The sequence below is a fragment of the Monodelphis domestica genome, chromosome 3 (assembly GCF_027887165.1).
Source record: "Monodelphis domestica isolate mMonDom1 chromosome 3, mMonDom1.pri, whole genome shotgun sequence".
NCBI lineage: Eukaryota > Metazoa > Chordata > Mammalia > Didelphimorphia > Didelphidae > Monodelphis > Monodelphis domestica.
The window spans coordinates 328,313,354-328,457,532 of NC_077229.1; the positions used below are offsets into that span (position 1 = coordinate 328,313,354).

At 34.6% G+C, this 144,179-nt stretch overlaps 1 long non-coding RNA gene across 1 annotated transcript; it reads left to right on the top strand.

Annotated features, from left to right (window-relative positions):
• The first annotated feature begins 44,891 nt into the window (after positions 1-44,891).
• Positions 44,892-96,145, top strand: LOC130458425 (uncharacterized). The gene is made up of 2 exons (XR_008917752.1): positions 44,892-45,460; positions 95,492-96,145. It is a non-coding gene; the product is annotated as an uncharacterized LOC130458425 (long non-coding RNA).
• Positions 96,146-144,179: the final 48,034 nt, after the last annotated feature.

Genomic DNA, 144,179 nt, shown 5'->3' on the forward strand with positions numbered 1-144,179 from the left:
CAGAATAAATAAGAAATAACCTATAGAGGGAAGATGTTAGAATTATAAATTCAGATCCATGCTATCTAGAAGCAACGTTAAATTCGAGCTTTATATGATGTGAGAAAGAATATGCCCTAAATATGAGAGGGGAGGGATACAGAGTATGAGGAATGAAATGGGTTTTGTTCTTTCTTTGTCTTCTTGGTAAATATCCTTTTGTAAAATCTGACAGACAGCAATTAATTAAATTATACTAAATCACTCCTCCCTGGCAGTTAAGGAGGTAAGAGGACATATTTAAATGGGAACTCAAGTCAATAGCTTTAGAGGAAGACTTTTGTTGCCCATCAGCAATTAGCCCAGGTCACTAAAATCTCACTAAACAAAAGTTTCCTTTTATATTACATGATAGGCATAATTTTTCTAAAAGAATTTCCATCTTATAATTTTCCATTATAAGATCATCTGTCATAGGGCATATCATGTTTGTGTAAATTATATAAACTGCTCACCTCTTTGCCCTAAAAGTCAATACTTCAATGAGTCCATGGCCTCATTAATGCAGGGACCCTTCATCCACACTTCCTCCTCCTTATCTCATGTCCTTGTCTCTTTAGTAAGTCTTCTATAGACAATTCACTGACATTTTAGAGGGATTTCCTAAAATATTAGTTGGGAGATCTACCTATGAATACCTCAGAACACAGAGCATTTAATAATCATAACTAATATTTACACATTCCTTTAAAGTTTACAAAGTACTTTATATATGAACTTTCCTTTGAGTCTCACAATGACTTTCTGAACTAGGTCCAACAGTAATTAATAATCCTTATATTAGAGGTGATGTAACTGAGTCTCATAGAAGTTGAGAAATGGACACAGGGTCATGCAGGTAATAAACAACCTGATCTTCCTAACTCCATCTTCAGCACCCAATCCACTACATTACAGATGTTAAACACACAACCTACACTCTTCCTTAGTGTTGTAGTGTTCCCTAGGGGCAAGGGAGAAATTGAATGGGGTAAATTATCGCATATAAAAGAGATATGAAAGCCCTTTTACACTAAATGGGGGAGGTGGAGAGAGGAGTGCTTGAACCTTACTTCCATCAGAATTGGTTCAAAAGAGGAAGAACATACATAATCAATTGGGTATAAAAATCTTTCTTACCCTACTGGAAAGTAGGAGGTCAGGGAGATAAGAGAAGAGAGTTGTGGGGAGGGCTGATAGAAAAGAGGGCGAATTTGGAGATGTGGTGGTCAGAAGCTAAACACCTTTAAGGATTGTTAGAATGAAAGGAGAGAGAAAAAGATAAACTAGGAGGGAGAAATAGGTGGAGTGTAATACACAATCACAATGATGAAAAAAATGTTTTTACAAGTCTCTAATAAAGATACATAGAGAATACATAAAGAAATGAGTCAAATGCATAAGGCATTTTCTCCAAGTTTTGTTATTTTTCTTTTCTTTAATAATAGCCAATCTGATAGGTAAGGGATGGTAGCGCATAATTGTTTTCACTAGCATTTCTATAATTAAGAGTAATTTAGATTTTTTTTTGCATGACTATAGAGAACTTTAATTATTTTGTTTTTTTTATTCAAAGATATTTTATTTACCCAATTACAGATAATAACAATTTTCAACTTATGTTTTCTGAAATAATAATATACAAATTATCTCCTTCCCCCTCTTCCTCTCTCCTCTCAGATATGGTAAGCAATTTGAATGGTTATTCATGTATATACATCATGCAAGATGTACCTCTTTGGGGGCAACTAGGTAGCTCAGTGAATTGAGAGTCAGGCCTAGAGATGGGAGGTGCTGGATTTAATTCTGGCCTCAACATTTCCCAGCTGTGTGACACTGGACAAGTCCCTTAATCCCCTTTGCCTAGCCCTTACCACTCTTCTACCTTGGAACCAATACCCAGTATTGATTATAAGATAGAAGGTAAGGGTTTTTTAAAAAAATGTACTTCTGTATTGGCCATTGTTGTAATGACAACATAAAACACAAAAATCTCAAAATAAAACCATAAATAATCCAATACGATAGTATGCTTTGCTCTGAATCTGACTTTAATAGTTCCTTCTCTAGAGGTAGATAGTATTCTTTTTTATAGAACTTTAATTACTTTGTCAGAGAATTCCCTGTTTATATCTTTTGATCATTTATCAATTAGTGAATGACTTGCATTTTTCTACATTTGACTCATTTGTCTATGTATTACATTTGTCATGAGATTTGCAAACAGGAGAGAAGTAAATAGCAAAATTTTCATGAAGAGACTATTGAATTAGAATTAAGTCAATATTTCTATGACCAGAATAAATGGATTATCAGCTTTACCATCCATGCTTATTTGACTCTTGTTCCTGAAGTATTTTTGCATAGATAAGGGACATGATTAGCTGAGAAAGGAACTTCTTCAGGGTAGCATCAAGATGTTTTACAGTTTTGTAAAACAAAACATCTAAGATCATTTATTCTCTTAGTGTGATTGTTTTATTGATGGCATCTGATAAGAGATAGTGCCATAAAAGTAAAGGTCATGGTCCTTCTTCCTTAGAGAGGCTCCATGTTGCCCCATGATAATAGGCCATTGTCCTTTGATGTGGAGGTTATCAATTTGTATTAGGTGAATAAAATTAATGTAAAGGTTAAAACCTTGTGAATTCAGGCCCGGAATCAGAAAGACCTGGATTCAAATCTGGATTCAGACATTTCCTCCCTGTGTCGTGACCCTGGGCAAGTTACTTGGCCTTGATTGCCTAGCTCTTACCACTAGACACTAAGCCAGAAATATTTAAAAAAATCTTATGAGTATGGAAAGGTAAGGGGAGAAAGTTATCCAGACAACCAAAAATCGTAACAGTCTATGAATCAAATTCCCATCAGATTTTGTAGCCAGCCCAGCACAGATGTCCAGAGAGATTAGGAGCAACTTTGGGAGCCAGCCTGGCAGTATCTCAGACTCATCTAGAAGTCAATATGCATTTGTACATAAAATTGATGAGATCAATATTATGGGAAAACTTGCATTAGGTTCTGAGTCCATTCTTTTCAGATACTGAGGTATGTAAAAGAGAATGAGCTAGAATTGTTTGGTGTTGGGGATTGAGAAGGGAGAAGAAATATTTGAATTTCTGTTCTTAATACAAAGTAAATATCCTTTGGTAGATGTTAATTGCTGTTAAATAGAACTTGGCTGTTAGTTACTGGTGGCTAACACTGGGGGGTCGCATTAGAGATGAGATGCTCCCACTAGTTTGAATCCCTAAAACCATGCAGAGAAATGTAGCAGTTTGACTTGGGGATAGTGAACCCATTACCTACTTCCTATACAAGCCTAAGGGATTCTGATGGTTTTTGATGGCCTCCTGTGTGTGAATGACTGTAATAGTTAATTGATGGTGAGAAGTCTGAACAGTAAGGTTTCTGAATTTCACAGGGCCTTAGTTTCCTCAGCTATGAAATGAAGAAGTTGGACTAGCTGATTTCTGAGGTTCCTTCCAAGTCTATGATTATATATGATCTGTTTGTCTCTGAATAAGTCACTTAAACTCATCTGTCTTAACTTTCTCATTTGTAATATGAGGTGGTTAGATCAGGTGACATCTAATTCTTTCCTGATTTAAACCCATGATCCTATGACAAATATGAGCTCAAAGCTTTTGGAACAATAAGAAAAATTGAGAGACCTTGGGAGAGAAGTAGTCAGCTGCTTCCTTTTCTTGTTGGATATGCAAAAACTTTACCTTTACTCTGATCTTCTGGCAGATTGTCCACTAGTGGCACAAGAGTATGTGTCCATTTAGTGTTTATATGTTGGGGTAAAAACTCCTTTATATCCTTTGAGGATATCATTATTGTAGGAAATTATGATCACTAGTCTTCCTAATGCCTCTGAATAATTTTTAAAAGGTTAAACTATTTTTTTTTTGCTACACTAAATAGGTCAGGGATTAGATAATCAAATAAAAAATATCCATAACCAAAAAATAACATTTGGTACTTTGGTTCAACCAATCAGTAAACATTTATTAAGCACTTTCTATATGCCAGACACTGTGCTAAGCACTGGGGATATAAAGAGAGACAAAAAAGAGTTCCTGCTCTCAACGAGCTTAAAATCTAATGGAGGTGATGACTTATAAACAAATACATAGAAAGAAAACTACATATTGAAAAGAATTAGCACAGGGAAGCATATAAATTAAAAGGAGTTGGGGAGGACTTGTAATAAAAGATGGGATTTGAGTTGGGACTTAAAGGAAGCCAGAGAGGTCAGTACTCATTTTCCAGATACAAGCCAAGCTCAACCACACAATCTGTGTGTATAGTACTCCCCCTCTTCTTTTGTCTTTTTTTTTTTAGATTACATGTTGATATGATTTTCAATGACTGTTTTCTGACATTTTGTAACCTTCCTCCCAACCCAACTCTTCCCCAAGATGTCAAATAATATAGTACTTTATATAACACTTCATTTACATTTTACACTGAGGGAAAATTATTGTCATTTCTTTGTTTTTACACACAAGGAAAGTGAAACTTATAAATATAAAGTGGGTTGCACAGTTAGTCAGTATCCACTACATCTCTCCTAACTACAAATCCAACACTCTTTCCCCCAGACCAAGTTGCCTTCATGAAGCCAGATAAATGAGGTGTTATTTTATATGCGTTCCCCATTTGGGATTTAAGGTTAAATTAATTCAGAAAGATTCAAATGAAAGAATTTTAAGATGATCATTTTATAATGAGCCAGGAATTAGTGATAGACACAGAGCTATGAGAATGTAGTCACAGTAGGGCTCAGTGAGGATCTGTGAGCAATGTAGGAACAGGATGACATAAATACCAAAGAATTTTGGAATAAAGGACCACAGATTAAAGCCAGAAGGGACCTGAAAGGCCATGTAGGCAAAAACTTTTAATCTACAGAAAAAGAAACTGAGGTGCAGAGAGTGGAGTGATTTGGTCAAGGTCATGCACATATGGCAGAAGTGGAAGAGAAAAGGAATGAAATTAACTCAGAGCCAAAGATATGATGGGGAGCCAGGAGAACAGCAATGGGAATAGATCATTATTGACTCGACATAGTAGCAAAGGACTGAGTAACATCACAAGCAGCATAAAAATGTTTCTAGATTCTGATCTAGGATTTGGTTTCAGTATGATCTAAATGGTCCTCTTGAGGCAGAGAAATTTGTTGAGAGATTTTAAAGATAGAATTTAAAATCGAGCTAATTTAGCTTTCAAGTGACTTTAGACATTCTGGTTTAGGCCTGGAGATGAGAATGAAAAGCTAATAAGAAAAGACTCAGTAACTCCTAGAAACAAGGTTAAAAGTTAGCTAGCTGACCTGAGTATGAAATGGGCTAGATCTATAAAAGCCAAAGTGGTGTTACTTCTTGTCAAGTTCAATGACATATCAGATTGTAGAGCTGACCAATCTTCAATGGACCTATTTGTATAATTTTTCTTTTCCATAAAGTCCTGTTCAGATACCTTTTTGGGACATAGATGTGACTGTAGGTTCTTGAAGGCTATAACAATAAAGTATAAGCTCCGTTAGGATGTATCCAGATGTAAAAAAATTAAAATATGGCCATAGAATCACAGAGGGTGAATTGAATGTGCTGGCACATCCAGCCCAAGCAGTAGGCTTGAATGAATACCTATGAATATGGTCCTCATCCTGGACTGCCAGTAGAAAGGATAATTATTTACAAAACTGGTTCACAGCCTCTTGGTAGTTGACTATTACAACTACTCTTTGCAAACTAGGTGTGCAGTTCAGTTGCTATATTTTGAAAGAGGACACAGTGTTAGTGTCTTGTGGTAATGTCTATTTGTAGCTCCAGATATATGGCAAGGTAGTATGGAGTTTAGCTGTAATTACAAGGTCACAGGCTAAAAGGTAGTTAGAGAAAGGATAAGGAAGGAAATGAGGGAACCTTATGTTTGAAGATGCCTTTAGTTTGAAAATAGCCAGGACTGTATATGACATTAAATTTTAGCTGAGTTCTTAAATTTGAAGGAAACAACATAATTGTCCTCAGCTTAGAGAATAGAGATTTAATATTATTATGTAGATAATTTAGGAGAAGGAAAAAGTTTCTCTAGATTATCTAGGGAATGACCCTTAATTGGCCCCTTCTTTAGGTAGTGAGGAATAGTTGATGCAACTTAAACTTCCAAGATAACTGATCTTACAAGACTGTTTCTTTTAACATTAATACTTAATTTGATGTCTTTTAGTCTGAGTAATAAATTATCTCCAGGTGATATAATCATTTATCTCTATTAGTGCCATTATATGTTATCATATGTCCCAAGAAAATTTCACTCCGTAAGTTCAAAACTTAGATAAAAGGCATCCATTGATATTCCACTATTGCAAAATAGAAGCTCTAATTTGAGATGGAAATTAGAGGCTACAATTCCTGGAATCATTTTGGAGAAAGCAGATGGCTCTTCATTATGAAAAGTGCAGTATAACAGCTATACTGGTTTCTTTCATTTGAGTGAAATGATATGGCCACTTATGTGTTTTTCTCCAAGCTAAGAGATCTAAGTGAATTTCAGGTGAATAAGTTTTTCATTTTTATAAAATAATTAAGTGCTTTGACTTTGTTGTTGTTCAGTCATAATTAATTCTTCATGATCACATCTGGGGTTTTCTTAACAAAGATAAGGAAATGCTTTATCATTTTCTTCTCCAACTTATTTCACAAATGAGAAAATTGAGTTAAACAGAGTGAGTGACTTGCCCAGGGTCAAACAGCCAGTGTGCCTAAGTTCATATTTGACCTCAGGAAGATGAATCTTAATGACTTCAGGCCCCTCACTCTATTTCACCACCTAGCTGCCCTGCACTTTAATTTTAATAGTTGCTAATTCAGATATATTTATTAGTCTCTGCGTGGAATATATGTTTAATAATAATAGCTAACATTGTTACATATAATGCTTTAAGATATGCATTTATATACATTATCTCATTTAACTCACAACTCTATATGGAACGTGCAATTATAATCAACATTTTACAAATGGGGAAACTGAGGGAGGAAAAAGTTAAATGACTTGCCCAGAGTCAAAGAGCTAGTAGCAGTAAGATGGCTCCTACTAAATATAATATTCAATACACTATACAAAATTCACAGATAAACAAATGGTTCCTAAGATAAAGTTTAATATCTCTTTATAGTATTTTTCTTCTCCCTCTTGCCTTTCAAAACTTAGAGCTTAAGAAAGCCTCCAGACTGGCATGTGGGTAAACACAAGCCCCAGTACGGTTGTTAAAAATAAAAGTTAACTATCTGAAAAATAATGCTATTTACAGAATGTTGAGCACCTACTTTTAAGTTCAAGCTGTAACATACTCTACCAGCCTTTTATACTTTGCACTAAAAGCAGATCTCTTTGCGTTCACCCTCTCTCTTATCTCTGATATGCTGAACTCTCCTCCCCACAAGAATTCTCAGTCCTGGTACTTTAATAATCCATGAATTCATTAATAGAATTCCTTCTTTCATTGATACAGATCTCATCACTTCCACACAATTTAATCCTATTTAGGATTCATCTCAAATCTTTGACGTAGTATTCACTCAACACACTAGAGTCCTTTCTCATGAACATTTAGTATCTCAAGGTATCAGAGGGGTATGTGGACCATCATCTCTATTTCTTACCTCTATATTCTACTGGGCATCTATACCCTGGACAATGTCTCTTATACCATTCTCTTGTAATAACATGCTGTAATCTCTTTGTACCCACTGCTCACATTCCATTGCTCTACATTATTTGTAACTAATAATTAATTAGTCAGTAGTCAATAAAAATTTATCAAATTCGTATTTTTGTGTTTAAGCATCATGCTAAGCTGTGGAGATACAAAAACAAAAAGAAATGTCCTCAACTACCTTGCATTCTAATGGAGGATGACAATACCCCAAAGCCACCTTTTCTCTGAGTGAAAATTTTCCTCACCTATAAACTGAAGGGATCAAACTTGTATGGCCCTACGCACACACACACATGTCTTTTTACACATATGTCTCTATTGATTTCTCAAAGATCATGTTATTTCCTGATTCAATTCAATTCCAGGAGCATTTGTAAAGAGCATATGTTGGGGCAGCCACTATACTAGGTGACATGATTCACAGTCATAGCATCACAAGGATAATGTCGAAAACCTTCAGAAAATCTTCAGGTGGTATTTATGTTACTCATGACAAAGTCAAACTGCAGTGTTTCCATTATTCATTCACTCTTTTTATATGCATATTTGCAAAAAAATCACTTTGCAAAAGCAGCAGATTTCTTCTATTTCACATAATTGTTGTGCTTCCAGTTGTAATGACAACTTTCCCTGACTTAGCTGGTTCTCCATAGACTGATTTTCTCCTCGACTGGGTTTCACTGTTTTGGAAGACAGATTGTAGCAGACAGATCTTTTTGAGACATCTCTGCAGACAGAAGTCTTCAGAGACTAAATGACTGAGTTTCTGGAAAATATAGTCTAGAGGGACAGCATTGTTTTTCTTCTTCTTAGAGGGACTGAGTCAGAGACACTTCAACTCAGAGCTGGACCTTGTTTTAGAAGTGTAGATAGCAGACTTTTGGACTGCTTAGTTTTTGTTTTTGGAAAAAGAGTCCCTGAGTACGTGTGTATTTGTGCATGTGAACACATGTGCATATATGTGTGCATGTGTGTGTGTATGAGAGAGAGACAGAAAAAGAGGAATTTTTTCAGCATGAGTAAAAATACTAAATGATAAGACAACAGAGTTGCCTATGAACTCTCTACCCAAGGTCTGGAGACTTCAGTTACTTCCATTTTCATTTGCCAGAATAGGATGGATAGTAGACATCAAGAAGAGTTTGCCTGACTTTTCATTTGGGAGAACCAGATTGTGAAATACATTCACTCCTTCCCTCCTAGTCCTTCCTTATAGGGAAGAAGTCGATTCTGCAGATTATATCTATTTTCTAAATTTACCTTTGCAATTTCAGTTTAAGTAGTGTGAATTTTCTAGCTAAATAAAACCTAATCAACCACAAATATTTTTGATCAGTGCATGGCTTTATTTACAAGGGGGGAAAGGATAGGGATGGCAGTAAAGAAGGACTACAAAAGGGAAATGTAATGAATGGCTTGTGGCATACAGAGATTGAAAGGAAAAACAAAAACAAAAATAGGACAGACACTAAATCTCTATCCAAACAGCCAGTCTTTTTCCTGACTGAGGCCTTGATCCAAAAGAAAAAGAATCTCAATGTTTTGTTTTGTTTTGTTTTTACATAAATTTCCTAGGTGAGGTAATCAATTAGGTAAATCTAGACCACTGACACTAAGCAATTCCTGAGCAATGCATAAGATTTTAGTGGTAAAAGAAAGGCAGTTGAATAAAAAAGAAAGTGATGATTCCACAGTCAGGCAGCTCAGATTTTTCTATATGAATGCTGATCTGAACCTGAGTGAATACACTAAGGAAAAGTCACACTCAGGAAGTGCCAGCTAGGGAACAATGAGAGGTTCCATTCATGTGCTGAAGATGAGATATACTTTAAGAAGGAATAACTCCTTAGTCAGAGAAATTAACCACTGCCAACTCCAGCTGACAATATGTTGTCTTTCATCATTCCCTTCCATGATATTTTATTAATAAAATTATTTTCTAAATCAATGGTTCTCAAACTTTTCCACAGTTGGATAACCCTTCAGTTTTAACAAAAATTTGGCAGAACTATTGTAGCAAAATTTTTCTAAAGTTATCATTTTAATTCCTATCAACAAGCAACATAAGGTTCATTTTTTAAAAATCGGTGGATTTTCAGGATTTCTTGCAGCATATTTTTTTGAAGCTGTGCTCTAAACCAATATTGCTTTGGCTGTTGTTCCTCTACTTGGCAGGATTTGCTGGCTGAGGAACTTTCTGAGATTTGTTTATTTTCTTCATTGTGGCAGATGTTTTGTATAAGTTAAATTTCTCTAGAAAATTATGATATAGTCAATGTCTACTGCACTATGCCTTACACAAAGTAGGTAATTAATGAATTGAAATGAATTTCCTTTATTTTCTCCTTTTTGCCAATTCTCAGAATTGATAGCATATTTAAATAGGTCAAGTTGCTGCCATAATCACTTCTTTTTTTCATCTTTATTCTAATTTGGTATTTACTTTGACTTTCATCCTAATCAGTCTATGATTTAATGGCACTCAGACAGCTTATAGGAAATAACTACAGTGCCTGCAACCAGTCATCACTTGTCTTTAGAGATATAGTTAATTTCATTTAAAAAAATGATGTCATTTGGTACTCTCCAAGTAAGGAGCCTTCCAACTTTCTTCTTGAGAAAAGTATTTATAATGTGCATGAGACTTCTGAGTTGTGTGCAGCCCTTCCTTTGACTTCTTCCACATCTTCATCAGAAGTGTATTTTCCTGTAGTTATATTATTTTTAACTCTACCCACTTTCCTATTAAACTTACTGAATATCAAGATAACAGTTTTAATTCAAGGGGCTTTTTTTTCCCTCCCATACTCTCTATAGATTGGTTTCTTTAAAAAACAAAATCAAAAACCTTACCTGCTATCTTAGAATTGTCTTCTGTCTTAGAATTTCTAAGTTTCTTAGAATTTAGAATTTCTAAGGCAGAATAGAAGTGAGGACTAGGCAAATGGAGTTTAGTGACTTGCCCATGGTAACAAAGTTGGGAAGTGACTGAGGCTAGATTTGAACACAAGACTCCCCATATCTCAGGCCAAGCTGTCTCTCCAGTGAGCTGTCTCTCCATCTAGTCACCCCCATGGATTTATTTCTTTATCCACTTAACAATGTTGTCCATATTCATTACTACTTTTCTGGGTGACTTTTTTTTTGTTTATGTTCATTATGAGTAATGTAAGATTGAATGATCAAATGTTCCATGAAAGTGTGTGTCTTGTTTGTCTATAGGTGCATAATTAAACTCTCTTATTTGCCTTTCAAAATAAAGCCTGAAAACCTTTCTTCTTTTTAGCCATTCCGCCTTGATATTCTAGTTTGATTTATAGCAAGAATATCATATGCCTATGTTTCATGGCTGCTTACATTATGCTGACTTTTTTGCCTTTGGACAAAAATGAAACATCTGAAGTGCTGTTTCATGCCTGTAGACAAGGCTAAGAACTATGTGTTTCATAACACCCTCTTCTCCCTTTTCTTCACTTTGTAGCATTCTCCACAGAAACAGAAGCTGGCTTCAGAAGGCTACTGGTTATTTTGAGTCTTTGCCCATTTCATTCATTGACCAAAACACATTTAGGCATCTGGTAGGCAACTTCATGGTTTTGAAACTCCCCATATGTTGCTAGACTATTCATCCAATAAGAAATGCATGTTCTAGAGATGAACCTTAACTTGAAGTCTTTTCATCTTGCCAGAACTTGCCAAGGGTTTGTATTGCAATGGCAGATCCATTGAGAATACATAGATACTTCCACACCATAATAAGATGGTATAGTTGGTTGTAAATATAGATTCTTCAACTAAAAAAGAAAATTCTTACCCTTTATGATTATTTTAAGAGTAAAACAACATCTATACTGATATCTTCCTTTTACTATAAGTTTTAATACTTTTAAGTTGACATTTTTAGAGAAATACACTTGGTATCATCAATCAAGAAATCACTAGAAATTTATTAAGCAACCACCATGTGTTATGTATTGCACTATAAGCCAGAGATAGAAACGCCCCAAAATGAAGTTCCTTCTAACTCTGAAAATACAAAACAATCCCTATGATCAAGGAGATTGTTTGAATCTGTTTCATTCTTTAGGAAGAGATAATATATGCACACACACATCTATATATCTTTATACACATACACACATAAATATAGATTAACTTGTAAGTAATATAAGCATATACAACATATATACATATACATGATATATATATTAAATGTAATAGAAAATAGGGAGGTACTAGTATTTTAGGAAATCAGGAAAGGCCCTAGCATAGGAGGTGCATGTTTGAACTGAGCTTTTAGAACACTAATAATTCCTTTTTTGTTTTTTTTTTTTTAAGAAAGAAAACAATGGATTTTGGGAGGCAGAGTAAGGAAAGACCTATAAACCTGGGGAACAGCCTGTGTAAAAAACAAAGGGACAGAAGATGGAATATAATATTTTAAGAACACTATCAAGACCATTTTGGCTGGACTGTGAAGGGGAGTCATGATAATAAGGCTGAAAATTTTAAGTTGGAGGCAAGCTAGGAAAGACTTTAAATGCCAAAAAGTAGAGTTTGTATTTAATCCTGGAGGTAATAGAAACCCACTGGAGTTTATTTAGCAAAGGAATGACATGGTTCCTATCCTTGAGGAAAATCATTTTGGCAGCTGTGTGGATTGGAGAAAGGGGAGACTGGAGGCAGGGGAACCAATTAGGAGGCTGTTTCAATAGCCCAGGTGAGAAGTAATAAAGGCTTAAATTAAAGTGGTAATACTGTGAGTGGAAAAATGGAAAAGAGTGAGAGGTGTTGTGAATATAGATTCCACAAGATTTGGCAACTGATTAAATATACTGACTACCATGTAAAAATGCGAGCTTCTCCTTTAATGAAAGCTTCACATCTAACTCACAGTACCATTAATTAGAAACAAGTTCATGTTAGTCAGGCTCTCATTTGTATTTGCCACTATAATTGTTAACAACTCATGACATAAAGCATATTTTGTAGTACAGAATTATTGGGATCAAAATGAATGCCTAATGTTTGAAAATCCCTGCTGTGGATTATCAGCTATCCATTCACAACATAGTAAAAATGAGTTCTCCATTGTGGCTTTCAGGTATCAAGTCTTAGTTTTGGGGAAAAGAAACCTAAAAAAAATAGTATTTAGTATTGGATCTAATCATGGATCTAAGATTGAGAGGTTGCTTGGAAAGTATATGATAAATATAAAATTACTGATCTAATCTTATTACATTATCTTCTAGAATAACAATGTTTATGGAGTCAGTGTGTGCCCTCTGTGTAGAGCATCTCTGTGGGAGCCCAGTAAATATTATTTAAGAATACATTGTTGAATAGGTTTTATGATTAATTGTGGGAGAAATATTGTTATTGGAGCAATAAAGGAAGCAGGAAAACACCACACTTTCTAAGCAGACTTGAAAGGGCACATCAAACCAAAATAACTCCTTTAAAGTGTTCAAGTAGTGCATTTTAAGTGGTCTTTTTTATATTTTGTTAAATAACTTTCATGATAGGCGACTGGGAGCAGATGAAAAAAGATGAAGATTATTCCTTGCCCTTCCTTTAGTCTCTCACCAAGGTATTTAGAAAACCTCGTCTTTCTGCACCTCCAGTCTGCTAGCCAAACATTTTTTCAGTCCCTGCTCAGCATGTGTTTAACCCCATTGTAGCAGTTCTCTCTGCTTCTGTTTTTTGACTGTCATTTTTATTGGAAAATAAAAGCTAAATTGGAGTTACAGAATATCTTCCATTTAACTATTTTAATAAAATAGGAAAGATAAAAGCAACCTAGCCACAAGAGGAAGTGTTTTTGAAAGCTGTACCTCAGATGTCAGTGTTGCAGAAATAATATGCTATTTCAAAAATAGAGACGGCTGGCCTGGCCCTGAGCCTTTGGGCCTCTTTTGCTTTTAACTTTAATTTTTTATTCAAAAAGTTAAATAAGAGACTTTAAAAAGTTTTGGTTTGGACAAACTGTGTGAATGTATGTAGATCTCCCAATAAAGGGGAAATGATTCAAATGATTACATTTTAATTCTTTATTCACCTATCAATCAAGTGGCACTTATTATGGAGGTACTGCATGACAGCTGCTAGTTGCTAGAGATCCAAATACATGATAGAAAACAATCTCTACTCCCTAGGGCCTTAAATTCTTCCTTACTGACAACTTTTTTTTTTAAGTCCTTACCTTATGTCTTGAAATCAGTACTGTGTATTGGTTCCAAGGCAAAAGAGTGCTAAGGTCTAGGCAATGAGAATTAAATGACTTGCCCAGGGTCACACAGATAAGTGAAAATAGATTTGAATTCAAGAAAATTAGTCTTCTAGACTGCAGGTCCAGTGCTCTAAAGCCACTTGGTCACCTAGTTTCCTCATGTAATAATTACTTGTTGACTACTTGGTGAATGGACTTTCCACTTTCATTGAAGCAAGGAGAAGGCTTTAGATACTCTAGCAAGAAGATAATCACATATAATAATGACTAACATTTATAAGGCCTTAATTAGTATATCTATAACATTTTAAGGTTTGCATAGTACTTTGCCTATATTATCTCATCTGATCAATGCACCTCAAGATGGGTTCTGTTATTATTTCCATTGTGCAGATGAAGAAATAGTTTGAGAAAAATTAAATGATTTCCCTAGATGATACAGCTTATAAGTATTCAAGTTAGGATTTGGACAAAAGTCTAGTACAACATTCAACCTAAATTCATTTGATATGACTAGAACAAAGAAATGGTTGTTTACTTTTGACTCAAAAAGAACCAATATGACATCACTATATATTGGGGTCAATATCTATTATCCAATGTGGCTGATGAGACCTATATGAACTCAGAAGGATCTACCACAGGTCTGGTACAAATAGCTGCTATGAACATTTGGGAGAGAAATGTCTCTAAATTTGTGCATCTAATGAGAGAGTAAAATGTAAAATAGTAAAGTGGTATGGGTAATGTCCTTTGACTCATTCATAAATTGTATTTACGTAAGGCAGAACTGTGCCAAGTCATCAGCCACACTTCCTTCCATAGTTGTTAAAAACTGTAAAATTAAAAGGAGAACTGTAAAAATAATAAGTAAATGAATGATTATGATTATTGGTTTATAAACTGATTTTGATACTCTCCTGTGCTTTACAAAGTATCTTCAGTTTATATCGGTGAAGAGAGGCTAATAAGTAAACTTCTCTTCAGGGTCAGGTGCAAGAATGCTAAAGAGATTCTTGTTAAAAAAATAAAATATTTAATGAAAATATAAGGATAAAAAAGATTTCTAACTCTAAGGGATTCTAACTCCACCCAAATAAAACTCCCTGGTTCTGCAATGAACTGCTTCTCCTGTTTTCACAGGTTACACTGATCCTTCCTGATCTGACTAACCCAAATTTTACTATTCTAAATAAACTAACACTATTATCCTTATAATTTTTAACTTTGCCTCAAAGTTATAAATGTAACAAAGGATAGCTGGCTGAGTCTTAGAAAGAACCAACTTAGGACTCTGAGAGAGAGAAAAACTCCCAACTCCCTCTGAGTAACAGCCACACCCAGATGTGTAACTGTCACAGAAAAACTGCTAAATAGTCAACATTTGAAACTGACGTTGTTTTAGATCTGTTTCAAACTCCAATTCTTTCTAAAGCCAGCTTCTCTACTTCTTATCTCTAAACTAATATAACAAGATTTAATTTCTAATATCATCCTATAAATTCAATAGCAAGACAAAAGTCAAGATGACACGGAGAGTCCCAGAGACAGGGAATGACCCTTAGTACCTTTGGTGTCTGACCAAACTCTAAGCTCTGAAGCACCTCTGCCTTTGCCACTTTTGAGATCTGGTGAAACAAATTGTCCTTATATGCCTCCAAAAAAGGTCCAAAGAAGTCTTTCTACCAAAGAAGTCTTCAGATGCTTGGGGTAATATTTATATAGTGCCTCTATGGGGTTTTCATGTAGAAGAATCCTGGGAGTTTTAGGGAGGACTAATATTTCTGGTGTTTAGGTCTGTGGAGCCCTTTCATGGCCTTCTGTGTCCATCTTCTAGCCAGCTCTCATCTGTGGCTCCAAGAAGCTGTACCATCCACAGTAGTCACAATCTAGCACACTGTCTCAAGGTATGGGCTTAAACCAGGTTGAGGGAAATGACAGGCCTCAAACTTGTCAGTGAAAACAGAACTAAATGAGGCTAGTAGATCCCTTTGTCTCCTCTTTTTGGATACTTCTTAGTATGGAGAATGACAGAGAGAGGCTCTAGCCTTCTTCTTTCTAGTTGGTATGGGCCACAGGCTCCCCTTCCTCTTTCTCCTTTTCCTTTTCTTTTTCCCTGCCACAATGGTTAATTCTTTGGAAGCTTATGTCACTTGGTGACAGAGAAGGTAATTTACTGTCATCTATTAGCTTATGTAAATTGTGAACCTACTATAGGGACACAGACTATGGTGAGCATTACTATTTGTCCTTCTCCTATCTCTCATGGGATGAAGAAATGAAACAAGGATTGTCCAGGATAAGATATATAGGACACATTTGCCTTTGAAGAAAGATCCAGTCCTAATGTTCATTCTATTGCAAACAGATATAGACTTTATAAATATTTAGCATTATATACATCTTGGTTTTAGAAATGTTAGTGTATCTGTGTCTTATAACTTTAATTTTTTAAAGAATTATATTATTAATATAAGAAATAATTTCTGATGGATTTGCTTGTTGAATATGTGGCTAGAAATTTCTATAAAAGTCCATGTGTTTCCTGGCCCTAATTAATATCTTTCTTCCTCTCCCTTCAATAAAATGCTCTATATTCTTGATAGTGTCAGTGAGATTCAGTAAACCAAGCCTTCTTCTTTCTACTGTATGAAGTATTCCCAGTTATTGGCTAAAAAGAATAGAGAAAACATCTTATTTTTTTCAAATACAAGTGTTTTTATATAATTGGAATACTATTGTGCTATAAGAATTAATGAAAGAAATGGTTTCAGTGACACCCAGAAAGAGAATAGTATAAACTGATGCAAAGTCCAGTAAGCAGAACCAGGAGAACAAATTATACAATAATCCTAGATTCCTTCTTAAAGGAATTACCTGCCTTAAATAAAAGAAAAGAAATAGGAATAATAACTTGTTATCCATATTCAACAGTCCTCACATTGAGGAAACTTGTGTTATTTACAGAGTTAATGGGATTACTATTCATTGCTACCTACTCATACCACTAAAATCACATAACAATATAAGAAATCAACCATTTACAAATGGTCTAATATAAATCCAATTATGTATTCTGTATTATAGGGTCTTATATTTATTTTCAACTCAAGTGAATACACTAATTATAATGACATCCAAATCAGCTGCCTCTCACCAAAACCATGACATATCTTCAATATTTTGGTATAATAGTGATCAGAAAAAATTAGGGATTCTTTCCAACAGCAAAAACTGCAACTCCTCCATATCTTATCCTCTGCATTTTTTGTGCACATCCTTCCAAAAATCTTCCATAAAATATCAACCCATATTTGAAGGATTGTGTGAAAGAACAGACACATTAATGACTGGTGGTGAGACCGAAAAACACCAGTTCTATTTGTCTTTCTCTTAGCCACTGTCCTCACTTCCATTCTGGAAAACAATTTGGAAATGTCTAAAAAGTTACTAAGCTGTTCATACCCATTCTAGGTCTATATTCCAAAAGATAACAAGTAAAGAGGAATGGGTCCATATATACAAAAATACTTAGAGCATTTTCTTCTTAGTAGTCAAAAACTGGAAACATAGAGGATAAATTTAGTTTAAGAGTGAATTAACAAATTTTAAAAATAGTCTAATACTATCATGTTAAACCTGGGAAGATTGAAAGAACCAGGATAACAATTTATACACTAACAACAAAAACAAATTTAACCCTTAAGAACTCTGATAAATCTTTACTGGCCAGCTAAGATTACAGCAGACCAATGATGAAGCATGATACTCATTTCTTGATTGAAAATAAATGGACTCAAGGAACAGAGTAGGTTTATCTATTTTTAGGCATGGAAATTTGTTTTTCTTGCCTATGTACAATTTTTTTTTTACTTTTTCCTATGGGGAAACAATGGTGTGAGAGGAAGGGAAAAATTTTTTTTTGTCAATTGAAAAAAAATTGATTAAATTTGAAAAAAGAGTGAACTCAGTGCACTAAAGCCCTTTCCCTGTTGCTATTAACATTCCATGGGTATAAGTACAGCTTTGGACTGTCTATTTCTTATTTTTGCTAGATGAGTAATTCATCCCATTTTCTGATCATATATTTTCTTGATAATATAATTTATACTATTTGATGTCTACATTAATTATAAGTTGCAGTCTATTTAGAGCTACCATGTATTTTTCCATTATCCTTTGAATCACTTGCAATTTTAATTTTTCTGAGACTATCATCTCTCATGATTCACAGAATATCTATATAGCTTCATTGAAAGAAAGAACTAATGTTTAGAAGACAGGTTTTGTGCTAGAGAATAATTCTGTAACCTTGAAATTGCTATGTAATTTTCTAAATGAAAGCCATTTTGCTCTCTCTTTCCTATTTTATTATGGATCCATTTTATTGTCCATCTACCATATCTTTTCAAGATATACTAAATGATAACATATGAACTAAATTTCAGTTTATATCATTGATATTTTAGCCTCATTTAGTGTAAACTATTATAATTTATAATATGCATATATCATTATTATTTATTCTAATAGGATAAGAATCAAGAACTTTATGTTGAAATGCATCCCACCAAGTTTCATAAGGTCAAATGGACTAAAGGAAACCTAAAACTCCTAATAGCTCTAAATTCTTTCATCATATAAGTCAGAAGAGTTGAGCTTGAATCCTGATTCTAACACTCAAAAACTGGCTACCTCAGGCAAGTTCCTTAACCCTACCAAGTCTTGGCCCTTTTCTTTATAAAATATAAATAACATTTTCTGAACATTCAGAGAGGTGCTAAGAGGCTCAAATAAGTTATGTTAAAGTGCCATTTGAAGTGTCTTTGTAAATTTTAGGAATTATTCTACTAGTGAAGGCAATTAAAATCCCAAATTGTGACACATTTGCTTCTCTTAGATAGTGTCAAATTGGTAAGCTATCAAAAAGTATTTAAGAAACTCTTTGAATATACACTCTGCTAAGCATTGAAATAGAGAAAGACAAAAACTGAAAAGGAGAAAGTAGCGAAGTATCACAACACTTTCAGATATTTGACAAATAGTGATTTACTGTTTTTACTGGGTATGAGATATTTGTTTAATGAGCACATGATAAAGGAACTGAACCACATTTGATTAAAATCTCTATAACTAGGGATGGGTCTTTTTGGAGGATTTATGAGATTATGTGGACAAAACATACATATTGAGAAGGTATGGATGAATCACAACTTAAACAATCGGAAGGTCCATTGAAGAACTAGAATATAAAGATCATTTAAATCTCTCTTGACCCATACTTTTAGAATTATTCTCAACATCTTCCATCCCAATAATTTCACAAAAATAATACTGGGAAAAGCTGATTATGAAAATAAATTAGAATTAAATTACATTTGTTATCAGGTTTCCAAAATACTACTGCTGAGAAGACTAAAATGATAAAGCAAAAAGCATGCTGAATTTGAAATCAGAAGAATTAGATTCTAAATAAGTAAGTCTAGTAACATCTCTTACTACCTGTGTGACCTTGGCAATTTGTTTAAACCGTCTAAAGTCTCAAATTCCTCATTTGTACAATGAGGAGACTGTATCAGATGACTTCTGAAGCCACTTCCACCTCTATATTGATGATTCTATGATTATATGAGCCAGTGAATAGAATATTCTCCTCCCCCAGTAAGACATCAGAAACTCACTGCTTCGTTCAGAATCTATGATTATAATGCTATTTTTCTATTAAGAAATTCAAAGAAGTCTTGGGTAGATAAACTGCTTTACTTTTCCCAAACATTGTTGTGTACTATTCTACTATCTTTTTCTTATTCTATTATGGGTCCATTTCCTTGTTCATCTACAGTACCTGTCCAATGTATATTGGATGATTATTCAACAACTAAATTTCAGTTTACTTTGTGTGCTGTCAATGAGATAACTGAGTCAAATGGTGGACTGAAGAGGAAGATGTTGAAGAAGCAATACTGCTAACTTAGAAGGAGACACAAAAGCTATTGTTTTAAGAAAGTTTTATTTCATCTAGCTAAAAAGCAGTAAGGTTTAAATATAGCTAGTGTGACAGGATTTATGAATTAAATTAATATTTTTAATATTCCATAATATGAGCACTTTGCTTCATTGTTTCTATCACATTCAGTTAATATGTTAATTAAGACGATTTTCTAATGCCTGTGGTAGCATTTTGAACACTAAATGAAAGAAAAAGAGACCTTTTTTTCCTATCAAAGCTATTTTTAAAAATTCTTTCAAGTCCTTAAGCATAAGAAGGCAGGCTAATATGTATTTTTCCAACTCATTTTAGTCATTTGATACTACTTCATCCAATCAAAGAAAAAATGGAAAATACAATGACTTTAAGTATATATCCCAATGGAAGTCAGTGCTGATATAAGAAGATATGCAAATAAGCAATTACTTTCAACTATACTTTTGGTTATGAGGATTGCTCTGAGAGCATTCTAGTGGGCTTCAGTTAAAACTGTCTCACTCTTCTGGTCATAGTATTATTTTGAATTAACTTTTGATATTTTATCAAATAATACCCAGTCTTCAAAAAAGTCATCACTTTCATTGCTGGCTAAAGTACTCTTTCATATTGTATATGTCACAAAAAAGTCACATAGACTAGCAATGGATGAAGCAAAATGTTTTATGGGATAAATAAAAAGAGCAAATAGAGTCAGTCTGACTTTTTATTTAATTTTTAATTGATTTTGCTAACTACTAAGCATTAGTACTAAAGTCTAAGTATTTATACTTAGAAACATATAATTTTGCCTAGCTTTTGCCTAATAGTAAATCCCCAGACCCAATAATGCTAAAATAAAACAAGCATTACTATTGTTTTATGTTCTTCCAAAGGTTATAACTAATCTGACTAAGATTAGAATCTTTAGAAATGATTTTTGATATTTAAATTTTCATTTTTTTATGTTCTGCTCAGTTTTGGATTGTACCTTAAACATAAAAATAAATTTGATGTCACTAAATGTCATTTTCTTTCAAGTATTCATATTTATAATAAATGGGGATTTTTTGCTTTTATATTTTCCTTTGGAAAATTTAGGGAAGGCATTTTCTTATTATAACTTTAATACCTTCTGGCATAGTTTGATATAAAGTTCTAAAAAGTAGTAAGAGATCTTATGCATTTTCCCCCAAATGACACTTTTCACTCAAATACAATAAAGTCTACCCATTTTCAGGATGTATTTAAATAAAATTCCTAGAAGGCAACCTCATAGACTTTTTTTTTCCATTTTTCCTATCCTTAAATTATAGACTTCTTTGAATGATATTTTTTACTAATGTTTTAAATTAATAAATTTGCTGTATGTTTCAAAAATTATTCCTGCTCATAGGAATAGGCATAAAGGTTTGTGTTCATTTGTGCATGCTACATTGTTTTAAAACATTTTCTTAAAGCTGAAAAACAAGAGGAAAGGGTTGACTGAGTTAATTGTAGGTTGCAAATGCAAATTAGAGGATATGCTTTCCTCTGCTTACAAAATGTGTTTGGTGAGATTCTAACTCATCAGTAAAGAATAAACACATTCTATAATTAAGCAGCATTTACCTTTGACATATGTCCATATTAACTGAGAATATTAACCCACAACCTGCTCAAAACTCTCATGGGGAAAGTATTTTTTTGCAAAAATAGTGATAATATATAATAGGATGGAAGCAAACATTTTTTTTCTATTTTTTTCTTTCTTATTACTCTTTCCTTCTGTGCTTGAGAACAATACAGCTACATCATATGTATATGATGAGGAGAACAGTAACAGAGGTGAAAGTGGTGCTATGCCAGTGCCACTGGGGTGCAGTGTTCATATTTTCTTTGAAACTCTTAGCATAATAAAATTGTAGAATTTCCAGTTAGTGTTTTGTTCCTTTTTAAGTTCCTGAATTCTGATGCTCTTACAGTTTTCCAGATAGTTTGATGCAATATGCTGAAGGCCTCTTTATATCAATTGAAAGTCTAATTGTCTCAGTTTCATTTAATCCAAAAACCCTGAACATTATTCTAAATATACAAAGACAAAAATGAAGAGTCTTTTCCTCAAGGTTATATTCCATTGGGGTGGGAGTAGGGAATACCAGTTTTACAAATCAATGATTTAAAAAAAAAAAACTGACCTCTGGTTTTGCTGATAGATAGACAAGATAATGAAACCATTCTTAAGACTTAGTTGATCTAGGGAATTAAGGTACAGAATCCTGATGGCCTAAATACAAATTCTAGACCATTCAGAGTCAGGAATGAAGGAGAAGAGAAAAGATCGAGGAGTATAGGCAGCAACCCAGCTGAATTTTTCTGACATTCCCTTAAAAACAACATTAAAATAATATCTCAACTCAAATTTTACAGAAGCTGAACCAACAAAAGGTCAGAATGAGACTTTTGGTCAGACTAAGAAAACAGGAGGTTGGCAAGAGAGCTCTATGGCCCCTGGAATGAGAGTCATCTTGAAGTGAGGCAGAAGCTCCAGCAATTGGCCATGGCTGAACGTGAGGCAGTGGTTTCAGTAACAGCAGCAACTTCTGGAGCTCTTAGCCCAGAGATGGTAGTGATCTCAGACAACTGGTCAGAAAGAGATTACAGGAGAACCTGTGCTGACACTGGGTGCAGCTGATGCTGATTGGAAATCGTGTAAGTAGTTTTGGGTAACAGTTCCAAGGTAGAGAGTAATGCTAAGACTCATGGCTATAGGAGAGCAGGGAAATCTAGTCATAGTTCCAGGGTTATTTGGAGAAGCACTAGCACTTGTGGCTGGAAAGAAAGAGGGGCCCATACTGACTAAAGACCAGTATGCAAACCTAGAAAGCCATGACTATATCTCACCAGTATCACACCACCTTGGAAACAACAAATGCTCAACTTGGGCACTTTATTAAGCTTTAGAGTTTTCCAAGCTTCTGTTTTCAGAACTAGTTCTAGAGGTCTACAAATTTGAAGTCAAGAAATTGACTGGAAAAAATGAGAAAAATCAACTAACTAATATTGTGACAAGGAAGACAAAGATGAGCACTCAGAAGAGATCAATATAAAAACACTGAAAATCAAAACCTCAAAGAAAAATATTAATTGGACCCAAATAGAATTCCACGAAAGTTAAAAAAAAGAGATAAGTGATGGAGAAAATTTTGGGAAAAGAAATGAGAATGATACAACAAAATTAGGGGGAAAAGAATTACTTGGTTACTAAAAGATTCACCAAAAAATGAAGGAAATAATTTTAAAAACTCAACATTTTAGCTAAATGAAAAAATTGAAACAAAAACTTCTCATGCAAAAATCCTTAAAAAGTGAAATAGGTGAATATTTTAAAAAAGGTTAAAAGGCTCAGCAAAGAAAACAAGAATTAGAATTGGACAAGTCAAAATTAATGATTCCTTGAGACATCAAGAAACAATTAAATAAAGCCAAAAGAATAAAAAAATAGGAAAATCTAATATACTTATTGGAAAACAACTAAACTGTAAAACAGTCTGAGGAAACATAATTTAAGAGTTATTAGACTACTTTAAAGTCATGAAGAAACATAGACATCTTATTTTAAGACATTATCAAAGAAAATTGTCCAGAGGGTAAAGTAAAAATTTAAACAATTCACTAATCATCTCTTGAAAGAGATCCTCAAATGAAAATTCCTAGGAATATTATAGCCAAATTCCACAGATTCCAGTTTAAAGAGACATTACAAACAACCACAAAGAAACAATGTAAATATCATGAAACCATAGTCAGAATCACACAAGACTTAGTAACTTCCATATTAAAATAAAGGAGAGATTAGGGTATAATATTCCAAAAGGCAAAGGAGCCAGGATCACAACCAAGAATAACCTACCTATAAAAATGAAAATATATATTTAAAGAAATAGAGAATTTTCAAGCTTTCCTGATTAATGACCAGAGTCAAAAGAAAATGTGGCATACAAACAGAAGATATAAGAAGCCTAAAAAGGTATCAAGAAAGAGAAATCATAAGGTCTCAATGAGGTTAAACTGTCAACATTTCTATATGGGAATATGCTATATGTATCTTCTAAAACATAGGTTGTACATGTATTATACTATTTCTGTATTTATCATGCTGTGAAAGAGATGTACCATTTACAGTAGAGAAAAATTGATGCAGGGAATAAAAGTGAAGAATGGCATGCCTCAGTTTGCATTCAGGTTTTGTCAGTTTCTTCTTTAGCAGTGGATATCCTTAGAAAGATAACTGGGCCTGTTTTGGACAGTTTTCATCTGAAGATCCTGGCCTATTTGATTGGACTACACTTGTGAGATTTGGTTATTGAGGAAACATTGTTTTAGCTTAGATAAGATAGGTTAAGATAGATTTATAGAAATTAGGGTTTAAGATTAATTGTAATAATTCTACTAATCCCTTTTCTAAATAAACCTTATATTGTATATGTTTCCTTCTTGTTCATTCCCCTACCAACTCCCACTATTACAATAGCTATAAAGAGTGAAATAATCCACAAAAGCAAAAAAAGAAAAAAGATCTTTGGGGATTTTTGTTAATTTGTAAGACAAACCAAAAGTTTTAGAAATGCTGTCATACATTTATTTCACTTTTTATTACTCCCCATTTATATGAATGACCATCACTCTAGTTTGTGTTTTATCATATGTCACCTGAACTCTTGTAAGAATTTCATATTGGTATCCCTGTTTCAGATAGCCCCATAAAACCTATGGATTTCATATTCTTTATCACAAATTTACCCATGTCACTTATTTGCTCATTAAATTCCAGTGGTTCCCTAGGCTAAAAATTACTCTAACATCTGAAAGTTGGCTTCAGTCTATTTCTTTTTAACCAAACAAATATTTTATATTTCTAATAAACAATATTCCATCTTTCACCTCTGTACCTGGCATGTATTCTCTACTCTTGTACTTTCTAGTTTTTTAATCAAAGTTCAGCTCACTTGACATTTTTGTATAAGATCAATCCCTGATTCTCCCTATTACTATTGCCTCCCCCAACCCATTGTCCAAGTATTTACTTTATGTAATTTTTCCATTAATCTATGAATGGGTTAATTCCCTACAGTAGAATGTAAGCTTCTTCAGGCCAAGAACTATTTGGTTTCATCTTTAGACTCTCATTGCCTATTAGAGTGCCTGGCACATAGTTGTACTTTAATGCATGCTTATTGGATGAATTAATGATTTCATAAGTAATCTGTATTTTATTCAATAAGCAATGGCCAAGTAATTAAAAAAAAAACTGTGAGCAAATAAATGGCATGGGTAGAGATGTATGTAAGAAGGGAGAAGAATATTTCAAGAAGAGTACTGGATTTGCAGTCAGATGATCTGAGTTCAAATTCTAACCCTTGTAGCCATTAATAGCTGCAATTTGAGGCAAGTCATTATTTAGCCACTCTGGACTTCAGTTATCTTCAACAATAAATTGAAAGGACTGGACCAGATGAGATTCAAAGCCACTTCCAGCACTCTATCTATGATCCTTTGAAATTTTGACAATCACCTTACATTACAAATGAAGCACCCTCCTGAAGTTTCATATATTTAAAGAAAAATGGAAAGAATTAAAACGACCAGGTCAATGGAATTAAACAGTACAGAGATCATAACATTTTGTCTTGTAGATAATAATTAGTCATTATTCGCAAAAGTGGCTTTAGATATAGATTACCACGTTAATAAACACAATATAGTGCTGAAATTATGGGTGTTAACATCAGAGAAATGCTAAATAGCCTCATCTGTTAGATGTGACCCACTGTTATATATATAGTATCTATCTTTCAAATTACAAAAGTAATGAAACTAAGATAGTATGTGAAGAATGGTGTAGGAAAATTCCACCTCAAGTTTTTTTTTTCCCAGCTCTGAGATTTTCTGCTCAGATCCATAAGATCTCTATCACTGGTTTGTGCTTTTTCAGCAGTACTAAGGCAGTATAAATTATTGAGAAAACTTTTGGGTACTTTATTCAATAGATCTATAATCTGGGAACTACCTTGAGCTCAAATAAGTGAACTTTTGCCTTCTCTTCTCTGGAGCTAGACTTTTTTCTCACTTATAGTCATTAACTCCAAAACATGATATTCGACTATAGCTATCCTGCCCACTTTTTCCCCATTAGAACCTTGGATTCCAGTCCTGGATCCACTCTGTACTCTAATAGGAGAGCTTTCAAGTTCTCTTGATCAGGACTAGACCTCTACCTGTGAAGATTGGATTTAGCTATTTCCTGATTGTAACAATGAAGATACTTAGTTTAACAAAATCAGTAATGTCTTGGGAACTCTAAATTACTCCACCCTACTTAGACATACATTAGGGGAAGATAAAGTTGTAATCTCCTTATTGAACAATGAAGGTATTTAAGCTTATAATGAAGCTAGAATTTCGAGTTAAGTCTATTTTAATATCTTAATACAAAAAGGTGTTAAGTAACTATAAAGGTTAAATTGATCACATAAAGGTCAAGTAACAAACAACAGGGGAACTTAACAAAGAAGTGTTGTGTTAAGTAACTCTAAAGATATAATCTAATCAAAGAATAGGAGAACTAAAAAGAATGGGCATTTAGAGGAGGAGACATAAGAGTAAAAGGTCTATATATTGGCTCCCTTCCTCTCTCAAGTACCTTTGGCAGCAGAGAGTTGGTTGATAGCAGCATGCTGGGCCTTTCAGCATCTTTCGGCTACAAGCTATTGTCCAGTTCGCTGGTGAGTTTCTGGCTGAGTTTTCTTCCTTTACTTTCCAACTTTATCCTCTAATAAGCCTCTAATCTTCTTCAGGGACCTAGAGGCGGGGATTTTAAAAAACTCCCCCTGGCACAGGCCAGGCTGGAGAAATGCTATATCCTCTTCCCTCCTTCTTCTTAAATTCCCTCCCTCTATATTAATTATATTACCATAAATTTCCAGACTGACTAGGGTATTTTATTTGGGATTGTCCCTGGTGACCAATTAACTCTAGATTTTGTCACAACCCTAAAATTATCTTTACACACCTCACTGTCTTGCCACCAGCTTTAAATCATACTACCATAACTTCCTTTCCTCTTTGAAATTCTGTTTATATCCCCCAATCTTGAGAATCTGAGTTCCTTGAGGGCAAAAATTGATTTGTTACTTGTTTTGATAAGCCTGGTACATAGCCCAATACTTGGTACAGAAGAAGTAAATATCCTATCTACTTATCTGTCTGTTGCCTCTCTATCTTTCTATGTCTTTCTTATATTATTCATCTTTCTTTCTCCTTTCTCTCTTTTTCTCTGTCTCTGTGTTCCTCTCTATCTCTCTAATTCTCTGCCTCTGTCTCTCTGTGTATTTCTTTCAGTTACTGTCTCTGACTCTCTTCCTCTGAGACCATATAAAGAATAGGTACCAAAGTTAATGCCTTTAATAAACAACAACAACAACAAAAAAAATAAACACCAACAACAAAAATAACAACAACAACAACAAAAACAACTATAATTTTGGTTTTTTTGAAAGCTAACTTTATGTAATGTAATATAATTCTGTGCCTTGAGATTGGATTTAACTGATGTTTCTCTTAGAACATAGAGAATATAGTATTATACTAAATTATACTATTAAATATTTTGATAAACATAATAACCTGACTTAGGATATTTGTCACTATTAAAACATAAAAATCAAAAAAAATCAAAAAAATAAATATCTAGGAAGAAAAAAGCTATAGATGCTCAAATTTTTTTCTCCACAATGAACAATTATTCTTTCATTTTTTGAAGCAATACAAAGCTTAGTAAAACAACACTAATTTTAAATGGATAATCAGAGACATTATAATGAGCCATCTAACACAATGCTGAAGAATAAAGCACATGTATAAATTGAGAACTAAATTAATATCAAGTTAATATTATATTAAAATTAGTAAACACATGGCCATTATAGATGTGCAAGGCTTCTTATTGAATAAGAAATTTTCATGCTTGAGGTTGCCTGAAAGAAAATAGAGATAAGAAAAAAAAATCAAGTAATTGAGCTGTGTTTAGGCTATGAGGAAGAAATAAATAAAAAGCTAATTGGACAGTAGAGTAGCAAGAAACCAAGAAAAGCAGATTTTCTTGTCACCAGGAAAAAGGAGGAGAAGTTCTTTAGAGAAATTAGAAAAGTGTAAATCACACTGTAAATTAAAATTCGATCTTCTACAAATGGGGAGGGAGAAAAATCAGATGTGTATTTACCTCTGAGTTTTATCTATAGGACATTTGTATCTGTGACAAATGACCATCTAGATGTCAGAGCCATTTCAAATAAAATCACTTCAAAAGCACATCTCTTTCAACAAAATGAGAGCATGACAGAGATGGAGTCTTGATGATGGCTGTTCAGAAATGGTCATTTAAGAGAGTGGTGAGAGAGAGAGACAAGGACTGGCAGGGAACTTGGCTGAGGGTTCTGAGATAGTCCATTATAGGACAGTCAATAGGGAGTGAGGAGCTTACAAATCAGAGAAAGGAGTAGAAAATGTGTGAGCAGAAATATACCCAAGTTACCCACCCACCAGTTTAAGCTACCATTCTTTATATAACTATTACCTCTTCTGTCTTAGGTTTTATTTATAGGACTTCACTATAAATACAGATGAGTAGTTGACATACCATTAGGTTCTGAATGGGGGGAGAGAGGGAAAGGCTATCAGAATAATTTGAACAAAAATATCGCTTTAGCCAAACCGCCTTTGAAGCATTTGGACTTTATTGCCTTCTAGCTATAACACAAAATTATATAATTTTAGATCTAGATGAATTTAGAGGGATAAATCCTTGTTCTAGCAAGTAGCAAGAGCAGCCAGTAGACTAGATTGAGTTGAACTATAGATAGAATTATACTCTCCAGATTTAATATTTTACAATTTTATGCTAAAACTAGAAGAGACTTTAGAAATGGAGAGGGCCTTCTAAATCATCTAGATATGCCCTTTCAATGTATAATGAAGAAATGGAGGCAAATGGAGATGAAATCAGTTAATGGGGCCACACAGTAGCAGATCCAGTTTCAATCTCATGCCCCTTCTCCCTGTTACATGTACCATTTAATGAGCCTACTATTCTATTGTATACGCAAACCACAAAGTAAAATGAAGTTTTAACAACTAGTTGCTTAATTTATCAATACAGACAACCAATGTGGACAATTAGACTTTAGTATAGATTTGGAGACTGAGTTATTGGGTCTAGTTGTTTGCATGGATCAAATTAGCTGCATAATTGCCAAATCTACATATTACTCTAGTGAACATAATTTAGTCAGTGACCCAAGAAAAATTAAGAGGCCATCTGGAGTAAATGTTCTTAGGATCCATTTTAGTTTGCAAAAGACCAATATCTCAGTTTCTCTAGTCATTACTGCATTGGAGAAACTTTGGAATGCATTATTTCTTATTTTCTCCTCCAAATAGTACTTGTGGTACAACTAGCTCCTCTGCTTTTGGTCACATGGAACAAAATAGTTAGTGATAAAACAATGTTTTCTCTTATGTAGCACATATCATCATCATTAAATAATACATATTTTGAGCTTCCATTGGGAGATGGATATAGTTTTAATGGAGTATATTACGGGGTTTTGAAATGAAAGCATTTATATTTACATATGTGTACACAATCTCTATGTATATCTATGAAGCATGCAATTTTCTTGTCTCTGAGGTGATTCCAGCTAAGAGAAATCAAACTATACATTCTTCTCTATCATCTGTCATTCTGTGGAGATGAGGAGATAACTGTAATGATTTTTGTTCATATGATGTGTGAAACAGGAAGGAAGTGGGTTTAATTTAATCAGTGAGATTGACTTTGAAAAGATGATAGTAGCTGTAACATTCTAGGTTAAAGGACCTAAACTCATATGCAATAGAAATCCAAGAAGGAATGTATAAATTCTACTTCAGACACATCAGGCAGAAATGTTTAATAGCAGCAGCATCTTTGCCATTTATTTGTGTTTCCCTGGTGCTTGATTACATGTATTTCTTTGTGGGCACTGTTTAACGCCTTGCAATTCCTTTTTGTGAGATTCCTCATTAGCTTACAAAGAAAACCAGAAACCTTTGATGATTTTCACATAATTTGACAATTATGTTCTTATCATATGTGGATCCTTTTCCACAAAAGCAAACCCTGCTTTTCCACTATATGGTCATTTGGATTTAATAACATTAGCATAAATGTGACCCTGGATTTCTCCTTGAATATATTTTTCCAACAATTTTCAAAAATGATGCCTATAGAAATAATAGCTAATTTTTAGAGAGATTTTCAGGTGTGTTTTTTTTTTCAAGTGTTTCAAAAATATTTCCTACATTAGTCCTTATAACCACCAGTGGTCAACTAATGGTCAACTGCTATAGGAAATAATATTTGGGCTTACAAGGAGGTTTGGGTTGGATGTTTACTCTTGGGAAGTATAGGACTGTTTGAAAAGAAGAGGATAGGAGGAGGCAAATGGATAACGTTATGCTTCAGATAGTTCCAACAAGCTCTAGAGAAATTTTAAATTTTCAGTGCCAGCCTTTGTGTTCTTGGTAATTGACAAATCCTACAGATCAAGACTTGATTTATTGTTTTGTTGATTTTCTCAACTTAAGAATTTAATGGGAAGGGGCAGTTGGGTGGCTCAGTGGATTGAGAGCCAGGCCTAGAGACGGGAGGTCCTAGGTCCAAATCTGGCCTCAGACACTTTCCAGCTGTGTGACCCTGGGCAAATAACTTGACCCCCATTGCCTAGCCCTTACCACTCTTCTGCCTTGGAGCCAACACACAGTACTGACTCTAAGACAGAAGGTAAGGGTTTAAAAAGTAATAATTTAATGGGAAAATGTTCATAATGAAATTAAACATTAAAAGCATGTCATTGGTACAATTATTTTTTCTCAGACCTGGTTGTTACACATTTATCAGCACATCAGAGCATACAGTTGAATAGCACATTGACTCCTATTCATATGAAAGAGTACAAATAATTCATTAAAAATCCATCACTCTACTTTGTAATACTAAACTTCTGTATCACTATCAGTTTACAAGTCTACTGAATCAAAAAGTACAATGTTTATTTGGTTATATTCATTGAATTAAAAAATTATTAATATTAAATATACACAAAAAATAGGATTATAAATGAAGCATTTATAGAAAAGCTATGAGAATTGTATAAATTAGGTTTGATGCTAAATGAGGGGTCCTTAATCAATGATACTAGCCTAAGCTCCTAAACTTGCTTTTGAAAAATTTATATAACACAACTGTCATTCAAAAAGAACTGCTAAAATTAATTCTTCTAAGATATTGAAAAATTCTGACATCAAACCAGAGCTAAAATGGTATATTAGGGAAAAAGACTCAGATGAACTCTTCCAACATTCTCTTACAAACAACTTAAAAATGTTTCAATCAAATTTTGGATTGGCAGAGCCCCAACAAAAGGCCAGATGAAGATATTTCCAGACTAAGAAAACTTTAGAGATTGTTAGAAGTCTGTGACACTGGGGTGAAAGTTTACCTAGAGTCTGCACATGGAGAATTGGCAACATCCATCACAGGAGTAATGGTTGATTTGGGAGCTCTCAGTCCAGATATGGTAAAAGAGTTAGACAACTGGTCAGAAAGAGATTACAATGGAACATTTACTAGCACTGGATACATCCGGCATAATTGGCATCTCTATTACCCATACTCAGTTCTTTGACTTAGTTTCAGGGCAGAGAAAAACACATGTAAATGGTCACAAGGGAGCAGGTACCCTGGTTACATTTTCAAAGAAAAGAGGAGCACTTTGTGGTTACAGGGGACCAGGAACCCATAATGGCTAAAGACAGACCAAGAAAATGGTGATCATATCTCTCCCAGGATCACATAGACTTGGAAGCACCAAAAACTTGTAGATCCTGAGAACTAGCTCTAAAAAGAACAGCATTAAAAATTTTGAAGCTTGAGATAGTCCTTCCCCAACCCCAAGAGAACAAAGTCCAAATTTAACATAAAGTTCAGAGTCAAGAAATAGTCTGGGAAAATGAACAAACAAATAAACAAAAAAAAAATAGAAGAAAAAGAACTTAACCATATACAACTACTATAGTAACAAGGAAGACCAAGCCATACTCAGAAAAAGACAACAATGTGAAAATAGCTATAAAAAAAGCCTTAAAGAAAAATGCCAATTGCTTCCAAACCCAACAAAAACTATCAGAATAGTTAAAGAAAGAAATGAATGGTAGAGGAAAAAATGGGAAAGAAATCAGAATAATGCAAGAAAATTATGAAAAGAAAATTAATAGCTTAGTCAAAAAAGAGGGGCAAATACTTTAGAATTGGAAAAAAAGGTACAAAAGCTCACTAAAGAAAATAATTCATAAAAAATTAGAATTAGGTTAAAGTGAATGACTCCAAGAGGCATCAAGAAACAATAAAACAAAGTCAAAAGAATGAAAAAAAAAAGAATAGAATATGAACTATCTCATCAGAAAAGCAACCAACCTGGAAAATAGATTGAGGAGAGATCATATAAGAATTATTACACTTTCTGAAAGCCATGATTAAAGAAAGAGTCCAGACATCATGATTCAAGAGATTATCAAGGAAAACTACTCTGATATCTTAGATGCTGAGGGTAAAATAAAAATTGAAAGAATCCATTGATCATCTTCCAAAAGATATCTCAAATGGAAAACTCTCAGAAATATTATAGCCAAATTTTAGACCACTCAAAGCAAGGAGAAATTGCTTCAGGAAGTAAGAAATAAACAATTCAAATAGCATGGTGTCACAGCCCATATTAAAAGAATGGAGGAGTTACAATATATTATTCCTGAAGGCAAAGGAGCTAGGATTAACCAATAACAACTAACCAAGCAAAACTGAGTGTAATACTTCAAGGGGGAAAAATGAATATTTAAAGAAATAAAGGACTTTCAAGCATTCCTGATGAAAAAGATCAAAGTTGAAAAGACTATTTGACTTGCTTACAGAAGATTCAAGTAGAAAAAGGTAAACGTAAAAAGACTCATCACCAAGGAGTCAATAAAGTTAAATTCTTTATATTCCTAAATGAGAAGATAATACACACTGACTTGAGTAGTATGGGGTATTTCAGGAAGACTAGCACTTCTGGTGTAGGGGTCTGCTGAACTCTTTTCAGGGCTGTTCAATAACTTTTGGTATCTACTTTTCACCCAATTCATATCTGTGGCTCTAAGAAGTTATAGCAACAATATATAATTTCTGAGAGCTTAATCTTTATTAGGGTACTAAAAAGGGAATTTACATAGACAATGGGCATGGGTTAGAGTCAATTATTTTTGGATGATCTAAAAAATATGACAGGTTGATTCACTAAGAGAAGAGGGAAGAAAGAACTAAGAGGAAAATTTTCTCACATAAAAGAGCCATGCAATGAAGGAGAAAATAGAAAGGTAGAAGACAAAGCTTCAACTTCACTCCCATTAAAATTGTTTCAAAGAGGGATGAATATACCTATATATATATATATATATATATATATATATATATATATATATATATATATATATATATATATATATATACACAATAAGTTGTATATAGAAAAATAACTTACCAGGAGAGAAATAGGAAGAGAAGGAGATAATAGAAAGGGAATGGGAGTTGAGGAAGGGGAATGACAAAAGGGAAGGTGGCATTCAAAGTCCTTCATAACCTAACCCCCTCCTACTTTTGAAGTTATCTTAGATCTTGCTCTCCAATACATGCCCTTCAATTCATTTTCTACAAGCAAGATACAAGATACGTTCAATTATGCATTTACAAACCTGTTTGAATAAGATGAGGAAAAATACACTGAATCAATGAATTGAAATAGTAGTCTATAAGCATAAATTAATAAAATCCTCAATATTATAATTCAGATAATTTTGAAAGAAAAACCTTAACCAAAGAAGAAGAAATTCAGCAGAAAATGGTATCTTATTTAAGGAAGATAATTCAGATTTGGTGACCCATTTTTTCAAAGGTCATTTGGATTCTACAAATCTAGGATAATAAAACATTTTTTTTAAACTTGAACTATATAGCCCAGTAAATAAACATGGCTTTTTTTTTCTTCCTGAAACCATGACTGACATATTTAAGAAAATGGCAGAGTAAACACAGGAAAATGATTATTTCTAATAACCCACTTGCAAAATGAACAACAATTTAAGGAGAGATTAGACTACAATTAGAGATATAGAATGAGAAATATGTGATGTTAAGACTGAAGTCTTACTTGTCTAATTCTTCTGTCATTAAAGAATGAAAGTTACTCAAAGTTTTAAATGTCTATAAGAAGAAAATATGAACCCTATCAAGGTACTACTTAGCTGGAAATTGTTGAAAAGAGAGAAATTATGAGGCATGCAAAAGGACAGAAGCTGGAGGTTGACCAGCTTGTCAATCAAAGGAAGATTCCATTTGGAATGTTCCCAGGAAACAGTTGAAGGCAAGAGCCAACTGCTGACTGATTTCTGGGCTTCTTGGCTGATGGTTGTGACTTTGAAGGAAGAAGCTGGGTTTATCTCTGGGACTTGGGATAATCAAGTTGGAGGTGGCCTGGCTAATTTGAAGGCAGAAGAAGAAGGTCAATAGTCCATATATCTCTCTTTTACCCTACTCTCATTTACCCATCAAATATACCCCCTACAATATTATCTATTACAATTTGGCACCTCAGACTGACTAAACTTTGCAATCTCTAAAGACAACATCAAGATGTTTAAGCAAGTGCTTTGAGGGGTAGCTGTGCTGGCAGCCATTATGGCTTATTGGATTTATAACATTCTATACAGTAAAATGACCACCATGATTGTAGATTTCATGTAATGTCTTGGCAACACCACGATGTTCATACTGCAGTTACCATTCCAAAAAGAAACTGTCCTCTGGCACATTATGACTCACGTTTATATCATTTCCATGGCTGCTATACAGACACTGACCTATCTGAAAAACATCTATAGATTTCTGATCCCCAAAAAGGCAGCTAAGATAATGGTGGTGGATACTAACTTGGAAACCTTAGTAATGAATATGTTTGAAAAATTTATGAAGGCAAAAGGGCTAGACCAGATTAAGGATAAGAGAAATGGCCAGGCAGATAGTGCACCCAAAGAGAAAGACAGAAAGGCAAAGAAAACAAAGGTTAATGCACAGGGAAATGACAGTGACAAGGACACTAAGTTTGATAGTGAACCTGAAAAAAATTTTTCCTCTAAAAAAGGTCACCAAATTATCAAGTACAGCTTGTGTGTTATATTCAAAGGTGCACAGACAGTTTACAACCCAGGAGCTTGATTCTCTGAAGAAACACTTTCCAAAATTTATTGATCAGCCCTATAAGACACAGAAAGAACTCAAACGTGCTTTCAGGATCTTTGATCCAGATTTCCAAGATGTAGAATTTCTCTTGTCTGAACTGTTTAGCCCCCATGAGCATCACCAATTCACTGAAAAGACTAGGTCAGAAAATAGCCTGACTAGTTGGCCCACAGAGGAGCAAAGGAAAGACCTTGATTTTGTTAATCCCACCAGCATGACAGTGAGTCTTAGGTTGGAGGAGATTGAGAGAAATGGGAATTCAGTCACTAATATGAAACAGAGCAAGTCAGAGAGAGATATATGGACTATTGTCCTTCTTCTTCTGCCTTCAAGTCAGCCAGACCACCTCCAACTTGATTATCCCAAGTCCCAGAGATAAACCCAGTTTCTTCCTTCAAAGTCACAACCATCAGCCAAGAAGCCCAGAAATCAGTCAGCAGTTGGCTCTTGCCTTCAACTGTTTCCTGGGAACATTCCAAATGAAATCTTCCTTTGATTGACAGCTGATCAACCTCCAGCTTCTGTCCTTTTGCAAGCCTTATTATTTCTCTCTTTTCCATAAAATGCTTTGAAGTAACACCCAGTAATGAAGTCTATTCTGAAGACCACCTTAGCTAGGTCCAGAGTCTCAATACTTAAGACAATTCTGCCACTGGATGATGAAGTTGTTGGTTTTTTTTTTTTTTTGGAGGGGGGTGAGGGGATAGTAATTCAAACTGTTTTTTTAAGTTGTGGAAGGAGTCAATTATGTATGTTGATGTCAGTCAATCAACAAGGATTTGTAAAGTGCCTACTATGTGCCAGTGACCATACTTAGTATATGTAGACAAAAGATAAATATAAACTCATTTTGAGCTTATATTCTATTGGGAAGGGGAGAAAAATATACTTATGAAAATATATACATAAAAGAAAATGATTTGTTGGGATGCACTAGTAGCTAATTGTGGATCAAGAAAGGATATTTATAGAAGAGAATACCTGAGCTAAGTTTTCAAGGAAACTAGAGATTCTGTAAGAAAGATGGAAATGAGGAGGGAGTGCATTCCAGGTACTGGGATGGAATTTAAATTCCCAGAGCTGAGAGACAGTGGATTCCATCTTTTTTATGGTAAATTGAAGAAAAAATATTTATGCTTATAATTGATCAACCATTGTCTTCAAAAAATTACATTATATGACTATTAAGTAGTTTTATTTTGTTTTGGGTTTTTTTTTTTACCACACTCATCTCTAAGCTTATATTCTGCATTCAGCTGAGTGTTTAAGAAGACATGATTTTAATTTCTGCTTTCAATTTAATTCAAAAAAGAACTTTAGAATTACACTTGATTTGTAATTTTACCTCTCATGTTATCTGTGAAGCCAGTGCAAGTCACTTAGTCTTCATGGTCTTCAGTTTATTCTTCTGTGAAATGAGAGCCTCTGAGGTCCTTTCCAACTTTAGATCTCTGAACCTACGTGGAACTCAGAAAACATTTACTGAATGCCTACTATGTATAAAACATGAGATTTGAGTGACAAGATGATAAAAATCAGCAGTTCTTACTTCACAGTTTACATTTTATTTGAATAAAAAACTATGCATACACAGGTAAAGATAGTGTGAGATAAGGAGAAATGATGGAGGTTGAGGAGGAGGGAATGATGGTTAAAGAGATATCCAAACACTGAAAAGACAAAAAAAACTGGGGAGGAAGAGAATATTTTCTATTAAGGGGTTAGTGAATTTAACATTCTATAGAAGATATAGAATTAAGGGCAATATTTAAAAGAAAGTAAGTATTCTGATGGGTTTACTATATAGTACTCAACTTTAGCAATTGCAGAGGAAGGAAAAAGATAAATGAATTTAGGAAATAATTAGCAGTCCAGTTTGCTTGGAAAGTGGAGTGTGAAAAGAAGAGTAGTATGAAATAAGACTGGAAAGGGAGATTGAAGTCAAGTATTGAAGAGCTTTAAATTCCAGAGTAAATAGTTTTTATTTTTCCCAAGGGGCAATCAAGAGTGCTGAAATGTTTTTTGAGCAAGGAAATAGCATGATTAATTCTATGCCTTAGAAGATTATTTTGACCACTATTTAAAGGACTGACTGAAGAGGTGAGATAATGTAGTTAGAGACAAACATTCAGAGGAAAGAACAAAGGAGAAATGTGCTTGTAGAGAAGTTTTCATCCTCTTCTCCACCAGCTTCTTTTATCTTCTTTTTCTCATGCCCTCCTTTCTTTTTCAAACTTCCTTCTAAGCTCCAGAAAATCCTTGATGTAAGGAATCATTTTAAAATATTTATTGGCACTTCACTCCTAAAATAAAATGAATGACTTCAGTTTGGAATTCATAACTTGCTAAAACAACTGATTTCTGGGAGTTATTAAGGAGCCACATTTGTTTCAGAATCTGAACATCTGGGGGAACAAAATTCTGAACTTCAATGGATCTATAAAATTTATTTCTGGAAGGAAATCTAACTATAAACATGGAAAGTAAATGACTTGCCTAATCTGGAAATCTAGCTAGCCATGTAACTATTCCTCTAAGAATTCCAATGAAAATGGGAAAGTAGAGCGACTAATGCAGGTCGTAGAATTGTGGTGGCTTACATCTGGAAGGATGCTCCAAATGGATCTGGTCCAAACCCTTCATTTGGCAGATGAAAAAAAATCAGACCCAGAGAGGTTAAGTGATTTTACCAAAGTAACTCGAAAAGTTAGTCAAAACCCTAACTTGCAGTTGTGTTCTCAATTTATAAAAGTATCTTCCTCCTTGTAATTTGACTTCAGTTATATGTTGTTCCTTTTGGATATCCTATCAACAAATTGTATTTTGCAGCCATAGTGAAATAATTGCCAATATTATAGTTATATAGCATTTGGCAATAAATCAAGGTGTTTGACTATGGCAGCTGCCAAACACCATTTTCCATATGGTTCTTCAATAGGAAACACTGAAAATCTCCATATTGGGCTAATGTTTGGCTAAAAAAATTTCATGATTTTTTGTGCATTTCTATTGATTTCCTTAAGTTACTAGGATTAAGTAAACACATAAGTTTATTAGGATAAAGCAAATACATAAGTTTTCTGTATGAACCTTTGAAGGTTTCCTTCATGCAAGTTCAAAATATTTAGAGAACATCTATGAACTATTTGAATCAGGCCAAGACCATGATATGCATCCTGCTTGTGTTTTGGCCATAAATTGTTTTGGACCAACCTTTCCAAATCCTTTTTAGTTATTTGTGTGTTAGTTGCATACAGGTGCAAAGCATGTGATCACGAAAAAAAGATTTGAAGTTTGTCAAGTTGTGGTTTTTTTCCCCAAATAAACCTCTGATGTTTTTTAAAGTAAACTATTTTTGGATATGATCATAAACTACCTTGCCCAGTGAGTTTTACCAATGCCTAATATTTTCTTACATGAGTAAAATAACTGTTTAATAATTTAACTTACACATTATCTATATATTTAAGATACATGTAGTTCTTATCCTCTTTACTTTTCTTTATTGCCTGTTTTGCCTTTCTTCAGAGAATCATTCAAAGAATCAATCAGCATTTATCAAACCCCTGTCATATATAATAATATTAATGTCTCTAATCACTGGGCCCAAAGACAAAGGCAAATAAAAAATGCCTGCCCTCAAGGAATTTGCATTCTACTGGGGAAACAACATATATAAGAATATATATATATATATAATATAGGACTAGAGACTAGGCCTATTATTTCATTGCATAAGAAAATCTGAGAGAAGAAGATTGTCCCTACCAACGCAAATCAACAGGTTCTCTGTAACTTAAAAGTCTTAGAATTTTCTAGGGACATTGAAAAGTTAAATAACTCACCAGGGTCAAAGAGCCAAAATGTGGTAAAAAGCAATACTTGAACCTAGCTTCCAAAGGCCAGCTCTTTATTTACACCTCCTCATTGCCACTACTAATGAAGGGAGAGGGAAGTAACAGCTGGTAAATGTTGGGAAAGGTCTTCATGCAAAAAGTTGCTCAAACTAAGTATTGAAAAAGACTGTGATAAGTCTGGCCTCAAACTCTTCCTAGCTGCATGATCCTGGTCAAGTCTCTTATCTAGAGTTATCTAGGCCTTAATGCTCTTTTGTCTTAGAATTTATACTAAGAGAGAAAGTAAGGAATAATTAAAAATAAATAAAACACTAGGAATTTTGAGCAATGGAAGTAAGTAGAAAGTGTATTCAAAACATAGAGGACAGTCAATATAAAGACATGGAGACTGAAAGTAAGATCTGTTTGAGTAGACCAAAAAGTAAATGAAAGGGAATAAAATGTAATAAGTCTGGAAAGTAAGTTAGTTATGTTGTGAAGGATACAAGCAATATTGTAGAAGTATAAATAATTAAGCAAGGACTGAGCAAATGATTTTTTTCTTTAAATGTGTTCAATTTAATTTATTTTTTCCTTTGATGGCATCACACAAAATGAAAAGAAGAAGTTGAATTCTCTTCTTTAGGAAAGTAATCATGATTTATAGGTTTAAGACATCTAAGTAGTTTATAAATTTGTGACTTATTTAATTTCTTTATTCTAAATCATATTTTCCAATACAGCTATGTTCACTTTAATATTAAAACCATTGAGCATCAGGGCATTTATTAATCTAGTTTAGAGGATTTTCTCAAGCTCTTCATAGAATTTCTTTTTTGCCCCTAAATCTGATGTTATGTCATAAAATGCAACTGAATTTATGGTGATCTGCTCTGCTTACATTCCATTGTGAGCACTGAAAGATAGAATAAACAAATTGATTATCAAGTCCTGTTTCTTCTTGCCTTTGGGTCCAAGACTTGGAAACTTTATTCATCTGCCCAAGCAGAATCTATACTGTTCCTCCATTTAAATCTACTTTCTTTATATCTTCTAGCCTTGTATGGCCAGATTGTCAATCTGCATATAATTTTGTTCTTTAATATAAATCTGTGGGCAGTCATAAAGCTTCCTATTCACCATAAATTTAGATGGCCAGGATTTGTTATGTAAACGTAAGACCACTCCAAAGACTGTCTTGGGCACTTCTATTGCATACTAATTGTACCCAAAGCGTGTTCTACAGGCTCTTCCATGTGGGGAATTAAATCAGCTAAGGGTACAATTGCACTCTTCCCAGGCCCAAAAGGACTGGTTTTATTGGCCACTCCCCCATTACACTCAAACAACTCAAGGCACTCTTCTCTCTAGTCCCTCAAGGTATAGAACTACTTGGAGAGCTAGCTACTCCTCCAATAACTTCAGAGCTCAAGTCTTCCCACTTCTCACCTCTTTTCCTGATCATTGCAGAGATCTGTAGTGGTAATAGGTTAATGAGGGGTAAAGAATAGATTTATTGCATAAATTTTAAGTATAATTATATAATTCAACTCAATGAGATGTTTTGCATTTTACTTCTTATTATATACCTGGTGAAGCAGAATGAACATTGGATGAGAATTCAAGCCCAAACCATATTTCCTTTTGCTCATATTCAATCTCTTATAAATTTGATTAGTGTGAATATTAATAATTCATGTAAACAAATAAGATTAGTCTCCCCTGAAGTAACATACCTCAAGCAATTATTTATAAATATTTCACCTACCAAAGAGAGCCATTTCTTTAAAATTCATCAGGAAGGCACCAACCTGAAAAGTAAGGTACGATCAGCTATAATATTAGAAATTACAAAATGAAATGATATGGGAAGTAATATTTGCTTTTTGGCAAATGATAATGGGGTTGAATATAAGAGATGGATATTAAAGTCTTTGCCACTATGTGTCTTGCAATTCCCATGAGATCCAGTGGGAAAAATATTATCAATTTTAGAAATAAAAATAAGGGCAATACATCAAAAGAATTCCACTAGATTAAAAGATGCCTTAAAAACATCTCTTTGTTCTAATCCAATGCTTACTTCTGCTCTGCAATTTGATCTGAGTGGACCTTCTCATCAGGAAGTGTCTTAATCATATGAGTAATAGAGTTCCTAGCTTAGGTATGGCTCTCAGTGTAAATTGATAAATGAATATTCTGGTTTATAAATCAGTCTCTTGTGAGTCTTGGTAGTGTGAATCAATCCCCCAGAGTCTGTTTACTTCTAGGTGAACTAATAAAATGGGATTCTGACCTTGAAAAGGGAAGGACCCCAGGTCTCAACTCCATTTTAATCCCACCAAAGTGAAGATAGTGGAAGGATTTACCCTAAAACAGGATGCCTGTTGCAACAATTGGAATAAGAATAAATTGTTGTTATTGTTTTTTGGTATCTGATTCTTCATGACCCCATTCAGGGTTTCTTGACAAAAAAAAAAAAGAAAAAATAGTGGGGTGGTTTGCCATTTCTATCACCAGCTCATTTTACAGACAAGGAAACAGACAAAAAGGGTTAAGTGATTTTGGGGGGATTACATGGCTAGTAAATTTCTGAAGCCAGACTTGAATTCAAGAAGATTAGTCTTCCTGACTTCTACTATACCACCTCGCTCTGCACTTCAACAAACAGTTTTCAGTCACTTAGGAACCTAATCTTCTTTGAATAGACACCTCAGAGGTGGAGTTGAAATAGCTTCCAGTGATATGTTGTAGTATAACAAAAGCTGAACCTGGAGTCAGGATAGAACCAGATTTGAATCCCTCTACCATATGTCAGCTACCAAAAAAAGTAATTTACCTTGTTCTATTAAATGGGGATAATATGTGCACTTAGATTGTACAATCTTTGTTCAAATAAATGATGAAGTGCTTTATAAACCATAAAGAGCTGCATAAATGTCAGTCATTACAGATATATATATATATATATATATATATCTATATAGGTATGTTTATAATTCAAAGATATACAGTATTTAATGGAGACTTTTAATTCTTCGTGAATGTCTCCAAAACTGCAAAATATTTCTTAGGGCCTAAGCCATCCAGGGAATATTTAGGTAGTCCCAGTATCTGTGATAATATCTAACGTGAAGTTGGCTTTCATTTCTTCTTTTCCTCTGTTACATGGCTTCTTGTAGTACACTGGTTTTTGTATGTGTTTCTTTTTTGCTTTTTTAAAAATTCTTTTATATTGGTCTACCCTTTTGGCCAAAGTATTATTCCCAAACTCAATTCTTCATGTAAAGTTATGTAAAATATGGGTGCCTGGGTTGTGTAATACAAAGACATAGCTGGCATGTTGCATAGCATGGATACATTTCTGATCTGTGATCTCCCCTGGTTTCCAAAGTAGACTGAAATTCCTACCTTTCTGGGGTGTGAGGGAAAGGCTGTGCCCCTACCTCTACCAGGGAAGGGACAAGTAAGATCTGAAGCCACTGTGTCTGAATGGCTTCTCCAACATTCTTCTGTCTTCAAGAGGACTATAGACAGTAATATTTAACAACCAGCTCTTCTCCCAAAAAACTGTACAGAAAATACACTTTTAAGTTTAATCTGCATTCTTAACATTTTTCTATTACTTTCCTAACTTTGGAGAACTCTAAGTGGTCACATTCAAAAATCAGGTTTAGCAAGCTGGTTGGAGTGGGTTCCAAGTACATCCTTGGGTAGGGAGAAGGAAAGACCATGTAGGTGCTATTGTCCTAGATCCTGTCTTTATTTTCTCTGGCTATCCCTTTTGCCTAGTGTGTTTATCTCTACCTACTGGTTTCCCTGGCTTCTTTTAAGTCCTGTCTAAAATACCATCTTTTACAAGAAATCTTTCTCAAACCCTCTTAATCCTAATACCTAGCGTCTCATAAATTATTTTCTATTTATTCCATGAATAACTAGTAAACCTCTTTGTCAAAATATGTAGTAAACTGAAATATAGAAAGTTATGCTGATTAGAACTGATTGCTGAACCACAGGAGTAAATGAGCTCTTTGACTGAAAGCAAAATAAGTTCAAGCAAGGAGAGTTAAAACCTTCTCTAAAAAATGGTGGATTTCTACTTCAGCAGTTTCTAGGATGTAGAGGAGCAGAGAGCAGGGACTGGGGGTCAGCTTGCCCACCTGTCTATAGCTCTAAGGACTTCTAGAGTCTGCCATTTAAAAGGCCACAGTTTCCTCTCTTGACCACCTCTCAAATCTGCCAACAATGAGCACAAATCCATTCTTAGTTCACACAATTATACAATGTCAGGGTTCATGTCAGCCAATCAGGAATCATGTCTCCTTCCTCATTCCTCCAGAAAACTGCCTCAGATTTGGGTAGAGGCGGAATTTCAGTGAAATGTCAGTAATTCAGAGCACTGGAGGAAGGTAAGCTTGTAATAGTAAAAAGTCCAAATTATAGCATATTCAGGAAGAAATAGTATATGTAGCACTATACAGAAGTATACACAATAACATGAGTTTAAACTCCTAGTTGTATAGGAAGACCTTAGAATTTAGAAAAAAAGATTTAGGATTGAATCTTGGATCTAATCCATATTATCTGTATAGAAATAGATGGGTTAATTCTTCTAGGCCGTGGTTTTATAAAAAAACACATACATGCAAGCAAGCAAACACACAAACAAAAACTCTGAGGGTATTGGACCTGTTTCCTTAAAACTCAAACCTGCTTTAAAATAGATTAGATGGGCCAGCTAGTGGCTCAAAAGCCAGACCTAAAGATGGGAGGTCCTGGGTTCAAATTTGACCTCTGATACTTTCCAGCTATTTGATCCTGGGCAAGTCACTTAACCCCCATTGCCTAGCCCTTACCACTCTTCTGCCTTGGAACAAATACACAGTATTGATTCTAAGACAGAAGGTAAGATTTTTTTTTTTAACCCTTACTTTCCATCTTAGAATCAAGGGATAGGCAATGGGGGTTAAGAGACTTGCCCAGGGTCACACAGTGAGGAACTGTCTGAGGTCACATTTAAACCTAGGACCTCCCATCTCTTGGCCTAGTTCTCAATCCACTCAGCCACCTAGCTGACCCCAGATTTTTTTATATAAATTTTTAAATTTTTAATACATTTTTAATAAAATTTTTTATTTTTTAAATAAAAATAAAAAGATTTTTAATAAAATAAAATAGATTAGAAAGTTATATAAGGAATAGGAAATAACAGCCTTGTTTTCTTTCGCATATAATGAAATTTCATTGTATTCATTAAAAAAAACAACATTTATTAGGACTCTAAGATATATCAGCCATTGAGAAGGCCAAAGAAAATCTCTAAAATTCTTGAAAACAAACTATACTTTTAAGCAGACAACTGTTCTTTCTCCTTTTATAGGCATAAATGCCCTATCAATCTTGTTTACCCTGTGGCTTTGTTTAGCAAATCTTTTATTTTATGGGTAAAAGAAAATTTTTTTTCAGTGCCCTAGAGATAATCACAAATTTTAAAAATCAGAAGAGTATGAATTAAAGAGGCTTTATTACCATAGTTTAAAATCCCTCAACAACTCTTAAGAGATATATCAAATGGGAATTGTTAAAATGCCTTCAGTATAGAATTCGGCCCTCAAAAAAGCATCTAGGAAAGTTTCTCCTTACTCTTATTTAAGTTAGAAATCGTATCTGTGACAAGTTCCAGATCTTGCTGTTGGAGCGGAGGAGATCTATGGCTGGGGACACAGGAAAGCCTCTTAAATTAAGATCTTGAGCCAGAATCTTCCCTCATCTGTTCCCTATCAGTTTGGGAATTCTTTGAGCCTGGCCCAAGCTACCTACCTGTCCTACCAGCAGCATCTCCTCTTCAAAGGACCATTGGCAAAACCTCTCAGTTCCATGCGGAGATGGAAAAGTCTTTGATCCAAGTTCAGGCTCACTGCACAGTCAGAGCAATAAGCATTAGAGAAAAACACACAGCTCATTTGTTTAAAACTTGACTCTGCCCATTGTGATTTAAACAGGTTTGAGGTAGGTTGTGCTTCTTCCTGCTCTGGCCCAGGGCAAAGTGGAATCCAGGCTTCTTCCTTTCAAAGGAGCTCAGCTCAGCTCAGGCCTATGGCTCAAGCTTAGGTAACACTGAGGCTTTGAAAGGAAAAAAAGAAAGAGAATGAGAGAGAAAAAAAGAAGGGAAAATAAAACAGAAAACACTGCACCAGTGGGAGAAGCGGACAATTCAGTCCAGACTCAAACTGGGCTTCTAGTGCCTGGGAGCAGCAGAGGACAGCTAAAGGTAGGGATAAGGCCTGGATTCAGAACAGCGCCAAGAATTAATTTGAAAGAAGTTTCCCTCCCGCCACCCGCAAACGCAGCGCCAAACACTTCACAGGCCACATGGCACTCTGCCATGTAGATCCTGCAGTGGCAAGAGGCTGGAGAGGAAGCGGAGTTATCCAGAGCCTGGGCAGATTCCAGGCTATTTCCGATTGCACAAACGAGCCCCACTTCAATTGTCCAGTGTATCAGCGATTTCAACAATCAGTCCACTTTAGTAAAGGCAATTTATTTCCTCTAAAAATAATCCTCTTTTGATTGAATGGGACACTAGAGGGGTGTGCTCATTAGACATGATTCATTCAGTGTAACAAAGTCTCATTGAAACACTGGCAGTCATGCCCCCAAGATGTGCCTGTCCACACTCAGACACACATTGGTCTTGCTGAGGCACAGTTCTAATACCATAAGCAAATGGAACACTGAGGTTCTCCTCGAACGCTCAGAAGTAGCCTTTGTATTTTCAAGCTTCTTTCCAGAGATGCGTCTTCTGAAATAATACACAATTTCAGAGATTTTTAAATAGAGCACTGAATTTTCTGACTTAACAATGAAAGGGTTATTGATAACCTTACTTAGGTTTATTGAAATAGTATGCAAAATCCTTTAAATTGTTGAGGGCATCATAACAGTTTGGCAAATTTAAAGGTACAATTCAACATAATATTTTAAAACTGTCACCAAACCTGTATATATAATCATATCAGCGATGTATATTTGAAGTCTGCAAGCTGAGGATCTAGAAGAAATAAGATGGATGATTAGAAATGAGGCCATGGGAAGGTCACAACTTAATAAAACTGAAATTATGTCCTACCTACTATAATTATGCATATTAATGTATACTACATATTAATAGAATATATTTTTTCAATTGAGCAAACCCGGTGAAAATGTAGTGGTGCCTATCTCCAAGGTTCCTAAGAAAGAGTCTGTAAAGTCTTTTTAGAATGTCTATGTTAAATTTTTAAAGACAAATTCAGTATTTGGATTAGTAAGCTAGTTAATTATTGTTAATTGTTTATGTAAAACAAAATTAAATTAGATTTTTAATGTCTAGAAAAGAAATGTTGACATTTAATTTATTACTAGTTTGTGCCTAATAAGAAATTAATTCCTGTATTACTAGTATTCTTATTATTCATAAAGGTAATAACAAAAGTGACCAAGGAGGAAGTGAGTAGGCATGTTCAAGGATGTACAGATGGATTAATTTCACAGCTTTCATTCTTACTAACTGACAGTTGTAAAGATTAAAATTTAGGGGAGACTGAGGAGACTAGTTTCTCTCTGCAAGGAGTATTCTATTTTTTAGAGGTTTATTAAAAGTTAAGGATTAAAGAAAATACAGGATAAGAAAAACGTTAATCTCACATCATGGAAGAGCCACATCTGCCCCAAAACAGAAGTCCAAAAGAGCCCACAAAAGCCTTTGCAATCAGGTTAAATCCCTTCTGGATCTTGGCCCACCTTGAGAATTCAGTGAGATTACAAAGCACTCTGGGGAAGTGGAGCAAAGGATTGTGGGGATTGAAGTCCAGAGTTCGAGTCTATTTTTACACAGTGCACATAATTCCCATCTCACAACATCTTAAGTGGACTTGGCTCTGGATCTGTAGTTATATTATTGGTTATTTTTTTTTAATTAAGTTATTTTAGACTTTTTTTAATGCTATTGAATATTTCAACAAAAACAATGGTTGCTGTGTCCCTGTGGTAAATGCTGTTCCTTGGCTTTTATCAAATCAAAAGGCATAATACTTTCTCTGAAGACTAGATTTTTTCACAGACTATTTTGAAATTTTGTCTTCATTATTTGGGGGAGTGAAGGAGAATATCCTTTTCCACCTCTAGTAAGGAGATATGCCAGTCTCAATAAAACAAGAATTTTATAACTGAGTTGTTCCATTGACCCCTCTGAGAGCCTATTTGCTCTAATGCTATTGAAATTAAGCTATATTCAGAATATATCCACCCCTTTCCAACTAATTGCATGTCTAATTTATCTTCTTGCTAAGTTCTGGTTTTTAAAATGGTATTGAAGATGAAAATGTGCTATTAAAAATGTCATCACAATATTTTCCAGGATTTCAGTGACAGCTTCAACAGTTTCTAGGAGTCTTGCAAGTTAATGTATAATCTGACTTGAGAAATTGTTGCTAAATGGATAATATAAACCTAGAAAATAAAAGAAATGACAACTGAAGGAGTTAATTCTTTCCTTTGTAACTTCTGAGCAATAGCCTAGAGGTTTACATCAAATGAATATTCCTGACAGCAGTAATGGTTTGGAAGAATTGCTGTCATGAAGTGGACAGTGGTAATTAATTATTATTTGGGGAGATGGCCACTATCATAAAATAACAGTATATATTTTGTTATGAAGACTATTCGGAGAAGATAAGAAGTGGTTTTTACAATCACTACAAATCTATATTTCTATTTGTGTTACAATAGCTACATGTTTATTTTTTAATGCTACTTCTTGTTATTGTTGAGTTGCTTCAGTCCTGCCCAACTTTTCACGACTTCATTTGGAGTTTTCTCTGCAAAGATATGGGAGTGGTTTGCTATTTCCTTCTCTAGTTCATGTTACAGATGAGAAATCTAAAGCTAAAAGGGTTAAATGACTTGCCCAAGGTCATACAACTAATGAGGCCAGATTTGAACTCAGGAAGATGAGTCTTCCTAACCCCAGGCCCAGCACTCTATCCACAGTACCACCAAACTGCCCTTTCTGTAATGCTAAGTGACAAACAAATTAGACAAAATACATTTTATAGCCTTTAAGTTTCCCAGATTTACCTATTCTTAAGGACTAGAGAAAAGCTCAGAGGCTCTCTAGTCCAGAAACTGAAGAAGAATATTCTCTATTACATATCCATCAAGTTGTCATCTAGCCTTAGTTTGAAGGCCTCCTATTAGGGGACGTCTAATACTCTTGAAGTACTCATAATTCTGATTATGCTATTTCCCCTTCTCTCTCTCCCTGAAATAACATCCCAGTTGGACACATTATGCCAGCTACTGTTCTCAAAGTTAGTTTTTGTCACCAGACAGAGATAGACTACTCATCCCAGTGTTCTAGGGGAAATTGTGGAGTTGGGGATTTTTCAAAACTGTCCCTCATGAGTCTCCATCAAGTATCCTCCCCATTGACTATCATCCAGATGTAATTAGCTTTTGAAGGGGATATTTTCCAATAAGTATACTAGAAATAGATGAAAAAGCAAGGATACCATCTCCCACAATTATATGCCAGTCTATATAAAGAGCCACATGTGACCCAAACCTTAAATTCTTAGCTCCTGGTTTTTGGAAGGACTTCTTCCCCTCAAATAATTCCCCTTAGGTCAAGGCCACTTCCAGGTAATAAATCAGGGTCCCTCTGGAGTCCAAATACTCATTTTCATCAGGGTACCTAGTTGGCCTTAGGTATGCCTCTCAGTTGCCACTGCAGTCAGTCACTGGGGCTCCAAGGATCCTGCTCCCAACATTGACAGGAATTAAAATCATATAACCTTTCAGAATTTGACAAGATCTTCATTTGGTCAATGAGGATTGTCAGGAAAGGGAACTCAGTCCTCTCCTTATACCATACCTACCATCAAGGGTATACTTATTTTGGCCAACACTCAACTGTTCTGTTGTTAGAATCTCCTGCTGGAAAACTTATTGGGAAGTTTAATCCTGAAATAATTTGTTGTAGTCTACCTTGGACCAAAGGAGGGACTGATTATTTCTCCAGTCACACTATGTCCCCTTTGTGTTGTCATCTGATTTCACCAAATGGTTAGAGTATTTCACTCTTCTTCACAAATTGATGAAAGACTTAGTCACAACTAGTTTACACTTTTGATTGATTAACTCAATAGGAATGCTTTGGCTTTTTGTCATTACTAGAATGTAAAGTATTGCATCTTATGCTTGTATGAAAATTAAATTTGACTGCTCCAAACTTTCTTCCACTACTCTGTTTTGTCCTTTGGAGACAACCCAAATAAATAAGATACTTCTTTTATTGAGGAATCATCTTATAACTAGTCTCCATTGTAAGCTTATAATGGAGTAGACTAGACTACTATCAATCAATCAAATAATAAGCATTAATTAAGTACCTATTATGTGCTAGGCACTGTACTAAGTTCTGGGTATGCAAAAAGGGGCTAGGCTATAGTCATGGAGACCTGGGCTCACATGTAGTTTCATATACTTTTTGGCTAATTGTGAGACCCTGGGCAAGTCATTTAGCCTCTATTTGCCTCAAATGCATCATATGGAAAATAGAGATAATAATATCATCTACCTCCCAGGGTTGTTGTATCATATGAGATAATAATTGTAAAGTGCTTAGCACAATGCCTGCAATGCAATAAGCACTATATAAATGTTAGCTATTATTAGCTAATATTTTTTAAATAGTCCTTGCCCTCGAGAGGTTTATAATCAAATAGATTAGAAGTTTTCTCAATTCCTAATTCCCTAATTTTCTAAAGTGCCTAATTCCCCTTCCACTCATTTGCATAAATTATCTCCAAGCCTTGGAATAAATTTCATCCTTATATCTTCCTTCTCTACTTTTTTTTTTTCATTCGAGATTCTTGCCAGATGCCAACTCCTCTGTGTTGTAACCTTTCCTGATTCCTGTAATTGAACTCTCTCTTTTGCACTAACACTCCCTAACTTCCTAATTTCTATTAGATTTAACTGTATTTATATTGAATACCCTTCTTTCTATCAAGGACCAGCACCACCACAGTAGACAAATGGAGTGATTCTGTTAGTTTCATCTTTGTAGTGCCAGTGCCCAGAACACTGCCCTGCACATCATAGGTACGTTATACTTTGAGCTAATTGAATTACAGATCTGATCTTTGCAACTCAGAGGGCTTTGTGGTTTGTCCAGGATTGGATAGAATGAATAAATAGTAGTCAGAATAATCAAGCTGAAAATCCTTGCCACTTCTTTTAAATGTAATCTATCACCATAATTCCTACTTAATTAGTTTATTTGTACTTTCTAGGATGTTCATGTGAATATCCTATCCAAATTCTTGATCGATCAAAATAATTTCCCCTTGATCCATAGCACTTCACTGCACCCTAAATTGGGTTACTAATAATTATTGTCAATCTCCATTATAAGGTTTGAGGCAGAGGTTTAAACTACTTTGTGCAGCACATGGCCATTCAACAAAATTATCTGTAATTACTTTCTATGCTTTGTAGCATTGTCCTAGGCTCCGGAGAAAACATGATTTCTACCCTCATGGTGTTTACAGTTTAAGGTAAAATGATTATTCTGATAAAAACATCTTCATCATCATGCTTTCACTTTAGTTCAGCTAATGTATTTCAGGCACAATGTAAGCTGACAAATTATTAGGCAAGCATGATAAAAACAAGAATTCTAAAGAAAAGGTCACAACAAAAGAACATGACCAGGTTGGAGGTGGTTTAAGAGCTCTATTTCTATAATTCTCTTTATACAAATTAAATTTAGCACTCTGTATAAATTGCTACTTAAATGCTTCTCATTGAGCATGAAATGAACAAGGTCGATAGAATCACTGAATTTTAGAATTTTGAGTCCAACTCCCACATTTTACAAGTAAAGAGCTTGCTTTTCATTAGATTGTAATAATTGCTAATGGTTAGCATTTATATGGTCATTTAAGTCTTGCAAAGCATTTTACAAATATCATATTTTGCCCTTTCAACAGTCCTGGTAAAGGAGATAGGTTTTATCATAACCTCTATTTTACAAAAGAGGAAACTGAAGCAGTTAGTGATTCAGTGACTTGTGTAGTAGCATCAAACAGCTGTTAACTATCTAAAACTGATTTTGGACACAGGTCCTTCTGATATCAGGTCCAACATTCTATCAACTATTCTAGGCATCAACTTTGTGGGTTTTGTTCCCCTCCCCTCTCCCAGGAGACACTTAGTAAACGTTTGCTCCCAACTAGTTAGTGGAAAGGCCAGGACATAATTCCTATTTCAATCCTCTTTCAGTTACAATAGGCTGAATCCTGGTACCTCATTTTTATTTCCACTAATGTAACTTAGTGATTCCTTCTGTTTATCTTCTAAGATGATGAAAATTTGCTATCTATCCATAGGTTATTATTTTTTTATCTCTCACTTTTAAATTCTAATTTAATCTAGCCATCCAGATTAGTAGAGATTAGATCACTATAAAAGAAAGTTAGGTTATTGTCATCACTGCCACAATCAATAGACATTGAGCACTAGGCACTTGGTGAGGACTAGGGACCGGGGATATGAAAAATTACATAGTCTTTGCCATTAAAGAACTTATAATACAAATGAGGAGCAAGATAATTAAGGGAAGACAAAAAATAATCATGACTTAAAATATAATCCCTGATCTCAAGGAACTACCAGTCTCAAATGGAGAGGTGCTCCATATGTATATCAAAAAGATAGCTTGCATTACAAGTAATGTAAGCTAAACATTAGATGACACGGGATATAGTGTCACATGGTACTAATAATGGGATCATAGCTTCTAAAGCTGGATTAGAGATAATCTAATCCAACTACTCTCATTTTATAGATGAGGAAATTGAGGCCCGGAGGCGAAGTAACTAGCCTAAAGTCACAGGACTAATAAATTACAGAACAGAGTTTTGAAAATCAGTCTTATCACTTCAACTCTCTCCCCTTCTCTTCTCTTTGTATCCCCATTGACTAGCATAGTGTCTGGTGTATAACAGGTATTTAATAAATGCTTGTTAATTAGCTGTAGCATGCTGTTTTTTTGTTTTTAACTTTTTGGAATGATGTTGTATATTATGTATATCCTAGGTGTATTTGAACATCTAAACCAAATCAGAAATACTATCACAATTGGCCTTAAAAATGTAGATTCTACTATTTAGCTTAAACTAAGAAAATATTTATGAATTCTATAGAAAATACACTGAATTCTAATGAGCATGTTAAGTTACACTTTGTCTAGCATTTCTGTTTTTCTCTCTAGGACCATTATTGAGTAGTTTTTATGGCTTATTCTTAAAATATTAATTAATTAATATTAAAACACTCCATCAGTGTCGCATCTATGCTATATCACAACATGTCATGTTAGAAAACTATCCAGGGAAGCTTTTCATTGACTCCTCAGCATTTAGTTTGTGAAGAGAAGTTTTTATGCTAACATAACATTCTACCTCATCTTCCTGGAGTTTGTCTTTAATGACTTAAAGCAGGGAAGATCTACTAAAGTTTTGATTAGAAGATTCTGTGAAAAAAAAAAAAAAGTTTGAAATGCTCATCTTATTCAGTAGCACAAGAAAGGCTTAATGCTATTAAATTAGAGGTATGTTTTCAAGATGAATGGTTATTAATTCACCTTTTATTCACTCTCAATTCCATTTGATTATTTTGGTTAAATTATGAATGGTATTTAACAGCTATTTCACAGATTTGCTCTCTTAGTGGCAATTAAGGGAGATTACAACCCAAACAGAAATAGTTCAAGATAATAAATTAGTTGCAAGTTCTTGCTTTTGCATCAGCTAGAAGAAAAAGTACCTAGCAGCACCACAAGGTTTCCAAATGCTATTAAATATTCAAAGGTAGTTGGTAGATTTAATATTTTGGAACTGACTGCAGTTGAAACTCAGAAATATTTAGTACTAATGAAGAGTTTCAGATCAGTTCAAGCTAATTGGCATTCATTCTTCCTCCTTCACTGATTTCTTCTATCATGCTTCACTCGACATTAAGTCTAAGCATGTACTATTAGGAATTAAAGTGGGGCTTGACTAACCCATCCACAGAAAAAATTGGCAGCTGAACACCAGCTATCCATTTTCACTTGTCAGCATCATCAAAGTATCCACTTTACGGGGTCAGAGACTCTTAGAGGGTCAGAGACTCTTAGAGGGTCATTGTCTTATTCCTGTTTGAAATGATGCCCCCTTACATTCAATTGGAAATTTATATTGAATACTGGTCAATTCAGGCAAAAAATAAGAAGCACTATTTCAAATGTACCAACCAATGAAATATCCGTGATCTCAATTGTTCTTTGCTTCTCGTCCATCAAGGAACACTTGAGTACACTGGGAGAGTAAGAATATTTCTAACATCCGTGTCTTGTCAGCCTCTACGTTTTTAATATTTTTGCTATATAGTCCTCCTCCCCTCCCCAACTTAAAAGTATACATTGAGTAAATATAGGTAGATTTGGCATTCTTTATGAAGAGAAAATCAGTTCCAGTTGAATGATGCAAATAGTAACCAGAAATGTTTGTGATACTTAAAATCTTCCCATTACAAAAAATTTAGATCTGTCAGTTTGAATTAGCATGCAAGCCTTTTTACTACAATACTTTCCTTCTGGTCTAGACTTTAATGTATTTTAAATTCCACTTATGATTCTTTTACTCTAGGTTTCCTTGAAATTTCAGCAACTGGGTTGGATTATACTATTTCAAAACTCTCCCAGACTAGAGCTATGAAGAGCTGGTCAGTTCTGTGTTGATGGCCTTTGGTATGACATTTCTCAGTTTTTGTTCCAGTGGTTTGTGTTTACTCTTTTAATTTTATGTTTACTCTGTTTATTTCTTTTGATTGTGCCCCAGTTGTTTTGATTGTATAGTGCCCAATATCATGATATAAGCACCAACAGTATATTTTCAAAACTCATTTTCAATGATTTTGAAACTTGGAGTAGAATAACAGTTTGAGTGAGGGCCTCAGAAATTGTGGAAAGTACTCAGGATGTCTTTTGACTTTTTTTGTTGAATGTAGTAATAAAAATTCAGTCTTGCCATCATTCCTAATTACAAAATGGTTCGTTCTTGCTCCTCCCAAGATGTCATTCAGATCCCTTTTAGTGAACTTAGTAAGGTTGAAGTGTTCTTAGCCCACTTTGAAATATGTGTTATTGAGTAGGCCAGGGCATTTTCCTCTCATTATCACCTCATAAACCAGCTATGAGAAAGACATGACTTCTTAGCTTAATGTAGTTATAATGGAGTGAAAGTTTTGATGTCTGCTTTTGGACTTCTCCGAACAGAATTTTCCATTCCAGACCAGAACACACCTTGGCCCATGTAGTAAATTTTTATTTTAAAGAAAGAGCTTTTAGAGGCTAGAAAGAAGAGATCCATGAAGTGATTCACAAACAACTTGCTAGTAGTCCTTCCACAAAAAGGAAGGAAATTCAGAAAATGAAAAATCAGCGTGCTAAACATCATAAAAGTCTTTATAATATAAAGAATATTAAAGATTTGAAATAAGTTTCAGAGGACTGAAATAAGTTTCAGAGGAGAATGTCAGTTATGGGCACATTTAAGTGCCATGCATTAGCACAATATTCTGAAAACTAGAGATGTAACTCCAATTAATCATACTGGATCTATGAAGTTTCATCTATGGGGACCTATTGAAAGTTGAGATCACATATAAGAGGTAGAGTCTTTTCCTATTTTACTCTGAGTTATACCACTGAAAAATTCCATGCAGATTTCAATTTCTTAGTCCTCTTGGAAATAGGAACTTCTCTTTGGGAACCACAGAATGCTCATCCACCCTGATCAAAATCTGTTTGTATTGCATCACCAACTCGATTAGAAGGGTCATATTTGTTAATGGTACTCTTTACAATATTTTGAAAGGGAAGGGAAGCGACCCCCTAATCAATCATGATCCGTTACTTCATGCACTAACAATTTATACAGCCCAGATTTTATAACCATGTTCCCTGGCCATTCATGGAAAAATCCTGTTTCCTTAATAACTACCACATTATAGGATACATATGTTATCTATGAGCTACAGAAGTCTTTCTTAGAAAACCACACAACCACACACTAATGTAGCATATAAACTATGATTTTTAGAGTAATTTCACAGAACAACATGTGCAATAATGAGTACACATACTTTCCCAATTTATGAATTTAAATGAATGCCTTGGCTGTGTAAACTTAAGAAATGTTCCTCTCTTTTATTTTTTTAATTTTGCACTTTAAATATTTTGCAAGACGTACTTAAAATATATTTGGAAAAGGGAGGGATAAACAGAATAGAGCAGAAGTTGAGTAATGTGGGAATATGTTTTTATGTCTTCTTCTGTTGCTATTTTGGAGAAAGTATTCCAAGTAAATTTTATTTCTTCCTGAAATGAGGCCATTTTGTCTTTGAAGTGTCCCAATAGCCCGTAGTGTCTCCAAGCTAACAAATAACTCATCATCTTTTCCTAAATAAAATGTTAATTTCAAAAAAATATTCTCACATTTCTTTAATGAGTGTTGCACAAATTAAATTTAAAGCACTTCAGAGGAATTTAAAGAGCCTCTGTAATTGTCGATATCCTCCTTTGGGAAGAATAGTCACCACTCAATATATCAATTCCATTAAAGTTCTTAAGTCACTAGCAAGAAGATCACAATTTCTTTACATAAACATTTAAAATAATTTGAAAAGAATAAATCAGATTTTATACTTGTCGGTGCTTTTTGAGGGCAGGAATCATAGTCTTATCTAAACTTTATATCTTACCCAATATCTAGCACACAGTATACATAAAAATGTACATATATGTATTTTTATTCTGACAATTTTTAAAAATTGCAAACTTTACAAAACCAAATTTAAGAAAGCATTTCTGTATACAAAGAAAAAGAGGACTGTAGAAGGTGTGGGGATATTGTCTAGATGAGAAATTACTTCTCTGAGTCTTTACATTTTTATTTCTCAGTAGTGCCAGGAGGTGAAGATAGTGCTAGTTATTTCGGGCAAGCCTTTCACAAGCTTCTGTAGATTTGGGGAAGTGTGTGTATGTGTACTGATGGGGAGGTGCTGAATACTGGAGGGGAAATGTGCCTTTGAATTAATTGGTACAATAGAGAATTCTCTGGGTATTCAACCAAGGCAGATTATCTCTGTAGCCACTTCCACAAGTGTCCAGAGAGTTTGTAATGGCAGTTAGGTTGGAAGGATGATAGTAAAAAAATAGGTAGCCATTATAGAGCACCTACTTCCTGCCATCATCTGAACCTCACAACAGCTCTAAGAAGTAGGTGCTATTATTATTCATGTTTTACAGATAAGAAATCTAATGCCAACAGAGGTTGAGTGACTTGCCCAAGATCACACAGTTAGCAAGCATCTGAGTCTTAATCTGAATTTAGTTCTTCTATATTCCAGGCTCAGCTTTCTACCTAGAGAATGAGAACTCTTGTAGCTTCTTCAGGTTTAGAGACTCAAAGAGATGAGCACAATAGAGAAAACACACCTTACTCTAAGGGAACTGGCACTAATTAATTGTCCTCCTTTGGATTTGATGACAAGTAGCTGGGCTATCTTCCCTCCTCTTAGCTTGAGTAAAGATATTTTTTCCTCCTTTATTTTCTAAAAAGATTGCTCTTGGTGGTTTGGTGTTTTCAGTGTCAAGTCAGATTCTTTTAGAGAAAGAGGTCATTCTCCATTTTTTTTACTGGGAATGACTATAAATGCTATCCTGGTGAGCTGAGGGTGGGGCTTGGGCAGGCCTTAGATTGGCACTGCCCTGCCTTTTTCTTTCTTATATTTCACAGACTATGAAAACAAAGACAGGCCTCTTAGCTTATTGGGCAAGGGGACCACCTGGGGGCATAGTTTAATGAGTCATTTATTCTATCTACATTTCATAGATAAACTCCCAAGGGCAAAATCAAATGGATCCTGGGGCTATCTTTCTGTCTTTTCCAGCAGACTTTAAGCCAGTCTTTCATTTCTATTGATTGTAATCACACAATTTGGGTCTGTAGGAGAGCCTGGTGGGCCCCTGAGGCTGTCAAACCAGCCCACAATTAAGAGGGAGGGAGAAAAAGGGAAAACTGGGGAGGAGGGTTAAAGAGAAAGCCCTTAGAGGTTTTGGCTCCACCCCTTTATGGATTGGAACACCCCAATAAGAGTAACACTGAGTTCAATCCAATTTGACCACCTAAGGAACAAATCTGAAACAATCTTAGTGAGTTATCTGGGGAACAAAAGGATTAAGTAAATAGCCCATACCATTCATACTTACTGCAAAAGTCAGAGGTGGGATTTGAATCCAGGCCTTCCTTTACCCTTTATATATACTAAATTATATTTCTAAATTCTAAAGTTAGGAGAGTGTAGAATTCGAATTCAATCTTCTCTACTAACTAGTTGTATGACTGAGAAAGTTTTTTCTGTTTGTTGGGTTTTTTTTCCCTTCCAGACTTCAAGGTCTTCATTTGTAAAAATGGGACAATAATAATCATTGAGTGTTCTTTTGTGGGTCAAATGAGAAGTGTGAGGCCCTCTGAAAACCTTAAAAGCACTGTATAGATAGCAGTTATATAGTTGTATTAAAGATGTAGTGGGAGAAAGCACGTACGGGTGGAGAGAGAGACTGAGATAAAAAGAGAGAGAGAAAAACAGAGAAACAGAGAGACAAAGAAAGAGACAGAAAAATACCGATTTGTACATATATAGCCAAACTGAAAAATAACTCATAACTAGTTATAACAAATCCTTAATCAGAACTTTAGCATTTAAAATTAGTTTCTCTGCTAAAAGTATTATATTTTTTAGAGGTTTATTAAAGATTAAAAATATAAAGAAAATACAAAAGAAGAAAGCATGTGCCTAGGAGGGCCGAATGGCCCATTCACTTACACTACATCTTGAGAGACCTGTGTCCCTGGAAGCGTAAGCAGGAAGAGAGACCGAGAAGAAGGCGGAGTCTGTTTTAAAAACCCCTCTCTCCTAATGGTCCAGGTGATGACCTCACCTGAGATTATGGGGAACTCTGGGAGCTACCAAGGACTCCTGGGAATTTAAGTCTGGGGTTCAAATCTCCATTTTTACAGGACAAGGGAGAGAAATAATCACAAATACCACACAGAGCCATTCTTCCTAAGATGACCACATCTCAGGAAAGATACACAGTAGTATTATTTCTGGGAACTTCCATTGAACTGAAGAAGGCAAGGTGCTTATATAGATTTTTTGAGAGGGGGAAGGCATAAACCTGGTCATCATCTTGAGAAAGAAGCCCTAATTACAATCTAAAGTGGTTGGGAGAGGCCTAGGCACAATAGCCAGAGGCTAGGGTGGTACCAGAAAAGGGACAAATAATTAAGGTTTTAATTGTCTTTTTAGGGTGTATGGGGTGTTCAGGGACGGGTAGTATCTCTGGTATGGAGGGCTTGTCGTGCCCTCCTAGGGCAGCTCTCCAGCCTCTGACCCTCACCTGACACCCAGCTCTCACTTGTGGCTCCCAGTAGCTGCTAGCATGCAGCAACGGCCACACCCCGGGCAATGGCTTCGACAGGCCGGCTGAACCTTGTGAGGGTAGCCATTGGGTCATCGACCCCTGGTGAACTAGGGCTTTGCTCACCCAGCATGTGAAGACTGCTTCAGCCGAACAGACAGAAGAAATCAATAAGAAGGTTCAACGGCTGAGATGGCGACGCAGCAAAGCACTGTGGAGTGCTTAGGGTGTGTTGGAGCACAAAGGACAACATGGCCATCCAATGCAGCTGAGGAAGTCTCCAGGTGTAACGACTTTTCATGCCACTGGACCCAGGCTTCCAACGCCGAGAGAGTGGGACTGTCTCTGTGCATCGACTTTTCCACTTAAATCTCCTTCATGCACAAAGACAATCGTCATTCTCGGCTTCTGAGAGACTACTACCATTGTCTTCAGCTGAGTTCTCACATGGATGATTGAAAGGTACTTGAGTATTTATTATTCATTCTGGAATGTGGGTCAGTCTGGGGGTTTTAAAAACAAGGTATCAGTATCTCTCTGTATCTATAAATATATCCATTTCTATCTCTATCTTTCTATTGACAAGTTGATTTTATAAAACCCTCAGGCATCCCTTAATCACCTGGCAGGATTAATAGATTTGTCCTAGACTGAACAATAAACCTTCAAATACTCAATGATCTCTGCCTAGATAGTAGTAGATATAATGAAATCATAAGTATCCTTTTGTCTTAGAAGTTTCTCATATTCTATCTAAGCCTCTCCCAGAATTCCTTCCATTGTCTCTGTGTAAGCCAATCATTTATTCTTCATTTCCTTTATTCTCCAAAGTAAATATAAGATCTCAAGGGCTTCAGTTCAATGGAAATTCCCATAAGGGAAATCCCATGATGGATATTGCCGTTTGCAGTACATTTTCCTAGAGATATTGTTTCCAGTCTCCAAGCCTAACATGGTGTGGTTGAATTGGTTTGTGTGCTTATGATTCTGTGTAGTAGCCATAATAACTCTCTCTCCCTTGTCCTGAATAAAGACTTGTTCTTTTTAAGGACTTTGGTTCTGTGTCTTTCAAGGTTGACTCTATCATCTATCTATCCATCCATCCATCCATCCATCCATCCATCCATCCATCTATCCATCCATCCATCTATCTATCTATCTATCTAGATCAGTCTGTCTGTCTGTCTATCTGTCTGTCTGTCTATCTACCTATCTATCTATCAATATCTATCTGTTTGTTTATTTATCTATCCTAATGGCAGAGCAAAATTAGAAGCCCTAGTATTGCTCCCAACATATATTCTCATTATTTGATGACCTGTATTCTACCTGCTAGATCTAAATAATATAACTGAAGGCATTGGATATCCTGTAGGTTATCAAGCCTTTCCAATTTTGTGGATGAGTTTGTGTGCTTCACTCATGAGTTGCTCCTAGATTGACCAAAAGTTGCATATTCTTTTTTTCTTCTTCTATTTTTGTAAAGCAGAAGATCCTCCTGGAAACTATGGTTAATTATTGAGGTTAGCAAAGGCCACCAAAATAATTTTTTTGTGAGCCTGCAAGACTTGAAGTTGCCCTCTGTTTTCACTCTTACCATCAATTAAAATTAACTGTCTCCTCCATTTTCTCTTACAAGGCAACTCTTCATTAAGCCTTTAGCTTTTCTGTTTTTCATAGAAAAAATATTGATGATTCTAGTAGCTATTCAATAGTCACCTCTTCCTTGAAATCAAATTTAGAGAATAGGTTCTTCTAAGTTTAGCATTTAGTCCTGCGTTTTAAAACTAAATTTTAAATTATTAAAAAAAAAAGACATCTACTAGTTTTCCAAAAAATTAAATAATGGCCATATGATTTAAATGTTTCCATACCTTTACCTATAACTGACAATCTGTGATTTTTTTTCCTTTCATAGACCGAATTTGCCACTTAGAGAGCATAGTATTAACTTCCCCAGCATTTCAAACAATTAGAATTTTCCCTAGTTTGGGCGCTATTTTTCTTGATTAGGAGTATCTACCCACTACTGTGTTTCTTTAATGAGCCCAATTCCCAAGTTCCTTAAACTACATTTACAAAAAAACCCCCAAAATAACCCCCCCACCAAAAAAAAAAAAGTTACTTGATTCAGAAATAGAATGAGTAGTCCAAGATAGAGGTTTTGGGCCAGCCATTTAGCTGAACTCTCCTAACATTCTCCTTTGAACAAATTTAGAATAATACCACAAATCAAATTTACAAGTGGCAGGGGTTTAGGGTTTGGCCATTTTTCCAACTTAAGAAAATTTAAGAGATCAACAGAAGTCTGTGACACAGGGTAGAGGTTAATAATATCAGCCTAGAGTTTATGGTCCACTAGCATATTTTTCACCTTTCCACTAGGATGGCAATGGAATTCAAGTAGAAAATAACTTTTTTATTCAACTGAACTGGGCATTTCATGCAAATACAGTTATTAACATTGTTTCCAAATAAATCTCATACAACCTATACAATATATACCTTTTCCCAGTAAATTAATGTTTTATTATCATATTTATCTGTAAAATTAGTCAGAATTAAATTTTTTTCCTACATGCTGTTAACAGCAACAAGAATAAGAATAAAGGGCAATCATTTTTTTCCATCTGGGCAACAGTATACTGAATATTCAACATAAAAGAACACTAGCAGGATAGAAACCTGTCCCAGGATCACTTTTTTCTGAATTCCTTTGAGCTAAGATGAGGAAAAGATGATAATGAGATGGCATCATGCAACTAAGGCCATCCTTGTGATGAAAAGAGAACAACAGTAATGAAAGGGAGGTTGATATACAGTGAGAGTACTACTTTTTAGTTCTTATGAAGGCCTAGCAGGAACCCCAAAACTCTAGTCCGTTGATTTCTGACAGTAACATTCATTGGATTGGAGTAGCCCAACCTTTGTGATCAAAAGACTTCTTGGAATTTAAAAAATAGATTAGGTGTCATAGGGTTACTAGCTGGCCCTAAAGAAACCACAATTATGATGAGCTTGACCTGAAGGTCAGCAGAGTGAGTGCTAATCATTCATGTTCCAATATCAGAAGAAGACAAGGTACACTGGAACAAAGCAGGAATACTAATGTGCCACTTGTTAGAGATTCTTCGGTGGAGATGGTTCTGATACGAAGTTGGGAAAACCATGAGTGCACATTCATTTAATGCGAACTTCAGAAATTATGCATAATAATGATACAGATAAATATATTGAAAACAAGAAAGGCTTACTTACTGTGGAATTCCAAAAAACTCGTTTTGAGTTTGATAGCATTAATACAAACTAGTAGACTAGATACCCAAACAAAACAAAACAAAAAAACAACCAGCAATTCAAAAAATTCTATTTCCCCTAATTAGGGGGTGTGCGAGGAGCCAGCTCTTACTAGAAAGTCAATTATTAAATTTTCATTGTATTTACACCTCAGAAATCCAGAGTCACTACAAATAAGGGCTTAACAATGATTTTGTTGATTACTTAGACTTAAATGTTTATTGTGCAGATTAAATTTAAAAGGATTTTCCCCTTCAAATAGCTTGACTGATGTTAAACATTCAGCTACACATTCCCATTTTGTTCTGCAGATATTGCTGAAGTTTAGGAAGAATATATTTGAAGGCTCTGAGAATGAAGTCTGCTGACTGACTATAGGCTAATAATAATAATGATAATGTTTATAAATTTATCTACCTATTATCTCATTTGAACATTACAAAATAACCCATTTTCCCACAATAGCTAAGTGTACAAACATTTTAACATCCGCCCATAGCAGGATATATGGCATTTGTTGACAACGGTATGGACCAAAAGGAAAAGTTGGGATTATCAAGGAATATCTCTAAGAATAGGCATGACTTGACAGACCAATTGAAAAGCTATGGAAAAGTATTGGAAGATTGCATTAGTATCTTAAGTAATATGTGGAAGAGAACAGTTGAATGCATCATTGTACATGTCAAGGTAACAAAGAAAACATGAAGAAAGGAATTAAAAATATGAAATTATTTCAGAAATTCTAGATTCCTTCAATCAGCCAAAATTTAAAGGTTAACAAAATACAAGAAAAGAAAGTAACACATAGAACTAAAAAAAAAAATTAAATGTCAATCAGAAACTTTTACAGAGACTTGAGAAGTATGAAAACAGGGGAAAGACAGGATTCTTAAAGATGGAAGGCATGGAAAGTTTCTGGTTGCCTATGTGATTTCACAAAGTCCAACATAACAAAATGCAAGTTAGAATCAAAAACAAAAAACAAAAAAAAACCAGAAAATTTGCATGCTATCAATATAGTGAAAAATAGAACAGGTATCTCAAAACCTCCTTATGATTTTGTCTTGCTTTAAATCCATCAAGTCTCCTAAACAGAATTATATATGACTTCCAAATTAGAGAGGAAGTAAGATGAAAGCATCTTATTAACCACTTAGAATATATGGATGACATCAAGCTGCATACCAATTGAAAAAACAAATTTTAGCTCTTTCATATTAAGGCATCTTTCTGAACTAATATTAAAATTTCATTTGGATTCAACAAGTATAGAATTCTTAGGGTGTACCATGAAAAAATAAAGCCCCCAAATCATTAAGCTTGATCCAGAAGTCTCATTAAACCTTTAGGCCAAGAGTTCTTAATTGTGTGTGTGTGTGTGTGTGTTTGTGTGTGTGCGTGTGTGACTTCTTTGGCAGGTTGGTGAAGCCTATAGACCCCTTCTTGAAAACATGATTTTAAGTTAATTTTAAAAATAAAAAGAAATTTAAAGGTAACTAATTATATTACAATATAGTTATCAAAAATTTTTAAAGAAAAAAATAGATAGACCGTAGTAAAGAACTTCTTTTCTTAATAGTTAGATATAACTTATTTCCCAGGCAAAACACATAGAACATAAAGATACAAAGAAGAATGTTTTAGTTGACAACATTAAGACACTAATTGGAATTATTTTTTAAATTATATTTAATTAGATGATATAAAATAATTTTCCAAGGTTACAAGACTCATGTTCCTTCCCTCTCCTCCCCCGACCCCCTCCCATATATGATGCACAATTCCACTGGGTTTAACATATGCCATCGATCAAGACCCATTTCCTTATTATTAGTATTTGCACTAGGGTGATCTTTTAGAGTCTACTTTCCCAGTTATAGCCCCACCGACCCATGTGATCAAGTGGTTGTTTTTCTACCATGTTTCTGCTCCCACAGTTCTTTCTCTGGATGTGGATAGCATTATTTCTCATATGTCCCTCCAAATAGTTCTGGATCATTGCATTGCTAATAGTAGAGAAGTCCATTACATTTGAATTTACCACAGTGCAATCCCACCTCTGTGTACAATGTTCTCTTGGTTCTGCTCCTTTCACTCTGCATCACTTCCTAGAAGTCATTCCAGTTCACATGGAATTCCTCCACTTTATTATTCCTTTGAGCACAATAGTATTCCATCACCAACATATACCACAATTTATTCAGCCATTCCCCAATTGGAGGACATCCCCATACTTTCCAATTTTTTTGCCATCACAAACTGTGAGGCTAAGAATATTCTTGACCAAGTCTTTTTCCTTATTATCTCTTTGGGGTACAAGTCCAGTAGTGCTATCATTGGCTCAAAGGGCAGACAGTCTTTTATCACCCTTTGGGCATAGTTTCAAATTGCCCTCCAGAATGATTGGATCAGTTCACAACTCCACCAGCAGTGCATTAATGTCCCAACTTTGCCACATCACCTCCAGCATTCATTTCTTTCCTTTGCTGTCATGTTGGCCAATCTGCTAGGTGTGAGGTGATACCTCAGAGTTGTTTTGATATGCATTTCTCTAATTATAAGAGATTTAGAAATTTTTTTCATGTGCTTATTAATAGTTTTGATTTCTTTATCTGAAAATTGCCTACTCATGTAACTTGCCCATTTATCAACTGGGGAATGGCTTGGTTTTTTGTACAATTGATTTAGGTCCTTATGAATTTGAGTGATTAGCCCTTTGTCAGAGGTTTTTGTTATTAAGATTGTTTCCCAATTTGTTGCTTCCCTTCTAATTTTGACTGCATTGGTCTTCTCTGTACAAAACCTTTTTTAATTTAATGTAATCAAAATGATCTAGTTTGCATTTTGTAATTTTTTCTAACTTGCTTGGTCTTAAAATCTTTCCTTTCCCAAAGATCTGACAAGTATATTATTCTGTGTTCACCGAATTTACTTATTGTTTCCTTCTTTATGTTCAAGTCATTCACCCATTTTGAGTTTATCTTGGTATAGGGTGTGAGATGTTGATCTAAACCTAATCTCTCCCATACTGTTTTCCAATTTTCCCAGAAGATTTTGTCAATTAGTGGATTTTTGTCCCCAAATCTGGGATCTTTGGGTTTATCGTATACTGTCTTGCTGAGGTCATTTACCCCAGATTTATTCCACTGATCCTCTCTTCTTTCTCTTAGCCAGTACCATATGGTTTTGATGATCACTGCTTTATAGTACAGTTTAATATCTGGTACTGCTAGGCCACCTTCCTTCACATTTTTTTTTTCATTATTTCTCTTGATATTCTTGATCTTTTGTTCTTCCAAATAAACTTTGTTATTGTTTTTTCTAATTCTATTAAAAAGTTTTTTGGTAATTTGATGGGTATTGCCCCAAATAAATAAATTAGTTTGGGTAGAATTGTCATTTTTATTGTGTTAGCTCATCCTACCATGATCAATTAATGTTTTTCCAATTATTTAATTTTAATTGTGTGGAGAGTGTTTTGTAGTTGTGTTCATATAGTTCCTGTGTTTTTCTTGTCAGATAGATTCTTAAGTATTTTATACTGTCTGTGGTGATTTTAAAGAGAATTTCTTTTTCTAACTGTTGCTGCTGGAATGAGTTGTAAGTATATACAAATGCTGCTGATTTATGTGAGTTTATTTTGTATCCTGAAACTTTGCTAAAGTTGTTGATTATTTCCACTAGCTTTTTAGTTGATTCTCTAGGAATTCTTTAAGTAGACCATCATATCATCTGCAAAGAGTGATAGCTTGGTCTCCTCATTGCCTATTTTAATACCTTCAATATTTTTTTCTTCTCTAATTGCTACTCCTAGTGTTTCTAGTATAATGTTAAATAATAGAGGTGATAATGGGCACCCTTGTTTCACTCCTGATCTTATTGGGAAGGTTTCTAATTTATCCCCATTGGAGACGATGTTTGCTGATAGTTTTAGATATATACTGTTTATTATTTTTTAAAAAGGCCCATCTATTCCTATGCTTTGTAGTGTTTTCAATAGGGACGACTAACTGGAATTTTGAAAGATGAATGGGACAAATACACTTAAAACTATAAAAATTTATGCAATACTATTCTTAATATATACCTTTGGGATTATAAAAATGGATTATAATAGTTTTGGAAAGTATTCAAGCAAAAAGTCAGGCAATATTAACAAAAATAAGGATAATCACTCAACCTTGGGTGTGTCTAGAAAAACTGACATTTCTTTTCTTTTTTTTTTAACCTTTACCTTCTGTCCTGGAGACAATACTGTGTATTGGTTCCAAGGTAGAAGAGTGGTAAGAGCTAGGCAATGGGGATCAAGTGACTTGCCCAGGGTGACACAGTTGGGAAGTGTCTGAGGCCAGATTTGAACCTAGGACCTCCCATCTCTAGGCCTGGCTCTCAATCCACTGAGCTACTCAGCTGCCCCCCAAAACTGACATTTCTAAGAAAGAAGAACAAAATTTATAGACATTCTTATAGCAGATGACAAAGAAGGCAAAAAACTTTACAAAAGTACTTTTGGAATAAATAGACATCATTTTGTGAAGCCACAATACACATGCCATTGGATCTATTGAATATATCAAAAAGAGGCCTCCCTCTGAATAAATACTAAGAAATCATTACGATCAGAGAGTGGAATCAAAAGATCCTATAGATGTGACAGTTACATGACCTTAGAAGCAATAAGTTACAAAGGAAAGAATATTCAATTTAATATCAGAGACCCTGAGTTAGAATCCTAACTTTAATACTTATCATCTGTGTCTTCTTGGGGAAGTTCCTTAACCTTGCGGATCCTCAATCTTTTCTCTAAAATAAAAGGATTGTAATAGATAAACTCTCTGGTCCCTAAATGTATTTCTAGATTGCCTCTATGGTTTTTAGTCCACATCTGGTCAACAGCTATCAAGTCTTTTGAGGAAAGAAGAGGATCATACATCTAGACTTAAAGAGCAGTATTTAAATACATTTCTGTACTGACCAGGAGTTTCTCCATTCCTTATTTCCTAGATCAGGTATTTTAGTTGCTATAATGTTAAGGTTAAGTTCTAATCCTCTTGAAAACTTCTGTATGCCTCTTCAGTGTACAGAGATCCCCTTGAAACCATGTGCTAGAGAGATAAGGTAAAGTCAATAGGGGTTCAAGCATTAGCTCCACAATGATTAGAATGCTCTTTCTGAATCAGTGACTGCCAGCTAAAATTGAACCATAATTTCTTTTTTTTTCATTCAACAATATTTTTATGTTAATAATTTATTGTATTGATTTGCAATAAATTATGTACAGTCTATAGATAAATATATTCCTTCATAAGCCTTTTTTCCAGGAAAATAATGTCTTAAATTCACATTTGTATCTGTGATATTAGTCAGCAAACCCAAGAAATGCTAAGTTAAAATAATAGGCCACTTCTAACTTTACCATTTAGAAATTCACTTATTGTTTATAACTTTTATAATTGAAGTCTTATTATATTACCCAGCCACACAGCGTGATTTCCTGTTATTTGTCTAATGTTTTTTTTAAAGAACAGTAATTTAATAACTGTAGTGATATTCATCCTCAGCTTTTAGCAAGCGTGCCATTTTGTGTGGCCTGTTTATAAAACACAGTTGTATCAAGTATATTTTTTTATGTTTGCTGTCAAGTGACATGGCAAATAAGGAAGAGCAAAGAAAAGAAAGAAAAGATAGGTGATGCAATGTTGACTTTTTCTTCTTTTAAAGAATGTTCATTTTTTTTTTTTAGAATATTAGGGTTTTATTTCTCAAAAAAAGTCTTTTCTTTTTTATATGTTCCTATGAAAACTGACTTTATTCCTTCCTCAAAGGACAGGCTGACCTATTTATTTCAGTTACAGAGAAACATTATCAAGTTTTTCTTTTATAGCTTTATCGTATGAAGTTTCTAGAACTACATACTTAGCCTCTCCACACGCAGCTCTCCTCTCCCTGCCCATACAGTAATAGATAGACACACACACACACACACACACACACACACACATTTAAAATAAAGCTATGATGATGGTGAGTAGTAGTAGTAATAGTTGAGAATAAATTAATTTTTTTTTTGAAAAGAGAGTATGAGTTTCTTATTCCTACAGTTAGTTTATACTGGAAAACTGATATGATGTGTAGATGATTATTTGACTACACAATTAGGGAAGGTTATAGGGGAAAGATATAGCATTTAAAAAAGACAACCCCCCACCTTACCTATATCTAAACTCAGAAGTTGAATATTACCACTTGTGGCTAAGATGAATAAATGTTAGAAACAGAAGCATTCAAAGAATATTTCCTCTGTTCATTTAAAAAAATTTTTAATTAATTAATTTATTTAGAATGTTTTCCATGGTTACATGATTTATGTTCTTTACTTCCAATCTTTGTTCATTTTTTTAAAAGAAAATTTATTAATTTTCAAAAGCAAAGGGCTGGGTTGAATTGGTATTTTGATTAAATATCATAATCATATGTTATGCAATCCTTATTGATAAGAACTTTTAAAAACTTGGGTCTTTTGTCCTCAGGTCTCTAATCTTTTATCTTTTACACTGTCATGCATAATAGAAATAAAAAAAAAACTATCTTCAAATTGTAAACATAAATGACATTATTGAGATTTCACAATATGATATGATGCTTTCAGTTAACACAAGTGAAGTTCCCAAGCTAGCAGGGACAATTCCACACTGGCATATTGTTGGGGACATAAAACAAAATGTTTCTAATAGATCATGCTTTATAGAACATTTTAGTTGTTTGTTCTAATCTATAGTGTCGTCAAAAATATTCATGGACATTTTGGACAGAAATTTTTTGTGTTCCCAATTGAATGCTAAAGTGCTTTAAAGTCAGTGAAGTTATTTTGACTTCTAAATTTTTTTTTTGAAATCTCATTCAACATGGTTATCTGTGCTAAGCACAAAAAATCATGACTTTTTTTGGGAAATGCCCCACAATTTGTGACCCGGAGGACTAGAATTAGGAAATTTCTCTGTCATAACTTTTTTTCTGAAATTCCACTATAATTCCAGTTGTCCATCTAATCCCTTCTATGGATGGGTTCAATAACCATTTTACATCCTGAATTAACCAATGTATTTTTTAAAAGTTAACATTATAAATCTATTTTTACTCTGTATTGTGTGAGTAAAGTTGCATGTGTGATTACAACATGAATATGTGTGTGTGTGTGTGTGTGTGTGTGTGTGTGTGTGTGTGTGTACTTAGCTTGAAGATGGTTAGCCTAGAAAGAAATGACCTGGACACTGGGGCAAGGGTAGAGCATCATAGTCAAGCAAAAGGGATGGCATGTGGATGAGGGATAAGGCATTGGATATATTCTTCCTTGCCCAAGGAGAAGAACTAGAAGCAATAGATAGAAGTTTCAGATAGGCGGATTTCAGTATTATGCTAGGTAAAAAAAAAAAAAGTAAAACAAACTCCCCAAAGTTGGATTTCTCTCATTTGTTAAAGCACTGGGTTCTCCATCACTCTAATTACTCAAATGGAGGCCAGATGACTGCTATTGTCTTTTCTTGTTTTGTGACTATGATTGTGCATTTGTGTGTGTAGGTGCAATGCATCTAATTTAATAAATCCTAAAAATACCCATTATCACCTCTTTACTGCATTGTTTTGAAATATTTTAATGAAACTCATAAAGTTAATTAATTATTGTTATGCTTTCATATTAACATAGTTCTCTAGAACACAAGTTCTTAGGCTTTTTCTGGGTTACTGACTCTTGGCTGACTGGTAAAGTTTATGGACCCCTTTTTAGAATAATATTTTTAAAGGAATAAACAAAAAACACAAGGTTAGAAAGGAAACCAATTATGTTGGAATACATTTATCAAAACACAATTTTTAAAAAAAATTATGTATCCAAGTTTGAAAGCACTTTGATCTAGAGAAAGTTATATGATACCCCAAAATGAAATAATGCAATGTTTTGGTAAAATTTAAAATACAAAAGAATGCACTGCTTTATTTCCAAGTCTACTCTCTTTTAATGAACACTTGTTCTGTGATCACCTTTGAAGCAATGTACCATTAGCTGGAGTTGTGGCCTGTTCTGGCCTTCACTTGCTGGTAGTGACCAAGAACAGAACCCAAATCAATCTCTGTCAGGTTTGTAATTGAGCACTTCCCTAATTTATGAGACAGTTTTCCCATTAACAATGAAATCTAGAGAATTAAATAAAAGCAGACCTTCACAAGTGCTGCTGCATAGGTGAATAAGGTATACACATTGATAAATGCACGCCCCTTCTCCATTTCTGACTTTGAAAAATTCTGTGTCAGAGTTTCAGGTCACATTCTGACAACAATTAGGAACAGTGAAATAAATAGTTGGCAATCCTTCTCTGTTATGACATGATATGTAAAGCCATTTTTACCAAGAAGTAGCTTATCTTCTGAATATAAATTTTACTACTGAGCTGGACATCCAACTTGAATGGGCAGAGTTTCACTTGGAATAGAACCTTTTTGAAGGTTGGAAAAGTTTGGTTAAGCTGTTTGCATCTTATTTGTAATGGTTTTATTCCTTAGCACTTCTAAGCTTCAACAAAGAGCCACGATGAAAGGCAAAAAATGTTTTTTTAAAAAGAAAAAATAAAGTTCTTGGCTAAATTTATAGCAATGCCTAAAAAAAAATAAATATCAGAAATGTTCATAAACTTTCTGAACTGTTCTGTAAATATTTGGATGCTCCTTGGGTTCTAGGTTCATATGTTTGACTTCTTCAAAAATTTACCAAAGTGGACCTTAACTTCAAAGGTTTGCATGGTGATAATTATAGTTGATAGTTAACTATATATGTGTACATATACACATATATATTTATAGTTTTTGGCCTTTCTTTGTTTAGCTAGAGGTTATCACAGTGCCTTACATATGATAGGTGCTAAATAATATGTTTGCTGACTGACAGCTCAGCAAACTTAATTTGCCTATTTACATCTATCTATATGTCTGTTCTATATTATATTTTTCAGTATATTTGCACTAGTTATGATGTAATTACAAGGCAGACCTTTTATTTTTTAGTGGATTCCTAGATGAAATAATAATTTTGAATCAATTTAATTTAAATAATTCTGCTTACCCAGGAGTTTAACCTAATTGATTATTTCTCATTTGAGGCTTCAAACAACATTTTTGGACAATCATGTCTCAATAAGCTTTTTATTTCTAGGTTTTATAGATGGGAGCTCTGAAAAATATTAATAATAATCCATATCATCTCTTTGGAGCAAGAAGAAACTACTAGAATATTGTAGTTTTAAATATGTTATGATGGTCTGTAGAAATTGACCCTTTCCATTTGGACTATTGGCATGTGTGTTGTGCATAAAGAGATGTCATGGCACAGGGGTTAGTTAGTTAGAGAGCTGAGCTTTGGGTCATAAAACCTGATATCCCCTGGCACTTACTAGTTGTGTTAGCTTAACCAAATCACTTGCTCAATAGCAAGAATCATCTGCTAGGACTTAAAGGGACTGCAATTGGCAAATGGTTTTCAACTAAAAAATTTCAGATTCTCCTATTGTTTATTTGAAGGTTCATTGTATATATATGGTGTATATGTATGTTCATAGCATTTACAAAAAAGCAACACTTCAGGTTCAAACCTGAGGGCTACAGGCACTGTATCTGGAATACAGATAAAAATCAGGAAAAAAAACATTAAAAATGGTGTCTAAGGAGCTAAGGGGATGCCACAAAGCTCATGCACTTTACTGATAGAAAGGTCCTTGAGGAACCAAAAGAGAGCTATTTACTCTTCTTTTGCACATAGTTCTAGCCAACAAGATTACCTAGTTTCCAAATTTACAGTATAGTCACGATAGCAAATTAGGAAGAGGAAGAGGACTGGCTACAGAGAACTATACTAATACAGGCAAAAATATCAATTTAAAAGTAGATAACATAGGAAGTGGAAGAACTGCCAGAAAGACAACAATGATGACAACAATTAGCCAAAAGAATGTAAAAAAGCAAAGTGACATGGGACCACTTAGTGTAGGATCAGTTTCACAAATCTTAGTAGGTCACTACTTAGGACAATGCAATAATTAGTCCTCACAGAAATGACTCCAAGTCAATATTGAATAGTGGAAAGAACACGACTTGGAGCCAGAAGCACTGGTTTCAAATTCCAGCTTTGGCATTTACTAGGTATGCAATCTTAAGCAAATCATTTAATTGTGCTGGGACTTAGTCTCCCTACGTGCAAGTTGAGAAGGATGGGCAAGATAAGCTCTAGGATTCTTACAAACTTTAACATTCTGAGTGTTCTTAAATTTTAAGGTTCTGGGGAGAATATAGCCATCTGGAAAAGTACAAATATGTTCAATTAATATCCTCTAACGTGATTCTTTTAGGAAGTGTTCCACCCAAAAAGTTTAACTAAAAGAATCACGTTGCTTAAAAGACTATATATGCTTAACTATCTGAAATTATCCAGGTAGTTGAATAATTAGTTACCCAAGCAATAAAAAAAAAAAAACCCATTTTTTGAATTGATCAAATATGCAAATGTTTACTATATATATATATATATATATATATATATCCGCACAGATAGGTTTAGTACATGCACATGTGTAATAAATGTAGCATGAAGGTGTGTAAGAATTTTGTGCAAAGCTGATATTTCCACAGCTAATTTGAAGGCTGTACTACATTGATATCAAAATAACTCCATTCTCAGTTATTTCTAAGGCAATTTGGAAAATGAGGGAGATGATGGCATTGGCATGCAACATGAAGGGTTTGGGTTAGGATTTAGAAAAAAATATAGAGAAGTTATAGAATCTCATCTTCTGGATAAATGGTAATGGGGATGGGGACAGGCAGGGAATAGATAACCTCTTTAAGTCACCTCCAGCTCCAATTCCCTGAATTAGCATATAAGTGAAATAGTCCATTCATAGATTGTTACTACTTGAAAACTCATTTTCATCTCTCTACATTGAGTTGGAAATTTATATCCAGATCAGCTAACTCTCTATTTTTCATGTGACTTGGGGGTAAGGGTGAGGTAGATAATTCAGATCACCAAATAATCTGAAATAATTTATTTACACCAATTCACCAAGCCTTTTCCACCATTTTTCCAGAGATGCTAAAAAGAACAAACTTCTCTCACCCTGTCCACACAGAAAATACTATTACAATTGGCAATTTTGTTGTCTGTCATAGAGTTTTTTGCAAAAAAAAAAATGTTAAGAAAGATTAGCATGGAAAATAAATAGTATTAGAGGTAATGTCTCTTTATCAGGAACTAACACTCCCATCAGGTCTATTTTTTTTTTCTTTTCTACTGGCAAAATATACTGGACCTAATCTTTTGGGTCCAGTAATCTTGGCACCTTTCACAGTTCTGTGAAGACATAATAATAAATGATGTTTATAAAATGTTTGAGGGAATAGAAAGTACCTCTATTGATGCCACTACTGAGCTGCCTATCAACTGAGTTGGTGTGTCAAAGATACTATAATAATGAAAACTGCTACCACTTGGTCTTTCCTAAATATCACATAATAAAGAAACATTATTTGTGTTGTCTTCTAGAGACAGAGAACATTTGGATCTGGGCCAACGCAACTTGAAGTTGGTTTTTTTTTTCCCCTTCTCTGATATAAATTAAAACAGCTAAGGTATAGACTCCTGAAAAATGGGGTTTTTAATGGAAATGGAAACTGACCCTTAACTGTAGCGGCACTACCGGATGCCGCTATAATAAGCTTCCCTAGATGCCATGGTGTAAATGTATTAGCTGTACTAAGAGACCCACTCCTGGTATAATTATGTTAGGAACCAATAAGACAGCTCAGAAATCAATATGCTAAGACAGATAGAGTAAAGGACCATGGCCAGCAAACTGGGAATATATTAGTCTGGCAGGTCCCTAGCTGAGCCACGAAGAAGGGGATATCTTTGCTGTTGTAAGAAAGCCATTAATTGTAAATTTTCCTGAACAAGGAACTTGAAGGGAGAGCTTAGGTTGTGTTGTTCATACCACTCAGTGAAGACTGCAACTATTATTGATCAACAGTTAAGCTTTTTATTCTTATTTCAAAATCCAACTGTGTAAAAATCTAAATGTGCAGAGGGATTTTCCCCCCCAGCATTTCCCACAGTGCAGCTCAAACTTTTTCTTGGCTCCTAATTTGGTTTAGTAATCCTGGAACTTGAAGGCTGATAAAATCTCCCCTAGATGATGTTCACCCACATGGACAAATTTCTTAGTGTGACAGTAATTATCTAATCAATAAATATGTACAAGTGTAATATTATTGGGGGACTGGGGGAGGTGCTGGGATGCTGTTCCTCACTACATTTTACCGAAAGGACCAAGCAATTTAAGCCAGACTATTAAATATAATCAAGTTTATTAATCATTTAAGTCTGTGACAAGAGAAAAGGATGCTGCTACTTCTAATTTTAACTACTTAAGATGGTTTCTCTCCCAGACTTAGCTTTAAAAGAATCATTTGCTTTATAAACAGAAACAGTTTAATTTTGTGGTGGTTCTGGTTTGAGAGAGAGAAGGAGAGAGAGAGAGACAGAGAGAGACAGAGAGAGAGACAGAGAGACAGAGAGAGAGAGAGACAGAGAGGCAGAAAGACAGAGAGAGAGGGAAGAGGAAGAGAGAGAGAGAGAAAGAGAAAGAGAGAGAGAAAGAGAGAAAGAGAGAGAGAGAAGAAAAGAAATGAAATTAAATGAAATGAGAAGAAACAAAGGCCAACCTTTTGTAGTTACAGCGTAGCACATCTGCTCATGTCCAATCAAGCTTTCAAAAACATAGTAGTAAACAAAAGCAGCCATCAAGCGAGGACAAAGTCAGAGACATAAGTGGTTTGAATGAGTGTGCAATTTCTGCCCATATGACCATCCTGACACAATTGCTCTAATTTTCCTTCCAGAAATGACTGATAAAAGATTTAGGTAATTGCTATGGAGACAGACTTCCTTCCATCACTGGGTATCTTGAATAATACAGCCTCAGGGTCATAAGATGGAGTGTCAGTTTCTGCAGAGTCCTAAATTAATACTTGTCCCTGCTTTAGCTATACTTCCTGTACATCTAATGAAGTGAATGTAATTTATTTTGACAATGTATTGAAAATCACTTGATCAAATGACTATTCTGTAATGAACACAAAATACTATCTAGCCTTGAAAACTATACCTCCACAATGACATAAATACACACCAATTTTTCAAAGCACATATTCTTTTTCCCCCAAAAGTATTACATTTATCTGCATAGAGATGAAATAAAATAGTTTCTAAAAGCACAATAATTCATGTGCATTTTGAAAATATAGCCTGGTCTGATGCCTCTGTTCGACCTGTGCCCATTCAGCTAGTGACCTTAGCCCCTGTAATCAAGCTTAATTTATCTAGGTGATCTCTGTGTTTCCAAGTATTGAGTAGCCCTCAGAAAGAAATTCAGAGAGCCACCAACAAGCTAATGATTAGGAGGAAGTTCTGAAAGTACTGCAGATCAGCCTCAACAGAAATGAAAGCTTTATACAGGAATAGTACATTTAAAGGGGAATCCTCAACACCTTACAAAACTTCCTGCCATCAGAAAGACAGGCATTGAACTGTTAGAACATTTTTCAGGACTTAATGAAATCAGCTCTGCACAAACAACTGACTTCATCACTATTTTAAATTGTTAAACTTTGAAAAGGTTGATCAAGGATGCATAAATTGTCGATTCTTGAATGACTCATTTTCCCTATTGAGGCCCTATAGGATGCAATTTTAGAGTCTTTTTCTTTCTCCTTATGGAAAAATCACCTTCAGGCTTCTGAAAATTTTCCAAATACTCTGAGCTTGAATACATTTCTAGAATACTTTGAGTAATTATTTTATTTTCCTTTTAAACAAAAAGGTACTTAGGTCTTAGAAATTCAAAATATCTCATATCTGGACATTATTGACAAATAAAAAAAATCTGGCATCAACTGGGCAAGATTGCCAATGTTAGGCACACATTTGTATGGTGGCACTGCGAAATGCACGATGCAGTGTTTAAATACAGTCAGGCAGAAGCCAGTGGATAATGCTCAGTAATGGGTTAATCAATACTTATTATGGTTTTATTGGTTCACTAAAGAGAGAACAGAACCTAGTGAGCACAGAGTCGAGAAATCACTGCATCTGATCTAGATAACATCTACTCTCCCTAAGGGATTTCCCTATTCAAGAATCCAATTTACCATGCCTGATTGACAAGGATTGGATCCTAGGGAATCACATAACTCTTTTTAGGACCCAATAAAATCCTAATGGATTTGTCTGACTGGTCAGGAGACTTCAAGTTTTACTAATATGAGGCGGTTTGTCGCAATTAGCCTTTATTCCGCTTGCCAATGTTTTAAAAAAAAAGTCAAGGAGGAATCCTTCTCCTCTATAAATGCTGGAGCCATGCTGGGATGCCACGGCTGGGTAGAGTTACTGTGCAGTAAGAGATGGCCATGATAAATTGGAAACACTAGGGAACTTACAGAGAAATGAGGGTGAAATGGGGATTCAAATGAAAAAGTGGGCAGTTTCAGCTAAGTTTATTTTACTTATGAAATCCAAATTTCTTACCAGATAGGCTCTGTGATTGATTTCCTTATCAAATATTAGGAAAGAATCTACCTGTCTAAAGTAAGCAGAAAGCAACAAAACTGAACACTGCACTGATAATTACTAAGTCTGAGTTCAAAGAAAGATTGAAATGTACCTCCATCCCTTCTTTAGAAAGGTGGAAGCTATGTGGATAAAACATTACCTATATTGTCAGATTCAGCTGATGTGTTGGTTAATTTTGCTGAACTGTTTCACTTTCCTTTTTTATTACTGATACAAGGAATAGCTCACGAGGATGGAGACAGGAGAGGGATAGATTAAAAAATGAATTTGATATAAAACCAAAATATACCCATTTTTATTTTATTTCATTTATTTATTTGTTTGTTTGTTAATTTATTTATTTATTCATTTATTTACTTATCTATCTATCTATCTATTTATTTGTTTGTTTTGTTTGCTTGTTTATTTATTTATTTATTCATTCATTCATTCATTTATTTATTTATTTATCTATCTATTTATTTATTTATTTATTTATTCATTCATTCATTTATTTATTTATTTGTTTGTTTGTTTGTTTGTTTATTTATTTATTTATTTTAAACCCTTACCTTCCATCTAGGAGTCAGTACTGTGTGTTGGCTCCAAGGCAGTAGAGTGCTAAGGGCTAGGCAATGGGGGTCAAGTGACTTGCACAGGGTCACACAGCTGGGAAGTGTCTGAGGCCAGATTTAAACCTAGGACCTCCCATCTCTAGGTCTGGCTCTCAATACATTGAGCTACCCAGTTGCCTCCTAATATACCCATTTTTAAAGCATCTTCGAACTTTGTCTTTTCCTGAATGTACTTTCATAGGTAATGTTTGTAATGTGAAGAAATGCCCACAAATTTATGTATAGATAAATAATTTTCTGTTTATCTTTTTAAATAATATTATAAATAAATCTATCACATCTTCTCCAAGAAGCCTTTGCCAATTCTTCTTAATTCCAGTACTTCCTCTCCCCTAAATATTTCCCCATTATCCTATCTATAGCTTGTTTGTACATACTTCTTTGCTTGTGTTCTCCTTTATTAGAATGTGAGCTTTTTGAGGGCAGAGACTGCCCTTTGTCTCTTTTTATAGTCCATTAACACAGTTATATGATGCTTAACAGGCACTTAATAAATGTTTCTTGACTGGTACCAAACTCAAATAGAAACAGGAACTGCTAATCTATACATAAGGGTACCTGTGAGCCACATGTTGACAGAGTTTTAAAATGTAATATTATTTATGTTTTGTTGTATTTTTTTTAAACTTTGATAAATATTTTCCAATTACATTTTAATCTAGTTTGACGTGTATTCCTGAGTGCTGTTGGCCACATGGGGCCCTATGTTTGATACTTCTCATATAGATAATTCTGTGATTTCATATCATTTTTGTAATCATAGCATTCTAATTTGATAGCTCCGGTTAATTTTCTAGGTGACAGTGAATAAAGCATTGATCCTAGAGTCAGGAAAATCTGATTTCAAATATACCCTCAACACTTAATACCTAAGTGACTTACTGCTATTTACCTCAGTTTCCTTAATTGTAAAATGAGCATAAGAACTTAATTTCCAGATTAGTTGTGATGATCAAGTAGGATTGTGATAAAGCACTTAGTTCCTGGCATATAACAGGTACTTCCTACAGCTTTATTTCCTTCTCTTTCTTATTCTTTTAACAAGTAAGTATTCTAGTGTGTTCCCTAATTAAATGCTAACAACAATCCTGTGAAGTAGGCAAAATTAGTATCATCCTCTCTACACAGATGAGAAAACCATGGCTTGGAGGTAGAAATGCCTTGGCCAGGGCCACCCAGCCACTAACTAAGCTGTGGATCCAGGTCTCCTGACTCCTCCTCTGGTGCTCTTTCCCCTACGGGATGCTATTGTTCAGTCATTTTCAGTTGTGCCCAAGTCTTCATGACTCTTTTTGGGGCTTTTTTGGCAAAGATAACAGTGTGGTTTATCATTTATTTCTCCAGCTCTTTTTACAGTTGTGGATACTGAGACAGACAAAGTTAAGATTCTTACCCAGGACACACAGTTAGCAAATTTCTAAGGCCTCATTTGAATCCAGTTCTTAGTGACTCCAGGTTGGGTGCTATACCCATTTTGCCACCTATGCCATGCAAAGTTTTAAAAAATCACTTTTACAGACTAGGTCTGAATATCATTGAAGGAATGTAGGGATACTCCCCTGTTCATAGAGCACAAAATTGTAGACTTAGAATTGGAAGTCATCCTAGAAGGCAACTTACACAAAACCCTCAGAAAGGTATATAAATGACTTCCTGAAATTATCATAGGTACTAAGTTGCAAAATCAGAATAGCAATAATAGTATTTTTAATAATATATTATAGCATTTATTATAAAAGCACTTATGTAGCACTTTAAGGTTTGCCAAGAGTTTTACAGATATTATTTCATCTTATCTTCATAAAACAACCCTGGGGGTAGATTCTATTATTATTCTCATTCCACAATGAAGAAACTGAGGCCTAGAGAGAGGTTAATGCCCAGGTCTACATAGCTAGTAAATGTGTGGAGCTGTATTTAAACTCAAGTTTTCTTGACTTTAAGTGCGTGCCTCTATCTACTGTGCCACCTAGGATTTGAATCCATGTATTTTAACTCCAAATTTAGCACTTCTGTTGCTCTGCCATGATTTAAATAATGAAAACCTTACTTGGAAACAAATATTTCTCTACTATTACAGTCACTAGAGCATGCCTGTTAAATTGAGAATAATATCTCTATTTTCAGGAAGCAATACTGACCCGTTGCAGATTTTCACACAGGATGAATGAGTTCATAAATAGGAAATGGTTCTGAAAAACAGATCAACCCTTGGTTCCCTCCTTGACCTCTTCATTTACACACTTTAAAAAAATCTTAAAGAGAAATAAGCGTACCTCATGGAGATAACTCTATAGGATAAAGCTGTTGTCGACTTTAAATCCTTGGACGCAGACACAGTGGCTATTAAAGGCCCTATACCACCTTTCAGGGTTTAAGAACTCTTGATGACATCATAGGAAAAAGACTAGCTTTTGAAAACTGGGTCAGTTGTAAGGGGACTCTCAATATCCTCTTAACTGTAAGAGTCATATTATGAAAGAGGAATGAAATTGGTGTTTGTGGTGTGTCAAAGTTTAGTAAATCTGTATAGGATTTAAGTTCATCCAGACAGTACCAGAATTCAAGTTTGCAATATAAAGGCCAACTTGAAATGTTACTGTGAAAAATGAATCGGAATAATGTTGTTTTTAATTTCTCTTCTCTGCCTTTGCAGTTTTAAAAAATGTTTCCATGGTCAAGTGATTTCAGGTACTGAAGACAGAATTGCAGTCTTTTTAGTGGATGGCCTTAAAGACACAGCAAATGTCACTGAAAGAGAGGAAAGAATCTAAGAGGGCTTGGATTCTTTTTCTAGCTCAGCCACACAGTAGGCTTTGACATTTCCTAATCAAGTGACGAGAGGCCAGGAACTCACCTATAAAGTGTTCTCATCTATAAAATTAGTGAAATCAAACTCATACCGTAATATATTTCACAGAGTTGTGAACACAACATCTGGTAAAATCGAAAGCACAAATAAAAGCTAAGATGACCCTTGATTTTCCTTTAACTAATTTCAACCAACATTGATTAACTATCATGATAGAAGTGGAGAGTCAGATACAAAGTTTAAGTAAGACAGGACCTTGTTATCATGGAGTTTGTAATCTAAAGAGGAATGTAAAATAAACCAATAATAGAAATACAGATAATACATAAGTACAAAAGAGAAGCATCAAGTATATTGATTAAGGAGCCAGATGCTAATTGTAATTGTGACTGCTATTTAGTATCTAGTTTCAGAAAGAAAATTAAGAACTCTTTCTAGAGAGGAGAATTTAAGCTTCTTGAGGGAAAGGGCTATTTTATTTTGTCTTTGATTCCTTTGGACCTAGCACTGTACCTGAGTGATATTTAATAAATGTCTGTCTTTCAAATGATTTATTGAGTAAGTAAAATAATGGTTCTAAAATTTCAAAGTTCTGTTACAATTGTTATTTTTGAAGTGCTGACTTTAAATAGTTTTTTTTTTAAAGTCTAATTTATTTGATTACATAAATAACATTGTCCCTCTTAGGTATGCTTAAGAAAAATTACTGCATTTATTTGCCACATTGATGCTCATTTTGGTGTTTAAAAAAAGGGACAATTGGACAACATAAGCCACAATGAGAAATATCTCATTCAGCCATTTCTAGAACACAATTTCTCTCTTTTTGTTGCTATGAATGAACAAAGGTCTCCACAGATTTAAGGGTTCATACCTGTCCCATACTATTAAAATAGACTACCCGCAATAATATGAAAAAAAAATTTGAGGTTAACTCAAATCTACATCACATAAATTCAGAAATAATGAATAATATCATGCATTCCAGCTGAATCCTGCACGAAGGGTTGTTATTTCCAAATAACAACCTTCCTTGTGAGGAAGAAGGAAGGAAAAGGTTTCATTCTAAACCTTCCATTTCTTTGCTTTCGTCAATTTGTGCTTCAGTTTTCAATGCATTTTTTTCTATGTGAAAATCTAGTCAGAGAATAGGACTATAAGATTATGTAGGGTTTACACATTTATCTCTCACAACTAATATTTGAAAGTTAGTCTAAAAAATATAATCACAATCCTAAAGGAAGGTTCAACTGTCTTTACATTTTCGGAGTCCCTTTGTAGGCAACTTGAGGGGCCTGCTTTCTACAAAGTCAAAATAATTGATGTTTCCTGTGTTGATCAGGCAAAAGTAGAGTTAAATGCTTGGGGCTGGAAAGCACTAAGCGGAGTTTTGTGGCAAACATTTAACAGAATATGCTCTACTAACAGAAAGTAAACCAGGGCATGACACATTATACATAATAAAGCAACCTGCTGTTTTACTATATTGACAATTCATTTCTTTTTCTTTGGTTTCTTTAATGGCTGCCAGTACAAAGAGTCTATGGCCATTTCAAAGCTATCCTGTGTATTTTATGGCCTTTTCCTTAAAGATCTCTCACAACTTTGCCATGGCTATAAAGGAGAGCTTTTAAAAAGAAAAGTTGATGGAGGTTGCCTTCCCCCTTAAACTTGACCGGCTCTCCATCCTACTTCTGATGCTTTTGATTGTTCAGGGAAAAGACATTAAGCAGAAAATTCCTATCGATGTTACAGAAAGAAAGTTCATTTCTGGGCCTTTCTTCTTTCATGCCAAAGCACACAGGTGCTTCAGATACAGCTAATTACAGCAGTAATTAAAGTGATTACCTTACCTGTTTATTCAAGGGCACAAGGACTTCTAATGGGAACAAATCTAGATATAAAGCCTCTCTGTCAATTAACCATGGAGGTTTGAAGAGATAATGAAGGAGGATGAGGGGTTGGGTTACAGTTCTGTACAATAACAAAAATAGTAATTCAGCACCTCTTACTTTTCCTGGAAGCAGCCCAACAGTTCAGGAGAAGAAAGACAAGAAGATTACCTGGGTAACATGATCTGAAGAGTACCACAGAATAATGGTGTTCTCCCTCAGCCTTGCCTATGAAGAGTGCTGGTTTGGCTGCCAACAAAAGATGGGACTGCTAGAAATACAGACCCATCAACTTAGGGGCAACAAAACTGCTCAGCTGCATGTCATGGAGACTGTCCATGAACCACAGGCTAGGGAAGGAGAGTCGAAATGTGACTGCTACAGGCAAGTGTTCTGCTCCTGTTCTTTCTGTACAAAATGGCATGACATGATGAGCTCACTTGCACAGAGATGTAATTTAGTGCTAATAATACACTGAAAATATCCTTTTGTTGTTTAGTTTAAAAAAAAAAAACAATGTGTCTCCATTAAGGCATGGAAAGAAGTACGACCAAACCAAGAGTATGGAATTGATTTACTAGATATCATCTGAACTTATCACATCATTAAAATGTCCCTAAAAGGTTGAGGGAAGCTATGTCAATACAAGCTTAGGAAATCCCCGTCGAATCCAATTGATCTCAATATTAAAGCTTCTATATTTATTATTTGCTATACTGGGCAAGAGCCCTATTAAATCACCATTCTACTGACCATATTAAATGGACATCATTCAGAAGGAGTGGTCATTTACACGGTCGTGTGTTTTCCTTTTTCTGGTTTTCTCACTTAATCACAGAGAGAGGGGAAAAAAGGCAATCATATTTTTAGAGTGCCTGATACCATTTTTAATTGAGTAGGAAGGCTGTATATTTTGTTTTATAGCCTTATTATTGCCATATGTTGTTTTATGTATTATGTCTTAATACCTGCCTTTGTGGTCATTAGTACAAGGACAAACATTGTCCTTAAAACTATTTCTCATAATATTTTAACAAAGCTCTGTGAAAAATCCATAAACTATATATGCATATTGCAGATTATTTTAAAAATCAACTTGTGCTTAGTTGTTAGACAGTGATTTTTAAAGCAGCACCTTCAATTTGCCCTAACATGAAGCAATCAAAGTTAACAAAAATGCAAGGAAGTGTGTGTTATTATATTTTCTGTTCTGAAAGAAAATACTTCATCCTTCGGTAGTAATTATATTGATGATACATTTTTGCTTTGTTTTCTTATTTGAACCATCTCAGATTACTTACCTAATGCTTTTAGAACATTTGAATAAATTATGCCTTACACGAAACTTTTAGCCACATAAATGCCCAAATTAATTATTTTAACTGTCCCTTTTGAAATAGTTCTTCCTAGTTTGTATATGTTTTGGAGATAGTAAACTTTAGTGAGGTGAAGCCCAACTAAAGCTTCAAATTCTATAGATTTCTTAGTTAATCTAAGAGACAATTTGACTTGATCTTATGAGGAGTTATGTTTAAGGTACAGTCTCCATTTTGAATGAAAGAAGTAGAGGGATTTCAGAAATTCAAGCAGATCATTTAATATATGCCCTTATCTATAGTCAGCACAGCTGTATTTTTTAACTTTAAAAAATTAACATATCCATACTCTATTCCATTTATTGATAATCTCTTCCTTTGTCTTATAATTTTCTTTCAGTAAAAATTGATGCATTTTTATAGTGATAATTTTTCAATGACCAGGGATTGCATCTTTCATCCTAATCTTCAATATTTCAAGGATTCATAATTTAGTTTGTGCTGAGGATCACTTTAGTGATATAGATTGCTGACTTTCCACGTCTTAGTAGGTGATGTTTGTAAGTTTCTATGGCAAGAAAAAAGCAGGAATATGGTGGCTAACTTTCTGATGATGAGGCTTTTCAATTTACTTCAATTGGTCTTCCAACAAAGACTTAGAGCTCCATCATTCAACACTTACCTGAAACATTTCTAGTTTGGTAAGGCCAGGTGGAATTTATGTTTGTTTCTTGGTTTTGGTTTTGGTTTTGATTTTTCAATAGGGGTGCCTCTGAATTTCTGATTTCATTAGTGAAGAGAATTCATTGTGTAGAAAATCTAACAAAACAAATATGCAACTGTTCTGAAATATAATCTTAGAGAGTTGCCTTTGGCATTGAGAGGCGGTACTTGCCCCAAAATCATACAGACAGAATATGTTAGAAGTGGGGGTCCAATCCAGTTTTTTGTCACTCCAAGACCCACTTTCTATTCATTATCTTCTTCTGTTTCTCCTTTCACTTTGTTGGTCAAATACCCAAGCTTTATTATAAATCAGTCAAATGGACTTGGAAGTCAGTATTCAGCCTACTCCTTTCCAATTTGGCTTTGAGGAAGCAGAGATCAGTGAAAAATATAACAACTTTCTAGTCCTGATATTAATTCATTGTGTGACTCTGGAAAGTACTTCTCCATATCTCAGGGGCAGGTTGCTTTTGGTCCTAAGAATAAATGTCTTGAAAAGAGTAATTAAATTGGGGGGGGTAGATTAATACAAGAAACATTCAGTGAATACAATGTAAAAATTACCAGGCAGACAAGCTAAAACAGAAACTATAATACAAAAAATGAGAAGTACCATTTGAAAGATATAAATAGGCCAGGGAGATTCTAAAGTGAGTATCATATCCAGTTTGAAGAATAATGAAAGACTTCTTGAAGAGGAAAATAATATCAATAAGATAGGCTTCTTGAAAAACTAGGCTTTGATAGAGATTGTAGGCATGAAACTAGATGGGACCATTTTGTTGCTGCTCAGTTGTTCAGTCATATGCACTCATGACCCCATGGACCATGCTGTCCCTGAGTCTTCCTTAGCAAAGTTACTGAAATAGTTCTCCATTTTATTTTCCAGTAGATTAAGGGAGAGGTTAAGTGACTTGTTTAGGGTCACACAGCAAATAAAAGTCTGAGGATGTATTTGAACCCAGGGCCTCCTGACTTAAGCCCCAGTGCTCTATCCACCAAGCCACCTCCTTGCCTCCTGGATGGGCCATAGAGATCACCCAATGCAGTCATCTGGTTTCATGAATAAATGAACCTATGAGACTCAGGAAAAGTAAATGTCTTTTGAAAGGCAATCTAAGTAGCAGTGGAGCACATGTCAGTATACAAACTCAAGTCCTTTGATCCCAAATGTGATGAGCTTTGCCTCCATGTTAGAGTTAGGACATTTCAGGTAGAAGGAAAGGATGTGGAGAAAATGAGGAAGGGTTTTTAAGAACCCAGACTATACATAGGAAAATACTATAGGATAAATCTGGAAAGACAGAGAACATACAAGGCAAAATTCTACTAATAAGACTTTTGAGGATATTGTAGAACCTACAGTCTATGCCAGGGCACAAAGTTTAGTAATTTAGTGCACTTCTATTTTCCTCCAATCCCCATGCCAAGAGAGTGGACATGGCACAAAGGAAATATTACTCTACATTTAGAGTTAGAACATCTGCTTTCAAATGCTGGTTAGGTTATTTACTCTTTGTGTGACTTTAGCCAAGTAACCACTCTGGTCACAGTTTCTTCATCTGTTAAATTAAGGGGTTGGACTAGATAATTTCCAAGAAAATGTCAGCTCACTCCATTTGGTGTCTTCTCATCTGCCTGATTTTTAACTCCATGGAATGAGATACCTTCTATTGTCCCCACCCCACTCCCCCTTTCTTGGCTTTTTTGTGTGTGTGCATTGGCTCCCCTACATTAGATTGTAAATCTCTGAGATAGGGACAATCTTTCTTTTTTCTTAATTGTATCCCCAGTGCTGGGCACATAGTAAGCACTTAATACATGTTTATTGGATTGGCTACAAGATCTCTTTCAACTCTAACTGAGAATATAATGCTAAATGGCATTGTGAGTCATGGGAACAGCATAACCCCAGAGGAACTAAGATAACAGGTGACACAAGGCAATGGAGAGATGCGTAGTATGGGACAGCAGCCTTATCAACAGTCATTTGTATTGCATTGAATTGTATGACCAAGTTCATCAATAACATGTAGAACCAGGAAAGGACACTGTGAGGGATAGAGAGAATAAGAGCCACAGTGGCATGCATGAAACCTGGACTCCGATTTACATAGTCTCTTAAGGCTTTCTAAGAGCTCTAAATGCTTGTGTGAGAAATATTAAAAGAACGAAGGAAGATCTTTGATGCATCTGGGAAATTCTAAATGGGAGATTTAAGAAAAAGAGAGGTGCAAAGATTATATAGAATGCAATGATGTAGCTGAGTTAGGTGTTGTAGGAAGGAAAACATGCTCACATCAATTTATTAATTTAGTGAGCTTTTATTAAGCATTTTCTATGTATCAGAAACTGCACTGAGTATTGACAATCTAAAGCAAAAACTACCCTTTTTTTGTAGCATCATAATTATGAATTGACTTCTCATTACCTTCTAGCTCCTTGGTATAGATGCATATTAATTCACCCTTCCATTACTGAAAAAGGCAAACAATATGTCTCTTAAAGGAACACGTAGGTAGGGCAGGAGAGTGCCAGACCTAAAGTCAGGAAGATTCATCTTCTGAGTTCAAATCTAAATTCAGACATTTATTGGCTACATGACCCAGGCAAGTTCTTTAATCATATTTGCCTCAGTTTCCTCATCTGTAAAATGAGCTGGAGAAGGGAATGGCAAACTGCTCTAGTTGCTTTGCCAAGAAAACCACAAATGGAATCACAGTCAGAAAAGAATGAAACAAGTGAACAACAACAACAAAAAAGCCATTTAAAAGTTGTTTCTATGAATCATGTAAATATTAACAAGTTTGGAATGTGTTGAGTCAAAAAAATACTTTTCCCCATAAAGGGACTCTACCCACAAAATGAGCCTAAATTCTAACAAAGAACTTGTTTTTCCCGTATGGCTCAAAATGCTAATGAACAGGCTATAAAGACTTTAGGAAGAAATAAAAAAAAAACACCAATTTTACAAGACCTGATTAGATCAAAAGTTGGACAGTGGCTGGTAGAAGAACTCTTCATAATCTTGTCCGTGCTCCCCTTTCCTTTTCTTCCTTTAATATGGATTTGAGGAGACCCACCTAGAGCCAAAGGTAACAACAACTAGTCTCAGGAGAGGTAATATAATTCTCTCCTATTTAGAGAAATATTGTACATCTGTGTTTTTCAGTTACTTTTTCATGTCCTCAATTATAAGTTTTTGATTGATTTGCATTTTCTGGCTAAAAATATCCTAGAAAGTCATATGTCTTTATGTCTTTAAATATTTCTATATCCCCTTTGATCAAAACAGCCTATTTATTCAATTGAGTTCAGTAAGCTTAGTAGCTTATTTTTCAGTGCTAAAGATCCTATATGGATGTTGACTGAAAAGTAGAAGGGGTCAGTTGTACCCCACCATCCCTTCCTGGAGCAGTGCTTTTAATAAGAGGCTGGGGCAAGGGGAACTGATGAAAAGTATATGTGACTACAATGTAAAAATCCATATAAGGGAAATATAAAAATATAATACAATTTAAGTGGACAGATAGTTTATCTTATGCATTTTATACTTGGGTAATAAAAAAATTGGTACCAGGATTATGCCACAAACCAGTTGAATACATTAGGTAAAGTTTAGAAATTGTGTCCTTTGAAATAGAAAATTTCAGACTCATTATTCTCCATTAGAACTTTTTTGTCTTCACTTGTGACTTGAATTAATCACAAACTAAATGGCAATGTGTAGGACCTTTTGAACGCTAAGAAATATTGCTTTTAAAATAAAAATAAATATATCCCTTGTGTTACCCTATGTGACAAATTCTTTTCCTACTCATATAGACCATCTTCATATGTAGCACATATAATGTGGAAAAATTAAAATTGAAAAAATAGCAAATTATACCCAAAAGTATGTTGGTGGGAGGCATTGACTAAGTTTTTCATCTAAATAGTTTCATCTATCAGTTTATATTGATGACTAAAAAAATCTACTATTCTAGGTTTGAGCATGTGTATTATGACATAGTTGATATCCCATGGGCAAAGGATGATAAAGACTTGAGTTAAAATCCCTCCCTAGATCCTTGCTAACTGTATGACCTTGGGAAATTCACCAAACATCTATAGACCTTAGTAACCTTTTCTGTAAAATGAGAAACATGTTACAGTATTTAAAGTACTGAATGAGGTCAGGAAGACTTGGGTTCAAACACTGCCTCTACAATTTAGTAGTAATGTGGCCAAGGGAAAATGATCCGAGTCTCAGTTTTCCCATCTGTAAAATAAGAGAGATTATATTAAATAATTTGTAAGGTACCTTTCAACTCCAAATCTATGATCATATGATCTCTCCTTCATTTTTCACCCACAGCACCAAATGACCAATCACCACTTTTACCTTAAAATTGTTCCATTGTATCTTCAACTTTGATACCTCTAAAACTAAATGTAATATTTCTCCCACAACTCCTCAAAACTGATAATCTTCCTTTTAGATCCATTTCTGCCAATGTTACTACCATTGTTCTGTCCTGACTGAGCACATTGAGTACAAGGACAGTGTGTTGTATTAATTTTTATTGTTCAGAATGCCTAGCATAATGCTTGGTACACAATAATGACTCAATAATCTTGTCGAATTATAGTGAAATAATAACAATAATCATTATTGAGCTTTTTGACGAAATGAGTGGTTGCTTCAATGTTTAGAAGCTGAAGAGAAGTAGAATATATTTAGTTTGAAGTATTGTTACACAAAGGCATGTATAGGTGGTAGATTACTATATGGGATGATTGAAACAATTGGATTTTACATTCTGACTCTAGAGGAAGCACCAGAAAAAAATCACATTATTACTTAATTTCAACAGTGAAACTACAGTAAAATACGTGGGGCTTTTTTTTGGAGTGGGGAGGGATAGAGGAAGAGAATTGAGAGGAACAATGAAAATACCAAAGCTTACAGGGAGCATGGAAATTGCTAGTGAGAATCCATTGATCCAAAGGGCATGAATTGGAGAAACAACTCTGCAGGACTGGCTGGGAAAATCAAAGTTATATAGTACATATGAGACTTCCAAGTGTGGAAAGGAAAACTGAAGCAGGTCATAGAAAAAGAGCATCAAAAGTTGTCAAAAGGACTAGCTTTACATACTTACCACTTTTTAATCATGAAGACTTGATCAACAGTCAGTTAATTTCTCTGAGTCTCAATTTCCTTATCTATAAAATAAAAAATGAAGCAAATTATATAACGTTCATGCCATCACTTTATATAATCCAAAAAGTCAGTGGAATATATTATTATTATTATTATTATTATCACCATTATTTTTATTAGTGTTATTTTGATTTGTTTTTGGTCATACCCTAGGATTTCATTAATATAGGAAATTCTTAAGGAAAAGACTCCCTCTGCCAAATTTGGTCAATATTAATTTGTAATTTATCATCTTAGAAGGTTGCTTAAGACTCAGAGAGGATACCTGATTTGCCCAGGGTAACACAGCCAGTATGTTAGAAGTGGAACTTAAACCCAAGCCTTCCTGACTCTGAAATTCACTGTTTTATCTACAGTGCATTGCTAATTAATGTAGGAAATGAGAAATGGTATTAGAGGCTACAGTAGTTAAGAGGAATATTTCCTAAGGGAAAAGAACAAAGTCTATCAGGTCAGTTGCCAACAAAAATATTAGGAGGATTGCCTTCCAAGGGATTAAAAAAATCCCCAAACACCTAGAATAAAGGTTTGTTAAAATATATCAGAGGAAAGAAAATGTTAGAATGTCAGTCAAAACCACTTGACCACAGTGGGAAGGATACATTAAAAGATGAAAAGGAAATACAATTTTGATTTGGCACATTCTTAAGAAATATATTATGGACATCTCCAAGTTAAAATTATTTTTTAAGAGATATTGGTAGGATTAGGTCCATTAAGTAAATGTACAAGAATAGTAGAGATTGCATAGCATATCTTTACATTTAAAAAAAAAAAGGAATCCCAGGTTGAAAATACAGACATATTAACTAAGATGCTAGGTATTCTTCTTTTAAAAAGTCACCACATCAGAAGAAAGATTGCTAATAAAACTCCCATTTATAGGAAGATTCTCAGAAGTGGCCTTCTGATATGATTACTTTGGCTTCTATATCTGAAATGTTTCTAGAAAATTTCTAAAAGTGTAGGGTTATTTATTACCCAAACAAGCACATTCTATTGAGAGAATGACAGCTTTGTTCTACCTGTGGAAATCAGATTCAGATTGGGTTTTGAGAGGATAAGAAAGTTTGTGAACAAGAAAAATGTGGTAGACCTAATTTACTTAAGTACTAATTACACTTGTTTGTGAATTAAAAAGAGTATACTTGATAACTCTCCAAGATTATACACTGCAGAACCATTGCTAATCTGCATCAGAAGAGGGAACTTTCTCCTATTATTTCCCAACACCAAGAAAATTATGCACATTGAAACTCCAGATATAAAACTTGCTGAAAAATCCTAGCACCATTTTGATCTTTATAAAGAAAGGTATAATTGGATTCTCAATAGAGGTAAATGATAGGTTTTTGATCAGTTTTCTGATTGTTCACTATCTTCCTTGTTTGATACCCTTCTTTTGAAATCATTAATTATATGAGACTGTGAAAATGGAGCATGCTCTAATATTCCTAGAAAATTGGTTCATCAATCAAGTATGATCACCTAAATCTTTTTTTATTTTGTTTTTTAATTTTAAAATTTCTTTGTTTACATTAAAATTTCCTGGTATCTCCCTCCCTCTCACCTCTCCCCACACTAGAGAAGGGATCATTTGACAAGAAGATATATATGTATATTTATATAAAACTATGTCTAGCTTGTGTCTATTCATCAGTCCTTTATTGATCAGTTTATCTGCTTTAAAACATTAATGTCTTTATATAGAATTAAAAATGAAAATTATTAACAATTATGGTCAAAGGATTCTGAACCCACTGAAATGAATCTCTTTCCATTGATGAAACATGCAGATAGCCAAGGAAGCTGAGAGTCAGAAATGAGTAGGGAAAGAGTGCCAGCATAAAACACATTAAGCAAAAATGCCAAGATTCAATAGATGGAATATCTAGGGTGAGGAACAATCAAGAGGTAACAGTCACTGGATTGCAGAGTTGGGGTTGAAAGAGAACAGCATAAGATTTTGTAAAGACTGGAAATATGTTGAGAACTTTGTTATAAGAATATGAGCCATTCCCCAATTAATAAATGGTCAAAAGATATGAACAGTTTTTGATTGAAGAAATCAAAGCTCTCTATATAGCTATATAAAAAATGCTATAAATCATTACTGTTTAGAAAAATGCATATCAAAACATTACCTAAATAGATTGGTTAAAATGATAACAGGACAAAATGAATTGTGGCCAAAGAGTTGTACCGCTTCGTATACCTTTTGACCAAAAACTCAATGGATGCCCATCATTTGGGAAATGACTAAATAAATTGTGGCATATGGTTGTGATAAAATACTACTGGGCCATAAGAAATGATGAACAGGATAATTTTTATAAAACATGGAAAGCCCTACATGAAATTATGCAGAGTAAATGAGCAGAAGCAAAAGAACATTATATACAGCAACAGAAATATTGTTTGAAGAATAACTTACATATATCCACCTCTAGAGAAAGAACTGATAAATAGAAATAAGCAAGACATAGCATTTCATATAGATTTGTAAAATGATACTTCCTCTAATGGGAGCAGTAGAGGAAAGGAGGGAACTACCTGTGTATTTTAATGTGAAAATAAAAAAGTAGACTGAAAAAGCACAAAGAGGTAGGTAACCTCTGTGTGTGTGTCACACACAATATTTGTGAGTCCCTTGCTCACTACTTAACACAGAGACTGGCAAACTGTAGTTACTTAATAAATACTGGGACAATAACCCTAGAAGGTATTATTGCCTCATTTTGAAAAGTAAAGAACTGAGGCAGACATATTAAGTGACTTGCTTGGGTCACATAGCTAGTGTTTGAAACAGGATTTGAACTTGGTGTCTTTCAGACTTCAGGTCCAGTTCTTTGTTTACCATGCCATATTAGATTTAATCCTGAGCAAGTCATGTAGATTCTTAGTGCCCCTAAGACACTTTGTAAGACTAAGAGATAGAAGAGTTGCTGATCTGCATTAGTAGAGAGAGATTCTTCACAAGGAGTCTCCCAAAAATGAAATCATAGGTCCAGATACTCCTCCCTTTTTTATTTGTTTTAAGAAGTTGAAAGATAAATGACATATTAGTAGCAAGTGACCTGAATTTAATGTTTGATAAACTCCAAAAGCCAGATTTGAAAGGATAAGAATTCACTATTTGACAAAAATTACTGGAAAAATTGGAAAGGACTTTGACAAAAATTAGGCATAGATCAACATCTCATACAATATACCAAGATAAGTTCAAACTCAGTACATGACTATGATATAAAGATGATATCATAAATAAATAAATAAAGCATGGAAAAAATTTACTTGTATCTATAGGTAAAGGAAGAGATTATGACAAAACAAGATAGAGAGGATCTTGGGAAATAAAAATAAAAATGAATAATTTTGATCATATAAAATTAAAAAGGTTTTGCATAAACAAACCAATGCAGCCAAAATTATAAAGAAAGCAGGAAATGGAGGTGGGAGGAGTTGTAGCAAGTTTCTCTGATAAAGATCTCATTTCTCCCACACATAGAGAATTAAGTCAAATTTATTTTTAAAAAGTCATTCTCCAAATTGATATATGTTGAATGATAGGAATAGGCAGTTTTTAGAGAAAAGAATTCAAAGGTATTAATAATTATGTGAAAAAATGTTCTAAATCAGTATTAATTAGAAAAATGCAAATGAAACTGTGAGATACCACCTCACATTTATCAGATTGACTAACATGGCAGAAAAGGAAAATAGCATGCTATAATGATTATAGAAGAATAGGTTCACTAATGCACTGTTGATGGAGTTGTGAAATGATCAAGTATTCTGAAAGAAGTTTGAATAGATGCCCAAAGGACAATAAAACTGCACATACTATTTGATCTAGCAATAGTATTACTAGCTCTGTATTGCAAAGAGATAAAAGAGAAAGAGAAAGGATCTATACATATGCAAATATATATAACAATTCTTTTTTTAGGGTGGCAAATAGTTGAAAATTAAGGGAATGCTCTTCAGCTGAGGAATGGTTGAACAAGTTAGGGCATATGATTGTGATAGAATATTATTGTGCTGTAAGAAATGATGAGGCATATTGCTTAAGAAAAACTTGGGAAGACGTGATCTGATGCAGAGTGAAGTGGGTAGAACCAGAAAAAACATTTTATAGAAATATTGCTTTGATGGTCAACTATGAAAACAATACAGTGATCCAAGACAATTCCAAAGGACTCATAATGGAAAGTCTACTCTCCTGTAGAGAGAACTGATGAATTCTGAGTGCAGATTGAAACATTTTTTTTCATTTTATTTTCCTTGTTTGTGTATGGGGTGAGGGGAGAGGGAAACTGGATAACATATTTTGTATTACTTCACATGTGTAATTGATATATTGTTTCTCTTCCCAGAATAGGGGAAGGCCAGAGAGAGGGAGAGAACTTGGAACTCAAAAAACAAAATTTTAAATTAATATTAAAAATAAATAATATATTTTTAAAGGAAAAAGAAATTGGTCACTAAGCCAAAGAGAACAATGAGGATTAATTTGCATTGCATTAATTTCAGTAGATATGGACAAATATAGACAACTTTAAGTCTTTAAGAGAATTCTTACTTTAACACTATAAATATTGACCTTTCCAAGATAAACAAAATAAGAAAATAAAGTAATATTAATACCTCTTATTATGGTACAGTCAAAATAAATAAATTTTAAATTCAGCAAATAAATGTTATTTTAGTGAGAATCAATAATTTATATTTCTTATTTATAAAACAGTACAGAAAATAAATTGTCAGGTTAATCTTCTAATTATTTATAGATAACAAGGAATTATAAGGTAATGGAAAGGGGGAAGCTAGGTGGCTCAATGGATAGAGAGCAGGCCCAGAAGACCTGTTTTCAAATGTGACCACATACGCTTTCCAGTGTATGTAATGATCATAAAAATATAGCCCCTTACCTGCACATGAGCATTAAGGTAGGACACCATTAAGTCATGAGATCTGGAGATCACATGGCCTCCTGGAGCCCAGCCTTCTGAAATGTACTGTCAGGTGATGTGCTCCTGATCCAGATTGTCCCATCAGAGAGCCCCAGTAGAAATGATGTCATTAGGGTGGGGCAACTGAATTGAACTGGCTTGCTGCTTTTTATCTTATTTGCTGGAGCAGAGTTTTCCTTGCTCTCCTTGAACAGTCTTTGATTTTATCTGGCCATGGTGGCTAGCTCCTGGCTGTCCTGGCTCTTGCTGCTGCTTGAACTAGAAACCAGAGAACTGGAGAAATGCAATATGGAGTGGAGACTTTTTGTAGTTAGACTGACCAAGTGATATTTCTTTCTCCCTTTCTGGCTCTCTGTCTTGCTTTTCTTATGGAACAGGCGCTCCTCTCCTGGGTAGTCACTGCTGGTCTTATTTTAAGAGTGACTTGGAGCCTGGGAACTTGGAGAATTTTAATTAGACTGTTCTTGCTTTCTCTCTCACACTTCTACTAATAAATAACTATAATTTAGTATATAGTCACCAAGATTAATTATAATCATTACAAGAGCTGTGAGAGCCTGGGCATGTCACTTAACCCAGTTTGTCGAACTCTTACTGCTCTTCTGCCTTAGAATCAATTGATTCTATGGTGGAACATAAGAATTGAAAAAAAAGAAAGAAAGAAAGAAAGAAAGAAAGCAATGGGAACTTTTGTTTCATGAGCCCTCAAATTATTTTCCAAGTAGGGCCTTCTACTACTTAAAGTCACTAAATTCAGCCCTAAATTTTATCATTATAAATACAAAAGAGGTGAAATGTACATTAGCATAATTACAGACACCTAGCTAATTTTATAAGAGGGAAAGAATATAATTTAAAGACTGATTAAAGATGTAATTACTACCAAAAGAATACTGTTTTTGTCACCACTAAACTCAATAAAATTATAAATAAAATCCCTGCCTAAACATAGCTACATATAAAAAAAAAGATTTTTAATGAACTCAAATAAATAATTTCTAAAACTTATTTATTTAGTACTTGACACAGTAAAACTGAAGAGTATTGAATTTTTTTTTATTATATGTGGAAGTATCACTTCATCACAGTAATCCACAAGTTATTGGCAAGAGTTTAATCTTCCATTTGGCACAAGTTTCACTAAACCATCCATCAATAGCCCACCTTGACAACTGTTTTTCCATTTTTTTCTTTCTCTTCCTTTTCTCTTTTATAGAATGTGAACCCAAAATGCCCTGAAGTGAAGGATCCTTCTGTTTCCACAAGTTCTCTTCATCTCTTTTGGAGGTCAGGGAATACTACAGCCCATCTCCTGGGCAGGAAGTAGACAGCTCTACCGCCACTCCCCACAGAGCACTGGCCATAAATGCTTGTGGAACTGAATTTAATTGAGCTCATAAAATAGCTAAAAAGAAATAGAGGTTAAAACAAATATGCAGAAAGCCTGGCTTAAAACCAGCAATACCATATCATCGTGTTGGTATGTATACATGAAGCTGACAAGAAGGTAATAAATGTGTGAAAAAAGGAATTAGGATTTCTCAACATACTTATAATCTAGTTCCACCATCAACTTTGAAACCACTGCATTTGGACTTGAACAGCTCAGGCTCTAACTATAGAAATGTCATTTAAGAAGATGAAGCCATGATATTTGGCTGTGCCAACATTTACAAAGAAGAAATCTATGCTTAAAAACTCTGAGAAATAATTTTAGAAGACATGGATTTAAAGCAAATTATAGAGTTGGAAGGAACCTTAATGGTCATCTAGAGATGGTCCTAGAATAGGAAACCCCACAATTGCATACTTGATAAATATAATTGACAAGCATGTCATTCACTTAAAAAAAATTAAAAAAAAAAACAAACCTCTAATGATCAGAAACCCACTACTTTTCAATAATTCTCATTCCACTTTTGGAAAGTTCTAATCAAACATGTACAAGTAAATAGTTAACAACCAGCTCTCTAGAGAAAAAATGTGCACACTTTTATGTTTAATCTGCATTATTTTCCCCATTATTTTCTTAAGTCCAGATAGTCAACTAATCAATAAATCAAACCCTAATTTGTACTGTTTGTCCATTTCCCAGGTATAAATATTACAGCTGAAAATTTAGAAATGGGCTGTCATTGGTCTCAATAATCAATGGAATCTGGTTTCAGCACACCTCTATGTCTAACAGTAAGAAAGTTTCCTTGACCTTGAGCTAATTTTTCATCCTTGCAACTTCTCAGTTCTCCAGGTTCTTCCCACTAGGACCAAACAGAAAAAAGTCTAATACTTATTCCATATGACATTCCTTCCTCTTTTTGAAGGTAACAATAATGAATTAACCCCACCCCCTATGTCTTCTCTTCTTTCTGCTGAATATTCCTAGGAGACTTTATGTTTCTTCTTCATTGTCAGTTTATAGTGGTAGTTTTGTTCAGATTCTAAGAAATGATAGTATGCAAGTCTACATAACATCCAGAAAACAAGATCTATCCTAAAACATTCGGAGAGGCTGAAGTCATTGATATCTTCAGGGTTTTATACCAAGGTAGATATAGGAAGTTGGAGTCTTTTACAAATGCATCAATCTAAGGTAAGCAGACCCCAGGCAGTTTTGAATACCAATCATGAAAAGACCAGACAAAGATACACACAAGAGATTTCTAGAATTCCCTTGATGTTCATGGTTGCATTTATTGACTGGTCAGTCATTCCTCTGACTATCTCCTTCCTTCTAGGGACAAGGGACCAATCTACCTGTTTGTATTAATATAGCTATCACATTTGCAGATGACATAAATTTTGTAGAGTGTTCTAATAAGATAGTTGATGGAGCCAATATCCAAAAAGTTTTCAATAGATTAAAAATAGATACTAACCCTATATCTCAACTATCTGCATTTTGACCACCCTCTTTGTCCCAGAGCTAACCCAATACCTCAAACTTTGCCCCAAGACCTTCCCCCATGTTGTTAAGCTCTGATCCTAGGCACTCTATTCCCCATGACCATTGTCTCCTCCCTATTTACTTTCAACCTTTGACTTCCATAAGAAATAGATTCCTAATTGCTAGTGTCTCCTCTCTCAGATATCTCCCAATTTAGAATGTGTGCGTCTGTGTTCTTGGCACCTAGTAAGTACTTCCTGAAGTCTTATTGCTTCTCATTCCCTCTTCCCCTGGCTGTTAATGTTCAAACTCTGATCCCCAACTGATCACTTCCATCTCAATCAATGCTATCCTTTTCTCCTGGTGTATTTGCTCTACAGCTGTCTATCCTTTCCATTGTGTTCTTTGGAATGTCTGCATCATAATGAACAAACTTGCTGTCATCTTAAACTTTTCCTTTCTTACTCTGATATTCTAGTACTTACTGAGACTAAGATCCCTTCAGATGACACTATATCCCTGGCCTATCTTTACAATACTGTTTTATTATCCCTGAATCACTGACCATGGTAGGTGAGTCAGAATGCCCTTTCCTCCCCATTGCCACTTCCAGAATCTCCCTCTACCATCATCTCTCAGCAGCCTTTGCTCCTTTGAGGTTCATTATATCTAAATATTTCACTCAATCCATTTCCTATTGACTTTCATCTATTGGCCCTTTCTTAGTGAGTTTAATATCTGGCTCACCTTTCTTTCTACCACAATTTTCTACCCCAAATTCCTGTCTTTATAGTAGAGAACTTTAATTACCTAACTTTTCAATCCTTGAGTCTACTCAATTAAACCATTCCTCCAATGTACTTTAGTTACACACAGATGATCATATCCTAGATCTTGCCATCACTCCTAAATGTTCCACTTCCATATTTATGAACTCCAAAATATTTTATCTAATCACAATCTTTTATCATTCCACCTTTTCCTATACCCTATGACCTCGAATCCTACTCTTTGCCATTACCTTGTCCTCCAATCATTCTGCCCCTGAGTTGATTCCCAAAGTCATCATTCATCACTACTATACCAAATAGACTCTCTTTTCCTCTCTATCTTGACCACTCCATGAAATTCTACTCTATCCTAAACACTCAAATCTCTTTCCCTTATCCTATTTCTAATCATGACTTGCCAAATTCTAAACCTGGATAGCTCCTACTATCTACTTCCTTCACATCTATTCATGAACTATTTAATTGAACTAGGAGAAATAATGATAGCATTCTGACTGGGCCCACTAAAAATGTTGTTACATAATCTCAACTGGTCTCTCACTATAGCAAAATAATCCTTTTGCAGCCTCTCAAGGAGAAAAATTAGAACAGATAGTGAATAATCACTGATTCCTTGAAATAGAATGGCAGTTTTGTCATTTAGAAATACAAAAGTGGAATAAAATTTTCTTAAAGAGAAGTAAAATGCCATAATTTTAGAAGAACGCTTGAATTCTATACAAGCCACGCTGACTGACATTGAAGACAATATGTGACAGCATAACCTAAGGATCATAGGTCTCCTGGGAAAGCATGATTTTTTAAGCTTAATACTAAACTGTAATAATATCATAAAATAAGAATACTATTGAGAATTATTAAATATAGAAAACAAATTATAAATTCATAAATTAACATGAGAAAAATGTTTGAAGCTCCAAGAGGTGGAGAGCTTAAATTTCATAATTTTAAAAACAAATAATAGATACTGCAAGAAACAAGGAGGAAGGACTTTATCTGTGAAAGAATGTCATTTTGAACCATTTAGTTTTATGCTGCAGCTACAAGAAATCCCAGGGAAAAAATGGACTAGTATATTCCGAAAAGAAAAGGAGCTTAAGTTTAAACTCAAAGTAACATCCTGCTAAGCCAATACTAATCATCAAGGACAAAAATTTTCTTTTAGCAATATATGCATTTGAGACATTTTTGCCATGAAGAATAAGAAGTGAAAAAGAACATTTAACTGTTAAAAATCCAAACAAATGTAACACAAGAGGTAAATAAATGTAATTATTCAGAAAAGAGTAAAACATAAAGTTAATGCTTTTATGTATAAAAATTATTGGTAAAAATAAAATATATTATACTAAGGAATTAAAGATTGATCAAAAGATTATCTTAAGGTTAAAAATATGAAAGAATCTTAAAGAATCAGAAGAAAAGAAATTGATATAAAATTAAATCCCACACTTCCTCAAATTTATATATTTTATTGGAATAATAACATTTTGGAAATGAAAATATGCCATTAAAGAACATTCTTGGCAGTCTAGGAGCTAAGATGATGGAGTAAATGATACTCTACTTCCCTGAGTCTTACATATAAACACACACACACACACACACACACACACATACACACACACACACACAAATTTTCCTCAAAACAAAGGAAAGCAGCAAGAACACATCTCAATGTGGCAAGAAGAGAGAATAGCCCAAGTAGCACAAAATCTGTGGAAAGTGGCAGAACTTGAACCAGTCCAACATAATGCTACTTGGTCAGAGGCAACAACGCTGCAGAAAAGAAATGAATCTAGCCCAAGTCACTTAACACAGACAACACAGATATAGAAGGCAGAGATGGCAGGATAGGGGGCCAACCCAGCCTAAGCCACTCTGAAGTGGTAAAGAAGACAGAAACCAGAAGACTACTCACTCCCAATGTAGCAGCAGAGTACCTGAGTGTGGAAAAGAAAACTGAAGCAAGTTTTGAACTTTCTGCCACTCAGGTGGAACAAACAGCAGTTGGAATATTAGAGAGAAGATATTGACAAGAATGACAGTTGGTGGGGGGAGGGGAACTTGGAGAGTGAAAAGTGGTCTCGAGGTCTCTCCTGGCCCTGGGACTGGAAGGAGTGCTCTCCCCCTGTCTCTGGATTGAAGTACCTCTATTCCTGGATTTTTCCAACTGTGTGCTCTACCTGGATTCCTGTGATCAGGTCATTGGACAAAAGGATTTAAGGGGAGCAGTTTGAATTGTAAGGCTGGTCTTTAGGGGCATCAGCCTGAAGAGACAGGCCCTACCAGCTCTGAAGGTCAGAACATTTTCTTTTTGCTGTCTACTGCTAAAGACTTTGAACTTAAGAAAACTAGCATAGCTAAGTGTAGACAGCATAGAATAAAAGACACTCTCCACCATCCTGCAACGTCTGGCCTCAGCTCAAAAGCTGAGAGAGACTCAAACCCAATCTAGAGAAATCCAATTCCTTCTTCCCTGTACCTCCCAAATCCAAACTTGCTATTAAAATTCATCTTTATTTAAATAAACTACAGTCAGATAAGAGGACTATCATTTTAGGGGACAAAGAGGGAGCTGAACCTAAGGACAGCCATTCAACCTTAAACGGTATTTATTGGATCCCTATGTGAATCTTAAAATTTCTCAGACTTGTGAATCTTAAAAATCTCTCAGACTCTGTCTTAGAAGGTTAAGGTTAGGACCATTCCCCATTTTAAAACAATGAAGGGACTTTGGTTAGGAATGTGAGAACTTTACATTACTCCACCCATACTTAGGCATACTTTAGGGGAAGATAAAGTTGTAAACTCCTTACTGAACCATGAAAAGTACTTAACCCATACTTAAAGTAAAGCTAAAACCCTTAAACTGAGTCTATTTTTAGATCTAATACAAAAAGGTGCTAAGTACCTATGAAGGTCAAATTAATCACTAAAAGTTCAAGCAAGCTTAGCAAGAGGTGTGAGGTTTTAGTCTACTCAGGTGTGAATTACTCAAAAGTTTAGTCTACTCAGGTGTGAATTAAGAATGGTCAGTCCTGTGAAAACATCTACTGTGATTGGTAGATATGAAAACTTAGGGGAGGTGACATAGGAGAAAATTCTCTTTAAAAGGAGGCCAGAAGGCCTCTGAACAATAATTCAGCTTTGGAGCTGAATTGGAGGCTGGTCTCTCTCTCGGTGGCTGAACTTAGTTCAGCTTCCTGAGCTATACTGGACAGTCTCTCTGAACACTAGAGTTTTGCTTGGAAGGATCTTGTGGTGTTGATAAAAGACTGACTGATCTCTCTCTTAAGGCTTAAGGCTAGGCTGGCCTAGGCTGACCTAGCCCTTTTCTCATTATTTCCTCTTACTCTCTCTCTCCCTTTCACTAATTCCTTAATTTGTATTAATTAAAATCTCCATAAAACCCAGCTGACTTGTGTATTTCATATTTTGGGAATTTTCCCATGGTGACCACTTTATTTTTAATATAAAATCAAGACACAAAAAATATCGTTACAGTTTTGGCAATTCAAAGTCTTGAAACCATATTTTTGTGATCACAGTTTAAGGCAACCACTCTTTTATCTGTCACACCTGCTGGTTGACCTCGGTCAGGGAGAGGTTTGTCCCTTAAGGGATCTGTGCTTACCTGCTCTAGGGTATCTTCAACATCAATCAATAGAGAAGACATCCCCTCAGGCTATCAGAGTTGGCCCATTTATCAGGAACCCCATTTTTCAAAGATAGCCTCTCAGTAGGGAGTATCTCCTTTTTCCTCACCAGCAGCCATATTCCCCCTCTCCCTTCAACTCCTCCATTCCCTGGTATAAAACCTAATTTATCCCCTATACCTCTTCTGTCCTTTACAAGCCCAGTCAAAGAAACTACATAGAGTAGCAAACTAGAGGAATCTACACACTCCCACGTGGCAGCAGAGAAGATAAGGCAGCAGAACCCAGAGAAAGGGACCTATCTATCACAAGTCACTTTGCAGGAGTAAGGAAACAGCAGAGTGGAGACTGACCCAGTCCACAAAATAGCAGGAGAATTGGTAACAAGGGCTTTTGAATATAGTTAAATAAAACAACTTCAAGGCTCCCCAGAGCAAGTTAGCATTTCAACAAATACACCATGAGAAACAAAGGCAAGTAGGCCTATCCCAAATACCAGAGAAGAATATTTGTCAAGCTTGGAGCCGTGCACCCACTACCCCAAAATCAAAGAACCTCTACCAATAGATAAAGTAATGATGGAGGGCAGGGCAGGAATAACTAGAAAAATGAACAAAATAAAAAAAGAAAGAAAGAAAAGAAAAGAAAGAAAAAGAAAAAGAAAACCCTGACCTGAGGAAGTTTTTACTTTAGTGGCAAGGAAGACCACAATATGAACTCAGAAGAGGACAGTATCAAAAAGGAAGATTGTAAAGCCTCAAAGGAAAGTGTGAAAGGATGTCAGGTCCCAAAAGAATCCTTGGAAGAACTGGAAAAGAAGTTAAAAAATTAAATAATAAGAGAATTGTCAGAAAAACTCAATAGCTCAGGAGAAAATTTACTGAAGAAATTAATTTCCTAAACACTGGAGCAGGCCAAAAGAAAATTAAGATACAAAAATACATTAAAGAAAATCAATCCCTAAGGAATAAAATGGACATCAAATGGTGACAAAAAAGAAAAAAAAAACATTGAAGAAAATAACTCTTTAAAGAATAGGATTGGCCAAGTGGAAAAACAAAACATAAAAACTCCAAAGGAAAAAAAATAACTCCTTTAAAATTGGAATTGGACAAATATAAGTTAATAAATCCAAAAGACATCAGGAAACAATAAGACAAAATCAAAACAGTGAAAAAATAAAAACAAATCTAAAATATTTCACTGGAAAAAAGACTGACCTGGAAAACATATCCTGGACAGATAATCAAGGAATCATTGGAAAACCTGAATACCACAATCAAAAGGAGAGCCTGAACATCATATTATAAGAAATAATTGGGGAAAACTTCCCTGATATCCTCAGGCAGAAGGGAATATTAGAAAGTGTAAGAATCTACTAATGACTTCTTGAAAGAAACCCCAACATAAAATATTCTTGTACTATTGTATTCAAATTCCAAAATTCCTAGGCCAAGGAATAAATTATTACCAGATGATAGAAGGAAATCAATTCAAATCATGGAGAGTCAAATTCAGGATTACACAGGACCTAGTAGCTTCTATATTAAGGTACCAGATGGCCTGGAAAATAATATTCAAATAAGCAAAAGACCTAGGACTACAACCAAGAACACACACCCATCAAAACAGCATAATCCTTCAAGGGAAATAAAATATGTTTAATGAAATAGAGGAATTTCAGATTTTCCTGACCAAAAAAACAGAACCAAAAAGAAAATGTGAACAGCAAATTCAAAACTCAAGAGAAGCACACAAAAAAGTAAAGTAAAAAATTAAGGGCTTCTGTAAGGTTATATAGAGTTAATTCATATTCATAAAGATAATAATTGATTTTATTAAGATAGCTATGATAATCAAGGTACTTAAGGTACTTAAAATATTCAACATACCTAAAATACTAAAGATACTTAAGAACCTTATCACTATTAGAACAATGAAAAAGAATATGCATAGAAAGGAAGGAAGCGGAATTACATGGGCTAATAGTATGAGGTAAACTATTTCTTATTAAGAGGCACATAAGACTCAAGGGCTAATAGTATGAGGTAAACTATTTCTTATTAAGAGGCACATAAGACTCAATTCAGTAGACGAGATGATAGGAGGTGATGGGCTATGCTTGAACCTTACTCTCAATAGTAGCTCAAAATTGGAATAACACCCACAGTCAGCTATAGAAATATAACTCATCTGATAGGGAAAATAGGATGTTAGGAGAATAAGATAAGGGAGGTATGGATAAAAAGGAATGCTGATCGGGGGAGATGGTTATCAAAAACAAAATATCTGTGAACAAGGAAAGGCTGAAAAGAGACAGAGCTGAGAGAGAGAGAGAGAGAGAGAGAGAGAGAGAGAGAGAGAGAGAGAGAGAGAGAGAGAGAGAGAGAGAGAGAGAAGGAAGTATAAATAGGAAGAAAATAAGATGAAGGGAAACAACACATAATAATCATAATAATAATAATGTGTTATAAGTAAAAAATAATCTGCAGGCTTATTACCAAATTTATAAGCATTTATTAGTAATGGGAGAGAAATAGAGAAGTGTTTATAACTTAAGGGTAAGATCCATTCCCCCATTTACCTGGATGGCAAATAAGATAAGGAACAGAGAGGAAAATTCCAGCCCAAGGAGCCTGTACAAAATCCAAGGGTAGAAGTAAAAAGATCATTCTCCTTCCTTTGCTTGCTTTTTAAATACTCTAGCTCCTCCATCCATGGAGACTTTGTGCTAGCTTTGGCACATGTACTCTGGGGACACTCAGGCTGATGCTGGCTGTGCCAAGACACAGTATCACATGACTCTGTGACACTTATAGCCCACTGCTGGGGTACACAGGATCAAAGCTGGAATGGAGGCCCCCCTAGATATTTTCTTTCACACTGATGTGAAAAGGATAAACTCACCTATAAAAGAGAAAAGGATAGCTGAGTGGATTAAAAACTAGAATCCTACAATATACTGTGTATAAGAAACATGCTTAAAAGAGGAGAGAGACACAGAATAAAAGTAAGGAACTGGAGCAAAATCTATGCCTCAGTTGAAGTTAAAAAAAACAACAACAACACAAGGATAACAAACATGATCTCAGACAAAGTAAAAGTAAAAAACTTGATCTGATCAAAAAGATGAGGAAGGAAATTACATTATTGTAAAAATATTAATTGGTATTAATACTAAATTTTTATGCACAAAATGGAAAACATTCAGGTTGCTAAAGGAAAAGTTACATGAGTTACAGGAGGAAATAGATAGTAAGACATTACTAGTAGTGGATCTCAACCTTCCTCTCTCAGAAGTAGATAAATTCAACCAAAAAATAAACAAGAAAGTTATTAAAGAGGAAAACAACTTAGTAAAGTCAAATATAGATAGATAGATTTCTGGAGAAAACCAAATGGGAATAGAAGAGAACACACCATTTTTCTCATTAACGCATGACAACTTCACAAGAAAAAATGGCCATATAATAGACTCCATTAACTAGAGCATAAAAACCTCACAACCAAAAATACAAATGCAGAATAATGAATGTATTCTTTTTGGAACATAAAAATTACACTCAACAAGTGGCAGGAGAAAGACTAGAAATCACTTAAATATAAATAGTTATGTCCTAAAGAATAAGTGGATCAAAGAAGAAGTTATAGAAAGTATAAGCAAATCTATTAGGGGGCAGCTTGGTAGCTCAGTGGATTGAGAGCCAGTCTTAGAGGGAGGTCCTAGGTTCAAATCTGTCCTCAGACACTCCTCAGCTGTGTGACCCTGGGCAAGTCACTTAACCCCCATTGCCTAGGCCTTACCACTCTTTATGCCTTGGAACCAATACACTGTATTGATTCCAAGACAGAAGGTAAGGGTCTTAAAACAAACAAACAAACAAACAAAAATCAAATCTATTAAAGAAAGTGACAATGAGGAGACAACATATCAAAATTTATGGAATATAGCCAAAGTGGTACTTGGGGAGAAATTTATATCTCTAAATGCTTATGTCAATAAAATAGAGAAAGAACAGATCAATTAATTGAATATGCAATTTAAAAAATATTAGGAAAAGAACAAATTCAGAAACCTCAATTAAATACCAAATTGGAAAACCTTATAATCAAGGGAGAGATTAATAAAACTGAGAGTAAAAAAAAAACAATTGAACTGATAAATGACAAGGAGTTGGTTTTATGAAAAAAAAAATAAGTAAACCATTGGTTAAATTGATCTTAAAAAAGGAAGAAGAAAACCAAATCACCAGTATCAACTCATAGCAGTTAATATTCTTAGTAACTTGAGGTTTGATCAATAAAAACATCCAAGCTTTTAGAAAGAACTCACCATTTGAGAAACTACTGGGAAAATTGGAAAACAATGTGGCAGAAACTAGGCATAGACCAACATCTCACTTCATATACCAGAAAAAAGTAAAAATGCAAACTTGATTTAGAAATAAAAGCTGGCACCAAAAAAAAAGGAAACTTGGAAAAGTTTACCTGTTAGACTTATGAAAAAGGGAAGAATTTATGGTTAAATAAGATATGGAGAAAATTACAAAAAAAATTAAATGTAAAATATTGATTACATTAAATTTAAAAAAGTTTTGTAAACATACAATCAATGCAACCAAGACTGACAGGAGAACAAAAAATTGAGGGGGTGGGAAATTTTATAGCAAGTGTATTTGACAAAGGTCTCATTTGTCAAATACATAGACAACTGAGTCATATTTATAAAGCATTCCTCAATTGAAAAAAATAGTGAAAGGATATGAACAGGTTGTTCTCAGAAGAAGAAATTTAAATTGTCCATAGTCATGTAGAAAATGCTTCAAATCAATACTGATTAGAGAAATGCACATTAAAACAATTTCTGAGATATCACCTATCAGATTGGCTAATATAACCAAAAAAGGAAAATAATAAATATTGGAGGATATAAGGGGAAATTGGGACACCAATACACTGTTGGTGGAATTGTAGACTGATACAACCATTCTAGTAAGCAATATGGAAACATTTTCAAAGGGCCATAAAACTACAATTGCCTTTTTACCCTGTATAATTGAAAATTTGCTACCCTAAAAAAGAACTACATTTCCAGGGAGCCCATTGACTTCCTGTCCTCATGTGCTTCCTGTAGACAGGGGATATTAGGTGGGGACATGGAGGGTTCTACCCTCTTTTTGGCCCTGTCGGTGGTGGTGAGTGGGAATTTTGAATTGGCTAATGCTGGGCATGTAGTCTTTATTTTGTATCCTCTTTGTTTCTTGATTTCTAATGATCATTAATAAATCTCATAAAATATAATATTTTATTATTTGAGATTAATTAATTAAAATTTTTACAGCGATGGCAATGACTAGTAAGAGAAGAATCTCAATTTTTTAAGATAGCCTCGATAAATTTTTCTTAAGCCACGTTTCTCCTACCAAGGCTTTTCACCCACCTCACCCACCCTCACAAACTTTGAACTCTCTTTGGAGGTGCTGCCTTTTTCTTTCCCTACTTTTTGCCTGGTTGCTCTCCTTACCACTTGGGCTATTTTTAGCCAGGGGACTCTTGGTGAAGAGAAGATAACTCACTTCTCTCTCCCATCTCCTTGAGCCCCTGTTCCTCAGTTCCTCTCTGCTGCCTCTAGCATTGATGATACTGCTACCAATCTAGCCTCCTGGGTTGTCCCAGCCATCTGTTCCTGACCTTCTTGATCCAGATCACCACTTCCCTCCTCCTCCTGTTCCTGTTCTCACTGTAGCCCCAGCCCTAGCCCTGAGTCCTGACCCTGGTAGCTGCCCCTGTTGCTGATCCTTTTGGTGCTGCTGATTGCTGATGCCAAGAAGCTGGGAGTCCCCTTGGAGCCACTCTCCAGGCAGCTGGTAAAAAGACCTGAATGTGCTTTCCCTAGGCAATAATTAGCCTCTGTATGTATTTCCTGTAGACCGGGGATATTAGGCAGAGAAATGTAGGGTCCCTCCTTCTTTTTGGCCCTGTTGGGGAGCATGGCAGTGGTGAGTGAATGGGGATTTTAAATGGGCTAATAAGCCATGGGCATGTGGTCTTTATTTTGTATCCTCTTTATTCCTTGATTTCTAATGATCATTAAGAAATGCCTTAAAATATAATATTTTTATTATTTGACATTAATTTTAATTTTTACAACCTATAAATACCATTACTAGGTCTGTATCCCAAAGAGAACAGAGATAACGGAAAAGGATCTACTTGTACCAAAATATTTTTGTAGTAGCAAAGAATTGGAAACTGAAGGACTGTCCATCTCTTCGGGAATGGATGCAGACATTGTTGAATATGATTGTAATGGAATACTATTTCACCATAAAAAATGACCACCAGGATGAGTTCAGAAAAACCTGGAAAGACTTATATGAACTGATACAAGGTAAAGTGAGTAGAAGCAGGAGAATAATGCATACAGTAACAGAAATATTATATGATGATCCACTGATCTGAACTAAAGAACTAAACCATTATCAGTAAAGCAAGCATTCAAGATAATCATAAGGGACTCATGATGAGAATGCTATTCACAGTCAAGGAAGGGACTATTGGACTCTTGAGTTCATATCAAAGCATGTCATCTACTTTATTTCCTTCATGATATTTATATTGTATGTATGATATGTGTCTTCTGTCATGGCATAAACAATATGGAAATATGTATTGCATGAAAGCACAGACATAATCTGTCAGACTATTTACCACCTTGGGGAGTGGACAAAGGGAGGGAGGAAAAAAATCTACATCCCAAGATATCAAAAAACTATTGTCAGAGGTTGTTTTTACACATAACTGGAAAAAAAGGGGAAAAACAGAAGAAATATATTTTTAAAAAAGAAAATATTTATGGTGGTAGTGAATGGATGTCATTTTCTGTAGAAATGACAAAATTAAATTGGATACTTTAGGAGGAATAATGAGCATGCTAGTTTTCTTAATTCCAAAAGAGGTATGCCTGGGCATCAAAATGGAATGAAAGAAGAAACTCAGATGTAATTGGTACTTTCTGATAGATCTCTCCTTTTTTAAAATAAATTTTTATTTCATTAAATATTTCCAAGTTATATTTTATCATTTGAACATTCATCTAAAATAATTTTGCATTCAATATTCTCTCCTCTTTCCTGTTCCTCCCCTACGCCTTGAGAAAGCAAATAATATATTGATTATATATGGAACTCTCCTTTTCAGAGGAATTTTGAAAAGAACAGGTAAAAAATAATTCAGAGTAAACTACATGGGGATAGGAACTAGAAGTAAGGCAAAATAAATGAAAAGTTTTGAGAAAAAGACAACAAAAATGTAACTTAACCTAATAAACTGTAATGGGGCAAGAGAGCAAGGACAATTTGAAATACATTCTTGACTATTTAAGTAAAAACCTCAAAAGGGAAAGGGGAATGGTATTAATTTAAGTAAAAAGTTTAGTTAATTCAAGTAATTTGTACTATTATAGGAAAGGGCAGTTGAAGAAAGAATCTTTAGAAATGAACTAGCATCAAAATACCATTCGGAGAAAAAAAATATTGTAGATATAACAGGCTAATGTAAAAAAAAAGTGAATAAAAATAAACACACACATGCAAATGTAGGAAAACAAATCTATGAATCATAATTCAAAATGTGAATGGACTAAATGATAACTTTTTAAAAGACTCAGTGGATAGAGAGCCAGCCTTGGAGACAAGAGGTCATGGATTCAAATCTGGGGTTTGACACTTCTTATTTAGGACATCCTGGGCAAGTCACTTAACCCCAATTGACTTCAGTCCTTACTGCTCTTCTGCCTTAGAATTGATACTTCAGTGTGGATTCTAAACCAGAAGATAAGGATTTCATAAAGATAGGGAAAAAAAGGACTGAATGAACAGATGAGAAAATAAAATACAACAAATTGCTGTGCACAATACATATGAAACACTACAAATGAGATGATGGATGAAAATATATCATGCACAAGCTAAGAATACCAAAGTGAAAGTATTAAGCACACTATCAAAATAGAAATAAAAATTCACAATGGGAAACAGATAAATGAAGAAAATTAAAGCTACCCTAAACAGAAAAATAATATCAATAGTAAATTTAATTATTAGAGGCATGTATGTGGATTATCTAAAGATTCGACTTAAAGGTGACATGAATAGATGTGACTCTCATTTACAGAAAGATTAGAAGACATTGCTGCCACCACTGGCACAATAGCTGGACAATGTCTCCTCCAGTGTCCTAGACAATTAGTTATATCTCCTTGTCATTGCTCAAACATTTCTAGTTTGGTAGTATGAATCTGAGTTTAGAAGGAAAATCACTTCCCTGATCACCCTTGGTGTTGGAAGGTTAGCCCTTAGATCCTGCTCTCAAGCTTATTCCCTTTCTCACCTAACACTAGCCACAAACAAAAAGACCGTCCATTACAAATAGCGAATAGTGAGTAAAGCCATTTATCCCAGCAAAAGAACGAAAGGAAATTGGAGAAGTGCTATCAGGATAGCACAAGAGTAAATGAGCTCCTCAAACTGAATGAGATTAAATCTTAGTTCAAAGAGAAGAAACAAGAATGTCACCTCAGTGAGGTCCTATCTCAAGAGTCTCTCAAATCTCTAAGAATATAAGCTGTGGAGAAGGTGCCAACCTGTATTGGTTAAGGGAATTTCTCCATCTGAGACTCTTTCTACCAGTCATATCATAGTTACAATATCTATTCCTCTCCTTCAAAAATTTAAAACAGAAAAGCATAGGTAGCCCTTTTTAATCATATTTTATTGATATGCTTTATTTTTCTATCACATTCATTTGTGCCAATCTCCTCTGTCTTATCTCCAGCATAGGCCATTCTTTAGAACAAAATTTAATTAAGAGAGATGATTGGACAGTTACAAAACATCATTAAACACTCCCCATATACCAGACCTCATGCTAAGCCCTGGGGAAACAAAGAAAGGCAAAATCTATTTCTGACCTTAAGGACTTTTGATGTTTCAGTTGTGTCCAATTTTTCATGAACACATTTGGGTTTTCTTTTTTTTTTTAATAAATTTAGAATATTTTTTTCCATGGTTACATGATTCATGACACATCCTAGCATTTTCCCTTCTCTCTCCCAGAGCAGACAACTAATTCCACTGGGTTGTACATGAATCATTGTTCAAAACCTATTTCCATATTATTCATATTTGCAATAGAGTGATCTTTTAAAGCCCAAACCCCAATCATATCCTCATTGAACCATGTTACCAAGCAGTTGTTTTTCTTCTGCATTTCTACTTCCACATTTCTTTCTCTGGATGTGGATAGAGTTCTTTCTCATAAGCCCCTCAGAATTGCCCTGGAACTTTGCATTGCTGCTAGTTGAAAAGTCTGTTATAATCGATTGTGCCACAGTGTATCCGTCTCTGTGTACAATGTTCTCCTGGTTCTGCTCCTTTCACTCTGTTTCAATTCCTGGAGGTCTTTTCAGTTCACATGGAATTCCTCCAGTTCATCATCCCTTTATTCCAGTAGTATTACATCACCATTAGATACCAAAATTTGTTCAACCATTGCCCAGTTGAGAAACACCCCCCTCATTTTACAATTTTTTGGTTCAAAGGACAGGCATTCTTTTAAAGCCCTTTGTGCATAATTCCAAATTGCCCTCCAGAATGGTTGGATTAATTCACAACTCCACAAGCAATGTATTAGTGTCCCAATTTTAGCACATCTCCTTCAACATTTATCACTTTCCTTTGCTGCCATATTGGCCAATCGGTTAAGTGTGAGGAGGTACCTCAGAGTTGTTTTCATTTGCATTTCTCTAATTAGGAGGAATTTAGAATACTTTTTCATGTGATTATTGATAGTTTTCTTATCAAAGATAATGGTATAGTTTGCCATTTTCTTCTCCAGATCATTTGACAAATAAGGAAACTGAGGCAAGTGGAGTTAAGTTATTTGTCCAGAATTACATAAAGTAGTGTCTAAATTTGGGAGGAGGGAGACATATTTAAAAAACAACAACAAATGAATCTAGGAACTGTTGGAAGGAAATTTCTCTTTCTCCAGTGTTGCCTTTTTTAACATCATCTTTCAGTGACATGGAGGTCAAATACCACTGGGTAAATTCAGATATAGATGAGCCTCAGAAGAGGAAGTTAAAGAATCAAGGAACAAATGAGACAGAAAACTGATTCCATAGGCACTGTCCCCCTAGACATCCCAGGCAAATTAAGCAACTATGATTGATTCCTGAGATGCGACCTGTGAGAGTTAGTGGGTGGAGAAAAGAGCTTATAAACTGAGACCAGCAGGAAGTTGCAATCTTTGGGCAGAGTGGAGCTGGTTTGTAGCTACAGGCCCATTATGGCAGCCAATAGATTAGAAAGCTAAGTTATCTCTCTACCTCTCTCCTACATTTCCTTCTATACTACTACTATTACTTTGATTTAATAAACCTATTAATCTGCAAACAGCCTCATAATTTTAGATATTATAGTACATACAAGATATAGAAAGAGTGGGTGGAATATAATTTAGGAGGGAAAGATAATAGCATGCAGGGAACTGAAAAAAAAAGAATTCTTAAAGGAACAACTAATATACTTAACATTAAATTCTATATTTTGCAAACATACGGTCTCATTTCTACATAGAGTTCAGAATACTTTCAACTTTTCATTGGACCTGAATCAATTATTATAATCATCTAGTTGTTCAGTATCTTTTTTTTTCTTCTGAGTTATGCTATTTTAGTAATTGCATTTATTTTTTCCTTGTTTCACATATTTTACTTTTTGCATCAGTTCATAAAAAATCTTCCCATATTTCTTTAAATTCTTTTTTTTGTCATTTCCTAAATCACAGTATTACCCCATCATATTAATGAATATCATTTTCTTTAGCTGTTCATCAACCAATGGGTATGTATTTTGTTTTCAGTTCTTAACTTCCACAAAACAATAAAACAAAACAAAATACAAATATTTTTATTTATATGGGATCATTCTTCTAATCACAGACTTTATATATATATATATATATATATATATATATACCCCAAAGTGAATTTGTTATGAAAATGCATTAATAATATTCAGTGAATTAATGGAATTTTACTCTACTGTAAAAAAGGATAAAATAAAAAATTTAATGTAACATGGGAAGAACTAAATTAAATGATGAAGTAAGCAAATAAAAAGATAATATATACAATGAATATAATCATTTAAACAGGAGGAACAATAAAAGAAAATTGAACACTGGTTAATTTAATAATAATGATCAGATCTGGGGCCAGGTAGCATAGGAAAAATGTATTTTCCTTTCACCTTTGGAGAGATAGGGCACTTGGTATAGGTGTGAAAGATTTTACATGTTTTCAGATATGGTTGACATGCTATTTTTTGTTGAACCACAGTTTGTTTTTCTTTTTTACATTTTTTGTTATCAGGGAAAACTTATTGAGTAGGGCAGTAGGGCAGGGCAGGAAAGAATGACTATTTTGCAAACAAAAAAAAATGGATCAGAGGAATTAATAGCCAAAGATAGGATTTGTTTAAATTTATCCTAAAATTTTTAAAGGTACAAATGTGAAAATCTACCCTTAGAGCAAAAAAGACTCCTATCTTTTTGGATTCATGACTAGTGATTTATGGCTAGATATCATTTAGTATGAAAAAAAGATCTAGACATTTTACTAGACTATGAAGTTCATTATGAGTCAACAGTGTAACAGAATCTCTGAAAGTTAATGTGATCTTGGGCTGTATTTAGAAGCAAAGTATTCAAAATAAAAGTACAGGGACATTGTGATCTGCCCTGCACAGAGCATGTCTATAGTACCATGTTCAATATTGGAAAGCACATTTTAGGATAAATATTGACAATCAGGAGCACCTCAAGGGCAGAGGTCAGTAAATACAAGGAACTGCCTGTTTTTGTTTGGTCTGTCAGCCAAGAATGAATTTGACATTTTAAAATAAAGTTTTATTTTATTTAGAAATATAAAAACCATTCTTAGATCAGCCATACAAAAATAAGTGGTGGGCTAAATTTGGCTCTCCTATCATAATTTGCCAACCCCTATTCTAGAACAGCACAAACAATATGGTGAAGAGCTTCAAGATTATATCTTATAAGAATCAGTTGACATAACTAGGGAAGTTTAGCTTGGAAAAGAGAATACTTACTGGGAACATGATCCTTTTTTCCAAATACTGAAAGTTTTTCATGTGGAAGAAAGATTAGATGAGTTCTGATTGTCCTAGACAAGTCACCTAACCTCTTGTAGCAGTCCACACCTATCTAGGGACAAGGGAAACAGAATGTAAGGATTGTCTTAGAAGAGAGCATGCTCAGTCTTGCACATGGCTGGGAAAGCCTCTGACCCTTGACCCCAGCTTCCCCCAGGTTAGGTGGGAAAACAGGTTTCTTTGTGTTCACCTGGCTAAGAGAAACCACACCTATACCTTGTCATTAACCAATGATAATCATCCCTATGTATTGTGTATATTTTCATATCAAAGAGATTAAATACAGGGCCACAGCAAGCTCCGCCCTCTTCCTCTCTTGGATCTTAGCTCTCACTGATGTCTGTCCTCCCCCAAGCTCCATCTTTAATTCCTTTCCTTATCTACCTCTCCCACCTGGGACCTGGCTTTTGGCCAGGCACTCTCTTTTCTCTATCATGTCTCCGACCTGTGTGGTATTAATTGTGGATCTCAGGATGGATCATGCCTCTGCAACATCCTAAGATCGGGGTTCTGCTGTGGCCCCATTATAATCAATAAGGCCTGGTTTCTGACTCATTTCTGCCACCTCATATCTATAACTTGGCTCCACCACGCCCCTCGGGGTATCCGAAACTTCTATCCTTTTTCTATCTTTCTACCTTGTGGCTTCTCGCTGGCCGAGAAAGCCACACCTCTCAGGGTTCTAGGAAACTTTCCAGGATGTTAGATTTCTGAGAAAGCCAACTTGCATGGGGAGAATTAATTTCTTTATCCAGTAGTTCTCTTTACCAAAGAAATCAAAATCATTCACTATCCCTGTCCCAGAGGGCAGACCTAGATCCAATGAGGGGAACTATTTTGTCATAATATTGGCAAAACATTTCCTAAACATTAAAAGTCAAAAGTAGAATGAACTGTTTCAATAGAAAATAGAACTATTCCTCCCTAGAGGTTTTCAAGTGAAGGCTGAACGATCCCTGAGGACATCAAAGAAGAGATTCTTATAGAGGTAAGAATTAAACAAGATGGCTTCTAAGATCCCTTCATGCCCCTAAAATTCTGCAGGCAGCATTGTCATGTTCTTAAGGTTTATTTCCTTTTCTTCTTTTTTTTTAAATCTATAAACATGTGCCAAAATCAACATGTGACATGTGACATGGCTTTCCCCCATCGATTTTCCTGTGTTCAACTCTTGAGTTTGTTGCGATCCTTTTGAAAGTAATACCTCATCAGCAATGCACCACAAATACCTAACAGCCTGAAAAAGCTCAACAAACTCCAAGTTTCACACCTAGATCAGGCAATCTAGCAAAAAAGCATAACTTGAGCTGGACAACAACAGGATCCTCAATGCTCTTGTGTGAGAAAGGAAAAAAAATTCTTAGGCTTTAATTATGCTTTTCTTTGAGTTCCAGGAACACCCCATCTATTGTACACTTCCAAACAAGGTATAAACATAGTAAGAAGATTATTTTTCCCCTTCTCCACCCACAGTCATTGAACTTTATGTAGGCAAATGTTTAGCAGTAGATAATCCAGAGCTTTCAAACTGACATCTGTAGGGCAGAGCAAGAACCATCAATTTCTAACTATGAAAAACAGATTTTAGCAGCATTGGTCACTCCTGAAATCATAGTAGTTTTCTTTAGTTTTCCCTATCCTGATGCTCAAAAGTGAATGTTTACATAAATTGGATTCCTCCTCCAGAAAAGACCAATATTTACAAAAAATATTTTGGAAGCTCTTTTTGAAATGGCAAAGAATTAGACATTAAGAAGTGCCCATTGATTGAGGAAGGCTGAACAAAATATGATATATAAATGTAATGGAATGCTATTTTAAGAAATGATGAAAAGGATAGTTTGGGTGAAACTGGGAAGACTCGTCTGACCTGATCAGAATAAAGTGTGTTAAACAAGGAGAATAATTATAACAAAAAATAAGATTTTAACAACATTATTATAAATGCTAAAAATCACTATAGAAACAAATCATCTTTGAAAGACTTAAGAGTTTTGATCCATATGACTGATAATAATACTTATTACCCAGCTCCTGAAATAGATGTGATAGACTTGAAATTCTGAATGAGATATGTTTTGTGGGTTGGGAGTATAGATAATGATTTTTTTTTTGCTTTGTTTGTTATATATATATTGTTTTTGTTTTTATTTCATGTGTATTTCTAGCCATAGAGAAAAGGGATAGAAAGGGGATAAAATCAATTTTTTGTTCATTAAAAAGTAATATTTAATTTGAAAATTTTAAAACATTCTTCCTTCTTTCAAAAAGATTCATTTTCAACTGTATACCTAACTTCTCTTGAATAAGAATATGATATATCAATGTTCAAGTTTGGAGTTATCCAGTGAATCACAATAGAAATGGTAACTTCTTAATAGTAACTGGAGTTGTTGACTAAAACATTCAATCAGAATATTTATTTAGATGTGACTTGTCTGGGATTCCTGGTCAAAGCAATTAATCTGTACCTGAAGGTGACAATTTTAGTCTTAGTAATTGCACTGAGCAAAATTTAAATGATAAATAACATGATAAATGGAAGATAAAATCTCAATGAGCTAATAAGTTAAAAGAAGATCTTTCATTTTCCTACCTGATTAGGTTTGCTCTCATCTTTACTCTAATATTCTTGTGTTCAATTTAGCATTGTGAACATGAGAAATATTCTGTCAATCTGGCAACAAATATGCCATGACATTCCTTAGAACTTCTCTTATACCTAGCTGTGGGACTGAAAAATTACTTACCCCCAACTGCCTACCCCTTATTGCTCTTCTGCCTTGGAAATGATACTTGTATCAATTCTAAGATGGAAACGAAGGGCTAAAAAAAAAACCCAAACCTCCCCTTATAAAGTCTTACTTACCAATAAGGTACTTTGATGTCTTGTGATTCTCATGATAATGTAGAAGAAGATGAAGAGGCAGAAAAATAGAGAATTTGGGAAGTAATGAAATTAAAGATTTATAGATTTTATAGAAGCCTGATGCCTCTATCTTATGAATACTCTCATCAAAAGAATTGAAGTAGGCAAGGTCATGGTGCAGTAGATAAAGCTCTAGACTGGAATTTGGGAAAACCTGAGTTCAGTTCCAGCCTCTGACCCTTACTAGGTCTATGACTCTATCCAAGTCACTTACCTTTCTGTTTGTCTTAGTATCTTCATCGGTAAAATGGAGATAATAATAGCAATTGCCTCCCAAGGTTGTTGGGAGGTATATTGACCGCATTATTATAAATGAGGTAATATTGGTGAAGGACTTTGCAAAATGTAAAAATGCCATATTAATATGATTATTATTTAGAAACATTTTTGCTGTTACTAACATGACAAGTACTATGAAAGCAAAGGCCTATCTTTTAATATTAACATTTTACAAATGTTTCTACATGGCATCAAGACACAGAACATAATCCCTCAAGAACTATTAGTGAATATAAAACATAGGGCAGTTGATAAGTGTGTGATAAATTTAAATTTAAGCTCCAATATACAATCAATGAGAAATTAAAAAAAAATAAACATCATCAAAAAACTATATTCTAGGAGAAACCAGATTGATCAAGTGGCAAGAATGAAGAATAATTAGCGGATAATCAGAGTATTTCACTGATAGCCTTGTAATGACAAGATAGCCTCAAGCATTTCAGATAGACTATCTGTGGCAAGATTTTGATAGGGCATGGCCAAGCAACACACAGAATGGGAAGGCTGCTATGTGAAATGTTGGGAGGAAAATCTACACTGATGAGATAATCGATCTATTTGAATATTTTGAGGATTTTATTATCTAAAAGGGACTTTTTTTTTGCTTGTTTTCATTTTTTAGATCTAGCAAATACTAGCAAGGGTAAATGTTTCCCACAAAAGTTCAATTTATAGGTCAAAATAACTTCTGACTTCTAAGAGTGTGAATTTCACACTGGTGACTGAAACACCTTATATCAAACTTCACAAAGAGAAAATAATGTTGCCAACATATATCCTAGGTTTCTTTGAAAACTAGTGTTAGAATATAGTCTTTATCAGGCAATTGTCCTGCCAACATTTTTCCCAAGGCCGTATACCCATCACAGCAAGTTCTTTCCTTAAAAAAGCTGATGTGAAAAAGTCTCATGGGTTCTATAGGAAACAGATTAAAAGAATTCAGCATGTCTAACTTTTTGTTTCATCTGACACTGTCTACTTTGGGCAAACTATACAAGTGAACCATTTCTAAACTTCTCTCTAACTATACTTCCTGTTGCTACTGCTTGGCAGGACTCCAATTACAAGGTTATGTCAAGGCTGAGGTCCAAGGTATACTAGTTTCCATAGCTAGACTCTACTTGGTTCTCATCCAAAAGACACGAAATGTGACTACACTGAGATTTCTGCATGATCTCACCAATTACTGCTGTGAATTAATATCAAATCAAATACGTTTCAGTTTGGCCCATTTATACTGTTGAAATAATTTCAAACCTAGGAGTAGGATAATTATCCCCTCCCCTCCCCACCTCATACTTTTTATTTAATTCTTATGACTATTGGAAGTGAAATAACTGTACAGGCCTGGTTATTTGGGGGTTGAAATTGTTGATCATTCTGAATATCAAATAACTTCATGTTATTGCAATTATCATAGTACAAATTCTTCAGGATCCATTTAAGGGAAGAAGTCAGGTAGGGAGAGTAATGCCAGAAATGGGAAGGTGAAAAGGTTGTTTAATTTCTATTCTCCATTCCTGTGTGTTTGCTTAACTCCTGTCATCCAGGGTTAGAATCACCTGGGAGTGCAAGTTCAGAACCAGAAGATGAATTAGTGTGAGAAGGTGAGACATGATTCCAGGCAGAATAGTCTCAGAGAGACCTAAAATGTGCCCAAGACCCCTAAGCCATTTCCTGTGTGGCATGTTAGAGGAGAAAAGGAAAGTGAGTTGCAAGCAAGCAACAGGAAAGAGTTTGTAAGAAAAGAGGTTTTTTTGATCTCTTACTAAACCATCAAGACCAGTTACCTTATTATTTCTGGTGTAGATGGAAGAAGTAACTGAAATAGGTGGTAAGTCAAAAATACCATGTTTCAGAGGACTAGGAAGGAGAGAGATGAGCAGGGAATGAAAGAGAACATTTTCCAATGGGGCTACAAAACTGTGGACACTAGCCAACAAAATGTGGAACTGAGTAAGGTGAAATGGTTCAAAAGTTCCTCTACCTTTAGGCAGAGGTAGAGTCAAGATGGCTGAGAAGGTACACAGACTTGTCTGATCTCTACCAAATTAACCTCCAAGCCACTTCAATGGAGTGCCTCAAAATGAATTCTGGAGTGGCAGAACCCACAAAAGGACAGAATGAAATAATTTTTGCCTCACAATAACATAAGGTCAGGAGACAAGATCTATTACACCTGGTGGAAGTGAAGTACAGACCAGCATGCCAAAGTCTAATGCTAAAGCCACATTATCAAGCCAGCACAAGTCTTTGGAGCAGCTGAATCTGCAAAAAAGTCTTCCAAGGCTTTTAGTCATGAACCATAAGGGGGTTTGGACAATTTCTCAGAAAGTGATTTCAGGGGACCCTTTGCTGGCACTGGATGTAAACCTTGGTCACTTTGCACGTATGCAGATCCAAGTTGCAATCATGGGTCTCAGGATGAGGAGGAGCACTAGAACATACCAGTACTTGCAACTACAATGGAGCAGGGGACCCTGGACACAGTTCCTAGGCAGAAAAGAGAGTTTGTGATTGTCAACAGATAATAGCACATGCTGGAAGAATATTAAAAAAAATCTCCTTAAAATATAACAACTTTGAAGAACTAAAAACTTATAGATCCCCAGAACTACCTCTGAAAGCAAGTACACAAAGACCCTAAAGCTTGGAACAATGCTCCCCTTTTCACAGTAACAGAATCCAACTGTAACAATTCTTTTTTTAGCTAAAAGATAAGAAAAAGTCTGGACTATGAGCAAGCAACAAAAAAAGAAACTCAACATAGAAAGTCATTTTGGTGACAGGAAGACAAAGACAAAAACTCAGAAAAGACAAAATCAATATTGATATAGTTAAAGCCTCCAAGAAAAAAAATACAAATTGGTCTCAAGCCTAAAAAAAATTAATAGAGAAACTCAAAAATAAATTTCAAAGATCAAATAAGAGAGCTAGAAAAAAAAAACCTGGGAAAATAAATGATAATGATGCAGGACAATCATGAATAGTAGTTGATACTATGGTAAAGGAGGCACAAAAGATACTGAAGAAAATAGTATCTTAAAGAACACCAGAGGCCAGTTGGTAAAAAAGGCACAAAATTCTCTGTAAAGAAAAAAATATCCTAAAAAGCAGAATTGGACAAATGGGAAAAGATAAAAAAATTTACTGAAGAGAAAAATTCCTTAAAAGGCAATATTGGCCATATGGGGAAAGAAAGTAGAAAAATTCACTGAGAAAAAAACAAACAACTCTTTATAAAATAGAATTAGCCAAAAGGAAAAGGAGATACAAAAGCCCACTCAAGAAAATCTCATGGAGCAACTGGGTTGCTCAGTGGTGTGCAGATGAAAAATTTGCAATACCTGAGCTACATTCCCAGCATCCTTTTAAGTTACTTCCTCTTTTTATGTAAAGATGTTTTAGAAGATAAGTTTGGCTGAGATCCATGCTGCTGTGAGGCTCTTTTTTCAGATCTTATACTTTTGGTAAAGTGCTGCAGGTGTGAGTCTCTGGCTCTCTTTGCTCTGCTCACTTGATTGAAAGAACCTTTTTTCTTTTCCCTTTCTTTTGATTTATTATTAAAAATTCTGTATATTTTTCAATAATAGGAGTATTTACTCCTACAGTAGGTTGAGAGTCCTAGAGACCTAGGTCTGTCTCTAGAACTAGAGACCTAGAGATAGGAAGTCCTAGGTTCAAATATGGCTCCAGATACTTCCTAGCTACATGACTCTTGGCAAGTCACTTAACCCCCATTGCTTAGCCCTTACTACTCTTCTGCCTTGGAACCAATACACAATATTGAATCTAAGATGGAGGGTAAGATTTAAAAAAATTTAATGCCTCAAAAATTAGAATTGGGCAAGAGGAAACTAATGACTCCATGAGACATCAAGAAATGATCAAAATCGGAAAATGAAAAACATATAAGAAAATATGTAATATCTCATTGGAATCAACTGCCCTGGAAAATAATCCAGAAGAGATCATTGAAGAGTTCCAGCCTCTTCAAGAAGTTCTTGCATTGGTTTAATCACCCAGAAGGGAAGCCAAGAACTGGGTGACTATGGATAAAAGGTTTAAAGATTATGGGAGAAAAGATATAGATTAAAACAAACACACAAGAGACACAGAGATCTTTCGCATTGTGTCAGCAAGCTAGCTCCCTGAGTCAGGGTCAGAGAGAGACTGAGCAAATTGCACTGATTTTATAATAGGATACTAGGATTGAGGGTTTGGGGGATATAAATCAAACAAGTAAAACAACATCCATCACCAGATAAAGGAATGGATAGCAGCACAATTGTACAGCAGGGTGCCCAGGAGAGAAGCTCATTTCAAAGTCCTTCCTGACTTTGATCAAACCTTCTTCTCAGAACACTGGCACCAAACTTATTTAGATATTAGGTGTAAGTCTTAGACATTATAAAGGACATTTACAAGTTGTTTACTATCATTCCAACTGCAGATAATAGTAGAGGTTTAATTTTTAGATTCCACAAAATTAAAGTCTCATCCAATTTAAGGATTCAGAAGTCAATCATGTGAAATATCAGAAATATATCCGTAAGTATGGTCTATGAACACTTTGCTCATTAGAGTCAGCTTTTGAATACTTCTTTAATATCTTCATGATTTGTTATAACTGAAACCTTTCAATTATCTAAGGATTATTAGACTGTCTGATAGCCATGATCAAAAAAAATTTAGAAATCATCTTTCAAGAAGTAATTAAGGAAAACTGCTCTGGTATTCTAGAACTAGAGTAAAACAGAAATGGAAAGAATCTGTCAAATACCTCCTAAAAGATCTCTAAAGGAAAACTCCCAGAAATATTATAGCCAAATTCCAGAACTCCCAAGTCAAGTAGAAAATATTTCTAATAGTAAAAAAGAAATAGAACCATAGTCAGCATAACACAAGATTTAGAAGCTATTAGGATCAGAGGTTCCTAGAATATGATATTCTAGAGGGCAAAGAAGCTAGCATTTTGACCAAGAATCACCTACCCAGCAAAACTAAGCAAAATCCTTCAGGAAAAAAAGGGCACATTCAATAAAGAAGAGAAATTTCAAATAATCCTGATAAAGCCACTAGATCTGAACACAAAATTTCACTTTAAAATGTGAAATCAAGAGAAGCATAAAAAATAAACAGGAAAGATATATCAAAAGACATTTGATAAAGTTAAATGTTGCCCTCCCTAAATGGGAAGATGCTTCTTATAATGCCTAAGAACTTTATTGTTATTAAGGCAGTAAGAAAGAATATAAATAGACAGAAGGTAAAGGAGTGAGTGAAATATGATGGGATGATATCTTAAAAAATTAAAATTAATGGGTGAGAAAGAGGAATGCTTTAGGAGAAGGGGAAGGGAGAAGCAGAATGTGGTAAATTATCTCACATAAAAGAGACATGAAAGAGATTTTACAGTGGAGGGCAAGATGGAAGAGTTTGGTAGGGGAGTACTTGAACCTAACTATCATCTCAATTCCATCAAAGAATACACATAATCAATTGGGTATAGAAATCTAACTCTACAAGAAAGTAGGAGGGGAAGGGGATGAGAAGGTGGGGAGGTTTGTCTAATAGAAAAAAAGGTCCAATTGGGGTATTCAGTAGTAACTAGTCAAACTTTTTTGAGGATGGACAAAATGAAAGGAGAGAGAAAAGAATAAACAGGGGGAGAAACAGAATGCAGTATAATATATAGTAATGCTTATGGTGAAAAAAATACAAGTATCCAATAAAAACTTGATTTCTCAAATAGATAATGAGTCAAATGTATAAGAATATAAGTCATTTCCCATTTGATAAATGATTATGATAAATAGATATGTACAGACAGTTCTCAAAGTAATTAAAACTTTATATGGTCACATGAAAAATGCTCTAAATCACTATTATTTTGATAAATACAAATTAAAAAAGCTCTGAGGTACTATTCCACACAAATCAGATTGGCTATTATGATAGAAAAGAAGAATGACAAAACTTGGTGATGATGTGGAAAAACTGAGACACTAATATACTGTTTGGGGAGTAAGCTGATTCTAGCATTTTGGAGAACAATTTGGACCTATGCTCAAAAGGCTATAAAACAGTGTATATCCTTTAATCTAGTAATATCATTACTAGGTTTTTATACTAAAATAATAAAAAGCAAAAAGGGAAAAGATCTGTCTATATAAAAACTTAAAGCAGCTCTTTTTTGTGGTAGCAAAGAATTAGAAAGTGAAGGGCTGCTCATCAACTGGGTAAATGGTGAGTAAACTAAAGTATATGATTGTAATGGAATGCCATTGTGCTCTAAGATATAATGAGCAGGAGAAGCTCTGAACCCCTTACCCCCCAAAATTTATGCAAACTGAAGTAGAGGGAAGTAAGCAGAACCAGGAAACTTTGTACATGGTGACAAGAATGTTGTATGATAAACAACTGTGAATAATTTAGCTATTCTTGCAATCCAATGATCCAAAATTATCTCAAACTACTCATGATTTTTAAAAAATGCCATTTGCTTTCAGAGAAAGAATTGACACAGAGTCTGAATCCAGAACAAAGCCAACTTTTTATACGTTTTCTTTCTTAACAAAAAAGAATAAATTGGGAAAACTGTTTTCAGTCAAGTGGGATGGGGGTGGAAGAGGAGATAATTCAAAACTCAAAAATTTTAAAAATTGATTTAAAAGTTTTCACATGTAATAGAGGAAAAATAAAATATATTAAAAGTGCTTCTCCATTTATCCAAGATCCAAAGCAATTTCAGTTAGGTAAGGAAATTTGTGGAAGGGATAGACATGGGGTGAGGTAGGAGAGGAGGGGAGGGCACTTGCCTCTTCTTGGAAGATAGTTTGGGGGCCCAAATAAGTTTTTGTTCCATGTTCCTTACAATATTCTTCCTGCTTCTAGGCCTAGCACTCTATGTCACTTAACTATTAATAGTGTACCTTTATGCTTCCATGATTTACATTGTAATAATATTTTTAATTTTTTAAAATGCTTTCAAATCTATTATCAAACAAAATGAGATAAGGGATAAAACTGCTTACACATATCCATATATTACATATCATAGATAGAAGTTTTAGCATGAGAATATTAGCTGCTGAGATGCTCAGAAGCTCACAGGAGTCAGAATCCATAAAAAAGAGGCAATAGTAAAGCTCATAGCATCAAACTTCTCTACATAAATCCACAAAGTTTAGACAACAAACAAGATTAACTAGGAATCTATATGTCCTGGAATGTACCATGATAGTCAAGATTAAAATAAAACTCTTAATGGATAAATATAAAAACAAAAATGGTAGCATTATATATTAAAAAGATGTGCTTTTATGAAGGAATCCAAGAACAATAAAGATGTATTGCTGTAATCATTTAAATCAAGATCAACAGAAGGAACTTTTGTCATCAAAATAGTCTACAGATCATCTTTATTGGAAGAAGAAATAGATGTGGAATTCAGAAAAGCAGTCAAGGCTAAAACAAGAAATAAGGTAGTGGTGATAAGCTTAAAGAATTCAGATACCTACTGAAAATGGTCCTTTACCAAGCCAGAGTAGCTAATAATTTATTGACTCATCCTTATGAACTTCCATTAAAAGTTGGAGGAGCCAATTAGAGGAAATTTTGTTCTCGATACAACTTTCACTAGCAGGGTACTGAGTGGAGTGAAACTAATAATTTGGAGGTAATCTCCTAAGAGAGGAATACCAGACATATTGTTTATATTCTCTTTAAATCTAATGAAAATAGATTTCAAAGGGTTCAGATGAAATATAAGAAGCATTCTTATAGACTAAAATTCTGCAAGTGAAGTTAACTATGGAAAGATGGGAAATTCCCAATTAGATACAAAAGGAAGTAATTCTGATTTTTATTAAAATTGGAATTTTCCTTACAGGATGAGCAAGAGGAGGAGGAACAATGGGCATACAAAGGAGAGATGTGGCCAATTGCAGCCCATCTGGTGCACCATTTGTTCCTGTTGCATGGTCAAAGGATAAGGTCATCAAAACGTTTATCAGTAGGGGGCAGCTGGGTAGCTCAGTGGATTGAGAGCCAGGCCTAGAGACGGGAGGTCCTAGGTTCAAATCCGGCCTCAGCCACTTCCTAGCTGTGTGACCCTGGGCAAGTCACTTGACCCCCATTGCTTACCCTTACCACTCTTCTGCCTTGGAGCCAATACACAGTATTGACTCCAAGACGGAAGGTAAGGGTTTTAAATAAAAAAAAAAACGTTTATCAGCTACAACATCCTATGAGCCATAACCATGAGACCAATGTCTTTCTTTGCACTGCCTAGTCTGTATCTGAAACTATATTTTTGTGTGGTCTGTACAATCCATAATAAAGGTGGTGAGAGGATTATTTCTCTTGGGTGCACAATGACTGGGCATCCTCAATGCCAAACCTGCAGGTGCTACTCACAGATACCCTCCAAAATACATCTAATGAATTGGTTGACCATCAAGACCCCTAAGTCTTCCAGAGGAAAATAAAATGAGTAGTATACTTTTAAAAAGATAGAAAAAGGAAGAATATAGATTTAAAAGCATGCAACATAGGACAAATAAAGGAGTATAATACAATCCAGTAAAATGGCAGAATATGCTAAGCCTCACAATGAGCAAAGGATGATGAGAATGGCCAGGAATATTAAAAAGGAGTTATGCTTGTCATTTTTAAAAAATCTATATTGGGGGGAAAAGAAAAGTAAAATCAAGGGGATAGGATTGCTATTCATGCTATTCATGGTGGGTAGGATGATGAAAAACCATGTTGGCAGAGGAACTAAACCAGATTGAGAGTAACTAATAAGCCTCAGATCCATTGGTGAATTAGAAGTGTGTCTACCCCAAGCATGAGAAGACTTCCTCCAGAAGAAAGGATAAATGAGAACAATTTGTTCCATAAAGGTGACAGAAGTAGTTACTGTGGAGCACTTACAGCTGATATCAAAGAAGTCAAGGATATGCACTGAATCCCAAGTCAACACTTGTCCATTTGACTTTTGTTTTACTACTGGATTTTGATTACTCTAGAAGAATGAAGACTTTGCAATTTCTCCTCACTTAAATCCAATTTATACTTGAGTCAAAAGACAGACCCTATGGTGTCATTTTGGTCGTCTTTGAGTACAATGGACAATAAACAATATTTTGAAATCTGTTAAGAGTGCATTGTAGTGATTGATTCATTTTAGAATCTGTGCAAAAGAAGAAAATAAAACATGTATTTTGATATGCAGTCTAGGTTTTGAAAAGTACACTTCAAAGTATTCAGGACAAAAGATAGGCAAGATATCATAACCTCAGATTTTATAGGAAAAGTTAAACAAAGATAGTGGGAAATTCTCAAAAACAAAATTGAGAAGACACCAAAACAATTAGGATAGGATAGGGAAAAGAAGCCATATAAAAACACATAAGAATACCTAGAGAACTCATCTTCTACATTAATATATATTATTATCCCAGCAATGTAAGCAGGGGCAGATAATGGAGTTCTATTCTGAAAGCAAGGCATATTCCAGACAAAAGAGTGTCAGGGTTGCTGGAGTACAGAATGGAGATTGTCAAGGAAAATGATGCACAAGAAAAACAGCAAAGGAAAGAGGAGTATCATTTGGGGGGAGGGGGTTTGGATATGTTTTTGCTTTTAGATGTATTGAAGAAAAGAAGAGCATTTAAAGGGGACAAAGCCACTGCTTAGGGTAAATACTTAGATAATAATGAACAATGAAGACTCAGTAGGATTGATCATCTTATGTCTTCATTCCTTTCCAGGCTTAACATCTACTTCCCTGGATGTCTGTGGTCTCTTACTCTGATTTGCTTGTTCTCAGAATATCCACTTTAAGGAAAACTCCAGGGACCATTTTATCTTCATTCCTCTCCAGAATCTGCTCCTGAATCTCTGAATTTTGTTTCCCAATCATCTTACTCCTCTTTGGATATTATCCCCTCTTTGGACACTTTTCAGCTTCAGCTTTTTTTTTTTACAATATTTAATAAAAAGATTATATATTTAAGTACTTTCTTCAGGTAGCTGCAGAATTACTACTTAATGTTTCTTGGTAAGCCTGTAAAGTCAACTCTATATAGCCTTCCTTTCAGGATTTTATCTTCTGCTAATACATCATTTATTGGTTCTCATTATTTTAGCACATGAAGCATTTTAACTGTTCTTTAGCTGCTTCAATGGCATGTCTTATGATCTTTTCTAGTTCTACTTCTGCCATAACTTTACATGTTGGTGGCTTAAGTTGTTGTCTAAAATCAGTAGAATGTAAGCTTCTTGAAGGAAGGGAATATCTTTCTGTTTGTATTTATATTTCCAGCTCTAGAACACTCATATAGTAAGCATTTAATCAAATTTTGTGGATTTGACTTGATGCTCTAAAAAAGGACCAGTATTATTCCAATTTTCACAAAAGGAGGAGAATGGAATCTAAACACTATAGGCCACTTAATTTAATTTTAATGTCTTATAAAATTGTAGATATCATTTTTGAAAGGACTTTAGTGAACATATGGAAAAGGAAATCATGATCACTCAGAGAAAGTAGAGATTAAGATCACACCATGTCAAACTAACCTTATTTTCCTTTTTAAAGGGCTACTAGACAAGTGGTGTCTATGGTGAACACTATAGCTATAATGTACCTACATTTTTAGCAAAGCATTTTAAAATAGATCACATTATTTTTCATGAAAACATGGAGAGAGATAGTTCCTGGATAATAGAATACTTAAGATATTCCAAAACTAGTTGAATGACTGAACATAAAAGGGTTAATGAGAGGATGTCAATCCTCAAAGAATTTTCAATTAGCCCTGCTTTATTTAACAACTTCATTAATTATTTGGATGAAATAATAAATGGTATATAATCCAATTTATAGATGAGATAAAGCTAACAGAAAAATAATACAAAATATGTTGTATGACAGAATTATGATCCAAAAGTTATCAACAGTTTAGAATATTCATCTAAATTAATGGTATTTAATAGCAAATGGTATAAAATTTTACAATTGGGTTCATGAAATCAACTTTCCAAATTGGTAAAGGTAATGTCTAGATAATAATTCATCTGAATATTATTTCAGAGTTTCACATATTATAAACCCAATTTGTTTCCACAGTATGTTATAGGAGCAAGCAAATGCTAATCTCTAGAGAAGCAATAAAGCCCTGACCATGTGTGGTTCATTATGTGCAGTTTGGTTCAGGGCACCACATTTTAGGAGGAATATTAATAAATTTGAGAGTATCCCAGGGAAACTAGTTCAAAAGTTAGGGGATCACCAGATTACGCTACATGAGATTTGGTTAAAGATTTTTAGTGTTGCTTTGTTTTGCTTTTAGCCTGGGGAAGAACATACTCATGAGAGAAATGATAGCTTTCTTTAGGTGTTTAAAGGCTTGTTTTGTTTGCTTGGCTGAGGCAGGAAAGCTTACGAATAGTGGACAGAAGTTGGAAAGAAGAGCATTTAGATTTAGTGTGGGGAAAATCTTAAAATTTTAGCTGTCTTTAGAGGCAGAGGGTCCTCCCTAAATGTCTTCAAGCAATGGCTGTATGATCATTCCTCATTTATGTAGTAGAGGAGATTCTTGTTCAGGTATGGGATGGAATAAATGACATCCAAAGGCTCTTCTCACTCAGTGATTCTATGATGAAACTCCAAGGCTAAAAGCATAATAAGGCAGGCGAGACAAAAATGACTATCAGAATGCTTTGACTGTGTTAACATGCAAAAATCTTACACTTTAGCAGGAGGAGAAAGTGGATTTCATATGAGCTGAAATGAAATATTTTGGGTTTAAATAATCAAGATGCTGGCATCTTCCCCCCCCCCTCCTCTTTTGTCTCCAAAATATTTTGCCTTTGCTCTTCAGTTTCTATACTCAGCACTTAGCCCATTGCTTGGCACAGAGTAAACACTTAAGAAATGCCTTTTCATCCATCCATTCATCTATTCTTTGGGGACATGCTCTTCAAGATCCAGCCTGCTGCAGCTTTCAAAGAAATTACTCTACTGGCACAACTACTGTAATTGCCTGCCAAACTGGTCTTTCTGACTTAAGTCTCTCCTCCAGCCAATCCATTCTTCTTCACATAACTGCAAAAGGGTCCTCATAGCATAAAATTCCCATGCTCAAAAACGTTAGAGGCTTACACATTGCCTATAATATAAAAATTCAAATATTTTAATGTGGTGTTTAATGCCTCCAAAATAGACAAGCTATATTTCTAGATATTTCATGTTACTCCCCTTTATGTACTCTCTATTCTAACCAAATTGGACTATTACCTGGTCCCAAGTCTTGTCTTATATGCTCCTTCCCCCCTTAAAAAGAGCTAATGTCCTATTTCTGCAATATAATGATGTCACATTTCCATCTAATGAATTTTTGTCTTCCTTTTAGGCCCACTCAGTTATTATCTCCATCATGAAGCTTTATCTGATCCCTGTAGCCATAAGTGATCTCTTCTTCAGCATTTCCTAGATGGTTGGTATGTATGTTTCTCCTTCTCTCGTCATTTTCTATTTGAATCAAACTTATGTATGAGTTGATTTCCCTCTAGATGAATATAATGATAGTAATGTAAGGTCATATTTACATATGTTTCAAGCTTTGCAAACATTTTCCCTGACAACAACTCTGTGATTGGTAGTCATTGCAATTTTTATCATTCTAATTTTACAAATAAGGAAATGTAAACTTAGAAGGTTTAAAGAAGAATTAAAACTATTGACAAATTCCACCTTCTACAGGAAACCTTCTTTAACCCCTGCCCTGTTTCAGTTATTATTTCATATTTATCTTATATCTAGCTTCTTTTGACTATATTTGTTTGTCTGTTGTCTCTCTCATTATATTGTAAGTACCTTGAGGGCAGAGACTGTCTTTTGCAATTTTTTTTTTTATATCAAGCACTTGGCACAGTGCCTGGAAAATAAAAGATGCTTAATTAATGATTATTGATTGTCTAATTTACAATAATAGGAAAAAATGTCTTGAATTGCTAATAAGAGAGAAAATAGAAATATTTCTAAGGTTTTGCTTCATGTGCAGTTCATGAAAGAACATTTCACACTTAAAGATTTTGCCTGATTGATTAAAACTGGTTCTCATCTGATAATTAATTCCTTTATCCACTTCTGTAAAAGTAGTATTTTTGTATACTTCTCTAAACATAAACATTTTCCAAGTATTTGGATGCTTTTCTTCCCTGAAAGAAATAATAGTTCTTATAAAAGCTATAGTAATTTCAGCAACTCTCTTCTTTGGCGAACATTTCCCACATTTGTTCACGAGCTGAAATACTATCTTTTCTTATTGGCTTCAGTTTCCCTTTAGATTTTAGTATGGTGGTTACTCTTTATTGAGTCATTTAGAGCTTCACACACTGACCTAAGGCTTCACAGGGTTGCAAGAGATATTTTACACTTCATCTGATCTAGGTCTCTTAAAATTTACTCTTGATGAGGTAGGAGGAAACAAAGTCTCACAAGGCAGCATGAAGCTTTACCTGTTAATATTCAAAACATGAAATCTAGGCTTCAATTCTAATTTGCTACTGATGCAATATTAAAGTAAAAGATGTATAAAATATTAATGCTACATTGGTTCTGAATTTATTTTATTTTTATTCCAGAATCAAGTTCATATGGTCCAAGGACATGTTTCATGTTCAAGGGCATCCTTGAAAGACAGACAGATGCTCTGTTTGGCAGCTGAAAAAGGAATGAGATAGAGACAACCTTGGGAAGAGAGTCCTTTCAGGGACATTAAGAAATTTATGCTAAAAGTAAAAGTTCCACCTTATGTGTTGACCACATTTTCTACATAATTCTCACTTTGATAAAAAGTTGTTTATTTGCAAAGTGAAGATGAGGTCTCTTTTAATTAATTGTTCAAAATCAAGAGACTTTCTGCTTTGAACTTCATGGTTCGCTTCCCTTTTTCAACATGCAGATTATCCTATGCCATTAGAAGTATTAATATGCTTTGAAAGCTATTTATCATGGAAGGAATCACTATTTTTTTCTCTTGCTCTTTGTGCCCTATGCTGCCTAATTTAGCATTTAACAATTTATGTCTAATGTAATTCAGTCGCCAGTGGTCAAAATTAGGAAAACTAGGTCTGTTTTATTGAGTCTTATTCTCTTCTAAGGCCCTTCAAGAATCTGTTATGTATTTTACATTTCCTTGGTGAAAGGCAGAATGACAAAAGACAATATCACATGGGTTCTATGTCATTGGACAGCCTTAAATTATGTAGTTTTGTTTTACAGAAAACTCTAAACATTAGAGAACAGAAGAATTTGGAAAGAAGTCATACAGTCTGGCTCTGACCCCAACTCTGCTGCTAATTTCCATGGCTCTTTAGATGGAAAATCCCTTTAACTTTCTGGGGCTGAATTTTACTACTTGTAAAGTGAGCAATTGCTCTAATGTAACTTGGGATTTGCTGATGGCAAGAGCCCATGACTCTGCTTTTCTGAGATGGGGAGGCAAGTGGGTACTCAATTTCTTTTGTTTCTAGAAGATATGTTAGCCTTATACAGTCCTTTCCTATGCCCTAATATATGGGAAATTCTGGAGATTATTAAATACACAGTCACCTAGGTAAGTACTCATCATCTTTTGTTTGTACTGATGTAATAATTTTTAAAATGTATATACATATATATGTATATATTTTCAATCAGCAGAAATAAGACTTTCCAACCTCCCCTACTTAAAATGAATGCAAAAAAATGTTACACATATGTATAGTCATAACTGTAGTCACAAATAGCAAATTCCCACATTAGCCATATCCAAAAGATAATTTGTCTCATTCATTTTTAGTCCTTCCTTTCTCTTTCAGGAGATGAATAGTATATTTCATTATTAATCCTCTGGAAATGTGGTTGATCATTTTGCTTAAAAAGAGTTCTTAAACCTTTCAAATTTGTTTGCCATTAGAATAATGCTTACATTATACAAATTGTTCTCCTAGTTCTGTTTATTTAACTTTGCCTTAGTGCATAAAAATCTTCTTAGATTTCTCTGAAATCATCCCCTTTTCATACAATAGTATTCTATTACATTTACAAACCATAACTTGCTAGCTTATCCCTTATTGTTCTCCAATGTTGCCACCAACTCGGAATGGACCCACATCACCTCACACCAATATTTTTGCAATAATTTTTTTGTTGGTTTCCCATCTCACATTTCTCCCAAATTAATCCTTCTAAAACACTGGTCAGATTATATTAACTCCATCTCCTTTAATAAACTCCAGCCATTTACTATCATCCTGATTGAATTTGACATCCTCTGGCATTAAAGGTCCTCCTTAACTTGATCTCTAACTTTTCCAGTCTTCTTACATGCTCTTACGTATTGTATTCCCCCACCCAGTGATTATAGAGTGATACTGACATTCTTATATTTCTCCCACAAGACATTCATCTCCTAATTCTAGATATATTCACTGGCTTTCTCTGTACCTATAATGCTTTCTCTTCATCACTGCTTCCTGGCTTGATATCCTTCAAGTTCCAACTAAAATCCCAAGACTTTCCTAAACCCCCTTAATACTTTCCTCTGTTGGTTATACTAAATTTATCCTATCTATAACTTGTTTGTACATAGTTATTTATATGTTGTTTACCCCCATTAGACTGTGAGCTCTTAGAATTTGTGTTTTGCCTTTCTTTTTATCCCCAATTCAGCAAAGTATGTGGTAAACAATATTTGTTGACTGACAAAACCTCAAATTCATACATGCTATTTATTGGCATGAGTAAATTTTAACATGTTTTCATGAATGTTCTTTGACTTCTTAAAGAAATAAAAGTTCTAGATTTTTCTCTTTTAGTATTTTATATTTCATTATTTAATTTGAATTAGATGTATTTTTAATCTATAGATAATCTATTTGAAAATTTAAGAAACATTTAAAAAATTTCATGTTTGTTTTTTAAATCTGTGCTCTGGAAAGAAAAAATTTTTTCTGTTAAAAGCTATTTTACAATTTTGGGGGTGTTTGATCTCAATCACCCAAATGGACTAAATCTAAAAATCAGAATGGTACATTGGTTTTCAAAAACCCTTTGTCATTTAGAAAGGTCCTCAGTTTAATGTAATTATTCAAGTCCTATTTTAGATGCATGGCATAACATTTCCCCTTTATTTGAAGTTTGATAGAAGCATGTTTATAAAAGCATAATCATTTAAATAGTAACAAATTTTTTTATTATTGATTATCTAATGCCAATGAAAGATATTTGCTCTGTGTCCTATCTGTGTTTATCTGGGCACAACAATAGTTGAAATATGAGCAATAACAATGCAGACACACCTGGAGGGAGCTCTTGTACAGGTTATTGGTAAGCTTTAATTCTAGGCTTACTTGCCATTTGGTTTTTAACAGGATATAAGATTAAGGGATGATAATAACTGGTGTCCGAGTGTAAACTTTACTACAATTAGGCAAAAATTCAGGTCATTCTATTGAAATGCATGACAGACTATATTCATGTGTCAGTGAAAGCTACTTAAAAATCCCTTAAGAAAAATTAAGCAAAGCAATAGACTCTGAGGCATACCTAGAAAGGATTATCAAACAATAGCAAGAAATTCCAGCAATGTTCTGAACAAAACAGAAGTTTGAGACATGGCAAAAATGATGGTTGTGGAGACAAAGGACTCAGATTCTGATGTTAATTCTAACATTTGCTACCTTTAAGCTTGGGCAAGGGTTTCAATTTTGATACCATTGGAGGGAATAAAAAAAAAAAAGCAAACATTTATTGAGCATCTGCTATGTGCCAGGAAATATGCTAAGCACTTTAGAAAAATCTCATTTGAACCTCAGAATAACTCTAGAAGGGAGGTGCTATTTTTAGCTCCATTTTACAACTGAAGAAACTGAGGCAGAGTGAGCTTACGTAATTTGCTACGGGTGTCATATCTAGTTAAGTGTCTGAGTTTAGACTTGAACTTAGGTCTTCCTGACTCCAGGCCCAACATTCTATCCACTGGACCACTTACCTTCAGCTAATTCTTGAATTAGATCACCTTTGTAGTTCCTGGAAGATCTTACTCATTGGTCTTAGAAGCTTGAGACTGCCAGGGGATTTAAAAAAAAAAGAGGTTAATATAATGGAGGTCTTTCAACACATGATACTGCCTCTCACAACTGGGAAATTATTGGGGGAGGGTTTAAAGTCTGTTTTGGGTAGAAACGTCTTGCCATCAAAAAAAAAAATCCTTAAAATTATCTCTACAGCAATCCAGCCTACTGTCCTGTTTCTATACAATTCTAATATGAAATCCCTATCCATTTGCAATCTTTGTCCCAAGGTATATACTTTCAACAAACATATACATATGGTGTTGGAATAACCACTGGTCTTCTGGATGAATACTTAGGTAAAAGTCATTTGAGTAAATACAGTTCTCATTTAGAAGCATTTGCAATGACCTACGGCTTGCTGCAATCTGGAAAGTATAATTTGCAAGCAGGACTATCTGAAGCATCTTGCCATTTATAGGGAATTGTTCCTCATCTTAGACTCTGTGTCCTCCACTGCAGTGGAGATATATTGGATGCATATATATTTTCCTTCTATGCCTTATTCAATACTTACTAATGGTCAAAAATCATTATAAAAATGTCATCTGTTTTTTACATCTTTTAAAGCATGATTAATAATTTTAACAGCATGATGTATAACTTTTTTTGCCTTAAGGCAACATTTTACTAAGTTGAATTGAATTTTTTATAATAAATAAACGAGAAAGAAGGAGCCAAGATGGCATAATGGTAGGAAGCAGTGTGGTGAGCTCTGCTCTGTGAATTTCTCTAAACAGATCTAGAAAATGCATCAGAGTAATTTCTGCTGGTGAAACCCTAAAAATGTCACAATGAATCGAGAAAATTTCCAGATGAGTTTGGCATGAGGAAAAGGACAGGAAGGTCAGCAGGCATTACAGATAGATCAGAGCAGAAAAACATTATACCAAAATACTCTAGAACCATATCATGGCACCATAGCAAAAGTTTTGTGGCCCACTACTCAATTCTAGGACACAGATTCAGGGAGGACCGAAAAGGGGACTAGCCTAAGGGAGTGGAATTCTAGTTCAGAGAGACCCTGAGTTATGTACTGAAAAAGGGAAAAAAATTCAGAATATAGCAGAATATAGTAGAAGCAATAGAAATTTGGCTCCAGCTACAAGCCAGAGCAAGGTCTCATTTCCAGTATTCAGCCCATCCTGCCCAGCCATAAGTAAGACTGGAATTGAGTCCAAAAGGAGGCCTCCAATTCTGCCATTCAGATTCAATAGAACTTTCCAGCTTGCTAACAAAAGCAGAGTCTAGGAGCAGTCTACCCTTTTCAGATTGAAACTGAGGTATGGGCCTTTCAGAGCTCAGATCAAATGGAAAACAATTAGATTTTTACCCTGGATCAGACCATCCTGGGAGCACTAAACACTTATAGGTCTCTAGGCTGTCCCTGAGATCCAGGAATAACACATTACATAATACCCAACACAAGTAGCAACAGGACCAACCTAGACTTTCCCTCTAGAAGTAGACCAGAGACCAACATTAACACTAACTGACCAACAGTAACATCACTAACAATCTAAAGTTAGGAATGGGTTAAAAAAAGAACAGAAAAGAAACTCACCAATAATTAGCAATTATAGTAGTAAAGATACTCAAAAGAAGACCCAAAGACACAAAAGAATGACTCTAAAACAACTACAAGCAATACCCCAAAGGGAAAAAAACCCCACAGATTTGGATATAAACTAGATAAAAATTACTGGATTAGATGAAAGAAGAGGGTTTTTAAAATTTTAAATGTTTTCATAAATTGAATGAATGTGCTTGATGAAATAACTTGAAAAGAAATGAGAGCAACAGAAGAATTAGAAAGAGAATTCATAACTTAACACAAGAGTTACAAAATCTTGACAAGTAACAAACTCTCTGAAAATTAGAATGAACTAAATAGCATCCAATGGGGGAAAAAGCAGAAGAAAATATAAGCCAGCTATTGGCAAAAAAACTGAAAAATAAATAAATAAAATGAAACAAAATTACCTACCTGGAAAACAGATGGAGGAGAAAAAATAGTTAAGAATCACTGGACTATCTGTCATAACTTTAAAAATAGCCAAGATGCGATATTTCAAAAAATCTTAAAAGAAAACTAACTAGATCTCTTAGAACCAGAGGGCAAAAGAGAAAAAAGAATGAATCTATTGGTTATCTTCTAAATGAAAATCTTGAAGAAAATTATAGCTATTTTAATTTGTAGGTCAAAGAAAAAATACTTCAAGTGGCTAGAAAGAAAGAATTTAAGTACCAAGGAGTCATAGTCAGGATGATACTTGATTTATGAGCCACCATTAACAAATATGATGGAATATCATATTTCTGAAGACTAATGATGTGGAATTACAGCCAAAAATAATTTACCCAGCAAAACCGAGTATAATGCTACATCGAGGAAAATGGCTCTTTAATGAAACACAGATCTTCCAAGTATTCCTGATGAAAAGATTATAAATACACATTTTAAAGTTTCAGTACAAAAGTGAAGAGAAACATAGCATGGTAAATGAACAAACAATGATAAATGACTTTTTAAAAAGGCTTACATTCAAATATGGAAAATTATACATGTACCTCCTCTGAAATTTATCAGGATTCATAGAGGAAATCCAATTAGAGAAGACCTAGGGTTAGTTCTATTATATCTTGATGAGCTTAAGAAAAGAATGGCAAGAAAAAAGAGAGTGGTACACTGGAAATGAAGGGGAAAGGTAAAGGAATGTTAGCAAAAGTTATTTCACATAATTAGAATAAGCAAATATAGATTTATACAAATAGAGAAGAAAGTAGAGTAGATTGGCTTGAAGTTCACTTTCTTCTGAAGTGGTCCAAAAAAATAAGGAAAAATACACACACAATTGGGCACAGAAATAGAATTCCCACAACAGGCAAATAGAGGATAATTGGAAGAAGTGGTATAGAGTAAATTAGAGCAAGAGTAGCACAAAACAAATTCTAAAGGATGCACAAAAATATTTGTAACATTTTTTGAAGTGGCAAAGGATAGGAATATGAAAAGATGTCAATCAGTTGAGGAATGGATAAGCAAGTAACAAAAAATAAATATAACAGAATTCTGTTATGTTGAACTCTTACTGGAGTAATGATCAACCAGGATTACAGAGGAATAATGACTGAACATGTTACCAACTTCCTGAAAGACAGTTAAAGAACATACAACATGAGAAAAATAATTCATAAATGGCCAATGTATTTTCATGGGAATATTTTCATGGAAAGATATACATAATTTATATAATATATAATCAATGTACATAAAATAAAGTGGAATATTCTAATTTCATTTTTAAAAACAAATTTTACTGATTTCTTTTGTTTTTCTGTCATTTGCATTTCCCTTTGTAAATAACTTTCCCTCTCAGAGAGCTCCCCAACATAATGAATTAGTTTTAAATTATTAAAAAAGAGAAAATCATAAAAGATAATCAATAAGTCAAAAAATGCCAATATATGCCAATATATAAGGATCACACTTATAGCCACTTCACCACTACAAAGGAGTGAAGGCGATACCTTCTCACATCTCTTTTTTGGAGCTAAGGTTATTCTTTGTACTTTCACAATATTTATTTCCAACTCTTGTTATGATTACTTTCTCCTTTTACATATTTCTTGTCATTATGTATATAGTTTTCTTGGCTTCTTCTTACTTCACTTTGCATGAGCTCATATAAACTTTTTTCTTGCTTCTTTATATTCATAATAGTCATTGTTTCATTGTATCAATGTAATTTGTTTAGCCATTTCCCAATTTGTGAAGTTTTTGTCTGTACCTTTGGAATATTCTTGTCAAAAGAGCTCTCTCGTTGATTCCTTAATACCTTTAAAACTGCATATCCTGTAGCAAAGATCTCCTCTGTGCATATTTGGTTAATTCCAGCTGCTATTCAGGTACTATTAAGATTAGCTAACACTTGAGTAGCACTCTATGGCCTGCAAATTGCACTATATATGCACATTTATACATACACATATTTGCATATATATATATATATTCTAATTTGATCTTCACAACAATGCTGTCAGGTCAACACTATCAATATTGACATTTTACAATAGAGGAAACTGAGGCAGAGAGCGGCTAAATGAGATAAGTGGAGTCATATAGTTAGTAAGCATCTAAGGCAGGATTCAAAATCCAGGCTTTCTGCCTCTAGGTCTGGCAGTCTATTCATTAGGTCAACTAGTTCTCTGCTTTGTTTCTTTTTCATTTCTATTCCATTTTCTATTAAATCACATCAAATGTTATGATCACAGAATTTAAATTGGTTGACTTCACTGCTCTTGATGGTAAACAAAAAATATAAACAGATATGCACACACACAATATACATATGTATACATGTATAATATACACATGTATATATACATGTGTGTAAATGCCAATGTCATTTTAAATATATGTGTGCAAAAATACAAATATAATTTGTGTGGATATTTTCCATCTTTCATCTGTTATTTTCTTTATGTTCTTAGATATCTCACTGATATTTCTTTAAATTGTTTCCTCCAATGCTTCCTTATTTTTTCATTAATAGTTATAATCTCCTACCATTTAAATTCTGCATCTCATTCAGAAATCATATTAAAGACATGAGAGAAGTAATACAGACCTAAATTGTGACCCTTGATTCTTAGGGGAGTAATGGAGTAATCTTAGATACTGAAGAAGTCATTGTTTTTAATGGAAAGTTGGATTTACTAGAAACATTTAAAATAATAGTGGTATAGTCAGGAATTCAGCTTTGGAATGAGGAGCATCTTGGTTCAAAGGAACTTGTCACTCTCTAAGACTTTTCTATTTCTCCAGAAATGTGTGATGATTGATATACCTCAGACAAAAACAAAGAAAAAACCGCTATTACAATTTACAGATTAATTGTGTACATCTTTCTTTCTTTCTTTCTTTCTTTCTTTCTTTCTTTCTTTCTTTCTTTCTTTCTTTCTTTCTTTCTTTCTTTCTTTCTTTCTTTCTTTCTTTCTTTCTTTCTTTCTTTCTTTCTTTCTTTCTTTCTTTCTTTCTTTCTTTCTTTCTTTCTTTCTTTCTTTCTTTCATCTATCCATCTATCCATCCATCTATCTATCTATCTATCTATCTATCTATCTATCTATCTATCTATCTATCTATCTATATCTATACCTATATTTATCCATATATATATCTATATATGGATATCTATCTTTCTCTCTCTCTCTGATAAAGAGGAATTCCACTCCTGAAATTCCCTAGCCTGATGAAATTACAGGTCTGGACTTGCTGCTGATACTATTAACACTAGTAATAATAGGTCCTTTTCTTTAAAAACAGCTCCCCTCATGTTTGTAGCATGACATTTGTTCTCTTAGAATCTGCAAAAGATGAGTAGGAAGCAATTGAAATGTTGAGGTGAAGGTACTCTTAATTTGCTCTAAATCAGCAAATGAGCTCAAATCTCTTGTCCACATGAATACCAGGGACTAATGAATTGAGAACATCTAATATTGTGGAGTTAATAAACTATATTAGAAGTCACAAGATCTGTTTTTTGTCTTTCTATCTTAATTGTTTGTTATAAAATGAAAGTAAGCAAATTATTAGTTTCCTCTGTTTTGTAAAGTAGGTCCATTCCTTCATTCTTTAGAATACTATTGATAGATAGTAAATATTTTGTTCACTGGAGATTGGGGCTCTGGTTGCTAATGACCTGGAGATGAAAGGCTTTCCAACCCAATTATAGCCTCCTTTTCTATCCAGTTCTTCTCTGAATACATTTTTATTAATAAACCATACTTTCATGTATATTATAGGACCACACCAGGAATATAAAATGAGCTAGATACCTCTCCCAAATTGCTCATATATTTTACGACATTATTCATTGGTTTTGAATGGGTTTGTTTACAGAACTCTATGAATTCTGAAACTTGAAAAAATGTAAGGAAGGAAATGACTTCATTGGTATCGTAATGAAATACAGAAAAACACACTTTAAAAGGATCTCATCTTTGTAGCCAAGATTATATTCCTTACTCCTTTGAGTCAGTTAGACCAAGATCTCCAATGTTCCAAATAAGCAATATGATAACTTGGTAAGAGGAACTGCATGAGCCCCAAGTGAAATCGCATCAAAATATGAAAACCAGTTTTGTCAAAGGAAGTTCAGTAATGCTAGTGAAGCACTTATTGCCTTTTTACAATTCAATCTTATTTTTTTTCAAAAAATGGATTTTTTAAAGTATATGAGCATTTTATAAGCAATGAAATATTTTAGTCTGAAAGCACACTCAAGGTTACTGTTAATTATGGGTCCCATTCCTTAGATTGTTTGAAATTACAGAGTGAGTTAAAAATAGAATATTTTGATACATGCCATGATTTAACCTCTTAGACAGTGTTCCCTTGACTTGACGTCTCCTTTTAATGAGTTCTGCACATCTCTGAGTCCTCAAGTTATGGAAGAATGAATATGTCTATCCACAAGTGCACTACATACTGAATGAGGAGGCATTTTAAATGGTAATATATGTGATGTGTACTTTAGAAATGCATAATTTGATAAAAAATGTTTGGAGTGGATACTGATTAGACTAGGTAGTATAGCTTATTTATGTTTTAGTCTAAACCATTAAAGTACCAACATGTACTGCATGCTACATGAAGAAGTATGTTGTATATGAATGGTTTTTCACTCTTTTTTTATACTGTAGTTTTGAACTTAATGTACAAATGAACTTATGTTCATATTACTTTGTCATTTTTGCTTTTGAAAAGTGGATAATGTTTTGGTACATTAAAGGTGGTATTTATATTGTAAAAGGGAAAAATCGCAGAATCACAGATTGTCAGAATTGGAAATATCTGAGGAGTAACCTAGCCCAACTCATAGTTCATTGTGAATCTCATATGCAAAATCCAAATGGTCACTTGGCCTTTGTTTAAAAGGACTCTGGTGATGCCACTATATTACAAAGGGAGTGGCAAGGAAGGAGAGAAGATAAGGAGGAATGAAGGAAGAATAGAAAGGGAGATAGGAGAGATAAGGGGGAAGGTAAGGAGGGAAAGAGAAGAAACGGAGAGAGAGGAGAAAGAAGAGAAAAAGATGGGGGTGGAGCGAAACAGAGAGAGAAGGAGAGGGAGAGAAGGAAAGAGAGAAAGAGACAGAGAGAATGGGAGGGGAACAAAAAGGGGGAAGAGACAGACAGACATAAAAACAGATCAGAGAGTGAAAAAATTTTCATCAACAAAAGCCATTCCAATTCCAGTCAATGCTCAAAATCAAGAAACATACCCTGGAATACACAAGAGATGGGAGAAAAATCTTGTATTGCCTCAGTTGCCTCAGTTCCTATATATTTCTCATAATACAAGCATGATGCTAGAATTTTCTCTGCATTATACCCACAGGTTATTCATGCTACTTAACCAGGAAAGTTAAGGTGAGGGGCATCCATAGTAGTCCTTCAGAGCATTCTCAGTTAACTAGAATGCTCCTGCTATGTTCCCTTTGACTTCTTTGAGACCTCCATTGCTTCTAGGTGAAACAGCAAAAAAGATGCAGTTACATGGTAACATGATCAGCTTCTAATATTTCACACATTTATGTGTGAAGCTGTTTTGACACTATTTCCCCCTAATGTTTCCTGCTAGTTCTAAGTCTGTTCCTGGTTTTCTTTTTTTTTTTTTGGTGTATTTTTTTCCTCCTATCTGAAAAGAAGTTCTGGCAGTCATCTCTCTTCTGATCAAGACCTTAGCTAGGAGTGTAAAAAGTAAAATTAAAATTCATTATGTTACATGGCCACCATCTCACAGTCATTTGGTCTCTCATACAGACTGTTTTCTTTTAAAGATATCTTAGAATAAATAAATAATAAATATAACCTAAATATATATGTATATATATATATATTACTTTTATTTAAAAATTCTGGATTAAATAAATAAATGTATATGATATCTTTGTTGCAAATATATGTATATGTATATATATGTACACACACATAAGTATATATATATGTATGTGTAATATATATATGTGTAAAATATGAATACCTATATATGCATATAGATGTGTATGTGTGTGTAACTGGATCATAGAATCTTAAAGTATTGTTGGGAATGAACTCTAAGAGAAACATAGTCTTAGGACTACTCAAAGGGTACTGAGGACCTGTTGGAATTAGTATTCTTGGTATCAGATTTGTAACCCAGTCTTTGATCAGTACCCTAGAAGTTCTGAGCAAAGAAGTTCCCATCAAAAGTGATCCACTAAGAAATAAGAGGGGCATGTCACACCAACAAAGCCCCTAAATGCCTAATACCTAGTAAAGGTAAAAAGAAGAAACTGATGATGCCCCAGTAAGAGTTTCCAGACATCTGCCTTCCCAGATGTGAAGCAGAGAAGTCTTGTATTGCTCACTTAGCTCTTCTCTGCTCAGCATCTGTTTTGATGTCTGTAGGTCCTTATTCAAGAGTGCTGCAGAGGCTGATGAGGTCACATAAGAATGACTTTTATTATATTAATTGATTCACCAAATAGTAATTGACCACCTTCTGTCTGTTGCAAACAGTACTATTTGACATTTGGGAAAGAAAAAGAAACAGAAGAGACAATACAAGTTCAGGGTTCCATATAGCTTATGGTCTCGTTGGGGAGACCATTCAACAAGTGGAAAAAGTCTTGAGATTCAGTGCCAGAATTTAGCAAATGATGTATCTACCATAATTATACCAACAAGGTCTTTCAGGGAACATGAGGGATATAATTGCAAAATGTTAAAAAGTTGGAGGAGGGATAAGAAATTGATAGAAGGCCTTGAATTCATGGTTGAAAAGCCCAGATTTAAGAAAAAAAAGTGCAAAGCCATCACTTACGTTCAGTCTCAATGCACTTAGGATTCCTTGGGAGACTATACAGCTAGGGAAATTGGTAAGTAGAGCAGACTTCTTTGGAGTCTTCTAATACTTAATTTCTTCAGAAGTTGAAAAAATGTACTAAGGATAAACCTCTAGGATAGAGGTTCTTAAAACTGGATTTATGAAATTATTTTATTAATTGTATTTAATATTTTGATGACAGTATTTTTTTGTAATTTGTTTCCTTTTTGATCCTATGTATTTCTTTTTATGCATTTAAAAACATTATTCTGAGGGGGTAGCTAGTAGCTCAGTAAATAGACCTCCAGGTCTGAAGATAGAAGGTCCTGGATTCAGATATGACCTCAGACAGTTCCTAGCTGTGTGTTCCTGAGTGAGTCACTTAACCCCATTTGCTAAGCCCTACTGCAATTCTGCCTTGGAAATATTGCTTACTATCAATTCTAAGACAGAGGTAAGGGTTTAAAAAGAAAACAAAATTATTTTGAAGATAGATCATAGGCTTCACTGACTACCAAAGATGACTAATAAACAAAAAAAGGTTAAAAATCACAGGATAAGGGGTTGGCTTTAGCTTTTTGATCACCCCAAAAAGGGGAGGTAGGAAACAAAGGGAATTACCATTGTCAGGAATAGCATTCTTGGAAGGCAGGGTTAGCAACAAGGAAATTCCACCTCGTTATTTTACATTAATGGTCTCTAAGTGTGTTGATTACTATTTGTGACTTTACTAAAACTGCCAATACCACTTCCTACAACCCCCATACTTGGATACTCTTTATGCCTTAAGGAAGACAGACATGGCTCTACCCTCTGTCTCCTAGATCTATCAGGTAAGAGTTTAAAAGGTTTACCAATAAGTGGTATTTCAATGGCTTATTTCATCTTCTCTGTATATTTTATATTACCATACCAGCCAGAGGAAATACACGGAAAGGTGAATTAAGGGGGAAAAACACCCAGAATAATAATGACACTATGCAAATAAGAGGATTTTACAAATAACTCAAAAATATAGCTGTTGGGCATTCGAAGATAAGTTCCCAAAGGGTTACAATGAGTACACCATGTTCAGCTTGGCAATGTGAATTTTCTTCTACCCAATATGGCAAAGT